The 123,796-nt window shown below is 38.6% G+C and overlaps 3 protein-coding genes across 6 annotated transcripts; all 3 read left to right on the forward strand.

The window, feature by feature from the left end:
* Positions 1–4,029: 4,029 nt before the first annotated feature.
* Positions 4,030–29,400, forward strand: DAB2 (DAB adaptor protein 2). Of its 2 annotated transcripts, none has more exons than XM_040089539.2 (15): positions 4,030–4,269; positions 16,383–16,509; positions 17,667–17,806; positions 18,434–18,532; positions 18,841–18,972; positions 20,927–21,010; positions 21,245–21,268; positions 21,538–21,585; positions 21,770–21,832; positions 22,646–23,275; positions 24,126–24,279; positions 24,887–25,414; positions 25,853–25,944; positions 26,803–26,870; positions 27,589–29,400. In XM_040089539.2, the coding sequence occupies exons 2-14, from the start codon at positions 16,416–16,418 to the stop codon at positions 26,863–26,865; spliced, it is 2,151 nt and encodes a 716-aa protein (XP_039945473.1). In that variant the 5' UTR covers positions 4,030–4,269; positions 16,383–16,415; the 3' UTR covers positions 26,866–26,870; positions 27,589–29,400. The 2 variants fall into 2 exon arrangements, with proteins under 2 accessions (XP_039945473.1, XP_039945474.1); XM_040089540.2 differs by lacking the exon at positions 4,030–4,269 and adding an exon at positions 11,158–11,274.
* C9 (complement C9) lies at positions 28,520–53,566 on the forward strand. The gene is made up of 13 exons (XM_040089934.1): positions 28,520–28,524; positions 30,993–31,094; positions 36,550–36,667; positions 37,300–37,447; positions 38,718–38,865; positions 40,504–40,642; positions 42,135–42,353; positions 45,373–45,613; positions 46,951–47,079; positions 50,208–50,386; positions 50,595–50,823; positions 51,548–51,727; positions 53,464–53,566. Exons 1-12 carry the CDS (start codon positions 28,520–28,522, stop codon positions 51,706–51,708), a joined length of 1,818 nt encoding a protein of 605 aa, XP_039945868.1. The 3' UTR covers positions 51,709–51,727; positions 53,464–53,566.
* A 4,674-nt stretch (positions 53,567–58,240) lies between these two features.
* On the forward strand, positions 58,241–115,166 carry FYB1 (FYN binding protein 1). 3 transcript variants are annotated; one of them, XM_040090769.2, is made up of 18 exons: positions 58,241–58,356; positions 77,816–78,938; positions 90,775–90,955; positions 92,588–92,637; positions 93,758–93,777; positions 94,582–94,628; positions 96,041–96,158; positions 99,027–99,183; positions 101,987–102,131; positions 104,103–104,131; positions 105,274–105,343; positions 106,694–106,725; positions 107,788–107,854; positions 108,256–108,358; positions 108,649–108,811; positions 111,970–112,003; positions 113,114–113,145; positions 113,256–115,166. In XM_040090769.2, exons 1-18 carry the CDS (start codon positions 58,354–58,356, stop codon positions 113,294–113,296), a joined length of 2,415 nt encoding a protein of 804 aa, XP_039946703.1. In that variant the 5' UTR covers positions 58,241–58,353; the 3' UTR covers positions 113,297–115,166. The 3 variants fall into 3 exon arrangements, with proteins under 3 accessions (XP_039946703.1, XP_058280145.1, XP_039946702.1); XM_040090768.2 differs by lacking the exon at positions 58,241–58,356 and adding an exon at positions 71,736–72,069; XM_058424162.1 differs by lacking the exon at positions 113,114–113,145.
* Positions 115,167–123,796: the final 8,630 nt, after the last annotated feature.

Genomic DNA, 123,796 nt, shown 5'->3' on the forward strand with positions numbered 1-123,796 from the left:
AACATGGCTTAGGTATTGGCCTTTCTTGATCTTGATAGCTGCCAAACAAAATACTATATTTATTTATCTAACCTGGGTCGGGGTAATGCACTCTTTCAAATCAGACAATATTGCCTACCAATGTGTTTTCTCCTTGGACAAATTCATGGTCCTATGGAAAAACACGGCTACAAATGAGAGGATATAGAAAAAAAACTGCTGAACAACTCAATGTGTCTCTTGTTTTGGAAGAGCTGGAGGGCTGCAGCACTGGCAAGGCACAGGCTTCTACTCCTAAAATTCACCATCTCTTCCTCAGGTATTCCTGCCTTAAGCAAGTCAGACAGTAAACTAGTGATGGAAAATTATCCACTCTCAGCCACGCTATATTAGTCATCAGCTGAGTGAGCTGTAAGCTTCACCTGTTAGCACATCCCACTGAAAGCAATCTAAAATAATTGGGTTTACCTCAGTGGTTAAGGCACAGACTAAAAGTAATTTTACCTCATTTGAGCCTCAACAGCTCTTACACTTCTCCAACTCAGTCACTTCTGAATTGCTGAACACATTACCGATTTAAATCCCTGTGGCTGTCGGAGTCTGAAACACCCAGATTTGGGCCTCAAGAAGCAGGCCTTCAATTAAATAATTGTTCAAGTCTATCCTTGATTTCAGGACAAAATACTTTCAAGACAAGTCTGAATTCTTTTGATGAACCAGCATTTGGGTATTGAGGTTATCAATGTGTATTTCCTGAAGATATGCCTAGTCCTGTACTAAAATGAACTATAGATTCAGATTTTAAAACAGCAAGGATGCTTTATGCTTCAGATATTTTGTGGACTTCATCTTTAACTGAATTTATAAAAAGAAGTGGCCAGCAAGTCCAAATCACATGAGAAACTTGGCTGAGAAGTCCAAAGGCTGAAGTACAAATTCTTCCTTCATGTTTCCTTTGTTATACTTCGCCTTTTCCAGTTGTCAGCAGTGAAGCTTCACTGAAAATGTACTTTCTAGGGCAGTTTTCCATTAACTTTTTCCCCACATATTCCAAAGTGAGAAAACCCCAGGGATAACATGAGCATCTGAACAACTACTTCACTCCTGACAGCTTTTTTTAATGCTAAGACAAAAGTTTGCAAGTTCTCTTACGTTCAGTCATTTATTGTATGTTTGCAACATCTGTAGCGGTGCAGGAAAGTGTATGGGAGAAGACAGTTTACCTTATGGCAAATTCCAAGGAAGTATTTAAAGTTCAAATGAAATTCCAGCATTCAAAGTAGAAGGTTTAAGAAAAAAAAAGTCCCAGGTCTGTCAGTGAAAAGTTTAATTATGGACAAGACGACACACACGTAGAAAAGCACACAAAGGCAAAAACATCTCTGTGGAAGCACATTCCAATAAAATCTTAAAAGATTACTTTAATAATAAACCATGCATTCCTGAGCAAGCCATCGCAAGATTAGCTACCAGACTGCTTTGCTGCACACATATTTTTCACAAACTGTTTTCGATATAATTTTTGAGGCATTCATGAAAGCTGATGTGTTCCGAAAGTCTCTGCACTTCGATGGGTTTTTTCATGCTGCTACCACAGTTTCCACCCAGACTGGAATCCTGGTGATCCTAATGACAGGCTGTGGTTTGGGTAGAGTTAACATCCGGAAAGCTATAGAAAAACTCACTGAGGTGAAGGGTTCCAGCTGCAACTTCAAGATAATTTTAGACCTGCTGAAAAATGGCTTGTGTTTGGAACGCGCTGGGGCTGATACTGTTCTGCACCAAAAGCAGTTAACTTACACAAAAAAATCCGTATGTGGGGGCTGAGCCTATGCCAGCAGTAGTAAAATTTGACACAAAAAAATATAAGAAAAAGTCATCATCTTGGGAAACAGCACTCCCTCTCCACTATAGCCTTTAAATGGTCACTCCTAAAGTCATAACAACCTTTGTGCATTTGATTCCAGTTTTGCTGTAGAGAAATAATCTTACTTTTCATAAAGTGCCAAACATGTCCTCATGCAGTGCAGTATAGAAGAAATAACTGAATTCCTGTGGGGCTTTCAGCCTGGATTCTTCCTGCATTCAGAAGGTAAGGCAATCCTATTACATACGTTTAATGTAAAAGTTCTGAATTTTAGTATATAGAACAACAGTGTGGGATATCAGGGGAGATGTTCTTAGATGATTTACCCCCCCCCAAAAAAAAAAAAAAAACAAACCAAAAAACCCCCAACCAAACAAAAACAAAAACAAAAACAAAACAAAACAAAAAAAAAACCACAAAAAAAACCCCAACAAAAAAAACCACCTCTGCATTCCTTCAAGTCTTGAGACATTTTTTTAAATTATTTTTTAAGAAAACTGCAATTTTTCAAGTTACTTATTAACCACTTTTCAGTTTAAAAAAAAAAAAAAATCCAGTGAGGCTGTTAGTCATGTTCCAAGTGCTTGTGCATATTGAAGGACCTCTTGCCATTTCTGTACTAGATGTAATTTCATTGCACCTAAAAAGGGCTCTTTAACTGCTCACTTTTAGCAAATGAAAAGCATTTTCCTTTCTTCCAAATTCAACAACAAATAGTATAAATCATATCTGTAATCATTATTGTGACTAGTCAAGGTATTTTAGTGAAATGTGCCTGGAGTTTGTTTGGGCAAAACACAGATGATAATCCTGCTTATGCCAGCTCCAGGCTGGCCTGTTTCATAGAAGTTGCTTTGTTACTGCGCCATGTTTAAAGTAGGCACAATGTCAACCTTCATGTCAGGCAGCCTGTGTGACCCTCATAAAGGACGCTGAGCTAAGTATTATTCTTTAAAATACATATTGCCACAGGATCAAGAAGCTCCAGTCCTGCCAGGGGTGTTTAGCACAACTTGTTGAAAACAATGTACAATGCAGTGCCAGCTGTACAAAATCAGCATTGTTAAACATGAATATAACTGCGTCCCAAGGAATTCAGATCTAATCCTGCAAATACCGACGTGTGTATAGCCAGCAATCTGTTAATTGCAGCAAAAGCCTCCTTACTTCTGCGGCTTGCACTTCCTTCCGTGTACACTAGGCTAGACTATAAAAAGACGATTCCCGTGTCCTTTTTGGTTAAAATTAGCACTTCTCAAATGAAAGACTGTTACAGACAAGTGAAGCACAACTATCAGCTCTTTGTCACCTCAGTCACAGGGAGGAATAGTACGCTCTAGCTATTCATGAAAAGAAAAATTATACCACGCAGTATCTAGCATTTTGTAGCTTCGGATGAGGGGTTTGCCAAATGCATCCACCAGTTTTAAACCTTGAACTTCCCGATGGTAAAATAAGTTTGTTTTAAATATTTCCACCTTTAAAACATGTCAAAATATCTGTCAAATGTATTTAACCAGCAGGGAACAAAAAAATAGCGGTTTTTTGTTTTTTTTTTTGTGGTTTTTTTTTTTTTTTTTTTTTTTTTTGTTGTTGTTGTTTTTTTTTTCTTTATAACTTTTCTAATTGGGTACTGGTGCAGAGCAAAACGCACAGTTTTGAACAGGAAAAAAAAGTTAGAAAAGTTAAGCTAGGTTTACAGCCTTGAAAAGAAAAACAAAATCTGCTACAAGGACAAAAATATGAATTTTTTTTTTTTTTTTTTAAACAAGGTTTCTTTCATACAAGCTGGAAAACAGCTGTACTACTCTGAATAAAACAAACAAACAAAAAACCCAAACAAACGAACAAAAACACACACACACACACACCCCAAACACAAAAAAAACCCCAACAAAACAACACGATAGTTGTTTGAATAAAGACGACTGGGAGGTACAAAGGTCAGGTCTTGATGTGACCCAGAAACTGAATTGCACTGGCCCAATACTTCGATTCGGCTGGTCACAAATTTGGGGAGATAGAGGATAGTACAATCTGTGGGTGCCACAGGATTCCGTGCCCACCTGTGTCCCCCCACTTCCCTCCCCGCGTTTCCCTGGCACGGCTCCGTCCCCGCCGTGCGGGGCTGTCCGGCCTCAGCTCCCCCGCGCCCCCGCAGCAGCAGGCGGCTCGCAAGGGGTTAAACTTGTGAGCACCGACACGTTGAGGGGGAGTAGCCAAGACCGAGCAGCAAAAACATCACCGCGCATTCCTGGGTAGTCCTCAGCTGCCAGCATCTGATTAAAACCATATCGCTCGCTGTGAGTGGCTAACTAATCCGAAGGCGAGAGTGCGACCGAATATTTAACCGGGGCCCCGGTCCCAGCCAGGCTACCGGCTGCGCTCATCGGATCATGCACGGAGCGGCACGGATCTAGCCTGTAAGGCGCTTTGCGAGCTGGGCTCGCTCTCGCACAGCCGGGCAGGGGGTGATGCGGGGCTGAAGGAGCTGTCACCGGGGGAAAGAGCCTTTTCTGCGCCGACGCGACAGTCGGTGCCCGCGGCGGGGTGCCGCTGAGCGGTGCGCGCTGTGCCGGGGCTCCGCGCTGTGCCGGGGCTCCGCGCTGTGCCGGGGCTCCGCGCTGTGCCGGGGCTCCGCGCTGTGCCGGGGCTCCGCGCTGTGCCGGGGCTCCGCGCTGTGCCGGGCTCCGCGCTGTGCCGGGCTCCGCGCTGTGCCGGGCTGCGTGCGGCCGGGGCTCCGCGCCGCTCCCGCAGCCGCGGCGCAGAGGCGCCGAGCGGGCCGCGCTGCGCAGGGAGGCGGCGGCGCCGGGGTGGCCCCGTCCCGCGGGGGTCCGAGCCGAGCTGCGGGGAACGTGTCCCGGCTGAGCTGGGGTAAGGAGCCGCCCGCATCCTGCTCCGGCGAGGCGGGCGGCCGGGGGAAGCGTGAGAGCAAAGCGGTATAAACGCGCGTTTTCGGTTTTGTATGTGGAGAGGATGGGGTTAACATCGTCAAATAGATTGACTATATAAGCACTAAATTTCCTATTTCCTGTAACTAATTAGTTATAATAAATAATTAATATGAAAATATTTCTCTAATGGCAAAGATAATGAGAACACAGGTTAGGATGCTGCAAAGCAGAAGTAGAGGTTTTGTTCTGGTTTTGGGTGGAGTGTTCCTTGCTGGTTTTGATGGAGCACTCCTCTGTCTGACAATGAATATCTGCATGCTACTTTAGTCTGGGGTAAACTAGGATAGCCGTAGATGTTGACTGTTATCTGGAATTAGTTTTCTGCCTTGACGTGACCTCTCAGGTGAGGATGTCCATTATATGGTGATGCTTAATGCTGGGAGGGTGCCAATGCAGTGAGCCATACAATGAACGCAGGTGTTGCTAACATAGACAGATTTCCTCAGCTGGACTTCTCCGTAAAGAGCTTTTACTCCTCAAAAATATTGAGACTGGTTACTCAAATGTGTACTACAAATTCACTGGTAAGGCTGGTGATTTTATTATTTTGAGAGTCAGGAATTTTTAAGTCTTCTCCTAATTAAGCTAGTTTGCCTTCAAAGGGTACACTTCTTTCTTCAGAAGTCTTCTGCAACTTCCATAAGCAAGGCTGCCCAAAATTAACTAAATCCAAGAGCATGAAGGCTTAGATTTGTACTCTGTATGCTAAAGAACGGCCATAGGTGTGCTCTGGGATAGCAACATCTCTGTAAACAGACAAAATTAAAGATGCAGATTCAATTAGAGAAAATTAATTATGAAGGTGTGTGTTCTTGTTTGTTGTGAGGACTTGACAGGCAATGTTAAATTGAAAGGATGTCATCGTGTCTGATAGTGACCTGCCAGGAAATTCTAATGCTAGCAGATCTTTGTGTCAGCTTCCACTAGGACCTTCCTGGAGGTAGGTGAGGCTGGAGACATGAACTGTAATCCAAAGAAAGTCTTTCTAGCTGAGCATTATCTGAGGGAGTCACCCATGACATCGATTCAAAGGATCACTGCAGTTGCACCCAGCACAATGCTTCTTGAGGTATAATCAGCTTTTCAAAATTCCCTGGATGGTGTAAGGATGTGGTCAAGTCTGAAGCAGAAATTTTTATTGATAGTAGGTTTGCATTGGAAGGAGGACAACCAAATGTCAGCAAAGGTAAGGAGGATGAGAGCGCTAAATGAATGTCAGGTGAGCCATCGGAACAGAGGCTTAACTAGCAATCATGATTTGGTGCGTAGGAAAATTCAGTGTAAAATGGAGGGAATGCTGAGGCCTTCAGGCTTTATATAGCTGGCATCAGTTTATTTTTGTGAAGGTCAAGGTGACTGTTTAATCTATCATATGCTGTCTGAAATGCTGCTAAGCATCTCTACACAATCCCTTCTTCCAATGAGAAGAGAATTACTTGTTAAATTACCTGCACACTGCAGACCAGTAGCTGCTGTGGATATACCTCTTGCTCAAGACATCTATTTCTCAAGCAGATATTAAAAGAGACACTCTAAGCACTAATTACTCTAGGTAATTGTAATTATGGAAAGGGTAGTTTGTTTGTTTGTTTGGTTTTTTCTCTGTGGAAAGCAAATAAATGCACTTAATATCAAGGAAGGGTGAATCCAGTGTGGACACTCAAAAATCAAAGTAGAAAAGCCATAGCTTCAGATATGATGTAAAAGTGCACCAATATACTGTAGTTGTTTGGTATTGTTGCCAAACCTGCTGATTTTTCTCTTCTATTCATACTCTCTTCGTTACACCTTAACATGTTTAGGAAATTTTGTGATCAGATGGCTTAACACTGGGAATGCTTGTGGAATTTATTCAGCAAGGATAGCAATATGAGACCACAACAGAAGTATGAATTTGCCAGTACAAAGCAATAAATTCCACATCTAGAGAAAGGCAGCTTGATCTGGAAACAGTATGGATACAAATCCTTCTTACTGGCCAGATTCTGTCAAAATGAATTATGAAGCAATGTGACGGTAACTTGTAATCTGCAAGGATTTTGGAGAAAAACTTTAGGCCTTGCATGTAGACTAATGGACTGTTGGTAGAATCAAGATGATACCACTGATTGCCAAGAGGTCTTAATGAGCTTCTGCTGTGAAAACACAAGCAGGCACAAGCCACTACTCACTAACTCATCATGGACTCCTCAGTAGTACAACTTGGGGTTGCATTAAAGAGATCAAATATAATAAGGTGTCTAAGGATTATAACTGAAAAGCAAAAGTGGCATTAGAAACCCGATTCTGAGACTGTGCCTGAGTTCAGGGGTCTCAGGGTTATAAAGAAACTGGATGAAGCACAGTGTCAGGCCAAGTCAATAAACAAGAAGTACCCTTTCAACAGGATTACCTTGTTGTTTATACAAGCTGGGCAGCTGAATGCTGAAAAAAGCATATTCTCCCATCCAGGTCTTATCAGCCCTGGCTGATGGAGACATAGACCCTTCTAGTCTCCCCTCATCTGAAAGACTATGCTGTGCATGTGCTCTGGAATGCTTGAAGATGAAGGGTCTCAGCTGAAATGCCATGTAGATCTTTACCCCCAATAATCTGTGGGATTTTTAAGTTAGTTTTAAAAGTTTTTCATATAGCTTTATAGCTGGTGCATGTCCCCTTAAATCTAAAAGCTCAGACATTACTGGGCCAGTTAAGGGCAGATTATTGGCCTTGGAACTGATTTTCCTGCTGTTCTGTCAGTTCATGTTGCATCCTTAAGCAATAGGAGGAGGATTATCTCTTCAGCAGAAAAAGTAGGTCTAAGAGACATGATAATAGACCTTCACCTTGACAGTCAGGAGGCTTCATGACAATGTCAGCTAGGAAGTTTTGCCTCTAGCAAAGTCTGTTCAAATCCTAATGCTGATGTGTCATACACCTAATAACTTTAGCCCCATGACTAAAATGCCTTTGCATGAAACTTTCCTCTTAGGAGGGGGCAAAAGGAGTTAGGGGCACTAAGGATGTAGTTTTAATGTTACAACCTGTTTTTCTACCTTACAGATCTCTTCTGTGCCATCAGAATACAGTCATTTCTGCTTTGAGGCAAGGGACAAAGGTCACTGTATGAGTAAGGACTAGTTTTCTAGTAGCTTGAAACACTGATCTATCTGCAAACAATCCCTGGTTAATGTAAGGTAAACTCTAGATTTGCCGCTTCTCCTTTTATGCATTTGAGGAATCCGGGGCAGCCCTATAATATGGTGTCAAGACTATCATAGAGATGGGACATTAGAGAGACCCTGGTCAAGATTGCTTTATCGTCTGGGTTTACAAATAGTAGTGTAAACTTCCTCTAATATCTGCAGTTATAATTACTGGTAGGGAAACTTGCTGTAGAAACTTACTGTAGTCACCTATGGAACTCTATTAGCTGTTCAGTAGGACATCTACTGTAAGAGCTGTAGTGGAACTCTAAAATTCCTGGTTAATCCTTTCTAACTTCTGGTATAGATCTTTCTGTAACACCTTTTTAGATTTGAGTCTTGTGTAGTTGTTCATTGCTTTTCTTGCTGCGTATACAAGGGAGAGCTGGGGGCCTTGGTAATTACTAATTTTGTAACCCTTGTACTAAATGGTATGCTTCATAATACCTAGCAAGACTGGAACTGCTGTAGAAGAGCCTACAACAAGTAGGATCTGCAAGCAAAATTTTCATCAGTCTTCTCAGAATACATAATGAACATAATTTGCATCTCTTACAAGAGGCAAGATGGAGTGAGTCCTCTGGCAGTAACTGCTACAACAATTTGTGTATTGAGAGGCACAGTATCTGGGGGTAGGTGGAGTGCTCTTCGATTACTGCTGAAATGGATGTTTAATGATAGGCTTTTGGCTGCTCTTGGGATAACCAGGATGGGTAAGCAAACTGCCGTGCTCAATAACATGGCCAGGATTACATCGCTTTAGGCTGTGTGAATGCAGGAATAATACAGGAAAATCCTATTTCTCATACAGATAAATTTGTGAACTGGTAGAGAGCACAAATAAGAGTAAACTGTGAAGAACATATGCAATCTCTCTCAGTACAGCTTGCATATATCTAAACTGCAAAGAAGGATAACTGTGCCAGCAGCAGACAGTTAACAGTACGCAGCTGACATAACCTATGATAACAGATTCAATATGTGTCAAGTTCCTGCTCTGAGAAGGAGGGGTGAAAAGCATAGTTATTGGCAAGAGTCCCTCACTATACTAACAAGCAAGGAGATCAGAACCAGGCCTTCTAGGCAGGAGGGCTTTAGGAGTACAATTGGAAATGAAGTGTTTGATTTGTTGTTCAGTTCAAACTCAGTTGCATCTGAGTAAACACTAGATGCCTTGAAGAACAACTGCTTTGCTTCCATGTTGCTTGGTATATCCAGGGAGTCTCAACAAGGAATATTGAAAAAAGGTTGAGCTGTAGGCACTGCGTCCACATTGTTTGAGATTACTCATCCCATGGGCAGGTGATGCTTTCCTTAGCAATAACTACAGCAGGCAGCTGAGCTCTGGCTAAGGTGCCACTAATCTGCGAAGCTTCAGAACTGGAAACTGGAGAGTTGTATAGAGATAGAGGAGTGCTCCCTTAGCAGGTTGCAAAACATGCCATCATCTTTCTTGAAGGTTGACAGGAAGAAAATTCTTGCAGATAATTTATACTATAATTAGAATATAATCTAATAATTCTCTGTTTCCAAAGTAATAGCTCTCTATCAGGAAAGGTATCTCGGAATGACCTTTCAATTTCTTTCTAAGGGAAGAGTTTGGAGTTCAGATGTCAATGTTGCTAGTACTAAAAGTGAAGGGATTTTTTAATTCAAGGAATTAATTAATAGGTTACCATAGCTAATGAATAGAGATTGGAAAGGCTGATATCGAGCCTTGTTACGACATGCTGTCTTATTCCTGGAACAACTCATAAGGTGAAGTGGACTAGCTATATATCTGGGCACTACCTTTGAATACTGAAGCTCCTGGCTGAAAAAAAATAGCTCTAACAAACACTATGACAGTGCTAGCTTCCTTCATCTTGTGATCAAGTCTCCAGGGAACCAGACAGCACTGGCTTATTAAATGCTTTTTACTCATTAATTGATATTATTCCACATGTTCATCAGGTACAGCTTGTTTAAACTGGTTATTACTTCTCTTGAGCCCACTGGTTTAATCTTCCTGCAAAAGATATATTTATTTCCATGAAAAGTGGAAGAAACTGCTGTAGTTGGGTTGGCAAGTAACTAATAATCTTATCAGAAGTCATGTGCTTAAAAGCATAGTAGAATGATAAAAAAGTACCAAAATTATACCACTTGAACTGTGTGACCCGTTCAGTCCCAGCTGCTAACTTAGTGATACTCTCTTGGCCATGATTCAAGTGTGTACGAAATATTTTCGGGAACTAGGTTTGAATTTCTGTGTTCTTGCTAAAAACAAAAAGGTTCAGAGAAGACTGATGTGATGAGAACAGACTGTTCTGTTCAACTGATGAAACAGCAGCTGGCAAGTTGACTGAACAGTGAGGTGTCCGTGTGGTTTCACAGGCATGGTCCTGCACCAGCAATGGTACATGCCAACATCTGTAGCTGACACGGCTGATTAGTGCACTAAGATCTGTATCTCCTTGGTAGTTGGTACTAGGGAAGGAAGAACCACATGGGAGGGAGGTATTCCCTGATGTATCTAATGCTGTACTTCTATCCTACTAAGTAGATGAAAGTTCACCCTTCCCTGTTTCTCATTATTGGTTGTATATGATGGAGATAGCTGGACTGTGTTCCACATCCTGCAATATTTAAGTACTGTTGCAGTTTATTCCAAACCGGAATTCATGTTGACAGAGGAAGTCCTTAGCATAAGTCTGCCTCTAGTATCTCAACTAGAGATCAAGCCTCAAGTATCAAAGTATCAATGTACCTCTTGGGTACGAAGACAAAAACATCAAACAGGGCTTGAAAAGCAAGTTGCACATAAGTTCCCTGAAGTAAAATCCTGTTATTTTAGAAATACTTGGTCCAACAGGTAAGTGCCTGGTTTAACTAAAGTCACAATATAAATCACATGACCTCTTGAACACAAAGCACATTTCTACCAATCTACAGCCTAAGCAGGACAGTGCAACAGGATTTTTGAACTGAGTGGTGGGTGCATTGCTAATCTAGGCCTTACTCAACTGTGGGAATGACAGTTAGCTGCACTTGCTAGGCATGTAGTTAAATATCCTTTTCAGCTGTCTCTCTTACAAGATCAACCACGGACCTTTGGTCATACTCTGCAGCATAAAAGTATGTGTTCAGTCATCTTTCTGACAAGTAATACTGCTCTTGCATTCCAGACATGGCTAGAACTGGAGGTGAATAGTTCCCAGGCTGTCTGTGAACGTTTTTCTACCACCTGCCTTCAAGCAGGTACTTGTCATGTATAAGTGTGAATACATCAGGTACAACCTACTCGTAGGTAAGAATTTTCATGGATATTAGTTGCTGAATATGCTGGTTCATAACAGTAGAGTTTGATTGTTTTAACAGAGATAACAGACTATCGTTAATGCTTGCATCAGAACAAGCATCTGGAATGTTCCATCTAAATCACTGTAATCTCTTGTGTCATGTTACAGAAGGTTTATTCAACTTGAACTCTTTAGACACTGTCAGATACCAGAGCAATGGGTGTTCTAGCAGTGAAAGAAAACATCACATTTTATTTGACTCCTCAGCATGAGTGATCCTGTTTAAAAAGCAAAAGTCTGATTAGCACTTTTATGTTATTAGTTTATTAATGCATGCCCAGAGCTTCTCAAGGCTACTACCTTTGAAGCAGGAACTAAGCAGAAAATCTGGTAATCAGATGGGGAGTTGTTAGATGTAGATGTCAGTCAGCCCTACAGGGGCTCACACAAATGCACTATTATACTCCTGATGGGAGCAGAAGGCTGCCAGTCAAGATAATTTACTGATAACAGACTATCTGGCTTTACAACTTTGACTCTTGCTTGGCCTTGTTAGCCTTTAGTCTATTTTCGTAGCTTGAAAACTAAAGTCTTGAATTCAATAACATAGCCTTCTAACCAGAAGAACCTGACTAACCCTTCAAGAACAGTGGGGGAGAAAACAACCTGCCCCAGAAGCATGCTCAGCAGTTGAACTATTGCTGTGCTTCCTGTTACTATTCCATCCTAACAGGCTATATTTCACTTGGCAGTAAAAGCTTCTCTTGTCCTCTCCTGGCCTTGCAGATTCTAAATCAAGGTTAATATTTACATGCAATAGCTCTTTGAGCTGAATCATGTACTTGTAGGGACAAAGAAGGAGGGCAGGCTGTGAAGAGGACAAAGTATTAGGCTGCTGAACAGATGTTTAGCTTATCTGCCTCTGACTTTTTTGGGTGTCCCTAAGCTCTTCTCAGATAATGTCTCATCAAATTTAAGACATTTATCTTTGCCTGCTGAGGGAGGGAAAACCTGTCTGTTGGTGAGGATTCTGTTCAGTCCTTAATTCTATGACAAACTACAGCCATTATGAAGATTCTCAATTCACTTGTGCACAGGACAAAAAACATAATTATTAAGGGCATCTATCATATTGCCACCCCATTCTAAAATAAAAGATATCTGTAAAAGCATCTCTAAGGGAAACTAAATGTTGCTCAATGACATTGTTTGGCATGTTCTTCCAAGTCTTGCTAAGAAACAGGTATTTATGGGATGACTTGTCACTACCGACAGCCCTCCCTGCAGAGAGGATGTCAGAGAAGACACCGCAAGCACAGTATGCCAGAAGCTGTAACACTGACTGTCCTAAGGTAACTGTGTAGAAATGAAGTATGAAGTCTTGCATGGAGAGTAGTCTAGCTTGAGACACTAGGTAGCAAGTCACACACCAAGGACTGTGTGTTGTGGGCCTGACCTGGTGTTCGTCTGAGGAGTCATCAGTATGTGTCTGCTCTTCACAGGATAGTCCCTGAAGGAAAGGAGGAAGATACTGCTAGTGGTCTCTTTACAAGCCCTGTCTGGAGTAAATTGAAAAGGGTGAGAAAAAAGTGTGTGATATGTATGTGGTGATACAGGCAGAGTTTTGTGCACCTGTCCCAAGGTAGCAGCATCTGTAAATCTGTAGTCTGGATTTTTGAAACAGTGCATTTAGCACGGTAATGAAGATGGGCCATACAACATATTAGTGAGTAATTAAGGTGTGGTAACACCAATCAATGGATTCATCTACAAGGACAAGATTCAAACCGCTTTAAACTAAGCGCGGACTTAGTTGCTGCGGGAATGATCTGAATCTTTATTATGCCAATATATCTGAAGGTTCGACTGTCCTTTCACCCTTGCATAAAAGCACATGGATCTCTAACCTTGCCATGCTTGCTGGATGACTCTTTTGAGATGACACCAAAATTAAAGTATAAGAGAACAATTCTAGTCTTACTGCCTTCCACCTGCAGCTGGAGTAAGGAAATTCTGAGAGGCTGAGTACTGTAAAAGGAAGCCCCCAAGAAACAAATGGAAGATTTTAGCTTTATTTTAGTTACTTGCATGTTAAGCACACCAGCACTTTCTGTTAAGATAACACAAACTTAACTGTGATGAGGACCTTGCTGAGCTTTAGCTTGAGTGTGAAGACTAGAATCCATATTTACTTGTGGTTGAGGCTCTTTTATAGTGAGCAGAATAGACTACTGCTAGCTCAAGCTATGTTTCCCCCCACCCCAGTGAAATTTATAGGTGAAGCTGGAGACAGTTTATTTCTAGACATGTGGCTTAACTTGGGCATCAAGTAGTTATTTAAAATATGAACATATATTTAGGTTGCCTTTATTATAATTAATAATTGCATTATTAATTTTCACTAATTCTGTTGTTTCTGAGGTGATTTTTCAAAGACACCAAGGTCTCCAAAGGTATGATAAATAACCATAATGTACTGTGAAATATCACCAGGGAACACGAGTTTTGCCAGATATCAGATATGAGAGTAGGACCTGTAAAGTAGCTAGAAGTTCATCACTAACCTAAAATTGTGTTGCTAACACTAAAAATTAGCTTTTCCATAGCAAGACAGGGTATTTGCAAAGGTTCAGCCAAACTTGTGTGGCTGCTCATCTTCCTCCACTGTGGCTGTCTTTTTAGATTTTTGTTTTGTTTTGGTTTTTGTTGTTGTTGTTGTTGTTTTGGTTTTTGTTGTTTGTTTGTGGGCTTTTTGTTTGGTTTTTTTGTTGTTTTTTTTTTTTTTTTTTTACATGAGGTCTTGCTTGTACATATTTGCTCTTTGCTAAGTTATTTCTTTTTTATTGTCTCAATTTTACTTTAATGTGTGATATAAGTTGTGTAACACCACAGCTGGGTGTAGCTCTACTGATTGGAGGAAGAAGGATTACTGACAGGCAGGATTCAGTGCCTTAAGGTTATTTCTTCTTTCCAGAAAGAAGCTAGGCAGAAATTCTTAAACTTGAACTCAACTTCTTGAGAGCAACTCTTAACGTCTCTCTTCTGGGCCTTTTCCTTCCATTCTCTCAACAGTAATCTTCCATATAGGAGTAAGTGTTTAACTAATGATCCAACCTTAACTCTCTTTCCTTCATTATTTCTAAAGGTAAAAAAGGATAAATCTAGGGAGGATTTTCTCATGCTTATGTCTGAAAGCTATCTCCACCCAAACTATACTATTTGGCAAACTAGCTTAGCTACTCTGAAAGAAGAATTCAGTTGACTTCATTTTATCTGATTAAAATGTGGATTTCAATAGGCATAATCTGTTTTAGCACTGCAGCAAGTATTCTGCAAAATCCCTGTAGGCTTAATAGTTTTCCCCTTGACCCTTTGTCAGAATGGGCATACAAGCCACTCTTTCAGTGATAACATTTCTTAAATAACCATGGCTTGCTAAACAAACTCTTCCTCTGACATCTATTTCTACTCAGAACCACTTGAAACTTTCACAGCAACACCTTTGTTCCCTTGCATCAAATATTCCCTTACTGTGGCCAGATAGGTTGCTTACAGAGGTGAACAGGTATAGCTGACTCATCTTTCCCATTTGAGGACCCTTATCTCTGTTGATTTACTTGACCAATGCTAAATGCAATTCACAAACCATCTGGTAAGAAGCTAGGTCTAATTTTGCTTAGATTAGCTCGTTCCCTAAAGGTCTTCCTCCTGTTAAGTGGAAATTGAGGCTTTCAGGGTGAAATTCTCTCTTTAAGGTCTAGGAATTTGTATTCTTCCTGGGTTAAGAGTCAGTTAAGAATTTATATCCATTACTCAGTTAGTGGCAACCAAGTTGAATCAGTCTGGTTATTGACTTAGCAGTAAATTGGAGGAGGAAGGGAAGACAGGAGTGAGAGCAAAACCCTGAAAGTACATTTCAAGTAATGGGTAAAGCATCAGCTATTACTAAGGCAAATAAGGAATTGGCTATTGAGAATAACAAACTTCTAATGCAAGGGGCTATGCAATGCTTCAGCACTTGTATCTATGTACAAATTGTGTCTCAAATGCTGTATAAAAGGGGCGACTTGATCTGTAACACCTTGCCTGGATGTAGGGGGAATTGGAGGGAAGTGCAATTATTTATTCACCTAAACAATTTCTTGACTTCATTTGTTATCCTAAAATCGAGGCACTAACTGCAGCCACTGCAATATGCCAGAGACAGAAGATTGATAGAGTGGTTTTTGTAGCATATCCAGGTTTTGTGGATATCCAGGTCTTTCTGCCTTGCTTTAGATCTTCGTAACTCTATAAAGCTGCCCTGAGTACCTCTGTTTGGTAAGAGTGAATGCTTCAACCATGTTGGAGCAAAAGATCTTGACTGTAAATTATTTTTAAAATTTGTGTCTCAGAGGCAAAAGGGTCACATGGTACAAAGGTAAGTCCTAAAATTCCATAGATTTCTTTTTTGTCACTTTACAGGGTTTTTGAAAACCTGAAAGTTACTTGATTACTGTTAAGACAAATGTGTGGGCAGTTTAGCTTGAAGTTCTGTTGCATTTTAACTGGAACAGTCTGTCTGCAGCCTGAGGAAATTATTTGGTTTTACCTGTTGGGTGACAAAACTTCTGAGTTTTGCTGGTTATAGAAACATTAATAATATCTACTGGCATCTTTTGGGTGTTTTGGTGTCATCCTCATGGGTGTTTGGAACAGATCCTAGCAAATGTTTCTTGCTTTCTTTCCTATGCTGCTTTAGAGATACAGCTGGCAGTGCTGAATGAGAATACACCAAAATACTTGAGGTTGTATAAATAGCCTTAAAAGGCAAAGAAAGCTAAAGATTGACAGATTAAAACATGTTGGTGCAAGTACGGTCCGTTGATGTAGATCAGTGTGCCCTACTGCTTAGGTATTACTGAGGAGAGGGTTCATCACCTCCTGGCTGTAACTTCATGCTCTGTGTGATCTGACTTTGAGTCAGACTTGCCATATTTTCACTACTTACACTTTCAGGCTTTGTCAGGCATCAGTGCTCAGTGGAACTCAGATGGAATAACAGCTCTAATAGGAATATTTCTTCTTCAAGGTAAAATATTATGTTTTTCTTCTAACTGTTATTTGGATTTTTAAGGCTACAGTGAACATAACTGGCCACAATCCCATAATGTCTACTGAAGCTGAAACTGCTGCTACCAACAGCCAGCCGGAACAACAGGCTCCACCAAAGACACAGCCTTCAAAGAAAGAAAAAAAGAAAGGTAAGAAATGCTTACCACTTGAATCCTTCTCTATTCCAAGTCCTTAATCTTTTGCATTTGCCTAAACTAAGATCACCCTCCCACTACTGCTGAAATAACGCTGAGTTTTCTAGCTGACCAGAAGAGTGAGTAAATATGCCAATATAATAAACTTAACCAGAAGGAAGGCTTTTGTTTTTGAAAGCTTTTTTCCTAGCCTTAAGTTTTAAAGCTGTCTGTTCCACTGTTAAGTACATTGTTTGCTGAGCCTGACAAATAAGTGAGAGCCTCCTGGGGAGGTGACCAGACCCTGAACCATCATGGTAGCTGCTAGTCTGAACTTTGGCCTGACTCCTCCCCACCCTCCAGAAAGGAGATTTGTGCTAGATACAAATTCTAGTTGAGGGAAACTAGAAAATTCATTCCATGAGAATTATTGTATATCAGATAATAGATTTTTTGATAAATTAGATCATGTAAATATAATTACCTCATATAAAAATACATACCTAGGTACATGCTTCAGCTATGTTGAGCGTGTAAAGACGAAACGCAAGCAGCTCCTACTAGCAAGAACAGCAGAAATAACAAATTAGTTAACATCCCAAATGCTTACAAGGACAGGAGTACCAGGACTCATTGTAGAAATGATGGTGCTGATATCAGGTTCTAGTATGGGAACTGGGAGATTACTTTTGCACAGCAAGAAGAGATCTGCCTACCTCAGAATATGGGGATAACAGCTAAAGACTTTACTGAACACCCTGTATGGTCATGAGAATTACCATTTCTGCACGGTGTTTTTTCTTAGCACCTTTTCCTTAGCACTTCACTGTTGCTTATCCACATTTTAGTCTTTTATGGGGTGAATAATTGCTCTGAAGCCCCCAGACATTAAAGACTGGGCTCCACTCTGAACTGAAGCAACATTCTGCACATGTACTGTGATCTTAAAGGAATCTTGCAGTGCACAGCAACTGTTAGTCAGCTGTACTCAAGAAACAGTTTTAACATGTACTTTGCATATTCATATATGGTATGCATTTTTTTGAAGGTCACAAATCTCCACATAGCCATTTCTATCACCCAAACAAACAAACAAAAAAACCCAACTCATCCAAATGTAATAATAACCTCAACAAACAAGCAAACCCATCAAACATTTTCTCTGTCTCCAGGGCCAGAAAAAACAGATGAATCCCTCTTGGCTAGATTCAAAGGTGATGGTGTAAAATACAAGGCTAAACTAATTGGCATAGATGATGTTCCCGAGGCAAGAGGAGACAAAATGAGTCAGGATTCAATGATGAAGCTGAAGGTAAGGGCTTGATCTGTCACATAAGGAACAATAGCCTTCAAAAAACAGATCAAACAGTCACTTTGGTAAAACTTCAAACACAGCTTAATGGTAACGTAGTTACTAATAGCACATTCTAGATGGATGTTTCTTCCTAAACTGTAACCTCTGGCTCAAAGGACATTTCGCTGAAAGTCTGGGAACATTCCTCTGGGTATGTAGTCTTCCAGTATGAATGCTGGCAGTATGAATTTCATCACAAATGATGAGCTTGGTTTTTGAGGAGAAGGGGGGGATTGTTGTGCAATTTTATGCTGACCTCAAAGCACAAGATTGTATCCTGTATCAATGGTGACACTGAGAGATACAAACAAATTAAAAAAACAACCTCTGCAGCAATGAAGACCATTACTTCTGTAGTATGGGACATGCACATTCCTTCAATCAGACTGGAAAAGCAGGTAGAGAGGCTGCAGTAGCAGCAGTTTTGTGGACTAAAATCTGTTTTAAAGCTCTAAAACATTTACAGAGGAAACAGTCTAGATCTGTGGTATCGCTTTAAGCCTAAGCAGTAACACGTTATGAAAAACAAGTTACAGCTAAATCCAAGAGAAGTCTCATCAATTCTTTGGCATTCATTCTCTTTAGGGAATGGCAGCAGCAGCCCGTTCCCAGGGTCAACACAAACAGAAGATCTGGGTAAACATCTCTCTCTCTGGTATCAAGATAATAGATGAAAAAACTGGGGTAAGATAAACTTATTTTCTTAATGTGATTCTTAAAGCTACTGAGGTACCTGGAAGTTAGACCAATATGAATTAAATTCCTATTTGGGAACTATAGCCCACTTCCACATATAAAAATTTGCTTGTGAAAAGTTTGTAATGCTGAAGACTCCTGTCAGACAGCTATATCTTATTGTGGTTAGCCAAAGGCTGATAAAGCTGAGGTTTCAACTGAAGACTTTTAACAGTCTCAATCATTCTAACTACAGAGAATAGCAACTATTATATTTCCAGAAATTTAAACCAATAGGTCTTTTTTCCCAATTCCAGGTCATAGAGCATGAGCATCCAGTAAACAAAATCTCCTTCATTGCTCGGGATGTAACAGACAATCGTGCCTTTGGCTACATTTGTGGAGGAGAGGGCCAGCACCAATTTTTTGCCATAAAAACAGCCCAACAGGTATGAATCAGACACTTTCTTTCACGTGATATGGATAATGTTGTTGTGTAAACTTTTAACATGTGATAAGGATCTAGCGTTTTGTTCATAATCCTACAAAATTGCCTTGGGGAATACCAGCATGCATGGATAGATTTTACTGAAAGAAAAATAGAAATTGACTGTGTCACCACTGGCTTCTGTCTTGTACAGATTCTTTGTAGTCCAGAAAAAAAAGCACTCAAGTAGTCTTGGTTGCTATGATTAACAATGCTTAACTTGTCTATGTACCATGAAAGTCATTAATGAGATGAATAGAGCCATTAGCACAGGCTTCCCACTGTGAAAATACTAATTCTTAAATAAAATAGCCAGAACTTCACTCTGAATTAACAGGAATATAGAACTACATTAGTCTAGTTCATGTGATGTTTTGCCTCGTGCAGCAGAGAAATCATTTATTCAATTGTAACAATGATTCTGGGGCCTGTAAAAGACAGGTCTGGTCCTCCCAGGACCTCGTAAGCCTAACCTGTTGGGAGGGATTCTGATCCTTCTGTGCTAAGTTCCTCACATGCAGAAATCGTCTGCGGAAGGTTAGTCTCTCTGAGGGGAATCTGTATGTAAGCAATACCGGAAAAAGCCATTTAAAAATAACACTAGGAATTAAGCAGCTTCATAAACAAGGTTAAGTATTTTTTATTTACCAGCTTGTATTTATAATGATTTTATAGTCGTCACTATAATTACTTGATAAGCCCAGGCTTCAAAGCTAGAAGTTTTTTACCCATGCCTGCCTGCCCTCCCCAAGAACCTATTGGCAGCTTTGGACCCACTACAGATGGGGCTGAGGAGCTCCTTGTTAGAGCACGTTACTGCTTCAGTAACAGCCATAAGGCCTTCTTCTAAGTCTGTTTTATTAGTTTGTCAGCATTCTGTCCAATAATTGTATTGATTTCAGTGGAATTGTAGATTAAGCACAAAAGCCCTTTGTACATACTCTGGAGTCTATTACTTCATTTCACCATGGGGTGCTGCTTGCTCGCCTCTAAGCTCAGCCAGGCCTTAGGGCAGCTCTTGATTTGTTGCTGGATGTTTTTGTCATAAACTTATCTAGCTCAGAAGTAAGGACTTCTGCAGCTCTAGTCTGCTGCTGCTTTACTCCTTGTTGAAGTTGATAATTCTTGAAGTAGCTCTCCCTGCAGCTGCACGTTCTAAACCCCTTGGGAGAGGATGGTGTTAAACAGCAAGACCTGTTAAAAGGATTCTGTGCTTGTGCCAATGGTGATGGCTGAAGATGGGCACGTGTCCTACTCTAGACATTGACAAGGTGCTGGCACATGTGTTCCAAAGCAGTGTAGCTAAACTCACCAGCTCAACAACAACATTCCTGTTAATGGATGTGCAGGGCATGCTGAGCCTTTCTATTCACACTAAATGTCATCATGTCACATATCCCATTTAAAGCTGGTCTATGCTTTACACATTTGGGGTGATGATAATTTTATTATGCCTGCCTTGCTCATTTGTCATTTGTATACTGTTTAAAATAAAAATTATATAGAGAAGCTTTCTCCATGTTCAGTGCTAGAGTTGGTAGCAAACAGACAAATGAAAAATGTTCCGCCACTCAGGACATTGCCAGAAGGCTTGGATAAATTTTGCACTTCTAGGACTTGACATGCACTTAAGAAGTACTGCTACCAGCTTTTTAGCAAAAAACATAGCAGGTCAGCACAAATTCATGCACAGCCACTTTTGTAGAGTTGACAACAGTTCTACACTTGCTGTGTGCCTTCCCCTTGGATTCAGCATAAGCAGAATCTTGTATTAAGACTAAAAAGGTCTTTAAACTCTTGCTTTTCCTGTTATCTCAATCTAAGTCTTGTACTCTTTAGGGAAGTTTAGTTTGTTGCACAGATTTCTGCAGTAGAAGTCCAGGTAAAAATAGTACATGGCCTAAATTATTTTTCAGGCTGAGCCTCTGGTTTCTGATCTTAAGGACCTCTTCCAACTAATTTATAATATGAAGAAGAAAGAAGAAGAAGGAAAGAAAAAGGTGAGTAAAATTACAGAAACTGCATGACTCAGCATAAAGCTTCAATTTTGGCTGAGTTTTGAGCTCTTTTAAGACTTGATACTAAGCTCTGCCTAAATCCAGAAACTCTGGAAGCTATTGGTTGGCAGTTGTGCTAGCTGTCTGACTGCCTAGGTCTGATAAGCTCCTCCAAAGTGAGAAGCTTTTGATATTCTACATTATGTTTGGGAACTAAAAGTCTTCTGTTTTCTTTAGAGTGAAGAATCAAGTCAGACTGAGGTAGGTCTCTCCTGCTCAGTGTCTCTTGATTAGGTATGCTGCTGTACCACATCTAACTTTGACTTTCTTTATACTGCCTGTATTATGAAGGCAATGTCAGATGCCCCATTACATTGAAATGGAAGTGAAGGGGGCCTGTGGAACTAATACTGAGTAGTGATCTCTCTCATGCTTCCTTTCTCCATCATTTGCTTTTTAAAGCATTTGCCTTGCTTAAGGCAAGTTTTGAAATTCCAATTATTTCTGACACTGTAATCCATCTATTACAGAATGGTGGTGAAGAACTGCCTGCTGATCAAGCTGACAAAATGAGACTGGTAGGTTAAATTTTAAAACTTTGATGATGCCATCAAAGAGTTCATAACTAACTGTCTCCATATTGTGTAGGAAACACAGTATTTATAGTGTTTACTGCAGATTTTACAGTAAATCTGCATGATGCTTGATTCTTTTTCTTGTGAGAGCTCTGATACCAATTCTTTCAATATTTCTGGCTTCCAGGGAGTTGACCAGATGGACTTGTTTGGGGATATGTCAACACCTCCTGATATGAGCAGTCCCACAGTAAGTAGAGTCCAGCTTACTTCCCTTGGGTTTTCCTTTGAAAGCAGATTTAGTCCTAGTAATAAATACTGGTTTTACTAAAATACCTGCCTAGCAATCATCACTGGACTAGTGGGCTAGGGCTATAGAAGTATCCACTTAATCACCAGATATCATTCTAGTACTTAATTCTACTAGTGTCATTCCAGTAGCTCTAGCTCAAAATTTGGCCTAATTGCACAAAAGTGTGCATAAACCTCATCATAGCTCAGTATGACCCCAAAAATCCTATCATTTTAAATCTGGCTCTGTAAGCCACCATCAATGTGATGCAGTTGGTGTTGTCAACCCAGGCAGTGACCAAGTCTTACCATTGTATTGCATGCTTGGTGGAGAATTAGTATATTACTTTCCACTGGCAAATAGCTCTTCAGCATTATTCTGAAGCTGAGACTGCAACTTGAAGTTTTACTAAGGCAGTGTGATTTCACAACTTGTCAAAGCTAAGGATGAGAACTCAAACAGGGGTCTTTAACTCAAGTGGAAGTCTAGGTGTAATTAGTTCTTACTTACTCTACAGCCACTAGATTGAAGAACAAGAATGATATTTAACTATGGGATCTGAAAACTGATGTTTCAGTATTGGGTTTCAGAAACCAAGCAGGTTTAATTTGGCTAGAGACAGCAGTGCTTGCCTGCATGATTTTGAGTATTTACTGGTATAGTGTATTGGATACTAGGATCTCTTTTTTTGTAAACAATTTTCCTTGAGCTTTTTCACTGTGCAGCAAAATCTATGTATAACTAACTTCATTTTTCTCTCTGAAAAAATAGGAAGCTAAAGAGATTCTGTTAGTGGATTTTAATTCTGAAATTGAAACCAAACAAACCTTTGCAAAAGAGGATCTCTTCTTGAATGGCATCACAGCCTCTCTTCCACAACCAAATGCACAGACACCCTTCTTGCCTGAGAGTTCTTTCTCTACCAATCTCAGCTTCTTTCCTACACCTAATCCAGACCCTTTCAGTGATGATCCTTTCACACAGCCACCCCAATCTGCACCACGTTCCTTTGATTCTCTAAAATCTGATCAGAAGAAAAGCCCGAGTACCTTGACATCAGTGGGTGATGGTGCTTCAAATGGTGATATTGACTACTTTGATAAACAGTTTGACCAGATTTCTAATAGAACTGGCAAACGAGAAGCACTAACATGCCTGTGGCCACTTGAGAGTAGGTCACCTGCAGCAAGAATTCCCAATGTGATACGAGAGAGAGAACGGAATGGCTTTCTTGAAGTCTCAACAAACCTATTTGTGGAAGGTGCTTCCAAAGAAACATCTCTGCAGAATGGAGTAAAGCTGGATTCTGAAAGCAATATCCAATTCATGACACATGAGCCTATAACAATTAGCCCACCACCACAGAGTACCAAGCCAGGAAGAGGAAGGAGATCTCTCAAGGTGAACAATGTTCAAGTAATTTATGGTGATGTGCATGATTTTACTTAGGGAAGCTGGGTGAAGGAAGCTTTTGTTTCTTATTACTGTATAACTGGCTGACTAGCTTCACAAGACATCTACTGCCTGCCCTGCTCACACTAATCCCTCTGCAGCCATGGTACCTTCTAAAATCTATGAATGCTTCATAGTAGCTATGGTCACTAAGTTCTATACTTTCTTCTTTAATGCTGCCACTCTCCTGTAAAGATTGGGTAAGTATGCTGCTATGCACATTAACACTTGATATAATGCCAGAATCTGTTATGACAGCAGTATAACCTTTTGTGATAGCAGTATGCCCATCAGCCTAGGGTTTCATAACAATAAGATACTAGTACTAGCTTATGAGAACCCTTACGGCTTCTCAGTATTTGCCTACAAAGAGAATTCCAATGACCTGCCTGATTAGGCACAGGGTGGCTCTGGATCAGCTTCATTTGTTTTGTATTCAAATTATGCAAAACTCTGCTGGCCTTGCCACAACCACAGGGGTTTCTGCAGACTAAGCAGTGATGTTTAAAGGGGGTAGGTGCAGAGAGAAGCTCACTTGTAGCAAATAATTCAGCCACTTTAAGTCCTGCTATTCTGCTATTGACTTGTGACTACTACATATTTTACCTATTTAATACCATATATCCCCATAGGCATGAACAAAAGGGTTGATGTTTGAAACTCTTATACTCAAAAAGATACATCAAAACTCCCTCTTCTGCTTTAGATGGTAAAGTCTTCTAGATCAGGACTAGGGAGCCCTGATTGTGCTAGCATGTGTTCTGCCATGGTATCTCACTGGTTTTTTTCCTCTTTCTAGACTGCATCGGATGACTTATTCAGCTCAGACTTCTTTTTGCCATCTACAGAGAGCCTTAGCTTGAGCTCAGGGACACAATCAGGAGCTCTGCCAACTAGACCACTGGACCTCTTCAAAACAAGTTCTACCACAGCATCTCCATTGGCTGGTCTAGGTTAGTTTACAAAAGTAAAGGTCTTGTTCCATCCCAAGATATCTGCTAACACCAAAATATGGATTCTAGTTTTCCTTTACTTCTTGTGTAATGCTATACCCTTTAATCCATGTGCTGCTTGGCCTAAACTACTAAGTTCTGTGAATAGAGGTCTAAACTCTGCATCCTTGACTGAATCAGGATTAAAGCAATTAACCACTTTAACTTTGACAGCAGATTCCTGCTTCAGGTACAGAGGGCTTAAGTGAACCAAGCATAACTTGTGAGGTCAGGGTAACATTGCTGCACAGTGTCTTTATAATCATGTAAACGGATGTAATTATATGGCAGCGCCAACTGTCCCTTCTGTGCTAGAACTAAATATGTTCCTCTTTCCCTTTCAACAAGCTCAATTTTGTCCTTGCAGAACTGAAATGCAGCAAAGTAAAAAATTAAACCCTTTCTTCCACCCCCTTTTCCCCAAATGGTTTGATTTGTAAGTGCAAACCAAGAGATTTTTGCAAACAGTACATGAAAATCTTTTGCTGGTACCCTTTATGGAATTGATAAGCTCCTGCTTGTGGTCTTCAGATGACTGAAGTGCTGTGTAACAACAATCTCCCCCCAGGTGGCTCGCCAGCAACTTCATCACCATGGACCCCACAAACAGCTTCCTTCACTCAGGCTGCATCAGTCTTTCATGGGTCTATGATGCCTGCTCAGTCTCCAGGATTTACTCAACCACTTGCCTTTGGTACTCAAGCAGTGCAGGGCTGGAACCAACCTTCATCTTTTGGTGCCACATCCACTCAGTCTTCTGGTTGCTGGTCACAGCCAGCACAAGTTTCATCTAGTTCTTGGGCACAGCCAGCCAGCGCTGTAAATCCCTTCCAGAGCAGTGTGTTCACATCTCCAACTCTACCAGCTCAGACAGCCTCGGCGCTGCCCTCCATGTCAACAACAGCTAGCCCACCTCAGCTGCCACCCAGAACTACACTTCAGAAAGAGATGTCCAAGAAAGAAAGTGATGCATTCATTGCTCTGGATCCACTTGGGGATAAAGAAATGAAGGATGTCAAGGAAATGTTCAAAGACTTCCAGCTGACAAAACCCCCTGCAGTACCAGCAAGGAGAGGAGAACAGCAAAGCCTTTCAGGTGCTTCTGGAGTTTTCAGCAGTTACTTTAATAGTAAAGGAGGCATTTCTAAAGATAGTACAGATCATGATGAAATGGGAGCTAGCAAGCTGTCTGCCAAAATGACTGGTTACATTTTGGAGTTAATGGTTACTGACATAGAGGGTCGAAGGGCTGTCGCCACTAATAATTGAAGACTTGATCAGCGGCAGTGGCTGAACACTGACACCTAGTGCGTAAATGACTTGACTAGAACGAGGCAAACTGAAGTCTGTACAACGCTAGAATTTCCATCTGATTTAAGCTTAGTGAGGGACAAGCAGGATTGTGGCTCAAAGTCACTCCAAGCAACTTTCGTGTAATTTTTTTTGTGTTTCTAATTAGATGAGCTGTGGTGTTGCTATACCTGAGTTCTTGTGAAATCTGTCAAGTGTTTATAGCATTTTTTCTCTTTTTCAGAACCACCAAAGCCTGTTCCTCGACAAAGTGCGCTGCAAGCTGATGGCCTGTTTGAAAGTCAAGATAAAACAGACCCTTTCAGTACTTCATCGGTGAGTAGTAAAAACCCAACAAAACAAACAAACCCACAACAAAACAAGCTACAAACAAAAAAAAAACCCAAACACCAAAACCTCCAAATGATATCACCACAATTAAAAAAAGTCAAAACCCACTTTTTCTCCTTAATAACCATGGTGCCTATGTTTGAGAAGAAGTTTAATTCTGGCTTTAGAGGCCATACAGCAAAAACCTTTTGCAACTTTGAGGCTAATATGTAATCTAGCAGAGGGAATCTGTTGCAAGCAGGTTAATAAATTTATTTGGATTGGCTTGGCTCCACAACCAGTTTCCAAAGGTGCAAAGTTCTGTAGTATTGGGAGCCTTTACAAAAGAGTATCAAATAATGTAGCTGCAGAAATACTCCACTTTGGTTATATATAACCCTTGTCAGAGCAGACTGAGCAGTGTGGATTGTGAAGCTCTCTAGCTGAACAAATGGGAGGTTCCATGTTCAGGACTCTGGGGGGGAGAAAGTGGCTTCATTAGATCACTCTGTTTGGGACAGAGCACTTGAAGCCCTCAGTGAAAATTCTGGACCAGTTCCAGAATGCTGACTTAATGCTTCTAGCATCTGAGTAAAAGATCTCATCATGACTCCACTGGCTCCAAAGGAGTGTTGAGTAGCAAACATGATTTTCTGAAGAGTACCTTGCCTTGGACTAGCATAACTGCTAACACAGCTTAGAGCCCCCCTTCTTATGTCGAAGCAGTACAATAAATGTGTGTTTAGCAGGAGCCCTGAAGTATTCTTTCCAGGTGTTTGAACAGGAAATATCTCGTAGAGCTATGCAGTGCAAATCTGGTGACAACTGGAAATCCACTAACAGCTTCTCTCTCTCCTTCCTTAGAAGGAATCTCAGAATCCACCTTCTGGTCCTTTTGGTGACCAATTTGGCAATCCATTTGCATAGATCAGGTAAGTCTTCCACTAATAAGCCAACCTGCTTCATCCTCTGGAATTTGTTGAGGAAATATTTGGTAAAGAGATAGATAGATAGGTAAAAATTGCAGTAGCTTAACCCTAATGCTCTCTGAAATATGGCAAACTGTGCTTGGATGAACTTCTGCTAGAGTACCTCTGTCAGACTTGTATGTAGCTGCATTCTGTCTAAGCCTAGCCAGCTTCACTTTATTAGAAATAAAGACTTTATTCTTCCACAGATTTAAATCCCAAGCCCACAATAGATCCAGATTTCCTTTCCTTGAGGAAAATTAATGACTTTGTATGTGCTTCAGAACTCAGAGGGGCTGACTTTAATACCTCCTGGTAACTGCAAGTGAATGTTAGCATAGAGTGCCCTGCATACAGCTTTCTGAAATTTAATCACCTCAATAATTGCAGTTTAGGACTCTGGGTAAATTGGAATAAGGCTATTAGACTCTTACTCTGCTTTTAATCAAAAGCTGTTACAAGTGCCTTTGTTGCTAGAAACTAATGTAATTTGAAATGTCATGAAGACCATGATCTACTGATCCAGCAAATCTTTTGCCATACCTTCCCCTGAAATAGTCTAGCTTCTGATAGAAGACAAGTGTTGGTATTTATTGCTTTAGTGTTGTTTTCAGTGGCTCTATTTAAGCAATAAAGCACAACTGGTTACCATCCTAACATGAATTCTTTTCCATCATACTAGGTGTAATGAAAAGGACAAATGGGATAACTGGACCTCTTCTCAACATGATTTTTCTACGTGTTTCACTTTGCTGTCTGCTATTCTTGCTGTTGTTTTATGATGTTTGCAATTTGAAATATATCCAGGTGGATTGAAGCATGGACCCTCAAAGAACATGCTGTGAAGATAATTCAGGGCAAAGCAAATGGGGATATTGACTCACGCTGAAAACCCAAATTCAAATTGGTGGATGTTACCTTTACTTTAGTTCTTTGCACTCCTCTACAGAGAGGTTGGCAGCACCGAGTAATGTGTCTTGTACCATTTCCCTTTACATAGCACTTACTGTCCCCAAATAGAGGAACTTAATGTACCCAGGGGAGAGGTGTTGCCTTTACATAAGGGTAGTGAATTAGTAGCTAAAACTCCACACCTTAAACAACTGGGTCAGTTGCACATTATGACAGCAGCGGCCAGTTGTGAATTTAAGTGGATGCTACTCGGTTCTAATTGGTGACTGGACAGATGACTTGGTCTCTTTGCCATAAAAATGTGTGTATGTGTAGAGGAAAATAATCTAATATTAGCCTATTTAACTAAAAGTAAAAGTGTCATTCCACCATAAATGTGTCATTAAGGGACTGCGGGGTCTGTAACAGCACTGCTGAAGCCCTGAGTACTAGAGGCCTACACTGTAAGCTGAAAAACTTCTTGCAGAACTTTTATGTAGTTGTGGACACTAACCATTGTCTTGGTGCTAATATGGCAGTTTTCAGGGAGGGAAATCTATGAGGATTACTTTTCTATTAAGGTGGCTTGGCAAACAAATGAAAGAAGCCATTAGGGTTCTTGCTTACATCTCAGAGAATCCCTGATGTGCTCAGTTTGTGTTGTCACTTCACTCCATGCCTAGTTTCCTTGTGAACAGATGCACCACTTCTGTGCCATTAATATGAGGTAGTACGCTATCTCTTGGAAAATGTGCCTTTTCTCAAGAGCCTCTTTACTAACAGGTTTTTGAAACAGTTAAAACTGTCTGTAACAGCTACATTCTTGGCCAGTGGTGATGACTGATGTGTCAGAAGTTTTTCTGCTAATATTGCTAAACTGGAGAGCTAAGAAAGTCGACTTGAATACAGCCTTAGTACCCAATTCAGCCAGTCATGCAGTTAGTCTTGTATACAAACTTCTCTTGCACTTTCTGTAATGAAAAAAAAAAAAAAAAAAAATTAAATCACAAATTTAAGTATTTGTCTTGAACTGGAAGTGTAGAAACTTATTGATGTTACACTGTTATATAAAATTGTAGTATCTGTCACTTAATTACATTAAAAAGATGCAACTCTTCATACCAAATGAGCATCAGTGTGGCTGTTAATTCTGTCCTCTGTAAATTGGTCTTGTGGTCTAGTTGACATTTGGAGTTCAAAGCCTGCTGAGAATCATTCCTAACAGGTTCTGTAGCTGTCTGATGGCGAAGTGTCTTTCTGTAACTTCTTGCATTGGACCTGTTCAACAAATGCTGTGCCATATTAAAAAATGAAATCTCCAACTGATTTAGTAAAAACTGTCACTGGAACTTTGTCCCTTTGGCTGCTCAGCCTGAGCTTGTTGCTGCTAAAGATGCATTCTTGCTTCTTTCTGCAGGACCATGGGAGCTGAGTACTCAAATTGCATGGAATTCAGAAATTTCAATAATTCAGCTTGTGTATTCCAGGAAGAGATCTAAAGTCACGCTAGGAAATCTCAGAAACATGTTCTTTTGTTCAAAAGAAATTATATAACTCCTTTAACAGAGATAGTTTAAATATAATAAATCTGTTAGTAAGCTGCTCTTTTAGACTATTCTGCTTATTTCTAATATTGTTTGATGGTTCATGGGTTAAAAACAGGCAATTCCAAGGGATTTGTTATCCAGCTTGAACTATAGCTCTTACGGGGGTTTACAGAGTCACAGTGGTGCTTTTTTGTTGGTTTGGGGGTTGTTGTTTGTTTGTATTTTGGGGGTTGGTTTCATTTGGGTTTTGTTTGGAGTGGTTTTTTTTTGCGGGATTGTTTGGTTTTGTGGGGGTTTTTTTGTTTGTTTGTTTGTTTTTGGGTTTTGGGGGGTTTTTTTTGTCTCTTTGGTTTCGCCCCCGTCTTTTTTTTTTTGTATTCTTGACTGTGTGGCAACATATTTTAGTATTAAAACTAAAAAGACAATTGACTGCCTTATGCCAATTGACTGCTTATACGAAGGAATATGTTTACCAGCATTTGAGTTAAGGATTTAAATCACGGTTGTTCAGATTTTGAAATGGCCATCAGGATGCTAATTTAGAGCAGAACCTCCTACAAACTGGCCAAAGATGCTTGCTGGTCCTCTAGCTGACTTTGAATAGGTATGCTCTCTGAGTCTATGAACTCTGAACTAGGAGAACTGAGAACTGTGAATGCTGACAGCAATTTTGATTAAAGAATACAATACTACAAGCATCTGTCTTGCATTCTTGCCTGATAAATGAGTTTATTGTAACTAGACTTATCAAGCTGGACTGAGGATACAGCAGATGAATTTTTTTTAAAATTAAATAATCCTAATCAAGGCTTGAGCAGGGGGGAATTTGCCTGCCTTACATTACACTTCCCTCACCCTGCCACAAAAAGCAGGGAACAGAAAAAAATAAAACTTTTTTTTTTTTTTTTAATTATGGTAGTAATTCATGGTAATTTGGAATATCTTTACCCTGGATCATTATTTTAAGACTGTATCCAGATATGTAATTCTTAACAGTAGGCTATTTATGACTGACTTCTGACTGTGTCCAACACATGATGCCTTAAATCTGGATTACAGCAAACTACTAAAAAGGAATGCTCTTCTAAACAGCTGGCTTGTGCTTTGAGCTTTTGTGACAGAGTGAAAGCCAAAAGAGTTTGTCTCATTCAAACTCACAAAAAATTATTTATTGTTCTTTTATATTGGCTGGAGGAGGAATTTAAAAAAAAAAAAAAAAAAAAATCTTGGTACTTTAGTCCTCCAGTACTCCAAATGAGGATTCCAAAGCTGTTATACACTTAACTTACTCATGTAAACAGCTCTGCTTTAGAAACTATTTGTACTTTACATGAGTCACTGTTACAACAGCTTTTTTACTAGGCAGTTAATGGTTCTCTTAATTCAATACATCATGTTTCTCCTATATTCCAAAGGTACTGTTAAAGAAAATTGGTTTCTTTTTAATCTTGCAAGTGCTTCACAGTATTTCCCCATTCAGGGAAAAAGTGGAATTTTCTGAAAAGTGGACTTTAGAGTACTTACAGTAAGGCAGTTTTGGACAGTTACTGGCATTCTTCAGCACACACTGCTTTTTGTTTGTTCTCTTGGTAATAAATAACGAAAGGAACAAATAAATAAATTACAAATTCAGTCATGACAATTCCAGTCTGTTCACCTGCAACACAAGAATCATGTATGCTATTCTGCAGCTTATACCCATACTATGCACTATTGATACGGTTGCTTCAATTTTGGGGGAAAGCAGAAGGTAAGTGTTCTTTTTCTGCAACTGTCTCCACTGTTTTGTTTCTCTAACAAAGAGCATAAACATCCAGTGTGGACATTTCTAATGGTACCTTACCCAGATATCCTATGAAAAAGAAAACTACCGCTTGCTGTATTTTGAGGAGCCACATAGCAATGACTTATTTGCTTATTTTGAATATATGCGACAGAATAAAGGTGCGTCTTAGCACTTGAAGACATATTTTTGCAGGCAGGTAAAGCTCAGGTTCCTTTTTTCTGTTGCGTGCTGTGTGAAAATCCCTAACCTCAATCTACTTCTTTTTGAAACTGCACAGTTTTATGCTGACAGTGCTTCCCTTAATACTTAAAATCTCCTAGACAGAGTAGTTCTAATCTTTGGAAATACAGCCTTTGTATTTTCACTGCAAGTACTATAAGGAGGACAGTGAAGGCCTAGTCCCCACCAAATGCTCATGGGAAAACAACTAAAGCCTTATAATAGATATATGTTGAAGCAAGTCCAGAGGAATCTATGACATTAATTAGAAGACTGGAGTACCTCCCCTACAACAACAACTGAGAAAGCTGGGACTGTTCAGCCTGGAGAGGAGAAGGTTGTGTGGAGACATTATAGTCCCCAGACCTTCCAGTCTGAAGGTACCTACAGGGAGCCTGAAGCTGTTCTCTTCGTCAGGAACTATAGTGATAGGATAAGTAATGGGGAACTGAACCAATTACTGAAGGGGAAATTATATTTAGATATTAGGAAGGGGTTCTTTACTGTGGGAGTGGTGAGACACTAGAAAAGATTGCTCAGGGAGGCTATGGATTACCACCACTGGGAGAGCTGAAAGCAAGGTTGAGTTAACCTTTGATCAACCTGGTCTGGTGGGAGGTGTCACTGCACATAGCAGGAAGGTAGGGACAAGATGGTCTTGAAGGTCCCAGCTGTGCCCAGGGACACTTTTCACTAGACTGGGTTGCTCAGAACTCCATCCAGTCTGGCTTTAAACACACCCGTGTTTATAGGGCACCCACAACTCCTCTGGGCAAACTGTGCCAATGCCTGACTACACTCACAACAAAGAATTTCCTCCTAATAGCTAACCTATACCTACTCTCTTTAAACTGTTCCCCCTTATCCAGTCATTCCTGCTCTTATAAAAAACCCCTCTGCATCTTTCTTGAAAGGCTCCTTTCAGGTATGGGATGGCTACAGTTAGGTCACCCCTAAGCTGCCTCTTTTCCAGGCTGAACAATCCCAATTCTCTCACCCTTTCTTCAGAGGAGAAATGTTCCATCCCTCTGATCATCTTAGTGGCTTCACCTGGACTCTCTGACAGGTTCATACCTTTCCTGTTCAGAGGACCCCAGCTCTGGATGCAGTGCTCTGGGTGGTCCTCAGCAGAGCAGAGCAGAGCAGAGGGGCAGAACCCCCTCCCTCCCCTGCTGCCCACGGGGCTCTGGGTTCAGCCCAGGACACGTTTGGCTCTCTGGGCTGTGAGTGCCATGGCTGGGGCACGTCCAGCCTCTCACCCAGCAGCACCCCAGGTCCTTCTGGGCAGGGCTGCTCTGGGTCTGTTCATGCCCAGCCTGGGCTGACACACTGTCCCTACCCAGGTGCTGCACCAGCACTTGGTCTTGTTAAATCTCATCAGATTCCCATGGGCTACTGTCATGATCTGCTCGTACATCTAGAGCATACATCTAGAGCTTGTCCAGGTCCCTCTGGATGGCGTCCCATCCTTCAGAAGTGTCAACAGCACCACTCAGCTTGGTGTCATCTGTAATTTGCTGGGGGTGCACTCGATTCCTTCATCTGTGTCATTAATGAAGATATCAAATAACACTGGTCCCAGTACAGACCCCTGAGGGACATCACTTGTCATTGATGTCCATTGGGACTCTGAGCCATTGACCATTAACCTTTGGATGTGACCATCCAACCACTTTCTTATCTATCTATCAGTGTGGAATTGGATCCATCTCTCTCCAATTCAGAGAGAAGAATATTATGAGGGACAATGTCGAAGACTCTATAGAAGTCCAGATAAATTACATCTGCAGCCCTTCTCTTGTCCGCTGATGGACAAATAGGTCCATCATAGAAAGCCACTAGATTGAGCAGGCACTTGCTCCTTATGTTTTGATAGTTATTATTATTTTAACATTCAGATCCAATTAAAGTACAGGTTTAGCATGTTCAGTTAGAAACAGCCCAGACAGAAGATATGATTATTAGAGAGAATCCATAGGAGGCAACATTGGCCAGCACCTCGGCTCCCCAGCATACCAAAGGCTGTGCAGCTTGAAGATGGTGCTAGCAACCGCAGTTGGCAAATGGCACATGCTCTCATGTGATACTATCATGTCTTCAAATGCAAGAGAGATGTGCCTTATTTCTTGGTCAGTGATAATTATAAAAACAAGACTTTTTTTTTTTTTTTTTTTTTCCCCATCCATTTTGTAATTGATGAAGTCAACAACTCTCTATTCTGAAGTATGACTCAACAGCTAATCACCAGAGCCATGTGGCCAGGGGGTGTATAGAGTGTACTGGGTAGTCCAAGACAAGGTGCAAATCGTTCTGTGTACTGATTGTGAAATGGCTTTTGCTTTCCAAAGAGTACTCTTCTGTCCCTCAAACCTCTTGATAAAGGATAGAAGAAAAGGTATTTTGATTTCCATGCCTAGCTCTGAAGTTCGTGCTCTCAACTGTCACCTTCAGTGATGATCTTCAGTAGCTGAACTGTTTTTACCTCCCCTCCTATTTAATTTGTGTGACTTAGCATCTGTTTTTCAGTAACATTTTTCTTCATATTTAATTTGGAGGTGACAAGTTTGCAAATTTTTGTAGTACCTTGACTCTTTTAAACATTATTGTTGAATATATGTCCCTTTGATTTCCCAGATCATCTGAATAGTGGATGCATTACTGGTGTTTCAGAGTTTATGAATCATTTGCAATGAAAATTTTCTGAATTGTTTTTATTTTTATTTCTCTAACCTCAAGTAAATTCAAAACCCTAAAACTGACTCTGCAGGAAAACATGTTAACCTCATAAACTATGCTGGAGAAGGCACATGGGTGCGTGTACATCACTCAATGAATATTCTTGCAAAAGTTGCTAAATTGTGATTATCATAAAATGACAGAATCACTTAGGCTGGAAAAGATCTTTAATTATGTTGTTACCTGAAAGTCAGTCAGAGACTACCATCAGCTCTAGTTTGCAGACAGGTGATGGCAAGGCTTCCATTTGCATTGGAGACTTCAACTCAGTATTTTCTGCCTGTGATTTTTACTTTAGACTGTAAATATGGCCTTACAACAACCTCTAGGAGAATCTTTAGGACCTGAAGTAGCTTGAGTCTAATTGCTTCTTTAGGCATAAATCTGCATTCCATGATTAATCCTTACTGCCTGTAAGGGTTTTTTGGCTCTGTTTAACAGCAATAATTTAACAGTTCAGAAATACATTTCAATGTGAATTTGTCTAACATCAGAATGCTTGGTAATTGCTAGGAATAAGATAACTATTTGCTTCCAGAGATCCCATCAGATGCCTCAATATATCTTATAGGTCTAGCATCTAAGGGTTCTCACCCTACTGTCTTTTAAGGACAACCTATCTGTCTTCAACCCAAAATGCCAGAATAGATGTTGTTACTCAGAGGCTGGAAATCCTCCATAAGTAAGAAGATGGAAAGTCATCCTTCAGTACTGCAAGAAAAAAGCTGATTCTCATCCATTTACCAGAGCAGTAGATTTTAATTTTTCCCACTGTTGATGTTACTATCATGCTGAGTGGTGGGAAATACACAGAAAACTGCATAGGAACTTTTTAAGAATTACTTGCTTAGTATGAGGTACCTCCAAGATGAGCTACTTACAAATGAAATAGTTGGTTTTGAAGAGGCTAGGGAGCTACATCAAATTTCAAATACAATACAACTGTCCAGAATTTCAAAGAACTGCTGAATACATTGAAAAGTCTAGGTTGAAAGGAACTCCTGGAGATCTTTTGTTCAAAACAGGGTTTTAGATTAGGCAATTCAGGGATCCTGACAATAGTGTTGAGTATTTCCAGGGAAGGAAATTCTACCATTTCCCTGGGTAACCTATTTCTAGGTTTAACAGCTGTCATGGTAAAATGTTAGGCAAGTCTGTGATCCCCGAGTTGGTTAAGGCTTGATAGCTGAAAAGAGGTCGATTTATTTTCTCAATAAAGACTTAGTACGTATGTAAATTTAACACAGAATAAATGGCACCAAAGAGTTGGACCAGCTGCTATGTCTTTGTTGTCCAAACTTCAGATTTCTTAGTCTTATGGAATCAGGTTACATTTGTTTGGGCTCCTGAGATATTTGTACTACGTAAGGGGGTTAAAGAGCTGAGGGCAAAGCCCTGCCTGCAGTGAAAACCCATGGGAACCTCCCACTGCAGGAGCTGCAGATCTGCCAACCAACTGGGCTCAGCAAAGAATGTCCCATTGTAGAGCAGGGCCAAGAGCATTAACTTGGAGAGATGCAGAGAGAGAATTGCTTCACAGGGAATAAAACCCCATCATGTAAGGCCAAATTGGAGTAAGTTATTGAGAGTAAAAAAGGCAAGTCAGACCTCAGTGCTCCTTTATTTCTCTGATATTTACCATTGAAGATAAGGTCACCACTAAACTACTAGCCTTGGCTTTTAAACTTGATAAGTCATTCCATAATGCATGAGTTTTTAATATCTACCAGTGGGTGTTTTAAAGAAACTTGATTTCTATTAAGTAATGGCCTCACATGTACTGAGAACTGGAAGTTTGATGATACTTAAAACTCAGCACCAAAATGAGAAGTCACTCTAAAAAAAAGCACCAGGCCTAACTGCAAGAGTATTCAACTTGGCAAGCTGAAGAATGGAAAGAGAGCTAAACATGTCTGTTTTTTCCAGCAATGAAAGTTTTCCTGTTACCAAGTAATACTTTTATTTATGAATCTCCTTTCAGCTCTAAAAGGCATTTATGCTTTTATCCAGAGTTAAGAGCAACACCATCAAAGTCAATTAGCTAAAATCACAAAGATGAATTGAAGTGCTTCATCCATGTGAGATGTGCTGGTGTGTGTTAGTCTTTAGCTTCACTTAGTGGGGAGCACAACCACTGTCTGAATAGAAGACTGTAGATGTTCTCTGTGTATTATTGTTTCATTCTCTTCAATAACATGACCCACCATAAGAGCATTTGTATGCACAAAGATCTAAAAAGGCGGGAAAGACCTGGCTTATTAACTCTCTAAAGTTTTTAATGTAATTTTAAACCACCAAAATATTTAATATTAGGCAGCTGTTGATACATCTAAGTACTGCTATGAAAGTGAAACAGAAATCAGCCTGAAGATGCTTTCAAAATATTGGCCTACGATTCAAATATAAACTCACATGTGATTTTAGTATACTGCCCAGGACTGTAATGGAATGTTTTGTTTGACAGCTCTTCAGAAAAAGCTTTCCACAGGGGAACAAGGGAACTGAATGCTCCATCTCCAATAGACTGCAAGCTGAGCAGCTGGAGCTCATGGGGGTCCTGCGACCCATGCACCAATCAAAGGGTAAGCTGTCCTTGGAAGTCTTTGTTCCAAAGTCACAACCAAAGAGATATCTGTCTGTCTGTTAGTTATGAGAAAGTGTCAGACTGCAGCTCCTAATACGTTATGTTTATGATTTGATGAAACCCATAATAATGTCGAATTTGAAGCCATAGAGTACTACATCCAGTTGTGCAATACTACTCAAGTGTACTCATTCAAAAAGTTTTCTTCATATAAAGTATCTATTTTGGCCATATGTGTGTTTCTGTTTAAAACATTATTTTTCAATATTTTTTTCTCTTTTTAAATTTTAAAAAACAAACAAACAAACAAAAAACCAAAACAAACAAACAAACAAAACCTTTTAAGGCTTGAAAATATACAAAATGCAAATGAGCCATTTCCACACTGGAGAGAAATAAAATAGTGAAGTAAACTAAATAGTGAGAAATTAGCATTTTTACATACTAGCTAAGTATTATTAATCATAATTATTAATTCAATGTTTATTCATAAATTGTGCCTGTGGGTTTTCAATAAAAAATTTCACCAAAGTTGTTTTATTTTGAAAAGCTCTAAGTTCAGCTGGAAACCCTGAAGTTCTGATGGAGTTGTCTTTTCTCTCTGAGCAATATTTATACTTTTCTTTCAAGTTTCGCTCCAGACGTATTGAAAGATTCGGGCAGTTTGGTGGAAAAGCATGCCTGGAGGCCCTAGGAGACACACAAATCTGTAAACCCAGCAAAGTTTGTCCTGAAGAACCAGAACCAAACTGTGGTATTGACTTTCAGTGCAATTCAGGTAGGGTTTTTTTGAGCCAAAGCAAGTAAAGCAGTAACTCGGAAACCACATTTTAGTTCTGTGAATAAGTTATATTAGTCTCATGCTAGCATCTTAAAACAGTCCATGGACAGGTGAGTTCAAAGACACAGTGCCAAAACCACAGCAGCAAAACCGCCTAAGAAGGGGTACGTTGCTCTCATCCTCCACTTTAATTTGCACCTAGTTTAAATTCATCTGTAACTTCTACTCCATGGTTAGAAGCTGACCATACCAATCATATACTTTCTTCTAGCTTAACTGCTCCACTTCCTACTGAATCACTAGGTTTTATGAAAAGAAAACCAGGGAAAAAAACTAGGACTGAAGGAATTTTAATAGAATGGATATGGAAGTTTACCAGTCTAACTGGTATGATAGATGCTAGTTGGAGACCAGCATGCATCTAGATAAAAAATAAGATATACATTTGTAAAGCGATGTAAGGCATATGAATGTAGTGCTCAAGATTCATCAGAAATCAAAATAAAGTAGGAAAAGTTATCAGTAATAAAACTAGTCAAAGCAAAAACAGAAAAATGATAAATGAATTTGAAGTACCAAGCCATTTTTTGTATTGCTTTTAACTCAAATACTGAAAAGTGCAAATAAAGCAATTTAAAATTAGAATGTAGACCTTTAACTAGTAGTTCACAGGGATTGTGTGGCATTTACAGGGGAGGTTGATGATATCAAAGTGTTGTTTTACTATGATATGGCTAATTTATCAAAGTGGATAATCCTACGGAAAAAACCCCAAGTCCTTGTAAAACTTGTAAAATGTAAACTCAGGAAAGTTACTACTTCCCTGTTGCTTTAGAACACAAATCACTATAGTTTTGGACGCTACCTGTCCATATTATTTGAATAATATACAAATAACAACAATTTAAATTATTTAAAATTAATTTTTTGTTGATGTTGAATTGATATTTTCCTGTATTCTCTTAATACAAATAAGAAAGTTCCAACCAACCTAACATATGAAGTTTACTATAGAACAGTCTAGGATCAAAAAATTTTCTTCAGACGACAGCAGATCTCCTGCCATTTACTTTTCTCAGTCATCCTACTAACTTGTAAGTAACAGCAGTATGCAGAGGGGTTTTTTCATTTGAAAGTGTCAGATTTTAATCCCTCATGACAACAGTAGAAATATACATAGACGAATGTCTTAAAGAGTAGATGATGGTGCCATTTACAGTCCCTCTTGACAAAAATGCATTCAGGCAATGTTTTATTCCTTGATCAGGTCGATGTATAAAGCGAAGACTTGTGTGCAATGTAGATAATGACTGTGGAGACTATTCCGATGAAGATGACTGTGAAGCTGACCCACGATCACCGTGCCGAAACCATGATATTGATGTGTCTGAGGTTGGCAGGACTGCGGGACATGGGTATGTAGTAAAAAGTAATTGAGCCAAGTGAAGAGTTTGGGATTGTCTCCAAAGCCAGCTGAAGAAACTGGGGCACAGTAACATTCCCAAAAGTGGAATATGAATCATGGTAGCATTTGTATTCAGAAACACTAAGTAGCAGTTGCAAGAACACTTAACTACCATTTTATCTTGTACAATTGTAAGGATAAAATATGTAGACTGTACAAATCAATCAAAATGTCAGTAAACAGAATCATACATACATGTCACATGAATAAACTTACATACTATATAAATGTAAAGTTTATAAGTATATAGATTGGCTTCTAAGGATATTTCACAACCAATCAGTAATTGTCAATTACTTTGCTAAAATGCATGTCTGAAAGGGAGAAAACATCTCTTGACTATTTATACAACAGGATGCCTTACTGCAACAACACTTTATGCACAGCTTTCTTCTAGTATTGCATTATCCACTTCCCGGATATTTGTTGCTTACAGGAGCTTTCATCATTAATCTAAGTTGGTAATGAATCTTTCTGTTCTCAAACCCTGCTGGATTTCTTTCATCTTTAACAAAAAGAAATCGTGACATATTGTTTACCTACAAATAGAGTTAGTAGGCAGCAAGCCAAACTGAACAGAAAAGCACACCACAGCACCACCGTGTGTTAAATAAAAATCATACATCCTTTTAATTTCATTACTGTGCAAGAGCAAAAATGCTGCTTTTTTAGCATGGGGAAGTAAACCAAGTATATAGGCAACTTTAGAAATTTCTATTACAATCTGTTACTAAAATCTTGCATGAGAAAATGTTGTATAGAGATGCAGAAATTACACTGGTAACTTTGATGACCTGTTTACCATTTTCTACAGAAAGGTATACATACATTTGTAAGATGTAAATATTGGTAATACTGAAAAGATTGAAACTTATGAAACAGGCATAAAAGGGCAAACAAATTATACAAATTGTTTTTGGAAGTATTTCTTGTACATCAGTATATTGATGCATAGAGCTAAGTAACTGATGCGCCTGCCTCCCTTTTTGTAACGGTTTAGTAATGGTTTAGATTTCCTCTCTTAAACTCCAGGAAATGCTGCTATGTGTGACACTAGGTCACACCCTGCAAGAAGAGACAATGCTAGGAGTAGCTGTATATTCCTTCTAAAGATTTGATGGTTGTTGTACATGCTTGATAACCAAGTACCTACCAGCTGACAAACTAATATGAGTTACTAAAATATATATATATCACTGTTGAGATGTACATTTTAAATCTACAAGAATGCTTTCTCACAGATGTACTTGTCAAGAACAAATGTTCTTTCTCACAAATATACTGGTCAAGGAAAAAATGGGTTTTTACCCCCTTTTATGCCTAAAGTTTTCACTGTGTTTGAGGTTTAGTGTCTTTTATTTGTTTATTTCTCATGCATGAGCCTTCAAGAACTTTACAAAAGATGTAACTATCTCCAGTACACAGATGAGAAACCACAAGAGATGAGGCAAGCTGCTTGGATGGAGCAGGATTCAGTTTCCCAGCTACAGTCTCCATCCCTTACAGAATATGGCTTTTCCAGTCTATAGGTTATGTGTGCTGACAGTCCCTCTTTTGAAGTATAATTTCTCTTGTATTTCTCTTGTAGGATCAATGTTTTAGGGATGCAGCCAATGGCCAGCCCATTTGACAATGACTTTTTCAATGGTCTTTGTGAACGGGTGCGTGATGGGAACACACGAACATACTACCGCAAGCCGTGGAATGTGGCTGTTCTCACCTACGATGTAAGTTTAAGTCCTTTGCAAGACAGGATGTGTTTCATTGAATGCCAACTACTGTCATAAGCTTGGAAGACTCAGCATATATTCTGAGTCAGGCAGCAGCTTTTTAGGCTCAAGCTTGTGCTAAAGTCCAGAGGAAAGGACATTGTTATCATATACTTCAGCAGTTCAGTTATGCCAGCCAAATTCCCACATCTCTGTGCTGCACCTTTGCACATTAAATGAAACTATCTCTCTGGAATGTTTAAAATATGAGCAGAAGAAATGAACAGAAAATGTACAGAAAGGATTATGATACCCAACTTTTACTAGGTAGAAGAGCAAATAAGCTACATAAGGACATGAAAGAGCCACTGATAAAAAGGCAAACATTGTATTACAATATTTGTTCCTACTTATTTTTTTCTAACTAGTGATGATCTTGTCTGTCCCACTGGGGAAAAAAAAAAAATTGTTAGGCTTTTAAGCTTCAGACTATGACTTTCACTGAGGTTTGAACAACAAAAATGTTGATGATTATTGAAAAAAAAAAAATAAGTCAGATACTTTTCAGAAATCAAAGCATCATTTTTCCTTCTAAATTACTGTAAGTAGGAACTTGATAAAACAAATATAATTTAAACCAGGCCCTTCCCAAAATGAATAAATCTGACCCAGAGATCCCTGGTTATGTTTGGGTTTGATTTATAACCATTTTCAGTTGCTAAAATGTGATGTTCTGCTAAGGTATACTAAAATAAATAACACTGAAACAGGTATTCTGAATTAGTTATTGTTTGCTGTAAGAAAAGAAGGCAGAATCATAATTCTGACTTATTTCACAAGTCAGGAGCTCTTAGCAAATCTTAACTGTGTTTTAGGAAAGTGAGACTATTATTCCTTAAATCGAGTCAGAGAATCTCCTGAGTTGGAAGGGATCCACAAGGATCATTGAGTCCAACTCTTGGCTCTACACAGGACACTGCCAAGGTCACAACTGAGAGCATTGTTTAAACACTTCTTTGAGCTCTGGCTGGCTGGTGCTGTGACCATCGCCCTGGGGAGCCTTTTCCAGCGCCCAACCACCCTCTGGGTGAAGAAACGTCTCTAATATCTGAACTAAACCTCCCCTGACACAACTTCAGGCCATTCCCTTGGGTCCTGTCACTGGTCTGCAGGGAGAAGAGATCAGTGCTTACCCCCTCCTCTTCCTTCACAAGGAAGTTGTAGACAGTGTAAAGGGACTGTTGACACACATAAATTACCTTGACAGTGTTACATGCAGAGATTTAATATTCACTAAATTATTGTCACTGCAGTTTTCTGTTCACTTTCTGTTCCTTTTTCAAGCACTGAACTGTTCCGAATGAGGCAGTTTGTGGAGGGACTGCTATTTCCATTTGTTTTGGTTTAAAAGGAAAAAGCTGTGAGAAAATACAGCTTTAAAATGTTACATAGATTTTTTTCTATCACTGCCTGTTGTTTTCTCATACAATTTTTTTGTATCTTTTCTCAGACAAAAGCAGACAAAACTTTCTCATCTGTGTACTACCATGATCGTGAGAAAATGTTACGAGAGGTTTACATTAAAAAACAGACACATTTTAGTGCCGACCTCTCTGTGAAATACACACCTACGGATGGAAGTAACAAAAATGTTTCAGAAGGAAATTTCAAATATGACTACAGAAAGAATTATACCTTTGGTTCCATCCTGCAAAGCTACACAGAAAGGGTGAGAATAATTATTCTAAGAGTTTTAATGTAACTATTTTACAAATGGTACAATCTATGCAGTGTTAGAATTAGGCAATAATAATCTAAGTATTCTAGTCAGATGCTTTTTTTTTTTTAATTATTATTATGAAATACTAGTGACAACAGCATTAAGATTTCAGACAACTCAAATGACAACTCAAAGGATCTTCTTTTCCCCCCTGTTTATCTCTGACTAGCAAGCACACTCATATTCAACAGGGTCTTGGTATTAGAAAGGATCAAGACCCCTGGTCTCATCCTGATTAAAGAGAATCTCTGATCTAGTGCAATGAGGCCAAATTAGATCAAGCCTTGTGATGAATAATTGCCATGGAGTAGGGCTACACTACATAAACACAAAATAAATTTTAGGAATAATGACCGAAAGGTCAGATCTCAGACACTGGGGTACACCTGTACTAATAAATAGGCAGGGCTAAAAGGCATGGGCTCTAGCACTGGTACAGGATAATTCACAATTTTACTAGCATGCTGCCACAACTTTAGTCAGTGCTAGTTCTCATAAACAATGCCCATCCTACACTTTCCCACAGCATCTTTGAAGGGAATTTTCTTGTAGACAGTCTGGAGAAAAGAAAGCCCATTTTGGGATTGCATATAAGCCACACCTTTACCTCCTTTGAAACAGTGAAAAGACCCTACCCCATTTTATTTGATAGTAGAGAAGTAGTCACAGCATTTAGTGAGGTCTAAATAAGACAGACCACAAAAAGAGATGCTAGACATGTTGTGGTTGCAGCAGACAAGCCCCAGGCAGCTGTTCCTTCACTTCCCCACCAGCAGGCTTGCGGAGAGAATGGGAAGGGTTAAAAAAAAGAGAACTCATGGGTTGAGAAAAAGACAGTTTAACAGGAAAGCAAAACACATGCACACAAGCAAAGCAAAACAACGAATCTTGTCACTGCTTCCCAAGGGCAAGCAGGTGTTCAGGCATCTACAGGATAGCAAGGCTCTATCACGAGTAATGTGACTTGGGAAAACAAAAGCAATCACACCAAACATCTCCCTTTTCTCCTTCTTCAACCCACTACACATACAGAGCCAAATGTCATATGGTATAGAAAGTCTTTTGGATCAATTTGAGTCACCTGTCCCAGATGTGTCTCCCCCAACCTCCCAAGCACACCAAAATTCCTTGCCAGCACAGCAGTACAAAAAGCGGAAAAGGTCTTGGCTGTGTGTAAGAAATGTTAACCAATAACAAAAACATCTCTGTATTATCAACCCTGTGTTCAGCACAAAATCCAAACACAGTCTCATGGTAGCCACTGTGAAGAAAAACAAGTTTTCCCACAGCCAAAATGAGCAGAACACAATACTATGGCCTAATCCAGTGGCTGTGTGCTAATGAAATTAACTGATCAGGTCAGTTTTCCACACTTTACGCCAAGGCCTGTGATTACAATATACAAGCCATATCAACTCCATAGAGCTGAAGTGCACCATGTGCAAGGAATACTAGATTTGCCTCAACTAATTAAAATTTTCAAGTTTGTCAGTCTTGTTGTCTAGAAACCATTCAGAGCTCTGGAGGTGAAATAGATATAAGGGAAAGCTAAGCTAAGTTTTGTCAGTGATTAATTAAAATAATGCTGAATACAAAGATCTGCACTGTAAAGATAAGCTGAATCCAGCATTGCCTTGCCTTGGTACTGGTATGAGTTTTCTTGGGATGAAAACAAACCATTTAAACCTCAAACCATGAATCTTCACAGACATAAAAGATCAAGCTCTACAGCTCAGGTGGTCTTAATGTCTGCTTATAGTCTAGTGGCTTGTGATAGGAGTTCTGGACTCAAATTCTTGCTCAGAGATCAGTTCAGAGAATGAGCCATAACCCGTCACAAGCAGAGTTCTATCACTGCAAAGTCATAGGGCTGCAAGGTAGCGGAATGATGGTCTCTGCATGAGCTCCCTCCACAGCCCACCTGAAAGCTGAAGTCAGTATTCTGCAGGTGCCTGGAGGCACCTAGAGAGAAATGGTCTGTGCATGCTGGTTGGTAGGAATATTGCACCTACAAAAATTTTCTCCCAGTGATTTAGGTGCCTCAAGATTTCTGCCAGTCTTAAGCAGCACCTGAGTCAGCAGTTTAAAATCTTTTAAATGGTGCTGGATAACATGAAGGTCTAGCGTTGCATCCCTTTTACATACCTCCTATTGGGCACTACTATTAAGGGAGTCACATAAATACTGCAATGGGGTTTGGAAGGCACATGTTCCCTTAGAATCTTAAGTGCAACTATTACACAAGATTTTATTTTACTAGTTACTGGAAGCAGCTAGCTCCCCACTTAGAATATGATATAAAATCACCTGGAGTATAATTTACAAAAACATCAGTTGCTAAGTTGCTACACCTAGACTTACAATGTAGGTATGGCTCAAATACATAATATGGAATTTCCTCCTCATTAATTTTCCTTCTGTTGGGTTGGGGTTTTTAATTGGAACTGTGCCCTTCTTTCTAACAGTCAAAGAGTATTTTGTTTTTAATTGTAGCTGTGCCCTTCCTTCTGACAGTATGAGAATAACAGGGAAGTGATCAAAAAAGAGAACATAGGTCTGCTCTGACTATAAACAGAGAGGAAACTCCATCAGACCTAAGTGGGCAGCTTCTGCTATTTATCAAGCCATGTAGAACTACTTTTCAATGTTACAAAAGTCAGAAAGCCACTTTCCAGTCGGGATTGTGCTTCGAGAGACCTGTTGTCAAACAGATCACAAAGGCCTCACTGAAATGAGTAAGGGAAGAGTTCTACAAAATTGGAAGAATTAAAATAACTCTCTTGCTGCTTCCTCAGTTTAGATCAGAGAGCTTTTTAATTTTTATAAAACAAGTTTGTCCCACTTCCATACTGCTAGATTGAATGCCATGTTGAAAAGCACTGCGGCTTCTTTACAAGTGAAATAGATTTTCGTGCTGTGCTGCATACCAGAATGGCACTCTCTTCTCTTTTCTTCTCCCTGCATTCAGAATCAAACCTTTCTGCATGTAAAAGGACAGATTCAGCTGGGAAGGTTCCAAATTCGGAGTCGTGATGTCCGTCTCACAGACAGTTTCCTTGATGATTTAAAATTTCTGCCTGCTGAATATGACAAGGGGGAGTATTTTAAATTCCTAGAAGATTATGGAACTCACTATGCGGTCTCTGGAACTGTAGGAGGAAAATATGAACTTGTTTACGTGCTGGATAATAATGCTATGTCTCAACTAAGTATGTTTTCTGTTTCTATTATCAAGTTCCCAGACTTTCAAAGAGACATGTGATGCTAGATCAGTTTATGTGGAAAAATACTGAGAACAGCATAGTTCAGTGCATGCTGCTTGTGGCACACCAGTGACATTATAGAATTACATGAATTAAAAGAGAAAAGAGTCAACCTTTATAACTTACAGAAGTACTTGAAATATCTGCTTTAAGTCTGTGACTGAAGGGCCAAAAAATCTTAAACAAATCTCATGAATGCATTAGCAATAATTGCATGCTTCACAAGAGATCTCCAAAGACAAGAAAACCAACCTAAACCCTAAATCCTATTTGGTAGTTGGTACTGTTTTGTGATACAATCATGCTAAGAGTACAGCAATGACAAAAACCCAAAGATTAAATTAAAGTGCTTTCTAGAAACCCATGGAGCATGTGCATGTGTTGAAACTGATTTCATAGCTTTCAACATTCACACTGGAATATTCTATGCCCTGATTAAAATAGCAAAGTGGAAATTTAATCTTCCCTCATGCACAGTTCATATGTACGGGGGTTTGTGCTGGATTAAAGTGACCACACTGGAATAAAGTGAGAAAAGGCAATTCTCATATTGATTTTGGAGATCAGAAAATAAGCACCTGCTGCTTTCAGCAGCAATAACAATATTACTGTCAAATATTCAGGCTATGAAAAGGGACATGGGACAAATATGTAAATTTCATTTCCCACTATTAGTCTGTTCAGCACCTTGAGATTGTAGGTCTGGATTTTTAAGTCTCAGTTTTAAGCAAAATTCTTTCTGAACACAATGCTGAAGTTGAAGATGGTATGTTTGGGTTCAATAAAGAGAAAGGAGGTGTTGGAAGCAGTAATGGGTAGATGGAGGATTAGAATTAATGGAATAAGCATACTTTTAAGACATAAGTGGCCTTGATTAATTTTATGGGGAAAAGAAGTGGAGAAATATAACTGAGGTTAGTAGAGAGACTGAGAGAATTCACTACTTCAGTATATAAAAAGAGTAACTATTGAGCAACTGCAAACCACAAAATTTTAATATAATAAAAGGAAAAACTGGTTCCTAAAGGGAGACCTGCTTTCAACTAGATAATGGAAAACAGATATTCCTTTTTGGTATTTTCCTAGTCACCGTAGATTTCATCTGCATCAGTTCAGGCACTTCAATTACAGCCATCCTCATATCCATTACATAGACTAGGAAAAAGTAAAAGATAAATGGGACCACAAACATTTCCAATAGCCCTGAAATGTATTCTGTAAGAATAATAATGTCCCGTTGTTTATGCTTGTTCAATCTATCTAATTAGCTATTTCTACTTCAGGAATTACTGTAGAAGATGTGAAAAAATGCCTTGGCTATCACTTAGATGCTAATATTGCATATAAAAACATACAAGCCAACTTTAATGTTGATGGTGGTAAATGTGAAAGCATTCATGCGAAGGAGAAATGTAAGTATATCCTTGATTTACATTATATCATTTGCTAAAGGAAAAATAATACCTGTTGCTTCCCCTGAATAATCCATACAGTTATTGCTCTTAGGGAAAAGACAAATCCAGCAGAGCAATACAGGTGAGATTCACATTATTCCACGCTCTTAAGTCAAGACAGCCTGAAAATGTATTCCCAGCATGCACACACATTAATACACCAGCATGATGCATGCATACATACATACATACACACATACACACACACACACACGTATCACTGGCCACAAATAAACACAGGCCAAATACAGACAGCGCTCAGGCAAACACAAATAGCACAAATGGCTTCATCCTTTTCTCCTCTCCATCTGATCAGGGAGAAAGTCTTTTAGTCTTTAGTCACAAAATCACAGGACGGTTGAGGGTTGGGAGGGTCCTCTGTAGGACACATTGTCCAAGGAAATACAAGCCTATGGTATTTCAGTCCCCCCATAACGTTTATATACAATCAGTACAGATAACTCCAGCAGCTGACTTTAAATATCCAGTTGATCCAGCAACTGCACAATTAGCCTCTCCTGTTAGTGACAGAGATATGTAACACCACGCCCACAGCTCCACTCCCATTGCTGGTGCAGACTCTGATGCACACCAAGACACACAATGTGGGTGTCTCCAGGGACTGGCCTTAGGTGCTCAGTTGATACAGCAATGGGACTTTAAATCCTCTTATCTCCAGTTGCCTTGCACAGAAATGCACTCATATGCAAACAGATCTCAGTCAAACACAGAACGCTGAAGTCGCTCCAGCAACTGGCCTAGAAACCCAGGATCCAGCTCCTCCACTTGTCTCACTCTGGAGACATAAAATACAGACTGGTTCGGGTCAGTAGGGGCCTTAGTGATCGTCTAGTTCCAACACATCATTTTGGAAAGGGTTTCAACACACAAGACCAGGCTGTCCAGAGCCCCATTCAATCTGGCCTTGAACACTTACAGGGATGAGGCAGTCTCTCTGGGTAATCTGTTCCATTGCTTCACTGCACTCTGAGTAAAGGAATTCCTTTTATCATCTAATCTAAATGTCTCCTCTTTTAGTTTAAAAGCACTCGTCCTTGTTCTGTCACAATCTAACCAAGTAAAAATATTGCCCTCCTCTCTCTTTACAAGCCTCCTTTAAGTACTGGAAGACTGCAATGAGATCTCTTCAGGGCCTTCTCTTTTCCAGGCTGAACAACCCCATCTCTTTCAGCATGTCCCTCATAGGAAAGGGCTTCCAGCACTCTGTTAATTTCTGTGGCCTCCTCTGGACTTTCTCCACAAGGCCCACATCTTCCTTGTGCTGGAGACCCCTGAGCTGAACGCAGGTAGGATCACATGAAAGCAGAGTAGAGCGGCAAAATCTCTTCCCTTGCCCTGCTGCCCACGGGGCTCTGGGTGCAGCCCAGGACACATTTGGCTCTCTGGGCTGTTAGGGCCATGGCTGGGTCATGTCCAGCCTCTCACCCAGCAGCACCCCAGGTCCTTCTGGGCAGGGCTGCTCTCCACGAGTTCTTCCAGTCTGTGTCAGGCCTGCTATTGCCTGACCCAGGTGCAGCACCTTGCACGTGGATCTGCTGAACTTCATGAGGTTTTTTCTCACTTCTCAAGTTTTTTCTGGGTCTTTCAGGATGGAATCCAATCCTTCTGTTGTGTTAATCGCTCAGTTTTGTGTCATCTGGAAACTTTCTGAGAGTGCAGCTGACCCCACTTTCTATCATTGATGAAGACACTGACAAGCACTGGACCCAAACAGAGCCCTGAGGGACACCACCCGTCACCAGCCTCCGCCCAGACACAGAGGCATTGACCACAACCCTCTGGCTGTGCCCATCCAGCCAGTTTCTTGCCCACCAATAAGTCCACCCTTTGGGTCCATAGGTCTTCAGCTGGGAGATAAGGAAGCCATTTGGAACTGGATCAAAGGGCTTAAAGAAGGCCAGGCAGATGACCTCTGTTGGTAGTCCCTTGCTGACTTGCTGTCACTGCATCACCGAAAGCCACCAGATTTAGGCCACAGCAACAGCTGCTCTGGTACTTGGCTCCCAAGCCACCTATCCTACATTCACCTGCTAGTCTGGCTTAACATCTGCTACTCATCACACACTGGCATATGTATTTTCACTTTCTGCAGTTGTTACCACCACAAGCACCAGCTACCTATCAGCCCTTGTCCAGCTCTAGCTGCTGCCCCACAGGGCTCTATACACATGCATGCACACAGAATAGAGTCCCTTTAACCTAGGAAAGAATTAGAATGGAATTTAATGGTAAGCCAGGACAGACTGCAAAGATGAAGGACAGTACACAGCAGAGAAGCTCACAGATCAGTCATTTTTCTATATGCAATCAGTCCCCCTCCCTTTTTTTTTGCCTTTATCCCTTTATTTCCTCAAGTTTGTTTCTCTCAAAGCCAGCTTGAGCTCCCCTTACAATGGAACTCCTGCAAATGTATGCTAAGTATTTAAATTTGTGTAATCCCAAACTGCCATTTTTTGCATCCTTCTATTGACTCATCTTGCTATTCCATCCTGCAGGGCTAATGGCTCTGCTGAAACAGGGCTGGGAGGAGTCAAAGTGGGGGCACCCTTTCTCTGATTACCCTGTTTGTTTTGCCCCGCCTGTCACGGTTGCCCACTGCTCTTTCATGTGTCTGGAGACGGGCATTGTGGAATAAAAATTGCAACTGGGAATGATATTTACGGCTAAGTGCATGAGAGACAATTTTCACTGCTCTGTTCTTGAATTTTAATTATGAATCAAAAACTCCTACTATTCTAATTCCTGCCCTATTTTGGTTTAGGTCAGGGGATACAGTAGAATTACTCATTATCTTTTGCTTGTCATCAAAGGACTGTGATCTCCATAATATGCCTCCATTTGTCCTATCCTTTCTTTTCCTTTCAGACCTAGGGTTTTCTAATTTAATTGCAAAATAAAAGGTTTCCTCCCACATAAGAGGTATGAGCAAAGAGATATTGAATTCTGCTACAACCAAGAGTTCTCTCTATAATCATTGTACAAAGAGGCTGCAGTATGAGGACAGCTGTTCTTCCAGATGCATGAACATTAAACATCCTTCTTCATCCTCTTTTTTATTTCTGCAGCAGAAATTAATGATAATGCTGTCATTGATGATATCCTTTCCTTAGTTGAGGGGGGGAAGATTGACTTTTCAGTTAAAATCAAAGAAATGTTACTACGAGGATCCAAAGTGGTTGATGTAGAGGATTACATAGAATGGGCTAAATCTTTGGTTGATGCTCCAGTAGTGATACAGCAACGGGTGAGTACAACTTCTTCAAACGTGTGGCTTTTTACAGTTTGAAGGCTTTTGTTCTAAGGTGGAGGTGAGACTCCAAGTTTATCATGAACTTTCACAAACTGTCTTTATCTTAACTGTTTGTTCAGATTTTTATTCTAGTGATGGTTGTATCAAAAGGATTCAGAACTTTGGAAAACTGTGTTATGCATGGGCTTTTTTTCTTCTACAGCCTTCTCCAATACATACACTTGTTCCAGTTAAGATGAGAGATGCGTATTTAAAGAAAAAAAATTTGGAAAGAGCAATTGAAGACTACATTATTGAATACAGTGTGTGCAAATGTGAACCCTGTAAAAATGGAGGCACCCTTGTGCTGGTAGATGGAGCCTGTACATGCCTGTGCTCAAGTTATTTTAAGGGAATTGCTTGTCAAATTCCCAAATCTACATTAGTGAAAGGTTAGTAAATACTCCAAACTAAAATTATCTTATCTGTTGTAACAATATGCTGACAAATGAGCCTTCACACGAACAGAAGTATTTCATAGCACTTCCTTATACCTACTGCTGTCAAATCTCAAGGACAAGTTGTGGAAGTTAAGGTAAGTTACTGGGTTCTTTCCATACAGAGGGTACTCTAATTAGGAGTTGATTGTCCCACATACATTACTGTGTCTTGGAATGACACAAAGTTCATTTAAGTCCACAGGGGTATTATTGAAGCCTTGTGCAGGTAAACTGATTTCAGGCAAAATCAATCTCACCATGTCTTAAAATATTTTTCTTTAGTCTTCTGCAAAAGCTTGGTGTCTGCTAAGACATGATCATGCTTCACAATTACTGTGCTAATTTAATTTTAGGTTACAGAAAAGGGAAAAAATGCTGTTCCACAACCGACAACATAAAAAAATTGACTAGTGCAGTATTTTCCTTCTCTGTGGCCAGATTTTTAATGCTCAGGCACCCAAAATCGACCTTAGTGCTTGTTTCCTAGCATGACAAAATGTTGAAAGCCCAGGCTCTTAAGCATTGCCACTGACAAAAGCGTTTCAAAAGCCAAATCTTTGTGATGGGTTGTGTTCATAAGACTGAAATGATCTGCAGAATCACCATAACTGAGTTAAATTATGGTCTGCCTTGAAAGAGGTAGATGGCCTAATCCTGTATGATGTCTTAATGCCAGTTGTGACTGATGGAGGCTGGAGCTGTTGGAGTGCCTGGTCCACCTGCATCAACGGAGAGAGCACTCGAACTCGCCAGTGTAATAATCCTGCACCAGGACCTGATGGGAGACCATGCCAGGGAGAAGGCATTGAAAAACGGCCCTGTGAAGAAGGGAAATAGTTATGCTCCTAAAAACCAGGTAAGCAGTCTCTTTAAATGTGTTACTGCAGTTTAGAATAAATGCTCAGACAATACTTGGAGCATTTCAGAAATGCAGTTGATGAAATTATGGGTAAGTTCACTTACACATTTCACTTAAAACTGTGATTTGATACCACCTTTGATCAAACACCATGCACTGAATGATTAGATTTTTGCTTGGATGTTTTGACAAGTAATGTTATATTATAGAACTCAAGATTAGAATTGAATTCTGGATAAGAATAGACTAAAAATACCAGTTCTCAAAAACCCCATATTTCATCTCCAGTCAGACTATCCATTAAAAATATTATGTCTTAAGGAGAGGGAAGAGACTTATTTTCCAGGAAAAAAAATATTAGGACAGTTTGGGGGATTGAAGTCTCTCACTTGATAAACAGAATGCTAAAATCCAACATAGCCAGTGTTACAATAGATCTAAAAGTTTCAGCTTGAAGAAATATACATTTTAAAAAATGTCTAAGTACATGGTTTTGTCCCAGGCTTTTGGTGGATTTTTTGGTTGCTGGGGTTTATTTTTAGTAGTAGTAGTAATAATAATAATAAGAATAAGAATAAGAATAAGAATAAGAATAACAGTAATAATAGTAATAATAGTTGTTATTATTGTTATTATTATTATTGGATTTTGAGGATGTATGCTCTGGTCTCCAAAATGCCAAGGCAGACGCAAATTCCTTCACCTGCTGAAAACAGTAGTAGTTTTTATCCCAGAAAAAAATTGTTTGAGTTTTATGCTTAACATGTTGCCATAAGGTCCTTATCTTCTGAGAGGCCAAAAGGGGAAAAGAGGTGGAAAGATAGAGAAAGATGTTGAATGTTTCCTCACTGAAACTGCTTGATGGTAAGTCTTGCAAGATGACCTCTGCCTGCAACAAAAATATGTATCAGAAGATTTTTACTGCCCTCTCTCAGCATCAGCAGACCTCAGTTACATCTAGTAATAATTTAGATGTATTACTAGATGTAATTAACTTCATCTAGTATTTCACCTGTGAAGCAGCTTGAAGAAATTATGGCCAGCAAGACTTAACAGCCCCATGTAAGGAAATTACAAACACCTTCCAACAGAACCACATCATTAGATTGTTACAGCTACTTATTCCATAAGTTATTCCACAGGTGTGAAAAATTAACATTGAGAGAAGAATATGATACAGATCTGCAAGATCTAGAGTAATATCACAAGGACAGGTATAAGTAGCATAAATTACATAAACCAGCAAGTGGTAGATTTTAAACAGACTGAAGACCGGTCCTCCACACAATAGGCATACCGAAAGTAAATATGCATTTTAAAACCTCAGCACAAAAAAACCTGAAAGTTATTAAAGGTAGGCAATTAGGCTCACTCAGGAAGTCTCTGAAGAATCAATTTTTGCCGGATTGGAAACTATTCTGGGAACGTATTTCTATGTGTTTCCCTACTTCTGAACATTCCCTAGATCAGTGCTATTGCCCTCTTGTTAAGTTCAGGCTATGAAGTTAGCCTTTGCTTGATTCAACAAAGCTGGTGTTATTAAAATAAAAACAAACCTCGTAAGCAGCTTAATTTGATTCCTGCACTCTATCCTTAACATCTATCCTTTTCAGCCGTGAGAGCAACCACAATGATTATTCATGACACGCACCTATTCACCAATGTTTCCTCTGGCATGGCATAAGAAATAAATATTAACCTAACTTTGGCTTCTGATATTTATATGTTTTCAGATGTGGAGTCCTCACTCTTGAAGCAGAAGTCTGACATTTAAGTCTTCTGAAAGTCACACTATGAGTTTTGATTCATCCTTCACAGAATCACACAGAATCTCAGAATGGGTCAGGCTGGAAGGGACCACGCTGGGTCATCTGGTCCAATCTCCCTGCTCAAGCAGGGTCATCCCAAAGCACACAGCACGTGATTGTATCCATGGTTCTTCATTAGAATTCTTTTACATTACAGTTAAATTTGAAACACAATAAAATTATTACCTTAGTGAGCTATGAGAGTACAATTTCTTTTTAATTTTGACCAAATATATATGTTGTAGCTACTATCTCCCATCACCTCTTCACGTTTTCATCTTTTTTTTTAGAAAACATGAATGGATTTCAAACTGGTTTCACGAATCACAGTTTCTGCTGGCCACCAGAAGAGTGGAATGGCATGATTTAAAAGTACTTGCAGCTTAAATGATCTGTAACCAAAACAAAGTAATAAACTATAACTATATTAACAGAGAAGTGCTGATACAGTACCTGTGGTCAACATTTTATTTGTCTGTGGCTGTCATTAGAACATGAATACTCCATCTTTGTTTGTCAATGGGGTGTCCCTTTATCAATGTTTTTTCATAATTATTTCCTAGCATGTGTTCAAACAGATTTTCAAGAACTCAAATCCAGCACAATTATAAGAATAATGTATATAGCATTATTTGATTGATGGTACATTTTTAGAGAAGAACCCTTGAGAGTCATTACCTTCAGCAAAACGCCCTTGGAGATTTATTTCAGCCCTATGTTTTACATCTAATTCATGGCACAGATCACCAGGATGTTTATGAAGACATGCAGCTTCACTAGAGGTAATATGCTTGCTCCTCAAAATATTTGCAGAATAGTCCATCACAGTATCTTGACTATGTCAATAAGTTAAAGATTTTACGTGAAATCAGAGGCACATTTAAAAGGGATGGAAGAATTTTCCAATTACCATCCATATTTTCAGCAGAACTTCCAAAACAGGGAAACAAGGCTGATGTAATTGTGTTGTCACTGAACCTATCCATCCATCTCCCTCAGTGACTTTTGAACCCGCTAGACAATTCCTGGAAAATTTGTTTGGAATGAGGAGGAAGGATAGTTCTCAATGAGGCATCATTTTAAAAGTCAGCAAACTTGGGAAAACAAAGATAAATCCTTTGAGGAAAAGGTAACCATGTTAACTTAGCTTTACTACTAGACATCAGAAGATCCCCTTGGAAGCAAGATATAAGGAAACAGTATATATATATGTATGAGTGCTTAGTGGTTTGGAAATAGTAGATGCCATCAAATCAATGACATTAGTCCCTTGCATAGTGGCAGTCTAGATCGGGAAGGGTCCCCTGCAACATTCTTTGCCGACCATGAGTGGCTCTAAAGGCTCTGAGTATGCAAAATTAAACATCACATAAGAAAGAGGAGAGAAAACAGTGAACCACAAAATCTACTGCCCTACAAAAATTAGACCAAAAAAAGGCCTTTCACTGGTCCTGCCACCTTGAACAGTCCCTTCAAGCCACAGGAGTGGCAATAGATTTCCACTAGAAGGTTTCCACTAATCAATATTCCTAAGTGCAGACAAAATAGATACATTCACCTAGCATTCCTGCAGTTGTCCTGGGACATTTCAGAAAGCTTCAAACCTGACAGGCTTTTTACTGCACTATGCACCTGTAATAAAGAAGATCTGGCGTTACTGTCTCACATTGGCAGCAGCAGAACTCTCCACCAAGAGTAGAGCTATCAGATAGCAGGGAACTCTTAACAGACAGAGCAAATCCTAAAGTGATGGGTGTGAAAACATTCCTGCTTTAAAAAAGTGTTGCAGTGCCTTTTGCGTGATCTCCACGCTCGCCTGGGCTAGCTCAGGCACCGTGGCATGAAAAGGTATGGATAGCTGGCAGCACCAGCTCATCCCATCCTATGGGGCCTTGGCTCCCACCCGACCTCGGCAGCAGGCACAGGTGGTGCAAGGCAACGAAGGTGGAGATAGAAATGCGGACTCGGCTGAGCAGGGTCACAAGAGTTTATTGGAGCCCCAGCACAGAACGTCCTGACCTCCAGGTAACTGCCCAGGCAGAGCCCCCCAGGCTGCTTGCCAGCACCTTTTATTTGGGGGTGGTACAAGGAGAAGAGGCAGTGGGTGAGCAAATCAGGGATCACCAGGGAGGGGTCACACTGGTGAATGACATTTCTATAAACCAAACATAAGTGACAGGGAGGGTCCCCCTCTGGATCTGACCTATCACTCGATGCCCTTGGAAGAACTTTCTAGCTCCAGGGGAAGGCCCCGAGATGACAGGCAGGCCCCAGAGGAGGGGGGGAGTGGGGGATTGACATATAATGGTTGGAGGGGAGAAAAACAGGGAAAGACAATTAGGGGGAACAAACTGTGGTACATAGAGTGAACCATAAATTAACAGCACCTAACAATAAAACCAAAAACAAATCCCACACCACTACAAAAAGTACAGAGGATAGGCCCAGGGTAACCTACCATAACCTAAGATTTAACACACAGCTTCAGCAAACATGCTGACCAAGCATCTTTCCAGTACAGTTAGTAATCTGTCTCTGATAAGCAGATTTTTTTCCTAACAGAAGAATTTGCCCTCTCTTGTTATTAAATGTCTTTCCTAAAATGCTCATGTAGCACATGCAAGATCACTTACTGATCTCTGTCCTCTTCTATGCTCTTTGGAAGATGAATGAATAAATGAATATAATTGAATAGAAATGATAATATAATTCCCACTTTAAACGTAACCGCAACTAAGACACACTTGATTTCAATTCCTTATTTTTTGGTATAAATACTCCTTCTTCCCTGATACTTAGAGATCTTGTCATAACCTTCCATCTCCACTTTCTTAAGTTACCCAAGGCAAGCTCTTTTAGTGTTTTTTTCAGAAGCTAGGAGGTTCTACTCTTACAATATATCTTCACTTGGTCAGCATAATTGACCAGAGCTGCACACAAGACTTTAAACAAGCCCTCATCAGTCCTCTATACAAATTCTTTTCCTGCCCCTCCCAAAAATCATTTGCCTAATCTGCTCTCAAATTACATGCACTTTTCACATGTGCATGTCATGTTAGCGTCTCCCTCGCACAAAGCAAAAAAAATCTTTCTAGCCTTAAGTATATGACTTTGTTATTAAAATTTGGTTGAGTTCTATCACCCCAATACACAAACTCTTCTCCTCCTTCCTGTATAACCACTTGATTCTCCTCAGGATGAGAACCACTCAGTTTAGAACACCTTCAGATAACATCAGTATAGGCCCAGTTCTTGAACCAGATTCCTGACCCAAGTAATGGATCAGACACGACCAGTCCTATGACCGTTGCCTGCAGAACATTGTGAGTAATTCCAGTTAAACTCAGTAATTCCCTTTCCACTAAAGTGATATAGCTTTAACCACCTCCTTGTCTACCTTGCACTCTTTCTGATAGGTCACATCTCCCAAATCCTGTCACTGAAAATTCAGCAAAGGACATCACATGAAATACTCCATTAAAACCTAGAGAAATAAAGTAAATTGTACTCCTTTGCCTTAAATGCCAGCTAAACTTTATAAAACAGGTATTAATTTATTCAGACATAATCCTTCTTTAGTGAAACTTACATTAGCTACATATATGTACTGTTTTCTTACTCAAATTGTTTTTCCAAAATTGTTCTTACAGTTACATAATGTTGAGCTCAAGAAAATAAACATGTAGCTGCCCTGGTGATTTCCTGGCTTTAGGAAAACAGATAGTAACTTTGCTAATTGCCCTTATAAGTATCTGCAGTTGTATTTGCTATTATCTATATAATAGATAGTATTGATATCTTCCATTGAAAGTTTAATAGAAAGCAAATTATTTGGGACTTACTTCAGTAATCTTTTCAGTGCTGTAGTACTGAGATCTTAGGGAAATCCTGATTTCACCTCAGAATGCAGTTTAAACTTTGCTTCTGACACATATATGGTACTTTCTGTTAATCTACAATCTCATTTATTTACCCCCCATTGATTCATACTGAGAAGATTGCCTTCTGAAAACTCAACTGATTTTTATTTAGAAGTTAGACATCACCAGTATATGCCAGGACCCTCTTTCCTGTATTACCCATGACTTCACTCCCCTTCTTCCTCCTTTCACCCCTTTTCATTAAGCCCCTTGTTTTAGTTTTTGTTTTTTTCCTAGATCTAGATCACTGAAGTTTATAGCCATATGCCCCTTATTCTTTTAATTTTTGTGCACAGAAAATCTGCAGCCCTACCGAACTTTAATACCTGGGGTTTTTTCTGATAGTATCAGGTATGAAGAGCTGAATAATTAAAGGCTAATTGTCAAAAATGTAGTTCAGCCTATTAGAGATAGAAAATTCCTTCAGCTATTAAACATCCATGAAAGTCTGGGTCAAAAGGAGGCATGCATAGCATTGGTAGTGGAGCCTAAGTATATGTAAATTCAGGAACCCTATGAGTATGAAAAACAAAACCAAAATACATTTGCCTTTTCAATTCAGTCAAAGATTACTGAAGAAATAACTATATAATTTTACCATCAGCATAGACCCAGTTTTCATGAAAATCTTGGAAGTAATTAAATGAATGAATAAAACCTATTCATCCTTCACAGTGGTGTAATGTAACCCAAACAAATACTGTTTAAAATTCCATTAGATCTCTGATAATGTGCAAAACAAGAATATTGCTAATACCTCTTCCTGTGAAGGCCAGATAGACCACATACACTCTCTATAAAGGCATTCACAGCTTTTGAAGGACAAACATCTTTTACTCCCTCTAGTACAGTGCATACCCCTTAGCAGGCTTGTGGAGACAGAACAACTGAAATTATGGTAAGTGAAGGACTTTATTAATTTACTTTTTATTAAAGTAAAACGTAAATTATTTTATTAATTTACTTTTTACACTAAAACTGCTGTGGATAGGTCTGTAAAACTTTATTTCTAATAGTTTTCAAATCCTTGAATCTGGCTGCTTTTTTTTTTTTTTTTTTTTTTTTTTTTTTTTTTTTTTTTTTTTTGAGGGCAAGAGGAAACTTTTAAATTTTTTTACGTTCTTCATCATCTGAACTGGAATGTATATGATTTATTGATTTTGGCATCCAAAAATTAAGGAAAAATTCTTTCAAGGCCAAACTGGCAAATTAGTTTGTGTATCCAGAGAAATTCTGCAGTCAAGTGTCAATGTGACACTAAACAAGAAATGGGAAGGGGTCACACCTTCTAAATAGATTTTAAAAGAACCCTAATTTTACTATCTTATTTTGATTTAGCAGGACTTTGTAACTAAAAAGATAAGGGAATTTATCTGTATATCTTCGGTATAGTTGGATGGGGAGTGAGTTGTGGTGTGTGTTTAGCAACCCGATAGAATTTGTTTCCTTAAAAAGTCAGTTTCTTTAAACTTTCTATATGCATCCTTTTTTAAGTATTCTATTAATAAATCAAATTATAATTCCAAGACTAGTAATTTTACAGATAATTGTTGAAAAGTAAGAAATCTGCATAAATATTCAGGCCATTTTTTCTCTTGGAAATAATTTAGAACTCCTAGAGTAGCTTGGATACATTTATCATGGTAGCTATGTCCAAACAATCATCCTCCTTAGCAGCAGTACTACTAAAGAGGTATTTACTTGAAGCTGTCAATACTGTTTCAAAAGAAAAAAAGTAGCCTTGTGATACTTAGAGATGAAAAAGGTTGCCCATTGCAAGTGCCACCTGAAAAATGGTAATGTGAAATAGATTGAATAAAGAATGTGGTTCTCACTTAATGCTTCAGAAAGTTCTGAATGTTGTGGTTGAATTTGTCACTGCTTTAGACTATGACTGAATTCTTCCTGAATCCTAAGGTGAGTGTTTACACAAAAGATAGTATTTGGTTTTAAAATATAAATTAGGTATGTTTACTTTGTTTATTTCTGTTGTAATCCCACTGTGTAGAATCAAGTACTAAAGGTCAAAATACTACATTTGTTTACACCAGTAACTCAAGTCACTTGACTTACTTTAGATTTACATATGGATAAACACGATCTGAATAAGGACTACCAAAGTAGCATCTTGCTGTGCTGTTGCCTGCTGATTTCCAGCTGCCACAGAGATTCTTTAATTTGTACTAGAGGAGACCAAATATGTATTGAATCTTTATATTTGCAAAATCTTATATTAAAATTTGCATAAGTGCACAGTCTCTCTTCTGGCCTGATTCAAGGGAATAGCTGCTTAGACAAACAGGTTTGTTTAGAAACAATATGCATGAAGATATGTTGATTACTGAATTTCTGCTGTTGTCAAATACAACTTGAAATTATGCAAAAATTTACAGTTTCACTATTTTGATTAAATCTTTTCAAATTTCCAGGTTGTTTTCCCTGAATCCAAATGTGAATGACAATTCAAAGTAATGCAAACCATGAATTTATTCCTTTAGTCTGTTTTTCTTGACAATGCTATATAGAACGATGGGGAAGGAAGTGCTTTTATCTTTGCATCACAGGCAGCCCAAAAGCTTCACCAAGGAAAGAAATGACATTTTTTCATTTTTGTTTTGATGCTGCACAGGTAGAAATTTATATTACAGCAATATAAGAAGAAAGAAAAAAAAAAATAGGAGGCAAGCAAAACAAGTAAAAAAATAAAATGGAGTGAGGAGCACTCTAGGAAAGTTTTATTTGTGGCAGTTTTACACCAGAAAACAAACCTCTGATTAAAAAAAAAAAAAAAAAAAAAGGGTCAATTAACCTTTTGAACATGAGATTGGGTATAACCTGGTTTTAGTGCATACAGGAAGAGATGTAGGAAAGAAAGTTAGGCCTGCAGAATCCTGAAACCCAAATGAGGACCAAAACATAAAATTCACTATTTAAGTTCTGTCCATCACCACAGAGGAAAGTTTGGACCAAAACACTAGGACAAAATATGAGATGAAAAAATACCAGAACTACAATAATAGCTTCAGACAGGTGAGACTGAAGTTTTTTAACACAAAGGAAAAAAGTTGCATTTTCCTTTGATTTTAAGCTGCAGGCTGCATTGATTCCTGACCTAGAGAAATACCCCTAAATATGTCTATCTTTATGCAGTGATACTGGTAATTTTCAGATATACTCTAAGAAGAAAAAAAACTTCCAGATATGTGAATTCAGTAATAAATATTCTGATGGAAATAAGGCCAGCCAAGCAACTTGATTATCTATTTGGATTTACTCTTTGTTTAAAGAAAAAATAAATCCTCCAGGCACTGTACAAAAATACATTATATTACATAAAATTACATGTTGGTTATAAAATGGGCTGAATGTCTAAACACATTCAGAAGAAACCATCTCCTAAGGAATTCTGTGTGAAGGGACTTCTACCTGCCTGCAAAAATCACTAAGATCAATGGACTTCTGACACAGAAGACCAGCAGATCATGCATAACTGGGAACTCAGCAGACTTTTGAAACTGATTTTTGCAAAATACAGCTCTCAGGGCTAAGAACAATAAATTGTTCAGGATACTACTATTTTTGTTAAACATGCACGGGCTTTCTGTCTGTCGAGCTGAACTGGAGAGAGCATAGAGAAGTACTGAGATAATTTTTTTCCCCTGATATTTATGCTACTTTCAAAACTGCTATAAACTAACATCTTCCCCAATTAAATCCAAACATACTTTTTCTACTCACTGTTTAAGAAAGTAGGAAAAGGACAGTAATGGTAAAGCCAGACAAGCAGCAGACAGATTACCTGCAGCACTCAAGGACAGCTCTGTTCTGTGCGTGCAGGCACAGAGGGACAAGCTGCACTCAGAGCCTCACAAACACCAGCATCCTAGTTATCCTCTAGTGTCCTGCAGCCAGCTTCAGAGCCTCATCATACTGCTAAGGAAAACCACTGGCAAGCCAGGACTACTACTACATCCACCAGTCCATTCCCACTAAAATCAGGCAATATTTCAGCCTATTTAAGAGATGTTGAATGAATTACAGCCTTCCCCATCCCCGTAATTTGCAGCTTGGACAAAAAACAGATTAGCAGACTCCCTTGGAACACAGAACAATACCCTTCATAGGATCTTTATTTGTTAAAGCTTTTCATATTTGTGGGGAATGGGGTGGAGGGAGGAGGAGGGAAAGCTAATATAGGAAAATGTGTTAGGTATGTAAATTAGGCAAAGATAACTCATATGCATAAACAAAAGTAAATAAGAAGCTGATACAGAACATATCATGTGACATTATTAACATCTCCAGATAACATAATACCAATAACACAAGGATATTTAAAGGTGCACTTTTAAATTTTTTCTTACAGGAGCAGTTTTAGTGTTCATCAGTGAATCATCTGCACCTGAATTAACATTCTAGGATTAAGAACCTGCTGGGATTTGTGGATTCATTTCAACAGAAAGTCAACTTTTTAGATTTTTTGTTTTTTCTTACAAACCATTCATACTGGTTTTTATCATAGTTAAGGGAAAAAAAAAAACTCTAAAAAAGAATAAAAGTAGTTCTTCAGCAGAGTTCACGACTCTTTATAGGAAAAATATGAAATTAACAAAAAGAGCACCTGCTTTTGGCCACATCCCTCTATGTAAAAGGTGAAGTACACAGAAAATTAAGAATGGAAAAATTACACACAGACGTACAAAAACAAAGCCACACCTATGTTTCAGCACTGAAATTGTGAACAATGGTCTCTTTAACTTGCAATACCCTCACTGGAAGATATTGAAAAGTCGTGAAAATTATTTAATACACATTTAAAAATGGGACATGTAAGAAATTCGCCAAATTCAGTCCATAAATATAGGCAAAATGATTTAATAATTTTAGGGAGTTTATATTTTCAAAGAATGAAATGGGGATCAGAGGATCTTATGCATTTCGTATTTGCAGCTATGGCTGGGTGTTCACTTCTGATGCATCTTTAACAGCTTTTTTTCCCATTAGTCACTAGTTTAGCTAAGTTTTAGAGAAGTGTCACAAACTCTACAGTACCACGATTCTTCTCTAAACCCCTGAGGGCATCTGCATTTTGATTCTGAAGGTGAATCATAGGGAGACCTATTTTCTTATGTCTTTGGAGAAGAAAAACTTTCAGAAACCCTCTCTCCAGGCTCTCACTTACCTCTCTTCTAAAAAGGCTCTCAAAGCATCAATTTATGTACAACCTTGGATCTTCTCCATGTCTTAGTGGTTTTTTTAACTATTTTCAAAATCCTTTTGTCAACCCCTTTTATACCTTTGAGTGTTTATTCCCCAGCAGTTCTGTTTCTATGATTTCTGTGGTCTTATCTTATTCTCTTTGGATCTCAGTCTTTAACTCATTATTCCACACCTAAGTTTCCAGAGATTCAAGTATACTCCTCACAGGACATGAGTTTTTTATCAAATCTCTTTTCATGATCCCATAAGAGAAGTTGTTGAGGCTGAAATGTATGCAATAGCTTATAAGAATGAACAGTATGGTCCTCTCCAAGATGACCATTGCTGCATTTCTGCTTCCTGCTGCTCTTCTCCCCGTGACAGTCAACAGCTGTCCTATGCTCCACAATAAAAATATTCTGTTCAATTGATCTACCCAATGGCCCAATCTTTGATGAATGCCCAGCAAACTCACCTTACCTTTCAATCTAGCCCGTGCTCGGGAAAAGGTTGGCAGTGTGATCACAATTTAGCATCTGCAAAATGCTAATTTGCAGCAAAAAAGCTGGTATATGCTGCCTCATTGGTCATGGCCGATGGCTCTGAGGCAGCAGCACAACTGAAAGAAACACTGCTGAATTTTCCCTTCTCATTCACACAAATTGTGTAAACAGCAGATTCCAGTGCCAGTAACAGTGCAAATAAAGACTTTGTAAGTAACTAAATTTGCATGATTGAAGTTAGGAAAGCAGCCACAGCTTCTCTGCCTCTTAGACAAGGCAGCAGGCAGGCACAGAGCAAACAACACAGCAGCACCTCAACTCCCTGTGCTCATAGTAGGGAGCACAGTGGGACACATGGCAGACGAGAAGCTAAGAGAAGTTGACAAAGCAGAGACGTTATCGCTGTTTTCAAATGTCTGATGGAAGTGTGTCATACTCATCTCAGAAATGCAAACGGACAGAGTGAGAGGCAATGGAGGGGGAAAAGGCACTGGAAACCATGAAGAAAACCCCACACCAAAATCCCAATTTGTTTACTTTTGTTGTTGTTGGGGTTCGGAGGGTTGTTTTGTTGTGGTTGTTTGTTTGTTTCCTTTCATTTTTCTTTTGACAGTGATGGAAATCAAATGCTGGTACAATTGAGAGCGTCATCAGATTCCCCACCCTTGCTCCCTCCCTTACCTAAATGACTCTGGAAGGTTACGGGTTTGTAACAGGAGAGGCTCCTCCATTAGAGGTCCCTGTTGCGCCAGCAGCCGGGAAAGGCGCGACGTTAGAAACAGGGCTCTCTTCTGTGCACGGCTGAAAGGTGAGATCCATCTGACCGCAGGGCAGGTGTATCATGGAAGACGGGACACACAGCTCACTTACCTCTCATTTCCCAGGTAGCACGTTCCAAATACTGGATAAAAAGAGGGGAAGAGAGGAAAGTCTTGGATAGAGACAGGCGAGTAGGATAGGAAGGAAGAAATGTTCTTTTTTGATAGAAACACTTAGTTACCAGCAAGGCTTCAGAGTATGGGGTTTGTGTACACTCTCTCAAAGCTGACTTTACCAAAATGACTCTTAGCAGATGGAAAATTGAACCTGGTTTTCTGCTGTGATTGCCAGAGGCACAGGTGAATGCATTCTCACTTAAACTAACTTCTCCTTTCTTTTGTTTATGTATTTATAACACAGGCTACCAGTTACTTTAAAGCCAGAAGGCTTTGTGACCAGCCTGCAATTACCTGCTAAAGAAATGGGATCCGGGATAGTCAAAGTGTTTTAAAAGCCTGAAGGATAGGGACATAGAAAGGATGTCAGGCATTAAGCAAACACTAAGCAGAAGGCCTTAGGAAAAATTTCCTAAAACGTTCTTCTTAAAGATGTCTGGATTAGACTGGGTTTTCATTTTTAAACTTTTTTGTCTTTGATTAAAAATATTTCTGAAGTTACGTTGTGTTTTGAAAGGTTTAAGATGTGGGAGCATTATCTTTGTAGTTTTTATTTAGGTCACGTTATTGTCTTTTTTTTTTTTTTTTTTTTTTTAAGGTTTCCCCTTCCCCCTTCTTGCTTTATAATATAAAAATAATTGCAATAAAGCATACATGATAACTATAAAATTAAAATGTTGGCCCACGAGAGAAGACTCTACAAGTATTAGATGTAGTTCTAATAAGCAAAACAAATTATCACAGCAGCACTGGGAAAGGATACAGAAGCAGTCTGGTAAAAGAGTACTGACAACTGAGAATTTAATTTGAGCCTTAACTTTCTGTTTCAGATGTGTTCAGATTTAGCCTCACTTGTGACAGGTAACTTCTTGAAAGCACATAAAGTATATAAAGGTGTAAATCTGCATTCATGAATACTCACTTTTTTCTAAATATTTCTAGGGTTTGTTTGACTAATTGAGATTGACCATGAAAATATAGATTTTGTTTGCTTGGGTTTTTTGAAGCAAATATAATTTAATAGCCAAAGCAGCATGACTCCTTTAAAATGAACTGGGGAATACTTAACAAATGATCTTCCACTTTTTAAAATGAAAAGACAGAAGAGCTGTTATTAAGAAATCATCTGATATTAACAGAGACTAAATTGCTCTCATCCAAAACCTTTTATTTAGAGGTTTAAGGAGGATACATTGAAGGGTGAAGGCCCTTTATTACTCATTTTCCACAGAAAGCCAAAATATCTGACCTAGGGGATACCTGAAGAGGCACCGATGTCAGCTGCAAGTCCTCTCTGCCCCTTTAAGGTGGTGCAGAAGGCCAAACAGCTCAGAACAGGACCTTGCCTGCAGTTTGGATGCATTTTACGAAATACAAGTTTCTGTTTTGCTCCTCTGCACTAAAAGCAGGTGAGACTTGAAGAGATGATGCATATTTAATATATGAAACGGCAGGAAAGGAGATTGTTAAATTTGTATATGAAAGTGTGGGGTGTCCCTGTCTCTCTCCCACAGGGTTTACACAACTCCTGGTGAGGTATTTGCATGGGTTTTTTACACACCTTTTTGCTTTCCAGGCGGAGGCAGGGAGGGACATGTTGAAGAGGAAGAAAAGCCAGGAGTGCTTTGCTAAAGTTGTCCCTGTTGCTTTCTCACTTCTTGCTGGTATCAGCAGCTGGGAGGAATGCTGAAGGGGAACCCAGACCAGCTGATAACCCCCTGCCTTAGCCATTCACATGAGGGTATATAGGGTGGAAACTGAAGCAACTTCTTCCTTGAGAAAGTTTCCCTTCCTCCCTGATGTCCCAGTGTGTACTTCCCGCGCAGCTCAGGCTCCCTCCCTTCTCCTCTCCGCGGCGCAGCTGCTGCGGCCGCCGCCTCCGCGCTCTCAGGCCTCCACCGGCTCCGTCCAGTCCCGGTCCCTCCGGGACAGCCTGAGCCTGGACAGGGAGGCACAGAGTCGGGGCTGGGTGAGCGGATGGGTCGGGAAAGCAGGGCACGGGCACAGGCACAGTCATTTCTGAAGGGCACGGAGGAGGAGGGCAGAGCGAGCAAAACGTCACCAAGGGCAGACTCCCCCCAGCTACCGGCGGTCCTTTCCCCACACAAACTGCTCGTGCGTAGCTCCCGGTGGCCATGCCTTGCTCCTCCGTCGTCCTTCTCACCCCAGTCTCTTCTGATTTCCTCTTTTGCACAGCTTCTAGCAGCTTCGCAGCCAGCGAGTCTGCTTGCCTGCCAGTGTCTGAGTGGGTGGCTTGCCTTACCGAGACGGCCACCAGCTTCTCCCCACATCCCCCTTGCCTCAGACTAGGGGTAGGTTGCTGCAAACTCGGCCATCACAACTACACTCACATCGCCTGCCATTTATCTCATTAAACCGTCTAACCAAGCTACCACTGGTGATCAGTGGCTGTCCTCAGTGAGGCAGAGCTCTGGAGCGTGAACGGCAATGGTGCTGTGGCACGTCCGGTAAAGCCCCCTCAACCCCTGTTTCATGGGGCTGTGCCTGCATTCATCAGGGCTTTTCACCTCACAGTAAACTCTGCCTCCCAGAGAAACGTTTCCCTGTGTAAGGTGTAGCAAGAGCCTGGTGTTCCCATTTGGTCTGTCTGGAGTGTTTTCTGCTGCGGCAGTTTTCAGCTCCCCCTAAGCTACCGCTGCTGAAGCCAGGCAGACAGAACACGGGAGTGCTGATGTGACCAGAACCCAGACAGCTTGCAGGACAAAAAGCTTCCTCCAAAAGCCACCCAATCTGAGCCCCCCGTGTGGGAGAGCTCTGCAGCAAAAGGGGCAGCGAGGAGCCTGGGACAGACATGGTAGGAGGTCCAGCGCAGTGCAGGTGAATCCCTTGGTCGAACACGACAGCTAATGCCTGAATATGAGCTTTGTGTTGAAATAAAAATTCCTTGAGATTCGAGCACTCAAGTCACAAAAAGGAGAGACTTTTGGCTTTTTGCATGAACGATTTTTATTATACAGCAAGTGGTTTGCATCAGCTTCATGGTCCCCAGGAAGGACTGTGATTTATTACAGTACATACACCCCAGTAGAAAACCAGGATCTTAACACACACTTGATTGTGATGCCCTGGACTGTGCTGGGGTCTCCTTCATGACAGAAACATGCCCCTTACAAGGCATAGTCAGGGGCAAGGACATTGCCAGTGTTCTCTGACTTTTTTCTGGAATATGTCAGTCCTGCCTGTCCCTAGTATAGAAAAATATAAATAGTGGGAACAGATTTCTGCACTCCTTGTTCAGGCAAGTATAAATATATTAATAATAGGCAATGGTTATAAGATTATAGATACTGAATAACAACAATTTTAAAAGAGCCACAGCACTGAGTTGAGGAGTTTCCAGGGAGTCGTGCATGTCTGTAGTCCCGAAACAGCATCTGGAAAGCCAGATTGTTCCCATAAGCATGACACTGCATGTAGACACAAGGAAATGCTGTTAATTTGCTTATGACCAAACTTCTGTCAGAAAGCTGCCTTCAAATGAGAATGCGATGGAAATGCAGCAGCTCATTTTTGAGGAAGTCTAGCTCTGTCTGCAGACACAAAGATAACACAGACTGACCCTACCAAAAATGTTGGTTCTTGTAGTGCGCTGCAGCAATTGCAGGCAGACGCTCCTGCCAGTGTTCAGGAAAATCAAGCTTATTCTGAAAATCAGGTAATTTCCAAGTGATGCTGTAACAGGATCACTGCCATGGCAAGATGGCACTTCACCCAAGAACTCTGACACAGGGGAGTGGCATGGCATCACGGAGCAGAACTGCTGACTCTTTGCCTTGCCCTCCAATTCAGTTCGTGAACTCAAAATGTTACCCCAGAAGCAGCACAAAACCAGGTAGTCTGAAACTTTCAGTACAAGTATGCACGGAGATTATTGGTAAAGATGTTATTTCTGCTCCTGTGCCAAGTCTGCCCCCATGTCATCAAAAACTGGGAAATAAACTCTCCAACCAACTTGTTAGTTGAGAAAAGCATTATTAGCAACACTGGGTGCATGGGGAATTCTCCTTAAAATATACATGTTCTGTAACCTAGCAGACAAGATTATATTCCTGAAACTAATAAACATTAATCATATTTCCTGATTACATGTATATATAGTAATTGTTTCAGTTTACTTATTTGGATGTGGTTGCAGATCATCTGATGAGAGAGTGTCAGGTCATAATGTACTTCTCTTATCATTCTTACCTCTCACACACAATCCTTGTTCTCAAAACTTAAGATATCAGCTAGTACATATTAATCACTGATAAAAGTAAACAGGGAAGCATTAGCTGGCACAAGACTTATGAGTCACAGATGTAGGGAGTTAACACAAAGCCACTTTAATCTCTGGTATTGGTACTAAGCACTGTATGGTACAAAACTAAGCATTAACCATGAATACAGGGATCATACACAAATGTGCTAAAGCTAAAAGAATTTTCCAACATCTTCCCTCACTGCTGCATAGACTACATTTTACAGAAATATAACCTGTTCAGTAACAACTAGGAGGCAAAAGCCTTGTGAGAGAGAAGAGGAAAACGCAGGAAGCAAAGTTTCAGTGAAAAACGCTGTTAACATTGACTTTCTCTTGCTCAGTGCTCCACATATTTGCATGTCTTCTATATGACAGAGCAACACTATTCTGACTTAGGAAGGAGATTTTTGCACTACTTTAATGATATTAATGTACTTGGCCAAAGGTGATCTCCCATATATTACCCCCCAGCCCTGTCTCCCCCTATATACACATCATTTAAAGCTTAGCTGCTCCAGCCAGTCATGTTTGCCTTTTTCTTCTCCCTCCCTCCCTCCCTCCCTCCCTCCCTCCCTCCCTCCCTCCCTCCCTCACGACTAACTCTGTTAGGCAGTCTTTCCTTATTTGGGACCATATAATACAGTTAGTGAAATTAAGCAGGTTAAAAACAATGTCAAAAGATAAAAGATTTTTTTCCCCTTTTCTTTTGTTTTCTGGTGGTTTGTTGTTTTTGTTGTTGTTGTTTGGTTTTGTTTTTGTTTTGTTTTGGGGTTTCTTGGGGTTTGTTTTGTTTTGTTGTTTTGTTTTGTTTGTTTGGGGTTTTTTTTGGTATCGTGTCCCTTCAGTTTACAGCAGCTTGAACAATAGTATTGACACAGCTATGGAGGTAACAAAAATCCTAACTATGATATTCTTGATTCTTTGTGACCATTGAATTGGAAAGCAAGAGGTGTTCAGATGGAAGTGCCTAACTTTTCAAACCATATTGGAACAAAGAATATCAGTAGATGAAAGAAAAATATCTTTAAAAGATGGACTAGCATTTACACGGAGACTCACAAAATCACAGAATCATTAGGGGTGGAAGGGAACTCTGGAGATTCCAGTGCAACCCTCCTGATGAGGTTACACAGGAACATGTCTAGGTGGGTTTTGAATATCTCCAGAGAGAGAGACTCCATGACTACCCTGGAGGTGCTCTGCCACCCTCAATTGAAAGAAGTTCCGACTCACATTGAGGTGGAAATTCTTGTGGTTTAGTTTATGGACATTGCTCGTTGTCCGGTCTCTTGTTACTGCTGGAAAGAGCCTGGCACCATCTACTGGGCACTCACCTCTGAGATGTTTTTATGCATTAATAAGATCTCCTTTTAATCTTTTCTTCTCCAGACTGAACACACCCAGCTCCCACAGTCTCTCCTCATAAGAATGATGCTCCAGATCCTAAATCATCTTTCTGATCTTTGCTGAACTCTCTCCATTATCTGCTTTACTTTCTTGTACTGAGTAGCCCAGAACTGGACACAGAACTCAAGATGTGGCCTCACCAGAGCCAAGTAGAGGAGGAGGATTACCTCCCTCGGCCTGCTGGCCACACTCATCCTGAATGGACATGGTTCTGATTATTTTTCTTCCATTTCTTCTTTCCTCAATTTTTTGACAAACTTAATTCCTAAGTAGCCATTTTTTCTCAAAGTTACATAGAAACATCTTCATAAATACTCTGATTAAAAAAAATATATATTCTTAAGGTTGCAGTCATAGCATTTCCTCATAGGAGCAGTAACACCACTGGTGTGCTGGAATTTAGATGCTGAGTTTGGTCTAGACAGAGAATATAATGGCATGCGTATACGTGCGAAGGCATTTTTGTTATTAGCATCCTTGTCTTGCTTCGATATGAACTAGTGATTTTGTTGCCGCTGCTGCTGCTGGTTTTGTGAAAAGTGAAAAAGGCAAAATAACTTTACACTGCTTTCAGGCTTGCAGGTCCTGTTCCTTAAAATATTAATTTATTCAGATTCTCCCTTCACCTAAAAATAGCTAATTTCCCTATATCACTCACAAACAACCTTCACAGAAATAAGCAGGAAAAAAAAAAAAAAACACAAAACCAGTAAGATTTCAGGAAGCTATTGCATGTGCAAATGTAAAATGAGGCACATGGTGGATATTGCAGATGGGCAAGTTTCACAGAAATTTCAGAGAGTAAACTTATTTTCATTGTGTTTGTTGCAATTTATATTCTCATCAGCATTCTGTCAGTTAGAGATGTACTTATTTGTGAGTACTGGATGAAAGAGAAGACAACAGGAACTAGCACTCAGAGCTGTGAAGATAAGCTAGTTCTTTGATCATTGCATGATTTGTCTAGATACTGTGAGCAAACCCTTGCAGTGGTGTTTACCCACAGAAAATGACTCTGTGCTACAGTTAGCATCTTAAAACCGTCATGCAGGCTGCCACATACAACAGCAAGTCACAAATTCTAATCTGCCACAGTATTAATAATAAATGAATTATCATCTGTGATGATTGCTTATTTTCATAAATGATACTATTTTATAAATAAAAGTGTTTACCTGTATGAATAGCATAAAAAAATGGCATTTCTCCCACTATGTTATATTACAAAAAATCAGTTATCATTGGCATGCAGCAGTTTCTAACTCAAATAGGCTCCATCCAGCACCCTAATAAACTTCTGAAGTAGCTAGGCTACAAGTTTGTGTAAAATTAAGCTAGAAATATCAAGCACTTTCAATGCTTTACTTTAACACCCCAAAATATTTCAACAAATACTAAAAAGTTTGTGCAGAAGGAAAATAGTAGACCATGAGGAAGATTCAGTTAATTAAGCTCAAAGACACACAGCTTTTCTTCTGCAATCTTCTCCCCATGCACTGCTCTAGCAAACTGACTGAGCTTTATTTCATAGAGGGTTCCACCTGTGTGGTTTTGATGTACCTTAATCACAAACACAAGTTTAAAATTTAATGTGAAGCTTATTTACTCAGTATTGGCTTTTCTATCCTATGTCATCCTTCAAACTCACACAGGAGGAAGGACAGAAAAAACCCATAGTTTTTTTGTTTCTTGAGGGTTTTTTGTTTTGTTTGTTTGCTTGTGGTTTGTTTTGTTTGTTTGTTTTTTTAAGTATGTCCACATAACAGAAGTTTTTCAAAAAGTTCAAGATCCCACTGGCAAATGTGAGGCAGCAAAGGAACATGCTAGCGGATTCCTGAGAGTGAGCCATGTATGCAGGGTTCTCAGTGGTAGCAGGGCCTTTGGCCACTCCACCCTTTTTGCCTGTAATTGCCACACACGTTTCATTAACAGCTGTTCTTTAAAGGCTCAGGCTTGTATGCACCGAGGCAGCCTCACAGGGCTATGCAATATGGGGTAAATGCAGTACTTTTGGATATCACATGGTGCTTACTGCTGATGGAAGCAGCCAACCAGTCTGAACACACTTTAGTTCCCTTTTCCTCCAGCACTTCTTGCCTAATATCCTGTGGAGAGCAGTTACTGTTCATGATAATGAAACCCACAAGTGTATCTTGTGAGAAGCAAGAACTCTTCTGTGAGAAGCAGAACTCCTCTTTAGCAAATAAACCAGGCTGTTAAGTTGATACACCCGTGGATTGTTGCATTGAGGGAGCCAGTTTTTCTGCGTGTAACAAAACACTGGAGAGCTTTGGGATATCCAGGTAAACTGTTGTACGTGTTTGTCTTAAAAATACGTGTGGAAAGTTCCAGAAGAAATAGAGTCGGTACAAGATACTGAATATAATTTAATAACTGGAAATCTTTCTGTAGATTTTACTGAAAAGATGCTAAGCTGACAAAATGGACTTTTCTCTCTCAGAGTTTTGTGGCTAGTTCTCTGAAATTTTACTAAAAGTGGTACTAATTTAAGTGACCTTTGCATTTTGAATAATAGCAGAAACAGTATCACTCAAAGACATATTTTAGTTATCCCCTTTGCATTATTTGTTGTTTGTTGTTAGGGTATCAATTAATATACCATACTCTGCATTGAGATGTCAGTGTATGTATTTTGTTAGTAGTTGGTCATGGTATTTTCCTTTCTAGGTATAAGTCAAAATGCTACTCAATGTCTTAAAACTGCACAAAATTTCCTTTAAAATCATAAGGGATCCTGAAATTCTCAAAATAATGGTAGGAACTTTGCAGTGACAGGAATTCAAATTTTTCTTCCTTGAGGCTTGGAGCATTCACTTTAGTGGGATAACCCGACAAATAAGACATTCATAAGACAGTGACTGTCTACACTATATATATAAATAGGTTCTTAGTGAAAAGAAATCTTTCATTTCTGGGCAGATCATGAGAAAATTTACATTAATCTGAAAGAAATAATTGATAAAGGGTACTGGAAGGCACATGAGAAAAATAAATTTTAAAAGAAAGTTATTAAGTATCATGAAATCTTGTGTTTATATAAAATCATGTTGCAAAAATGCAATCATTTTTCAAAAATGGATATGAACTAGTCTCTTTGTATCAGATACAAATTCTTGACGGAAAAATTGAAGCTACCAGGCTTCTGTTGTTGAAGATCAAGTTGCCAGTGTTTGATAGTTCTTATCGTCACTTAAACAGGTACCAAAAAAATCCATTAAGAGAGAAACTTTGTCTTGAGCCCACTAGGACACTGGAGGAAGAGATGATTGCACCTCCATTGATAGTTTGACTTCATAGTCTTTGACAGAAGTAATTTGGGAACAACGTGGGATATAATCTGGCTGTTCTGGTCAAGCCCTATGCCCTCACTTGTCCTGGTCTCAACTCATCTGGACCTGTCCTTTTATTTTTCTGCAGTATGAGTAGCTAGTCTTATGATTAGATAGAAGGTAGAAAGAGTATCGAGAGATATGGAAGGTGTAGAGGAGTGCACAATGGAAAATATACAGAATACACTGTGACCAGGCTGGAACGGCCTTGTCTAATTTTGCGAGTGTATGGCCTCATGTGTGTGCTGTTTTTTCCTTGCTCATGTTAGAGGGATGTTTGAAATTGTGCTCTGAGGGTAACATAGGGGCTGTCAGCCTCTCACTGGGGAATCCCTTAGATTTCTTTCTGTCCTCTCCATCTTAGAGGTCTGCCTTTCATAAAAAACCCTGACAGAAGAATAGCCTATCTCCTCATACTTTAGTATTACCTGTTTAGGGCTCATTTCTCTTTTATACCAACCATTGTATTAGCAAATCTCATATGAGCAAACTTCTTTGCATGCTTCTGCTACATACGTTCATAGGTGCAGAGCATTGCAACATCTCAACTTCACTTTCCAAATGCTGTACTTATTCTTAGAGGGAGTCTTGAACTAGTAATTACAACTAGACTCAAGTGGAAGGAAAGCAAATTGGAAATCTTTTCTGGAAACAACAAAGTTGCATAATGACAATTCTGAGGTGTCTGGAAAATAATCAAGAAATAATTTATCACAAAGTCAGAATGGCACTGCGATGTAAACAAAAAGCTGCACTTCCTCAAATCTACTAACTTCAGTAGACATTTTATCAGACTTTATATAAAGTTGCAAAATAATTTTCAGATCTGTATTTTTCTATAATTCTCTGTGTAATTTTCCTTGTCATTTTTATCCATTTTCTTATTCCTTTTATCCTGCCCATAGGTTACAGCTCAGTTCCATTAATGGTTATCAACTTTTCTGGTTATTTCACTACCACAGAATTCATGAGTAAACATAGTTTTCTTCTTAAGGGGATAGTTTTATAATATTTATTTTATTACTCTCTAGCAAACTCATCACGATCTGATTTTGAGTTTTTAAAGGGTATATTTACACCCCATCACTTCGGAATAGAAATGTAAAAGTTACAATTGAGAAGAGAAGAGATAGGGGGTTTATCCTTTATAAATCAGAGCTGCATGACTTTTCCATTAATTTTTTGTACAGCCAAAAGTTACATATTTTTCATTTGCCTAATTAATGATTGTATGCACACACATCTGCTATTCCATTCCCTGATCCAGTGCTGCTGTTTGAAGAAAGAGTGGCCTCAAGGGACAGTTGAAGTGAAATAATCTTTGGCTTCACCAAGACAAGAAAGTAAATAATAAAGTTATATTAATGCCAAGGCAAAAAAACCAAAACCAAACCAACCAACCAACCAAATAATAGTAATAATAATAATAATAATAATAATAATTAAAACACCCCCCCAAGAAAACAAAACAACAAACCAAAAAACCCACAACTTTTTGTTCAGGCTGCCAGTTAAGACTGTAATATCCATACTAAACTCAGTTTTTTATGTGTTCTTGTGTTCTCATTACAGTGTACTTCTCTACAGAAATGTGCAGCCATATTGTAAATGATGGAGAGTTACACTTGTCAACATTGAGCTGTAATTAAGATGTAGTTGTGGAACAATTCTGTACAAGGGTAACTTGGTACCTGTGTGAATCTCTGATGAAAGCAGTGAGAGGCAGTGAAAGCTCTGTGTATAAAAATATATCTATGGCATGGGAGCTAAAGCCTAGGTATTGATCTAGATTTGAGCAAACACATCTGAATAATGCAACCATCTTTTATCAAAGGAAATATTACTGTGCTCCTTATGTGCTGCTTGCAGTTCAGATCCAAAGTTGAAAAGCCAAAATATTTTGCACCGAGTTTCCAATAGAGAACAAAGGGAAAGTTCAGAAAATAACCCAAATAGCTTTTGCACGAGACTCCTCTTTTGCACAGACACTTTGCACTTTAGAAGGGAAGGGTAGGGGGAACTTAACTTCTTTTCACAATCTTTTCAAGTTCCCATTTCATGATTTACAACCTACTGTATGCGATAATAAAATAGATAACTGTTGTTGCTTCTGGGAAGGGAAGCACAGAAACTGTGTGAATTACCCTATAAGCAGGGCCACAAACAAAAAAATTTTATTTTTTCCCCAGTTCCCCTCTCTCTCCCTGACCAGTCAAGCTCTGCATTAGAAACTACATGGCTTCTAATGTAACACAGCTTATGAGGGCAGAAACTGGTGATGTACATTAAAGAGAAGCAGAAAGATTTCACAGAGTTTCTTACTCCGTTTTGATTCTATTACCTTTACCAGGTAAATGAAAGAGGCCTTTTTGTTAATTGTAAACTCTTGCACATGTCCAGGAGCCTTTTCCTCCTGCCAAGCTTGTAAATATGCAAGACTAAGGCAAGGTTTGTTCACAGTGTTGGGAAGAAATTTACTTTAAAAAATTCATTGATACTCATAAACATGGTAGTAATGAATGGTTCAGTGCATTTGGAAGCATGTATAAATTAATTCATGTAACTCCTGTAATCTTGCTATTGCAAGTGTAGAAAACTCCTCAGAAACCATTTATCATAATAATAAAATTCTCTTCAAAGTCACATTCTCAGCTTCCTAAAGGTCTCCATTCTACATGGTTCTTGCTCGTAAAAGGTATTGTCATTTGCACAGTCCATTTTGTTATATTTCAAATAGAAGAAGTAGCAAAGAAATCAATTTATTGTTATGACTTTAAAAAGAAATGAGTTGCTGAGTTGGCCAAGAAGCTGATCAAATCCATACTTAAAAGCTCTGATTAAACTATAATTACAATACTGCTGGTGGTCTAGATATTGCTGCAGACCTTAGAAAAATATCATGAAATAGTACAGTCAAGAGATCAAAGATGAAAGGCTTTTATTTTCTCCCTGGCACTGCAATTGGCTTAACTGTTTAAGTGGGTAAAACCAGTGCCTTGTGAGGTGTGTTGTGGGGCAAATCTTGAATGGTTAGTGATTTGTATACACACCTGTGCAATGCAATTGTGTGTGTATGTGAGCATGTATGCATTAAACAGCAGTAGGTGGCTTAACCCTGACAATCTCCATAGTAAATGTGTACTTCCTCTCTTCTCTATGTGCACAAAAATACCCAGCAATGTGGTTGCTGGGTGTAAGTTTCATTATGTCTCTCTTGTTTTGGCTGCATTTAATGTAAGTCATTTGTAGCTCAGCATAGTCAGTTTGGAAACACTGAATTTCTTGGCAATGCCAAAAGACTGGGATAGTTACCTTTAAGTTGCAGAGGTCTCTCTCTCTCTCTCTCTCTATATATATATTTATATATATATAACTACTCCAACATAACAGGCTGTTTATGTAATGAGATACAATCAAATGGAAAGCAAAAGGAGCAAAAGTCCAGTTGAGAAGCTCTTGTTATTGAGGTAAAAAAGAAAATCACTGAGCACTTGTTGAACCATAGTAAGTTAAGACACAGCTCATTCTTAAACCTCTATTTTTTTTTCAAACACCTATTTATTATGTTTTGTAGCAATACTCCTTTGTTTACAAACAGATGATTCAGAACACTACCTAGTTATAACATTCCTGCTTTATACCATAAGTTTTACATTTTAACTCACACAGGAAATCCAGGGCCTACTTGTGAATTGTATGTATCAATATATCTGCCATAGCTGAACCTCTGCTGCCACTGTCATCTAAGAGGAGGGCTCCAGAGGGCTCTTGGAACCCAAAGGTGGCCCCTGACCAGTGCAATGGGACCAGCTCACTGCCTTTGGCTCCCATCCTGCGCTGTGATGTGTTTTATTTCCTAAATTCAAATGTATTAAACTTTTGGGGTCAGTCCATAATGAAGACTGGTCCTGAAAGTTACTGAATTGGGCTAACTAATTAAAACATCTATTTTTGGATGAAGCTGAGTTTTATAGTTTTATTCTCTTGGAATTACTCAACTTACCCCCCCCCCCCCCCCCCCCAAGAAATTTAGTAACTTTGACAATATCTGGGGGTATTGATTGTAATTTCTTTCAATTTTACTTCACGTATTTTCATATGTTACCCACACATGCACAGTTTTATTCAGATACAAGATGAAGAGAAACAAGGACAAAGTGCAGGTGGGGGAGCAGAAAATTAAAATATTGCTGAGAAAGGAGAGGAAAATTTACACACACACACATCAACCACAAGAGTTTGTTTTCACAAAGGAACTTGCAGTTCTCCAAAGAGTTGTCAGGAATAACATGAATCTGGTACATTTCCCGAGGTTCCAGTACAATCTATGCTTCTCATCACAGGACAATTGAATTTTTAGATATGTTAATCTTAAAGTTGTATGTAATTTCTTACGTTTTTTATGTGTTCAGTTCACAATTCCAGAAGTAAACAGAAATTATAATATGCCCAAAAGAACCTGCAGTGCCTGAAAGGTAGCACCTGAAAGAAAATTTTTAAATAGCGAATAAATGCTGCAAGGATACAACAGAGTGTTCAACTTCTCTTAACCCTACAGGAAGATGAGTTATATCACCTGTCAGCCAATCAGCAGTACTAAAGCCTCAGACCAGGAAACTCTTTAAGTACAGTATTTGTGAACATTGCAACAGAAGTTTCCCATTGCTGCCCTTTGTTTTTCTCTTATTTATGTTTACAGAATCACAAGCCACGTGTGAAGTTACTCATGGAGAAATTTGAGGAACTTTCCAGAGAGGATGCATCAAGCAACCGGCCCAGCAAAATTCCAAGGCAAGAGATCTGCACAGGATTACAGACAAGGAAAGCAGCACTTGAGAAATTTACAAATAAGGGATATGCTGCGTTTTCTTCAGGACCCAGTACCCATAAATTTTTTCACCCTAAGCCTCCTCTGGCAGACAAGCCTTCAAGTGATGATAAAACAGAGAAAGATCCAAACCCACCACATTTGAACCCAGTGGCACAAAGGTTTGGTGTTCATCTTCAGCCCACTAACAGAGGAAATGAAACAACTGGATGCACTAAATTCTCTGTCAAAACAAGTGACCTGTCAAAAGAGGACCCAAAGCCTTTGAACCCAAAACCTGCATGGAACAAGGTCCTTGCTCCTCCTGATAAAGAAAAAAATCCTCCGGGACCAAAACCAAATTTTAATTTTGCATCACAGGCGAATGAGGCAAAACCAGAATTTTCAAAAGTAGCCGCAATTAAGGAAAAATTAATGCCTGCAACACAAGAAAATGATCCTAAGCCTCTTGTTTCTAAACCACCTCTTGCACAGAAACCTTCTTTAAACATGGAGGTATCTCAGAATGAAGACACTTCTAATAAAAGTGGTTTTATGCAAAGACAGTCAGGACCTAGAACATACATACACGCACTCCAAGAAGCAAAGGAAATGGGTGAAAATAGTAACTCTGCTGCAGAAGGTACAGGCAGTCATTTTCCTAAAATAGCTCTGAAGCCTACAGGCCACAGGTTCAACTTACCAAAAGAAGCCCCCAAAACTGTGGTGGAAAACACTGAAGAGAAGGGAATGACTGCTGCCAAGAACACCTTCCTCAACAAAATCATCCAGGAAGAATCAGGTTCTTCTCACAAATTCCCTAAGATGAATACCGCATTTGCTACAAGAATACCATCAGGTGAACCCCAAGAGAAAGAGGATGGGGACCTGAGTTCTAGAATGCCCAAGAGGAAAATCTTGCCCTCAGTGTTCCATCTGGGCCATCCCCCAAAAAAGCCCATCAGACCCACCACTGTGCACCTGGGAATGTTCCAGAAAAGCTGCCAAGAAAATAGTAAGTCCACTCTGTTCTTGCTTTCTCGGTTATTAGCTTTTTGATGCACTTAGAACCAGGTTAATTTCAGATGGAATCTCCTGTTCAGAAATAACATGACAGTTGTGCTTCAGAAAACCCCTTAACGATGTAGCTTAGGCTTCTGTCTATTCCATACAGGACAGAAATTAAAATTATATTCTCCATTCCTCAGCAATAAAGTTCAGGATGAATGTTTATGTATTGGGTTAGCCTGTTTCTCAAAACTACTCAGATGCAGCTATAACTTGTGTGAGGGAGTATTTTCTCAACAGACATTTAAGTCCAAATTTAATTAAACAGATCAAACTTAGAATCTTCAATTTTAAGTGTAGTTAGTGAGAAAGGGGGAAGCCAAATGGTGTGATTCAGAGCTCTAAAGTTGCTGACAGTGGTTCTCTAACTGCACAGTGTGCATGTAGTACATTAGGTACATTCATGTAATTTGGTTCATACATAATTTGTCCTTGTATCTTCTGTGTCTAGAATGCAGCATAGCTTGTATTTCAGCAGTTCTGAATACATGTAAGGCTGGCCTTCCTGTGGCAGAAGAGGTTCAGAGGGGCTATGGCAGCATGAAAAAGCTCACGAAACAGCTGATTTATCTCAAGAGAAAACGCCTCATTAAAATTACATGCAGCTATATGTTATGTTACTATTAATTCCACTCAAAGATTAGGAATGTATCAGTAATTTAAAAAAATGTACTTTCTTGTCAGCTGCTGTATTCTGGTTTTCCTCTGTTGCCCTACAGTTAAGGAAATGTTCTCACAAATCGAAGATCAGACTAAGATCATCAAATGATGCAAATTTGTGGATGTCTTTAAAACAAACATGCCCATATACAATCTCGATACAGAAAGCCAGCATTTTCAGCCAACTGCACCAGTAAATGTTTTGGATATATAAGAAGAGTAAGAGCTTTGCTAGTTAAAAATTTGAGAAGTCCTGACAATGGCTGGAAATACAGAAAATAACAAATTATTTGAAATGCATTTTTAAAAATTACTTTTAGTAATTAATGGAGGATTTTTTTCTGCTCATTGTTTATTCAGATTTTTTTTATGTTTCCCATTCAGTTATAGACACAAAGCATTTTTTAATTTTCTTTTTAAAACTGAGCATAAGAAATATTTATCCTGTGCATTTAAAATTAACACTGTGAGCAGGGCTGTAAGAATAATATCAGAATTTTTGTTAGAAGGAGGGTGTCCAGTTGTCACTAAGCAGGGGTAAGAGCAGCCACCACCCTGACAGTCATGGGAATGTGACCTAAGGATGGAGTGCCCAGCATGGTGGAACAGGTGGTTTTCCAATTATGTTGCAAAACTCACACACAGCTAAGTAGAAATGAAGGATCAGACGTGTCTTCTCTATCTCACAGTTTTAGGGGCAGGTCGAGAGTGAAAGATTTAGAAATCACATCCATGAGAAGCTGTCCATCATGTCCCTAAACTTCAGCCTTCCCGCGCAGAGATGGCATGTAGACCTTGATATTCTGTTTGGCTTTAATTAATGCATCCCATTTCTTTGCGGCCAGAAGTCTACACAGAACATTTCTGGTGGACAGAACATTTCTAAAACAACAGACAAGTTGTTTTAGATTGAATCCTGAAAAAAAAGTCCTTTTCAACTCAACAGTTATTCATTGTTGATGGGTTTCTTGGAACATAAACAACAAAATCTACCTTCTTTGGAAGGGCAGTTAAACTGAACTATATTTTTCTTTTTTTTTTTTTTTTTTCCAACTGTCATTTCAAGAATCAAAGTCATGTCAGGAAGACACAGCCCTCACAGCACAGATTCTTCCTGTTCATTAGTGTGTCCTGGTGAACCACCACTTTCCATAGTTGCTTAATTTGCTGCTGTGATTCAGGTGCTAAAAATAAAGACTAAGCAAATTAAAAGAAATTTTCCATGCAACAAAACTTTCTGAGATGTAACCTTTAGAGCTTTTGGTCTGTAACAGGGCAAAACTTGAGCTTTGAGTTGTCCTTTGAGAAGAGAAAACCTCAACACATAGTGGTTTTTACACTGGTAAAAACAGGTAATATACAGGGCATGTGCCTGCACTATAGAAAACCTTATATTGCCTGATTTAAAACAGGAGTTTGAATTCTGTTTTCTCAGAAGTATCAATTAACACCTTTTTCTTTGGTTGGTGTCCTTTCCCATGAAACCTGTTTTGCTGGTTTTTGAAAATAAGTATTCATGGGGCATGAAATGACCAGAGAATACTTATTAAATGTTGGAGGCTGAAGGACTTAGTTTTGACACAGCACTTTTAGTTAAGTGTGGGAGAAGGATTTAAATCATCCACCATGCCTGCATTAATACTAAGGGATGTTAGTTTGATTTTGGCCTTGCTGTGGATTAGAAATTTTCACTTAGTCCTAAAAAGCTTTTCATGATAAAACTTCTGTAGATACAAATGTCTTTTTCAGGAAAGTGTGACTTGTAAAGTGCTATTTTCCAGTGAAGGCAGGCTTTAAGAAATTCCTGTCTGGGCCTGCAAATGCATGGCGGTATAGTAAACTCCTGTGTTATGTCCCATTACAGCAATTTTCCCTGATGGATCATATTTAACTCAGCTGAGAATCAGTGAGATGCACATGCCTTCTGTGTTCAGAAAATATTGGTTTATAGTTTTATAAATATTTTATAGATATTGTTATATCATTTTTTAATAAACACCCAAGGTCTTAGAAAAAAAGAAGAGACACAAAGTCATTTTGCTGACAGCTTTCCATGTGAGGCCACAACTGTAATGTTGCTTACTGAGAAGAACCGCACTGAGCGCAATGGGATCATACAGGTACAGGTGGCCACACACATAAAGCCAGCCAGAGGCTGAGCCCCCAGTGCTCTACACACCTCTGCACAACTCCTGAACAACAAACACCAAGGCTTCCGTTTTTCAATGAATAAAAAGTGGGCACATGCTGTTAGTCTGCTTCAGTGAGGAGAAAAATCCTCAGAATTTTTAAGAGTCTCTGCAACCAAGAATATTAAGTCTATGGAGGAAACCCTACCACTCTGGAGTTTTTGAAGCATTACCTTCAAAGGGCAAGGATTTGTCACATAATTCTGCTAAAATATGTGGACAAAACTGTAAATTAAATTACCAGTGTGGGTTGCAACACTGAAAAAGATAAATCACTTATTTATCTGTCTTAGTTAGTTAGTTAGCTAGTTAATCTGCCTAAGAAAACAGATAAACCAACATTGAGTGTTTCCTTGCAGGTAATTGCTTGGAGTACAGCTTGCTGCTGTTATGTAGAAGTACACAAAACCCATTGCAAATTAATATTGAAACTCATTATGCTTGATTATTGCCTTAGCTACAACAGTCTGCAACATTTTCCAAATGTCTTAGAGTATGTTTTTATTTTTAAAGGAATAAATTGTATCCATTTAGCATCAGAAGACAGCTCTCCATTGTGAATTGTCAAAGCTTCTGCAACTGGCAGATCTTCCCCTAAGTATCTCCATTTTTGTTTGTTATGGCTTATGTGCCATAACACATAATCTTGTTCCCTTCAAGACTATCTGATTCTAGTAAATTAACAGTAAGATATGGGCTGTTTGCATCACAGGATGGAGGCACAGAATTCTATTTTTCTCATGTATACACTTGTTATAGTCTACACATGAATTCTGGAGTTGTTCCTGCAGCTGACTGCTCTAAGTCTCATAGAGTCAGCTATAACCACTTCTGAGTGAAGGCTTCAGAAACTAAGATGCAGAATTTAGGACTCAGAAGAGAAACCATGTGAGTGCCCTAGTGGTGCAAGTATTTTCACTTTGTAATTTTCTAGACCTATTATGACTCAGAGGGAAAATGCTCTTAATGGATCTTCATCATTTAGTAGCATTACATTAGCCATGTAATGCTACCAAATTATGAAGATTATATAGAAAATATATTAAAAATCATAGTTCATTATAATTCTTATATAGAAAACTTCCAGTCATTCTTGAAAGTTTTGATTTGAAATGCTACAATAAATATTCAGTATTAGTAGGCACAAAAAATCTTCAGGCCTCTCATGATAAAGTTGTTAGGAAGATTTTGAAATTTTATCTAACAATTTTTTTTTAAATATAATTCTAAAAGGTTCCTTTTAGTAAATAACATTCTTGAGGTCATTGGTTTCCTCTTGAAATTGAACCCTCCTCAGATATGTGCATTTGGAACAATGGTGTTCCTTGTTTGCAAATTCTGAAGAGAAAATCTGCAAACATCCACTATCCAAATGCCAGATTTTGTTGCATGGGAATTTTTAATGAAAATTATTTTTTATATACCATGTCATGTATGATGTAATTATTTTTCACACTGAAAAACTTTTAAACCCCTCATCATTATTTCAGTTTGGGAAATAGTTACATTTTAAGAAAACTTTTCCAGTACATTTTCTTTTGGTTGCCTTTGCTTCATTGTACACATTTTCTTTTGTCTTTTCTTTCAAGTATAAATTAATTACAGAAGGTTAGTTTTAAGTTACTGCTATCTTACATGTCCTCCATCTCTGAATGCCTTAAATTTTTACTTTTTTTTCTTTCATATGAAATGATGCCATGCAACATAAAATAAATTGACTCAAGTTTATAAATATTTTTTACTAGAACCAGAAGTAGTCATTAAGGCTTTTTATCAGAAAAATGAAAAATTTCAACTGCAGTTCAATGTGGAATTAATTTTATGTTCCTCTTTAGGTAAGGAAAGACTTTAGTCTATGATAACACATCTGCAGTTGGAAATCACTTCCCTTATGCCAGTCAGCACTGCCCAGGTGAAGAAGTAGGGATATCTAACCTCATATTTAGTCACCACAAGGCTCAGTCCTGCGGACTTTTACATACTGAACTACTTTGGGTGAAACTGTGAGCCTTCTTTTGGGGGTTAGACTATGTGCATGCTTAATATTTTTCAGCTATCAACCTTAAATGAAGATTTAGATGCTCATTTTTATGTGCTATATATTCTTCATTTGTTTGTCTCTTCATATATGGAAGGGGAAAAATCCCCTACCAGCTATGGGGTCTAGGACTTAATATGTCAACTCTATGATATTTTTGAGAATATAAGGGCTAGAATAGGTGTTAAATGTTATATGAAACATGCTTAAGTCTGTGCATCTCTTGTGGAAGGATTTTCCGATTAAGACAAATGAGAAGTTTTGCATAAAAAAAGACATATTCTCCGTCTGCTTTGATCATCTTTTTCATGATGTATGAGCAGCCATCAGCAAAGTGATCTGAGAAAGGGTGGAGGCTTAGGTGTTCATTTCCCCCTTTTTCCCTTTGTCTGAAATTCCACCCTTTGGGGATGTAATTTTGTTTGCACCCAAGAGGAAGAAAAGAAAAGAAAAGAAAAGAAAAGAAAAGAAAAGAAAAGAAAAGAAAAGAAAAGAAAAGAAAAGAAAAGAAAAGAAAAGAAAAGAAAAGAAAAGAAAAGAAAAGAAAAGAAAAAAGAAAAGAAAAGAAAAGAAAAGAAAAGAAAGAAAAGAAAGAAAGAAAGAAAGAAAGAAAGAAAGAAAGAAAGAAAGCAAGAAAGCCTAACCACATAACTGGAAGGAGAATCAGGAGAGATGAGGAGAATAAATGAAAAAAAAAAATATATATATATATATATAGAAGATTGTACCTAGGCATTTTTAAAAGTAAGGTCTGTGCTCAAGGGGAACAACAACCAGAAACTTTCTGTGCTCTTTGTTTTCAAGGTGTGAGCAGTGTCGCAACTGAACTTAGTTGCTACAGTATGTGTAACAACGGCATTATCAAAAACACTGAGCTTCAGCTCAGTAAGTTTACCTGCTCGCTCTGAGCAGCTCCAAAGCAGCATAATTGTGAAACCTGAAACCAGGGCTTGTATCTAAACTAAAATGTGGTTAGGGAAGCAGAGCAGAGCCCAGCTCTCTGCACATTACAGATGAAGTAGGAAGTGGCAGATCAGCTGCTGCAGATGTTTTTGCAGGTTCTTAGTAAACCCTCTGTAAAACCCAGAAAGCTTCCCAGGTCTTGCATGTAGAAGGGGTGAAGTGCTTTGCAGTAAAACTGAAAAGCATATTGGATTTGCAGGGTAACTCAAAAGCATTTTGTTTTGTAAAAGGATTACTTTAAAGCGCAGGACTTTCTGATGTGCAACTGCTTTAAAAATCCTGAAGTGATTTTATGATGAAAGCTATAAAAATTCACTATGAATTTTAAAATTATATGTATTTTTTCATGCAGAATATTTGAAGTTTCCTTGTAGTACTTGCTCATTGTCAGGTTTTCTTAACCTTACTAAAAGCAGGAGTCAACAACACACCAGGAAGTCACTGCATCAGGGGTCAAAGGGAATAAGTTCTCAACAAATGCCATACTCTAGGCCAAAGAAAGAAGGTGTGGTTTTTTTAGAATGCAAAGTCAAGAATCAGTTTTTTCCTTGTATATGCAAGAGACTGCATTGTTATAGAAGGGATTTTCTTACATATGTTTATGTATTTGTGCTGTCTATTTATGGTAAAGCTTGTGTGATGAGATCACTCAAAATCGAATGTGCACTGCTGTTCAGTTTCGGTTTTATTTACGATGCAGCCTTGGACCAGAAATTTGTGGATCAAGGTAATGGATAGACTGGATGCTACAGCCTGATACCTTAAAACAACATTAACAGTTCAGTCTTTGTAGTTGAGTCTTGACTGTTTGGAGACTGGAGGCCAGGCTAATGCATTTGCAATAGAGTGTGTTGCAGATAAGATCAACACAGCTGCTCAGAGCTATCTGGGATTTCTGAAGTGCTCCTGGCCTTGGGAGCAGGTATACATTGCTGCTGCAGTCCAGCCAAGGGTAAGAAAAATATGAATGGCTGAAGCCAGACCACACTCTGCTAAACTGGATATTTTCCTGCTTCAAGGGAGATTATCAAAATTATCATTTGTCATTGTTGCCAGTTAAAAGCTTTGTGGCAAATAAATGCATTCTATTGCAATACTGATTGGATTGAACAGATGGCTTTGTATCTTCAGCTGATGGATGTAGAACTGCAGGTGTGAGTGCTAAAAAATATGTGGGTTTTTTTTCCTTTTGACAGCTTCTATTCTGCTCAGGTTGATAACTGGAATGTTCACATTCTTCTGTATGCCAGTCTCTGACCCAAACGCCAAGTTACCCTGGTATTTAGGGAAGCAATAAATAGAGGCATGTCATTTAAGTTTCATTAATACTGGAGCCAAAATCACCATTGCATATGAGTCAAATTAATTTTACAATTTTGTAAAACAGAGAACCATCTGTGACCAAAGAGCTGGTTCTCCTAAGATTCCCATCCCACCAAGAAATGCATGTTCCAGGTGTACTCCATTATGGACTTTGGGCAGTGCTAGGACTTCTCTTCGTTTTGCCACATATTTATGGTGTTAGCATCTCAGGACAGAGTGATAAAGTATCTTAGGACAGCACTGAAGGTTTTAGTAGGATGAGAATGGCTGCTTTCTCTGCCCTGAATGCTTTTGCCCACGTAGAATTTACAAGTTCCAAAAGATCTGGACTTCTAATTTCTCTTTGAGTTCACATGAAAAAGGCATGGAAATGATGCTCTTTTATACGGGTTGATTTCTTCTACTGTAGAACAGAGAATATCTGGACATGAAGGGAAAATGGAATCTTTCTCTAGATGGCATACTGGCTACCAAAGGTGTATCAGTGTTTCCCTTTCACAAGCCAAGAATGGCAAGGGTCAAAGTCACAAGTACTGCATCAAGACAACTTCAGTGTCCTTCACTTCCCGATAAACAAGCATTCTTAAGAATGTAAGTGACCTTTTGGCCACTGCCCATATTGGAAGTTGTTTGAAAAGGTTCTCCAAGAACACAAGATAGATTTTTTTCAGTGTTCTGTGCATAGTTGTACTATAAGTGCTGAGGATCTGGGCATGATTAAAGAAGTTTAATGCCACAAGCAGCAGTGTAATGGGATATTTGGGACATTATTTGGAAACAGAGGTGTTAGCTGTCAAAGCTGCCCCACTGTGACCACCCTTAACAATGCTTACTGTGATGAGAGTGCTTCAGAGGCATATGAAGTCAGGATATATTTTCAGTTTGATTTCTTGATCTGAGTGTTTGCAGCTGACTGCTGTTTCACTACCTCCACTCCAGAGCTTTTCCATGTTTTCATAGTATCAAGCATCCCAGAATAAAATAAAATTTTAAAAAAATATATAAAAAATAAAAAAAATTAAAAAAAAAAGGAACTGGAGTCAAAATTAAATGCTCCATTAAAACAGGAAAAAACAAGCAAACAAACAAACAAACAAAAAACCCCAACCACATTTGAAATGTTATTATAGCTTAGGCTCAGCAGGCCTGATTATAACACCTTTTTTCCCAAACAGCTTTTCAGCATATCACTTTCCTACCTAAATCATTCCACTATTTCTAGTATTAGAATTAAAATACTTTACACCTACTTCAATCTTGGCCATAAGTGTAACTAATTAAGCTATTAAAACTCTAAAGGGAGAGAAGAGTCAGTTCTAATAGTTAGAAAATTAAAAAGCAGTACTTCCATTAATATGATGACCATTTAGTTACTTTAAGATCATAACAAACTACAAAAATTGAAAGGGACAGGTTGTTCAGCCTTTATACTTATAAATAAGCACTTAATCTAAAATGCATGTGGTGTCCTTTCCTGGCTCAGTTTCCTATTGCCTGGATTTGGCTCTCAAGAGACATCAGATGAAAGAAGTATTATGCACAGACACTTGGGAAGAATTTTTACCTTAGTCCTACAAATTTATCACAAGAAGTAATACAATGTTATGACAAAAGGTTCATAAGATTGTTATGCACATACACAACACTCTCTTAGAGCAACATAGATAAAACCACAGAAAAACTGACATATGATTCCTTATTAAAACACAAAAATAAATTTGAGAGTATCATTAATATCAATTAATGTGGCTTTCAGGAAAACAAAACACAACAACAACAACAAGAATCCTGAACAAACAAACAAAAAAACAGATTTCTTTTCAGTTGCTTTCTTTGATTAGAATCTAGAATTCAGCTGGAGATACATGTTGTCAGTTGTATTCTTCTTTTTAAAAAGTTTTAGGGCAATGAGAAATTATAGCTGGTAGTCTGTGGATGAATAAAGACTGTGAAGAATTAAATGCTAATACATAACCTGCAGATACTCAGATATGAGTAACAGTCATGTGTAACCTTGGCTCATTTAAGCAAAGTTTGCTTTTATTCAAATGCAGTTGCACTTATATAATGAAGAAATGTAAACCATACCTGTGAGACAAGGCTGTGTAATGATTTTGGGGAAAAAATCAAGTTATAAGCAACTCTACAATTTGGGCAGGGATTATGATGAGACACAACAGTATAATGCATAAGGGTTATCAGCTTGTAAGCTCTAAATCCTTGGAATTTTACCCTTAAAGAATTTTTAAATAGTTACAAAGTTTTTGAATAAAAGCTTTTTCCTTACGGGCATTAGTTTAATAGTCAGGAGTCTGCACTTCCAAAACAGGAGGAGATATGACAATTGGAGAAAATACTGAAATCCCCTGAATGCAATCAGCAGAGATATGGCCAGATGAAGAGTGACTTGCAATTTTCATCACTACACGTGGCAGACAAGTGCATGCTCTGTCTGTAGAATTCCAGTGCCAGATTTTCTGGCGTTAGAAAGGTTGGAGAGAAAACAGAAATAGCTATGAATTAATTGCTACATGGGGGGAGGAGGATGGGGACAAAGGATAACAAAGGATGACAAAGGATTGCTGACAAAGGATGTCAGCATAGAATTGGAAACTATATAAATCTCGATGTATAGGGTAAAAACAACTGTACTAGAACTTATGCCATAGATTTATCCTACTTCTTCAACATGGACCTCAAAGCATGGAAATTCCACTTTCACTGGTAGAAAGTGCCTCCTAAGAAATGCTGCTGGCCTTTAAACGTGTTACATACTGCCTCTTCACTATGGAAAAGAAGTGGGAAAAAGTATAAAATATTTCCTTTTTCACTACCAGAGACTTAGGTATGAATTTTGTTTTACCCCAATCTCACCACATTTCCCTGAACAGTCACCATTTGTTCAATATATTTAGGAATTCAAGTTTTCTAGAACTTCTCACTATTCTCCTTTGGGTACTCTCCAGCTGGCACATGTTGACCCTGCTGTAGCCTCCTCAGTGCTAAGAGAAAGGATTATTTCACTTGACTTTTGGGCTATATTTTTGAATAAAATGATAAAAAGATAAGTGGTACAAATTTAATCCTCGCATATCTTAAATTGTAAAGATCTTCTTTTGTAAGATGCATTTTCCTTAATGCACAATCCTCAAATGAATTCACCTGCATAATAGTCCATGCTGGAATATCAGTATTTTGCTGTTTAAGTAATGGAGGAATTTAACAGGTTTAAAATGCATCATTGTTCGTATGTATATTGACAAGTTAGTCCAAGCATCCATGAAGAAATATGTAGGCCTAATTTTTGAGTTGTGTTGCAGTAAGTAGAAAAACTGTCAAGGCTTGATAATTTCACTTCGATTTCCATGTGAGATATGGAAAGGTCCATCCTAAAGTTATCAATTCCCCTTTTCCGGTCTAAAACAAGGACAGAATTCCAGATACCCAATAAGCTAAAAAAGCTCTTCCAATAGCTTCTTGCGATTTTTAGTCTTGATATTAAGCTTTAGTAGATATTTGTTGCTTTTCTGTGTTTTGCGCCACTTTTTTTTCCCATGTGGTTAACATTTCCTTCACTTAACAAGATTTTAATCTCTCACAGGTGTGAACTTAAATAACATCTCCAGAAGACAAAGGGTTTCTTCCCAGCTGTAGTTGATTTTAACATACTCTGAATTTGCTTTTTCCCTCTGTTTTTCTCTTCCTTGGGTTTTTCTTGATTTGTCTCCATGCAGCTGGGGGACAATTCTTTTTAGGTAGATTTTAATCCACTAATGATACTAAAAAAATGATACTTCAAAAACATTATGGCATCCAAACTCTGACTTAATTTGCTTGTGTAGAATAATTTCTCTCAAAATCAACCCTCACAGCACTGCTTTCTATGGTTTGGTTGTGGCATGTGCAGGGAGCATGAATTCAGTGCAGCACACATGCACGCCATCTCACTCATGTGATTGTGACTTCTGTGCCTGATGCACAGCACCTTTTTTTTTTAAGGCTACACTTGACTTTTGAGGGTGTAGCTACTGTGCAGCTTCCCTGACTGCCACTTTTCTAGTCTGAGCTTGCCAGAAAATTAGGTCCAGACTTTTACAACTTACATTAAAAATGTATTTGAAGATGTTCAGAGACCTGTACCTCTATAAATGCCAAAATGTACTTTCATCTCCCAGCCCTTCCCTTAAAATTCTTTCTCTGAGCAAGAAAAACTCAGCAAGACTACATCAGTGCTTATATGAAACTCTGCAGCTGGTCTTTTTAAGCAAATTGTGGAATTAAATTATAATTTAATTTTAAAACACAGTCGTTAATATATTGGGTGAACTGTGCTGCTTTTGTGTCTTGTTCGTGGCTTGGCAAAGACATTTTTGAGACCTTGTACAGGTGGAGCATTCTTGAATGCAGAGTCTCCTTCTCTCCTCTTTACTTCTTACTCTGATAAGATAGTGCAGCAAATATATCTCAGAAAAGGTTCAACAAAATATATTTTCTATGGGGTGTATGCAGTACTGGTATCTTACTCAAATCTTCGAAACTTCATCAAACACAGCAAAGTTCCTCCCTCAGATGTTTGCTTGATAAATTCAGTCTGTTCTGCTTTATTTCAGATCCTAAAAATGAAGATTTGAAACAGAAAGCACCTTCTTCAGCAGTACTTGCCCCACCCCTACCTCCATCACACTCTACTGGGCAGTTGCCACCTCCTCCACCAGCCTCTCAACCATTCCTGCAGGTGCCAGCAGCTCCCAGTCTGCCTCCCAGAAACATCAAGCCCAGCTCTGAAACAATGTGAGTGAACATAAGCCACAAGGTCTCTATTTTCTCACCTTTCTCTGCCTATCACTTTCCTCCTGCAGCAGCAGGCAGGGGATGCATGGGTTCCAGGTTTCTGAGAGAGGGGAGTCTCACACTACTTTCCATATCCCACCCTGTACTTGGCCTGTTTAGAATTAGCTTTTATTAGTTTGAACCCTCCATCTATTCAGTTGTTTCCCTGAATTGTCTTGGCTATAACAATTTTTTTTTGCCTATGTGGGTGAGGGTAGGGGTTAGAGAACAGACTGGGTTTTTATTCCAGAGCAATTCAAAGACTTGAAACACTGATAGAAAATCAGTTGCCTAAATAGGTTTTCCCTGAATTTTTCTGGGCAAAGAGGGCAAGGAGGGTCAGGTCTATAAGCCAATACCCCAGGAAGCAGCTTTGCAAGCTGGAGGAACTAAGCTCAGCAGTGGCTGGGTAACTGCAACAAAGCCAGGTTGTGGCCTTGTGTGATAACCCTGAGAACCCTCTGTTGATATGGGGCTCCTTTCTTTATACTGCTTTGAAGAGCTGTCTACAAAAGTGGATCTCTGTTGACAGAGTTATAAGTACTTAAGACCAGCATCAAATCTGACCAGAATGAAGCTGAGGCTGAATAATGAGCTGCTTTCTGGCCAGCAGGTACTGCAAAGAGCATCAAACAGCAGGCAGGGAGAGTTAGTGAGGTGTGTCGAGATCAGCAATCAGAGTGCGACAGCATCAGTCCTGCCTCACAGCTGCAGTACCTGCAGCACCCGTGCTGAGTGTCCTCCTCTTTACCAAGGCATGAGAGCCAAGTTTGATATCAGACACTCATGAAACATGCCTCCAGATGCTCTGTCTGCTCTCCCATTCCTGTGCGCCTTGTGAAGTCTCTCCTCTGCTGAAAATTTGTGCCTGGGTGCACTTTTGCAAAGGTGACACCTTCACTTTCGCCTGTCTCCATGCTTCCCCATCAAGCCAATTATAGAACATCCCATTCTGCTTTCAAGTCCTTTTTTGATTACACTTCTTTGATGATGGCAGTCAGCCCTTGTTTCCTTTCTGCCTTATAAAGGCCTTATAAAATTAGAAGTCCCTGATATTATTAGTTATATTGTCAATTCAATTTCTTGTTTCTCTCATTTGGACAACATTTTAAATCTAAGAGGACTGGTTCTACCTTGCCTAATCTTTGCACCATTGTTTCCTTTATCCCTTGTTTAGACTTTAAGCCCAACAAGTCAAAGTCTCAGAGCTATATTTAGCATTGAGCAAAAGTCTGACATTGTACTTTTGCACTGCGTAAAAAGCCTGCACCTGCAAAAATGGTTAAGCCCAACAGATTCTTTCCATAGTCAGATTATCTGCCTATGATATTTTTCATACCATGCTCATCTTCATGGTATCTGAGTGCCTTTGGCTTTGATGTTTTTTACTCAGGATCAAGGTGGCCCCACCTGAAACACTGAGTCACAATCAGGGAGAACAATTTAGAAAATCTTCTGTGTACTTAAGTAGGATATAGGGCTCAATAGACTGTTCAGCTTTTCTATAAAATAGATAATAAAAAGCACCAGAAAAATGGTGAATTATAAAACCATCTTCCTAAGTTTCACATGTCTACCTTTTCAAACTTACAGAAACCTAGAAAATGAAGAAAATTATGATGACGTTGAATTTGTTTCACAGGGTAAGATGCATACATTTTATACATTTTAGTTAATGGCTACTGTGAGAAGCTGTAAGCATGTTGTATTTATGAGATAAACAGAAGTTTCATAACACTAATGGATCTACTGTTCTGTGATTAATGTGACAGACTCTCAGAAATTGCTTTAAATTTCTTTCTTCGCCCTCCCTGCCCTCTTTTTCTTTTCTTTCTTTTTTTTCTTTTTTTTTTTTTTCTTTTTTTCTTTCTTTTTGTTTTTGTTTGGTTAGAAATATGGTGGGACCTTAAATTACCAGATTTTCAGATCCAAACCAAAATGAATATTACTCTTTCAGAGTTGACATTGTCTAGTCTGGTGAGGGAGACACTGTTATATACATGATTAAAAAAAAAAAAAATCAGTTGACTGTGCTTTTACTGTTGCTTTGTGTTCTGAGGCAGTGAGAGGCAGTGAGAGGCAGTGAGCTGTACCAGGAGCAGCAGAGAAGCAGATTGTGACACAAAGAATTTCAATCTGCCTTCTGATCCCTCCTTGGTGGCATTTGGTCTGTGCCAGGCACACTGTGCATCATTTAGTGTGCTAGCCACCCACAACTCACAGCACTGCAGACTGTGCAGCTGAAACAAAGCTTTTCTTACCTACCTGCCTGCAAAGTAAGGAGGAAGCAGGAGATTCACAGAATATCTTCTGCTCTCTGGGGCAGAGGCTGGATTAGAAAAAGAGCCTTTGGCCTACTTATTCTGCTATTGGGTTGGTGCAAGCAAGTTCTTTCAGGTCTGTTTGGATTTATTCAGTTTTTGACAATTACTTTTACATATAAATAGTGGTTTTGTAAACTAATAGCATAGGTAAATTCACCAGTGTCATTAAAGATTTTTTTAAAACAAAATGTTCCACTTTTAAAATACATAGTGAAATATTCTGTTTGTAGATATTTTTAGTTTACAGTGTTCTACAAAAGCAGTCTAGAAAAACTGAATTTTACATTCATACCTTCATCAAAAAACAGAAGTCTGCACATTTTTATACTTAACACCACTGATGTTATAGACAGTTTTAAATAGTTAATGCTGGAATTAATTGTTTTCTGTACAAGAAAAAAAAAATAAATATCCTGGTTTTATTTTTCTGTTCCTGTAGGTCATGGATATACACAGAAGGTGAGTACTATCTGCTGACATAAACCTATCCTTTTTTAGCAAAAAACTTAAAAATTTTGTAGTACTTTTTCAACACATTAGACAACTACTTGCAGATTTAATCCAGTGTATTCACAGCAAGTTGTAGAAGCAGTTATTTGTTGTGAAGGATAGAAATAAAATCAGGGAAGTAGAGTAAACTGGAACAAATATCAAAGCTAGCTAGACAACAAAAATTGATTAAAAAAAAAGAAAATGCAAAACTATACCTTCTATTTATTACCACTGACATTTCATTTTGCTGGAATTTTCCAGAAATAATAGAAGTAATGGCCCTGTTCCATTCTAATAATAGACTATTTCAGTTAATATTTCAGTAATCACAGATCTTTATCAATGTGTTTAAGCACCTGGCTATATAAGGACTAAGACAATCTCTTGGACCTTAATCTGAGTCCCATTTAGATCCTTAGCATTCCAGTTCAGTGGGGCTAACCCATGACCTTCATCATGGCAGTGCAAGCATCAGCAATAATAAAGACTTTACAGGACACACTTTGCAATTGAAACATCCACTTTGGATTAAGCAATGTGCTCATGTGATTCTAACAATCCCAGGCTTTATAGGTGCGATGTTGTAAAAAAAAATCAGAAATAAAAGAATAGTGTGTTTGAATAATGGACCTGTTTTTGGAAGAATAAAGGTATTTGTGTTTTGCTATAAATGTTTTTTATAAAATTTTTATGAAGCTTATATAGCAGACCAAGTTTCTTCATGTCTTTCCACTTGTACTTAGACCATTGAAAATAGATTATTTTTTATAGGGCCAAGAAAGTGATGCAGAGATGTATGAAGACATTAATGACATCAGGTAGTAATTCTAAACTCTATAACCTATTGTATCTTTATTACTATCTTTTCTAATAAGTGTATTTAATCTGGCACAAAACTGTCTTTCCACTGCAGTCCCTGCCAGGGATTACTGTCTTTATTCATTTCACCTGGAGAAAGTCTGGCTGTTCACAAGTTCTTTCCCAGTTAGATCTGCCATGCCCTGGCATGGCAAAACTCCTGCAATTAAATAATGTAGTTGTGATCAAGGTAACAGAACTCTGATTTCTGATATAAGGAGTATGTCTGAACCGCTGGTTGGAATTACAGCCTAGGAGAAAAAGTAAGCTCAGCCCCAAGGTATTATGGTCCCAGATAGATTTTTATTTATTATTATTATTTATTATTTTTATTGCTTTTCAGATAAATGTTCTTAGAACTCCTATGAGAGGCTGGATTAATGATTTTCATTGCCTGAGTCAACTACTATTGCTATAGAGATGGAATACAAACTCTGCTTATTCTTCTTCTGTTTAGATCTTTCCTTTGATGACTTTCCTGCCCCAGTAATATCTAAATCTATGTGATTTATTGTATTATGATAGCCGAAGAAAAACTATAATTGTCTCCGAATAAATAATTGATGTAGAATATTTCAGATGTATAATAATTTTCAGCAAAAAAATTTTGTTGAATTCCCTTTGATTTCTAACCCAAGTGATCCTCATTTCAGACTTTTTTTTTTAGCAATTTGAGCCTGCCTATTTAAAAAAAAAAAAAAAAAAAAAAAAAAAAAAAAAAAAAAAAAAAAAAAAAAAAAAAAAAAAAAAAAGAGTCTCACTCAATCAGTTCCATAGTGTTTCTAAAACATAGGTCTTCCAGTCCAGCCAAATGGCAGAACCGGAAATATAGTCCTAATTCCATCCCAGGTTCCCAGAACCCAATACCTTCCAGTACATGAGGCCCAGCAGGCAGTGTACCCTGGTGTCAAGAAATGAGAGCAGAACTCATTGACTCATTTGTGTAGACTGCTGGAATAAGTTGCAATCAGGTTTAAAAACACAGTCCAGTGGTAGCTCAAGCTTCAGGTCAGCCTGTGTCAGCTACTGGTGGCCTGGCTAAATATTTAACAGCTGCATCAACACCTAGACTGCTGCCAGTTCGCAAGCATACTCAACGAAAATTATCTCAGAGACATTTGGGCACACACACATGGAGCGGGATAACCTTTTCTGGTGCGTTGTCCTCATGAGGGCAGACACTTTAACTTACATATTTAATAAAGGGCTGCTTACTCTATCTGTGGCAGTTACATGATGATTTAGAATCTATAGCCTTGATTTCACTTGGAGAAATCTGTTTTCATCACCTGCAGTTTTTTTGTCAGCCTTGGGTAAGGTAGATCTAAGAAAGATTTGCTTCACGTATTTTGTCATGGCAATGCACTTTCAGATCACCAAGGGGAAAAGAGAAGATGCGGGACAAAGAGGATAAGAGGAGAATGGACCAAGAGAAGAAAGAACAAAAGGAAAGAGAAAAGAAAGAGCAGGAAGTGAGGAAAAAGTTCAAAGTAAGCTTTTTATTTGGTAATATGAACATAGGTATGCAAGAAGCATTATTTAGCATTGTCAAGTTCAAAATATACTTTCCAGTTGGCTACAAAACTATTTGTCATGGTAGGTAGTTCAAACACCTGCATAAATTCTGGATGAGGGTTTAAGCTTCTGTTTTTGTTTGGCATATGTTTGAATGCAAGTTCTGCACTGTTGGATGGCAAAGACTGTGTGCTTACACAGTTTTCATTAAATTATTTTCTCACTTTTTTTCTGTGTAAGAAAGCCTTAAAATAATCTGTTCTCACTTTTCTGTTTTGTCCTGGTCTGGTCTGGTGGTAAAGGTGTCGTGACCTTCCTCACTAGAAGCATCTTTAAAATGACACCTAGATCAACAGAGGCACAGGCACTCTCAGGTGGAGATTTGCTGTTTGTGCACTCCCAGGTGCAGAGAGATCAGCTCTTTGTGCACTCTCAAAGGGCAGAGTGATTGACTCTTTGGGAGGCTGCCTGAGCAGCAGAGCCACGTTTGCCACCCCAGGCAATGCAGGCGTAAAAGCAGAGAGACTGGGTCTTTCCAGTCTCCAGGAGAGCTTCTTTATTCCACAAAATCCATGTAGAAAGAACGCCATGCTCCTTGGGGAGATGGATTATATAAAGTAGCCAGGGGTGGGATTTCACAACTTGGCCAGTGGGGAAAAGAATTGGGAAAGGCACCAATCAGGGGAAGGATCCAAAAAGAACCAATCAGGAGGGGTAAAATCCAGGAACAAGGAGAATAACCAAGGGGGTATGAAACATTAACATAGAAATTCAAAGGCTCATGGGTTGAAGTATCATCTTCCTCACCTTGAGCCAAGGAAAACTCTCAAAGGGACTTTCTGAAGGGGGAAGGATTGCTGACTGAGGCAGCATAGGGGCAGTTCTTCAAGGGAGTGGAGCATTCTGTGTAGACACTGTTTCTAACAATTTATTTTATTAGAATAGCATCAAAAGTCTTTAATAAAAGTGGGAGTAGAGTCACACACAGGTGGAGTTTTTTGCTTTCCTATAGTCAGATGCAAAAGTATTTAGCCCTTTGAGGATTTCAAAATTGTATCGTGACACATTTCATTTGCCTTTTTAGGAAGAGACTTAGAGTAAATTCCAGCCTAAATGAGGAGGAAAATAAGACTTGTATAGGAGAGTTACAGTCATTCTCTGGGGCTAAATGATGAAACAGTTCTTTCTGTTTTAAATAATTTTTGCATAGCTGGTGGTCAGCCTGCTCTCACAGTTTACAAGTCTGCCAGTGAGTTTTTCTTAACTAATATCCATTCACAATTCTCCATTCTGCTACTTTCAGTGTCACTGTACACAGTGGGCGGCTTTGTTTTTCTTCCTGTTATGCTCTGTACACATAGAGCTGTAGTGATTCACATCATGGCCTTGGTATGCTGTGGAGAGCCTGACATGAGTCAAGAAGCACACATAGTGTGCTTCATATTAAGGATACACATAGTTAATAATAATGAGTTAGCTGGTGTTCATTAGACACCATTAGACAAAGTCTGTTTTTTAGACCAATCACAAGAAGTGTAGGCATTAGTGCACAGAAAACTTTTAGCTTATAGACTGTGCTTCTGCAGCCATTACGGTATTTTATTATTAAACAAATATATTTTAGGGTACATTTTCTTTCCCATTTGTTGGCCACTTATACAGGATAGATATTCCTGAGTTAGTTTGTAATTGGCAAGAGCAATAAGCCTCTGAAATACATATCTTAAAGTCACAAATACTAAATCCCAAAATAGCTTCATCATAACATAAACACCTCACAAAGTGAATCCTGAACATAAGTAAACAGTGTGATCATCTCTTGTGAGTACTTGCAAGATCATTTATAGAGTAGAATTGTAAACTCAAAGCATTATGTGGCAGACTCATTAACATTAATGTTAATAAATATTTACTCATATGACTTGTGTCAGGAATAGTGTGGTCAGCAGGATTAGGGATTGTCTGATTGTCACCCTGTACTTGGCACTGGTGAGGCCACACCTCAAATCCCATGTCCAGTTTTGGGCCCCTCCCTCCAAGAAAGACGTTGAGGGGCTGGACTGAATCCAGAGAAGGGCAGTGGAGCTGAGGAAGGGTCTGGAGTCCTGTGAGGAGCCGCTGAGGGAGCTGGGGATGTTTAGTCTGGAGAAAAGGTGGTTCAAAGGGGATCTTATCACACTGCCTGACCTGGAGTTGTAACCAAGTGGGCATCAGTCTCTTCTCTCAAGTAACAAGGAATAGGAAAAGAGGAAACGGCCTCAAGTTGTTACAGTGGATGTTTAGTTTAGATATTAGGAAAAATTTCTTCATGGAGAGGGTTGGAAAGGATCAGACGAGGTGCCCAGTGAAGTGGTAGAATCACTATCCATGAAGGTATTTAAAATGTGGTGCTTAGGAGCATGGTTTAGTTGAACTTGGCAGTGTTAGGTTGATAGTAGAGCTCAGTGATTTTAGAGTTCTTTTCCAGCCTAAAGAGTCTATGACTCTATGAGTAGCTCTGATGGAAATAAATGGAGACACACATTGGAATGAAATACATCTGTTCTATGAACTCATAAAAGTTGTCATAGGCTAGCTTGTTGATTTTTATCGTAGTGTTTCTGTGATTTTGCCAGTTTTTCAACTGCTCTATTGCCATGCCATCCCCCTCTCTTTTAATCTCTGATTTTTAATTTAAACTGTATAATTGAGGCAGGAGGAAGCCTTTCTGTATATTTGCCCACACTGTTTTAAATGCCAATGAAACAAATAACCATTATTATCATTATTTTTACTTTTTTTCTGAATGTCTGTGAAAGAACTCCATTTTTCCACATTTGTGATATCTTCTGTTTCTTCTTCAGTTAACAGGTCCTATTGAAGTCCTTCATCAGGCTCGAGTTTGCGTTGACCACAAGGGACGGAAGAGTGAACTGACTGTCAAACAGGGGGATAAGATTGAAATAATTCGCCTCACAGACAATCCAGAAGGAAAGTGGCTGGGCAGGATAAAAGGATGCTGTGAGTTCTGTTTCTTCACTGTGCTCCTGAATGTTTTCACTGCATGACAGCAAACATGTGAGCATTATACCAAGGGCTAGCCCTATCATGGCTGAGTCACTGGACACCAAAGTAAATAATTACCCCAACTCACCCTTTTGTCCTCAGCTGGCATATGAGGCATGGTTCATAGCAGGGAGTTATTGTGCAATATAATGTAACACCTATAGGCACTGAAATAGTTTAGGCACAGTATGCTGGGACCTTCACTGACATACTGAGGGTTAATTCCCTGTCAGCAGCTTTCAAATAGCATCAGAACTCAGCTCCCTGCAAGTTACAAGTGTCACATTTTTTCATGTCTTTATATTAAACATAACATGGGTGTTCTTAAAACAGAATTAGAGAATATAAGGGCATGTTTTAAGTGTTTTTCTTGTTCCTATTCCTATGGAAAGTTCCTCACTTGGCTTCTAGATTTCACTTGACTTCTAGATTTCATTTTCTCTGAAATCCAAAATCTGTCTCCTATTGTATAAATACCATCAGCAGAGCTTTGAATATAAAAGGGTTGATGATCTGGCTCCTAGGTTATAAAAGGTTGATCCATAAAAATCAGTGAAAATTATTAAAAGCATTTGCTTGATCTTTAGAGGGACTAAAATGATAATGAAATTAGTAAGACAGTTCACACATGTAGGATAGAGTTCTACAAAATTGTAGATGATACCAGCTGAGCAATTTGTAGTGATAGATATATACAGATAGTACGGAACTGAATGTGTCTCCTACAATGAGAATCTGAGAGAGCTGGGACTGTTCCCTCTGCTGAAAGGAAAACATAGGGATATCTTATAATTGTTCATAAATACCTGGTGGGAGGATGTAAAGAAAATGGAGGCAGGCTCTTTTCCAGTTACCCAGTGACAGTGCAAGAGACAACAGGCTTATACTGAAACATATTCTATTCGAACAGCAGAAAACACGTTTTATTACTGTGAGGGTGACCAAGCAAGGGAAAAGGTTGTTCAAAGAGGTGGTGGAGTCTTCATCTGTGAAGATCTTCTAAACCTGACAGGACACAGTCCTGGCCAACTTGCTCTAATGGAGGATCATGTTTGTTTAGAGGGGTTGGTCAAGATGATCCCAAGAGGAAGTTCCAATAGCAGCTTTTCCATGATACCTTGAAGTTGTGAAAATAAGTCAATTACATGGATCATTTTGTACACAAAAAAAACCTTGGTGAGGGCTGGGAAAAGGGTATTTTCTAGTGCATGTGCAGTCCATTAATTAATTTACTTGTCATGAATTAATTCTTGTGTCAGCAAAGCTTGAAGCTGTACAAGGCTTCCCATTGAAATATTTCAATAATACAGACCAATTTGTTACACCAGTGTTCCTGCCTTTCATGTTCACAGGCCAGGTCTGTGAAGAAGACCAAACGAAAGAGGAAAATCAGTTATCATTTAAGTAAGAGGAAAGATCAATGTCTTACATTTGAGAGGAAATACACTAAAACCTGCATTCACTGAGAAGGAGAGTGGTGAATTTTCCATTTTCAAAGAAATGCATGAGCATATTTCACCTTGGAGAAATCCATTTGTGCACTCTTCTGTACAGGCAGTATACCTGTCTAAAATTACCCTCAGGAGAGACAGAGTTCCTCATCTCAGGTCAACTGCTCTGGTCAATGCAGCTACAGTGTGTCTGCCAACCTGAAGAAAAATCAATGCACATGATCCTCCTAATGACCTGTCAGGAACTTTATGTCATAGACTGCCCTAAAATATGCCACAAGCATGCAGCACTGCTAGAAATTGATGTGGGGGTTTAGATAGATCCTTGCCTTTTTGCCCAGGCATCCAGCAGCAGGAAGTAGCTTTACTGAGGTGATCAGCACCTCAATACCCACTTTACATTTGCAAGTTCTTTAATGATGGCAGATCCAGTCTATTATAGAATGAATTATTTATTCAATGGACAAAACTAACAGATGTAAGACTTTAAAGAAACTAGTTCTATGCAGGAATAAAAAAGAAAACTACTGGTACAGAAATACTACTAGTAGTATTATTTACCTACTAGTGGTAGTAATGCGAGGTTAAAGACACTTATTAATGTTACAGATAGCAAAGAGTAGTATAATTTAGGATTCAATGTATCTTACCATCCAGTTGTTGGTGGAGCACACATTAAGAACCTTTCCCTCAAACCCAAGGGAAGTAACCACAGAACCTGTGTCCAGACTCTGGGGAGAAGTCTCCCATACTTTCAGGATGTGTGTGTAGAAGGCTTCTGCCTCTGTGATAACTGTTGTGTCTTTTACAGTTTGTAAAACAGGGTCTCTTAGTCAAGAATAATTCTTTTATCTCTTCCCACATCACCTCTCCAGACTAAGATGTTGATTTTTAGCTGAGGTCTGAGCCCCTTTGGCACCCGAGATGCCCCCTTGCTGAGCCTTTCAGCCTGGGTTATCTCTTTATACACTTTACTGTGGTAGAAAGGAGGGGGCGTAGACGTCCTGCCAAAAGTGGTCCCAACGCCAGCTGAGAAAAGAAAACTGCCCCATGGTTCCTGCACAGAAAATTCTTCTGCTGTAGCTGAGAAGCAAATAAAAATGAACTTCATCTGGGGGGAGCTTAACAGGGGGATCTGAGATAGATCTGATATTATATTTGTGTTGACAGATGAGGCTGCATGGAATGAGACATTTCTTTGAAAGTTTTCAAAAATCACACAAAACAATTCAGTCACTGGTTCTGAACCTCTTGTTAAAATCATCCCTTTATCATGACCCTTAAACTTCATGGTTTCATTTATTTAGATGGATACATTAAAACAACCATGGTGGAGATTGATTATGATTCTTTAAAAAGAAAGCAAAAACCACCTAGCAGTGCTGCTATGAAACATATAGAGAGTGACCAAGAAATGTATGATGATGTCGGAGAGCAGGACACTACTAGCAGGTATGTATAAGGAATGGATGAAAAGAAACAAGTGATTCACCTAGGTCAGCCTAGACAGGGGATGTTTTACAACAACAAACCCAACTCTCATTTCAAAACTTTATGTAAGAAAGTTATGTAACTACTATATGTAGCTATTCAGACTGATGTGGTCAGAGGAGTTTACATGAATTCTGAAATCCAGCATCTGTAAGCATGTCTAGGGTAACCCTTCAGAAAAGAGCATGGCTTATGAATTTAACCCTGAATAAAAGGCCTCTCAAATTCCATAAGATGGGTATGAGCTATACTTTTTTGACTTCATCAGAAGTTTCTCCTCTATGACATGGTCTCCGTGCATTTGCAGTGCAGTGCTATATTGCAGATTCTCTACTTTGATGTGTCTTTTTCATGTCAAAAAAATCTGCAGCTGTTGATGTGACATATCCAGCAGCAGATCAGACTTGCTGGAGGGAAATACCCTAGTGGTCTTGTCACAAGAGCCAAGACTATCACATAACCTAGGAAGACAGTGGAACTTACGTTACCAGACCTCACAGGAAAGTTTGCTTCTTGCATATGATTCAACAATCCATTCTCTGTTAAATGTCCTGATGTGCAGAAACAGAGCTTGGGATTCAGATAAGAGATCTGCATATGGGTGTAAAGGATTTCAATATGTAGGACGACCATCTTGAAGAACTCAGCCATTACACCTGCTTTTACTGCTTCCCATGAGACTCCTTAGTTTAGAGGCCTGCCTGGAATAAAAGGACTGGAATAAAAGAACTGCAGATGGCTGGCTAGAACATTCCCATGAGCTCCAGCAGCAGCATGTGGAAAAGTCTGCCTTCAAGCTGGCATTTTTCATGCAACCAATATAGTTTTGTGCCTGATATTTTTCAAGGTTGCTCAGTATCAGTTTTCCTCCCTGCACATTGGTCTCATAGCATCGTGACCTAGCCATGAGAGTCGTGTTAGTTGTTCTAGGTTTTGGGTAATCTCAGTATTAGTTACTTCATTGCAGAGATATCTTTGGCCAGTCCTTTTCAGTAGGGCAAGCATTGCAATTAGTCACCTCAAAGCAAAGAGTTTAGAAAATGTATTGAATTCAAAAACAAACAATTACACTTATACTGTTGCATACTAAAATAACAGTATATTGCAAGGAACTTCAAAGCATGAATGATTGGCTCAGATTCATTAAATCCTTTAAGCTATATTTTGAATTTTTTGTCTTCTGTAGTGATTAATAGCACTCTGTTTCATGAGCATGAATTGTTGGAAGGTCTGACATATATCAACATGTTTTGAAACCACTATAAGAATGCCATTCCAAAAAAAAAAAAAAAAAAAAAGCTCCTGACCAAATATCTCATTTTCAGTAGTATTGCTAATATTCCAAAATTAATAAATTATTATGGGTGTTGTATTTCAGTACTTCTTGGCACAAGAGTTTAACAAATATCTTGTTTTGATGTATAATTTCAGTTAAGGCTTTGACCTGGAAATAATCTCAGCTACTATGAACCTCTCAGAACCTCTCAGGCTTTTTTCAACTACTGTTAGACCATTGGGCCAATACAGAATCCTTCCATATGGTTTGAAACATATCCTTATACCACTGAAAGCTATTTGAATAATAAATTACCTTGTTTACCATTTCATTTCAAGGAGATGGCCTCATAAGAAATGAATCTAAAGGGTCTGAATCTACTCGTCAATGCTCAGTCAGATTATATTTTTATTCCTGTCAAATCTGACTACATGATCTCCTGAGATCCCCTCCAACACAAATTACCTATGATCCAAAGGCATATTTCATACTTTAATTTAAAGATATCAACAGGAATATAAAATACATTCTAAATATTTTTTCCAAGGCAAAAATGTTTAGAATTAATAATTGCAGAAGTGATGGGTGATCATGGTGTTTTCTTTTTATGACCGATGACTGCTTTTCTCTAAAATGTCTTGTGTTTTCTTTTCTAGTCAAAGTGGTGACCAAGGTGGAGATGGAAGTAAGTTCTACTTACATATTGAGGGAGGAACTGTTTCTATGTATTTCTTACCCTCACATTCTGATTTCTGCAGCTTCCACATAATGCAGTAATTATCCATAAGCAAGTTATATATTACCTAACAAGCAACAAACAAGGAAGGGTAGTAACCAAATTAACTTCCCCACCACCTATGGGAACTTGAGTGAGACAGAACCGTTGTGTTCAGGTAACATTAATCACCATCATGCCAGATGACCAAACTTTAACTTTTGACTTGTGTGTCAAGGCAAATCATCCCACAAAACAGCACACATGTAACTGGAAAAAATATCAACATGAACAAGAATTTTTGTATAGGAGAAAATCCAGTTCTGAAATAGCCAGCACTACCATCAATTAAAGCTTCCTTTTGTTGACATAGTTAAGGGGAACTTCAGTTACAGCAGCACACTAGAGCCCCAACTCAGCAGCTTCATGCTGTGAAGCTGACACATTAAAACCCAGTTTCCCCTTTGTTAGCACATATATTTATTCAGAATTCTCTGTTAATCCTAAGAGCACAGCTCATTTTACCAGCTTCAAGTTTAGATACTAGTCATGGCAGAAGCATTCCTTGGCAGTACTGAAAGGAGCTTCTGGCAGCAGAGTACAGATTTCAGTGCCTACTCTGACCAGTGCCTAGAATTGGACGTGCAAACCAAGCTAACCCTGCACTGAAGGAGGTGGAGCACAAAGGTTAAAACTGAGACCAAAACGGGGAGTTTACATTGCTCTTGTCTCTGATTTCATTGGATGAAAACAAGATGTCACCTTGTGATGATTAGAGTGTTAGTCCCATATGTTCAATTATCACTTGAGTCACACATGAAAACTTAAAAGTCATTGTAACATCTGGGCCAAAATCAGCCATTTAGAATTTCATTGACTACAGTATAGAAGCATTTGTTTTCAGTATCCATGCTCTTGTGATTGGCAGTGCCACAATTAAATGCTGTGGATGGCCTTCTAAACTGGGATAAGTCTAAATTTCTGTTTTAATAAAGGGTCTGGGCTGGTTTACAGAAAGAATTTTGCAAGGATATTGCATAAACTGCACACACATCTGATATAGTAAAGAAGCCTATTATGATTGCATTAATTCACTATTTGATCTGTTAAAGACGTGGTCCAGCCTCCTCCTTCTGATCAAGACATTTATGATGAAATTGATGATGAAGATGATGTAGCTAGGTATGTTTTTTATATATTTTATATTTAATAATTTGCTTCTTTGACAGAATGTTTTCATTTTTTGTGGTTTTGAATCAAGCATAACAATTAGCAGGTATTAGGATTATAAGCAAGCAGGTATACATCAAAATGGATATGTGAAGATAGAGAAAAGGGTTTGTCAGACTTTTGAAGAAGTTTTTTTCTGTAATTTTGATATGTCAGCAAAAGCAGTTTGCAATCACGAAAATCTCCCAATCTGCAACTAGACAGAATAGGTCTGAAATGAAAATAACAAACTAAAATGCTAGGTTGCTGAGTAACAACATGAAAACAGTAAGCCACTAGATTAATATCATACTACAAATACATCTCAGTAGCTACAAGTGGCCTAACATACCTATTTCTAGTTTAGCATGTAAGCATTTGGGTAAGCGACTTCACTTCGGGAATAAATGATAATTATGTGCATCAATGGAGAATTTAACTGGGCCTTTTAAGAAGAACATTACATTTTACATTGTGATAATCACATGCATACTCCAAAGGTCTGTATCACAGGATGAAGATAAGAATGGTATCTGGCCCTGGGGAATCTTGAAGAGGCTAAAGGTCAAAGATGACAAAAAGAAAAGTGTACGAGAAAAAACAGCCAAAGTCAATGAGGCAGAAGAAAATGAAAATTTATTGTAAGAATCTGCCAGGAAATCAAAGTGCACATTAACTAATTCTAATAAAGCATTGATCACATGCTACTAACATGTCCTTATAGCGGCCTAATGAATCATGCATCAAATTGCAGCTCAGGATGATACTTTTCTGCAAAAACACTGAGCTTTCTTTTCACCTGCATAATTATTCTCTTAACAAGCTGTATTTGTTGCAAAAGTCTGGTAATCAAAATATGCTGAATTCTTTTTTTGGTGGAAAGCACCAGAATAATCTGTCATCTTTGTGCTATTAATCATGTAAATTTGCTGCATGCTCAGTTAAAATTTACTTTTCTCACCAGTAAAATGTAGCTGAGATAAATCTAGACCTGTTAATCAAAATTTTAGGAATAATATGCCAAACAGAAAAATGCAAAGATTGTCTTCTATCCATCTTTCCTAGAGAATAAGTCAGCAGGTGGTGTTTTTGCCACATTCTTCAGTAAAACTGGTTCTGAACCAGTTTACTTTAATTCAGTGTTAAAAATATATTTAGTCCCTAAGTATTGCTGGTGTCAGTGGCACTTCAAAATGTCTGGAGATTACTTGGAGCCCTTTTGTTGCAAGTTTTTAAAATTATTTAGGTTACAAAAAAGTTATTAATGTGATATAAATATTTAATAAGTTGTTGTTTTGTTTTGGTTTGGTTTTTTTCCTACAGCATGTCTTCTTCACCAAAGCAGTCTGGAAAAGGTAATTAATAGCCTATTTTTCAGTCTCCATATTGATTCCAGATTCTTTTTCTGTATACATTGCTTTGTATCGTGCTAGTAACAAAAACACATCTAAGGAAGGAAACAGGACTTCCTATTGCTTACCCAGTTCCAGTAAACAAATTTCAAGTATTGTGACTGATCCGGCTGCAGACAAGGAGATAGATGTACATTGCAAGCTCCCTAGTAAACAATTTAATGTGTTTAATGTGGTTTTTCTACATGAGATTTACACTAGTCCATTTTATTTGGCATTAAATATGAACAGATTCACCTGAAAAGAAGCACTCAGTGAACGACCTCAAAAGTAACGAAAAATTATTTTTTCTATTTTTATCACTTTCAGTGTCTCTGTGAAAGAACATAAAAGCATCAGCTCAGTTCTGGAATAAAAAGCAAGTTCTTAGAATTTTTGAATTCGCTTCAACTGAGTTCTGAGTTTTGAGTTCTGAGTTTAGAACTGAGTTCTAAACCTTCTATATTCTACTGATTTTTCTAGCCATTCATTTGATGAGTTGAGCAATTGCTTTCTCTATACAAATATGCTGAACATGATTGAAAAAGAATCCTTGTCTAAGAATTCTCTTCACTGCTTTGGCATTGCAAGATGGCCTAAAAACTAGCATACTCATGATTCATATCCTCTTCAAAGCGACGTTTCATTGGCCAGGGTGCTATAGAAGTTATTGAATGTGCATTAAAATCAACCTCAACAAATGTACTTTAGTGCAGTACAGAGGGAAATTGACTAATTAAAATAAAAATTAAAGGCTATCTCATGCGCTAAAACTTGCTTCAGCTTCAGAAGATTAGAATTTCAGTGAATATCTGTTATTATTAATAAAGAATCTCAATCTGAAAAGGTTGGGTGGTGTTGCACAGGTTGTGCAAAACAGAACCCATAATTACCATAGATAGTAAATGGCTACAGGACTTGGCAAAATTTCTGATCAATTTAGCTAAAATACCATTGTCACAGAATGTATTCACTTCTCAATATTCACAAAATAATGTTTCATTCTTTTGAACACTATTGTTTCAGATTATCGAGACAATGTTTATGATGACGTAGATTCTTCAGACTTTCCTCCTCCACCACCTGATCCCAGGCAAGTGAAAATATTGCTTCCCCAATTAGAAATCTAATACACTGAGAGACATTTTTAAAGTATGTACTAGAGGCAGATTGCCACTAATAGCTGCCTTATTTGGTGTTGTCAGGTTTTGTAGTTCTCATGAACCTACTGCTGATAATGGCAGTAAAATGTTCTTTCCTCTGTTATAGATTGAAATATTAATTAGACTATAGAATAAATAAGCATGTTTTGCATGCCAACATATCTAGTCCCTGATGGAAAAGAGGTAGAAAATTATGCATGGTCTAAAGAAACTTAATTACAGATTGTAGTTCTTTTTCTATCAAAATTTGGGAACACAAAAATTACCGGAAAGCAGGCCAATGCCTCTGATGTGTTGCTAATTTTGTTTTATCTGTAACCACTTGGTTTAGTTCTTCAAAATCAGGAAGCTTTGGAAAACCTAAGTCAGATGAAAAAGTACAAAAGCTCAAGAAGATGGAAAAAGAAGAGAAAGAGTTCAGAAAAAAGTTCAAAGTAAGTTTTGTTCGAAGTGTTTTCTTCACATAAAATATAAAAACAAAGTATCTGCATGGTGTATTCTGATTTGTTCCCCATAACTTGTTTTTGAAAGGTAAAGTATTACTGCAAGTAAAAATAGTGCTCTGAGCATCTTGAAGTCCAAATGGCAAGTAAGGGCACGTACACATATTGTAGCATACACAAATATTTGTTAGTTACCAAAAATTTAGTTTTAATAGGAATATTAATGGAAAAACATTAATGAGTTTTAACCATGGTTTGGGGATTTTTGTTCTCCTTTTCAGTTTGATGGTGAAATAAAAGTTCTTTACTCTACAACCACAGTCCAGGAATTGTCTCAGAAAAGATGGGGATATAAAGACTTACAAATTAAACCAGGGGAATCTCTTGACATTATTGAAAGTACAGATGATACCAAGGTCCTCTGCAGGAATGAAGAAGGAAAATGTAAGTTTTGTTTAAAAACTGTAGTACACATTGAATTGTCAGAGAATGTTTGAGTAGAATGTGTAAAATCTCTCTTCCCTGGTTTACTGAGGTTTACCTTGTATGGTGTTTGACAAGAGGCAAATTGTTGATATCTTATTACTGTGTTTTACCACTGGCTTGCCTTTAAAAAATCCAAAACACTTTCAATGGACGAGATTTCTAATACTAAGTATTAGAAAAAAAGACCTTTTTTTTTTTTTTTTTTTTTTGGTACAGTTTTTCTTTGCAGCTAGGATCAGCAGATGTTTCTGTTGATTCTGTCTCTCCCCCTTTGCCAAAAGGAGTGTGGCTATGATAACCCGCTGAGAGCAGCAAGAGTAAAATCCTTGCTGCACCTCTGGATAGCAGTAGTCCATTGATTGAATCCAAGAGAAAATCAATAACCATATTCTTACTTGGGATTGCAAGAGATGCAGTTTAATTTCTCAACAGGCTGGGGGGAACATTGCTTAGGAGTCTTCACCCCAGCTTCCAGCTAATCCAAGGCATATGTCCTTGCTGGCATGTCTGTTTGTTCTGGGAGTTGCATGAGGCCTTTCAATGTTTCTTTGAAATCCTTGGCCAGGGTTTGCACTGGCAGAAATTTTTGAATTTTTGGAGAAGTCCAAAACCATCTCCCAGTGGTTTCAATTTCTTGATGAGCTTCTGTTACAACACTTTCCAAATCTCCTAGTGAAAATTCACTTTTTGCTGGAACAGCCTACTTTCTAAGTAGCAGCATCCTTCTGCTCATCTTTCCTTTTTACCTCTGACCTGTGTAGAAGACAGTCCAATGCTATAAACCTGTGAAGGGGATTCAGCCACCTTCCTTTTATTTTTTTCCTTACTGAAATTAACTGTTACAGTCTGGAGTACAGCCTTTTTCCTGGCAGGCCTGCAGGGTGAGGAAGAATTTCTTGCATAACAACACATGTTTTTCAAAATATGGATTGCACTAATAGAGCCACTTCCCAAAAAAACCCAGCTTTCAAAGCCACATTTTTTTGAATCAAGCTAATAACAAAGTAGAAAGTAGTTCATGTTGGCTGTATTCCTTCAAAGCCTTTCAAATAATGACAGGAGCTACTGCTTTGCTATGCATAAAAAAGCAAAACCAATAAAAATATCCTCCTTGAAAATCTCTGAATAGATCCCAGTCAATTTACACATTAGTTAGCAAAGTTTGATCCTACTTTAGTTAAATGTGTGACAGTTTTGTTTATTTGCTCTAGTTGTTCTAGTTTCTCAGATCTTAAAGCTATGATTTTACTTTCTGAAGGCCAGGTAGACTAAAAATCCACAACTAAAGATGGTTTTGTTATTTTCATGCACATGAGTTGTTTGATTTAATCATTAACTTATGAAGCAATTCCATAGTTTTAAGCCTCTACCAACAGTTTAACAAAACCACAAATTATATTTCAACGTATTCTCACCTTTTTAAGCAAGGGCTGATGATCTTAGGAACATATTATGCTATGGCTTATTTTAAATGTTATTAAATTATTTGAAATGTAAAAATGAAACAAGGAACTGATTTTCATCTACCATCTCAAATTCATTCTTGGTCTGATCACACACATTTTGAAATAACAAAAGCTTTCAATTTAGCTTTGTAGATTTTGCTTAATCACTCGGAAATAAATGGACTTCAGTGGCCCAAAGTTTGAGTTTTGACCTCTCTGAGCTTCCTTTACATTGTCAGTGAGCAGCTGGCATGAAGTGTTATAGCTTTCAATGGTTGCTATGTAATCAACAGAGTATGCTGACTGCTGGCTTCTTCCTTATTTGGAAGCACCATAAAAACTAATAAATTATTTAGAAACTGAAACTTTGGACATGTAACTTTAGTAAATCTGAAAGAGTGTGAGACCAGCAGGTTGTATCTTCTACCTGTTTAAGGGCTAAGAACCATCAGAAGAACATAGATATCACTTGGCAATGGTAGAAGCACTGTCACATGCACATGACTTCTAAGAACATTGTCTTTGTATGCATGATTATGAGCAAAGAAACTTTGCTTTCGTGTATTTATCTTGAGAAAATTTTATGAACAAGCAGAGGAGCTTAGAGTAGCCAAATAATTTTAATTTTTTTTCCTGGAGACTTCAAGAGTCATGAAAATTATTGGACTGCTCTAAAAAGAATTTTGAAAAGTAGTGTCTTCAAAAAAGTAAAATTCAAAAAATCAATTTCTAAGTCTTTATTCCAGAAAATAAAAACTGGAGAAAGACAGCTGAGCTAAAATATCCTGAACAGACACTCCTAATGATTGAAAGAAGGAAATTTACATTGAAATGTCAAAAAACAGACAAGATCACATTTATTCTTTAGACCTCTCCTAATTTTGTACCAGCTTGCTAGTGTTTACCTACAAACATGTAATTAGTGTTATGGCTCTCTCTTTCTTTGTATTAATGTTACTAATTGACAAGTATTTCAGTATATATTTTTCACCAAAGATGGGAAGTCATTTTTAAAGGAAATTATATATATAAAAAAGAATATGTGTACTTTTATCTGATTTCATTAGTAATGCACCAGAGTAATAGAATAATAGCCAATAGCTTTTCTAAGGTATTTCCATTATTATATCAGTTATTGGTCTTATTATTGTTACAGTTAAAATTTTAAATAGTTACAGGTAATTTAATTGGTGTACACATCCTGAATCACATTTTTGTCTCTGTTTGAAACTCTAAATGTTTCTGTTACTTAATATTACTGCAAATATTACTATGTTGTTTTTGTCATACTGCATTTTAGTGCTATAGTTTGTGAATTGAACTATAGTTTTTGCTAATAGCTGTTGTTTCACACCCCTCTCATGCAACCAGGAAACTGAAATACAAGATGAAAACATAACCTTGCATAACCTCTCTGCAAGATTATGCATAGAAGTTATGCAACACCTCTAACTCTAACCTCTATTAGTTAAGTAGGCAAATATGAATAAGCAAAACATTGCACATAGCAAAGTCTTCATCAACCAGGTATCCATTTTACATGTTTTTTCCATCTATTATGTCTGTCTGAAGTGTGTAAAAGAGAAAAGCTGCTTTTCATTAGTGCTAGCAACAGAGGTAATGGTGAATATTTAATTTTAACTTAAATACATCTGTATTTCACTTTTACAGATGGCTATGTTCTGAGAAGCAATTTAGTTCAGAAGTAAGTATAAAGCGATTGTTTTGAAAAATTTGCTGTAACAGTTTTGTTCTAAATGTTCTGGTTAAAAAAGTAAAATGTAATTATTTTACTCTGTCATTCTAAATTTGCAAATTATTTTAAGCGGTTAGGATTTGTCAAAAATTAATCACATACATCCGTGCATCCAGAGCTCAATTCCTTGTTGCTTAACCATAAACTCTGGTTAAACCATGAAAAATCACATAAATTAAGCATTATTGGAACTAGACTCTATTACTGAACAGCAAGTTAATGCGATTAGGTGTATTGATGCCTTTTTCAAATGTCTAACTAAAATGGACCAAATTTTCTTTAAGTTTGTTTGTACTTCAGTGTTAGTGGGATAGAGATTTGGCTCAGTGTTGCTCCAATTGATTGCATGGAGCTCAGCATTTTGGTTCCAATCCAAAGCTCCTGTCAGACAAAACCTTTCCATTTCCTTCAAGAGGCTTTTATATTAGACCCTTAAATATCAAATCAGATGTCACTTCTAGAATTGTCACATTTAGAAATTAGAGGCATTTAACATTTACACACATGCTTGAATTACATATATAAACAATCTTACTGTCTTCCATGGGTCTGTCGATGTACCTAAATCACATATTTGAAAATTCCTATTCATGGGGCATGTATCTTTTTTAGACATTACCTATATTCATTACCTGAAAAATAACACCTCCAGAGCTATTATGTAATTGCTAAGTACAGAAACAAAAATTATTTCTAGGGCATACTGATTGGATTTTTTAATTCAAATTTTCTGGTGATCATATTTTTTTTAAAAATGAAGTATTTAATTTCTTTATGGAAATAACTTTATGATACGATTGATATAAAAATGTAATAAATAAAACAGACTTTTAATAGCAACCCTTTCATGTTATAAAGAAATGTACCCAAGTCTACCCTTCCCAGAAAATACTTTGACTTGACCATCTTGCTCAACATTGTTCTGTTACCACAAAGGTTGTATTTTCCTAATTAGCAAGTTAATTATTTGATAGATTACCTGCACCATACTGCTACTGTATCTTCTAATACAATTCTGATGTCTCAACTTTTAAACATATTGTCTTTTTTAACTTACAGTGATGGAGAGATTTATGATGATATTGGTGACGGTACGTTGAACATTTGGAACAATACTTAATTTATATTCAATTACAATAAATATCTTTGTGTTGAAGTGAATACACAATATTAATAGTTCTGCATTTTATTTCCATTTCAGATTGCATCTATGATAATGACTCTGATGCTGAATTGTCTTGAAATAACAGCTTCATTGTAGATCAAACTCTAGTTTGGAATCCCACTTGTGAAAGCATGAAGAGTCACGAATGCTGTTTGTGCAAGTTAATTGGCTGCTTTTTTAAATGTACAATTTACCTGGTCTTGGATTTAAGCCTTTTGTCCTCCTGCTTTGTACAATATTTGTATTCCCGTTTATCTGAGCATTTAAAATTCAGGGAATATGAGCCAAAGTTAGGTTTATAATTTTTCACTTCCTTTCCACATTTCTGACAGTCCATGTAGGAATCAAAAGAGGGCATCAAAGAAGGCAATACATTACTGATTTGCCATTCCAACTGCAATAATGTTAGCAACACTGAAATATGCAGCTATGTTCCATGATTGCAAAAGCCTCTTTTTCTTTGTTGTACTAATGATAGGATATCAGACTCTAAAATTTATCTGAAGTATACTTTAGAGTATAGCATTCTACTTTATGCTGTAGTGTTGCTCAAAATATACACAGGACATTTCAGTTAAGATTTAATTTCTGTTTAGTTCAAAGTTGTCACTATAGTAATATAGGTATTATAAGCTATAAACTGATGATAAACTGTTTGGAAATTACTTCTAGGCTAAATGTATAGGTCTGTTTACCAATCTGCCTTGATTATGCCCCTTTTTTCAAAGTACTGTAGTTTAATCCTAGTTTTGGCTAAGAAAGAGTACAAAAATCAAACATTTCCATGCTTATCCATTGAAGAAATAACATTTATTCCTAAAGTTAATTTTTGATGGTGTTGTCTGAATGACCAAGTTGCAAATAAAAGCAAAGTCAACAGGTAATTTGTAATAATAAAAATCACTTTACCCTTATATATGGGAAATCACTGGAAATCAAAAGATATCTACAGTAAGATCCCAGTAAAGAGGGTGAGCATGTTGAAAAAATGGAATATCTGTTGCCTTTGCTGCAGTGCAAGTTAATCAAAAACCTGTAACAACCAATGCAGCTGGGTCACTGTAAGGTGTAAGCAGCTCCTTTTGATCATAGAGTCTCCTATAATCCTGAAGGGAAGTCAAGTACATTGTGCAACACGGGAAGTTTAGTTTATAAACATAAAAAGTGTTGGCTCTGTAAAGTCAGTGACTTTTGGTCTTAGCTTCAGTGGAACTGAGATTCCATCTTACAAAGGTGTCATTTATTGCTGCTTCAAAATGCAGTAAATCTCAAAGGACACATCATGCAATGGGGATATAAAACATAAAATTAAGAAATAGTAGCCTATAAGCTATTTTGTACTGTATGTAAAATCGCTGATAGTATACTGAAAAGCTATATGCAAACTTGACTTTCTCTTTCTATTTGCTATTTCTCTTATCTATTTGCTATCAACCAGCATCCAGGCATCCAACACCAACTTTATGTGTAAACATCAGCAGCAGCACCCAAATATAAAACATGACCATGCATATAAAGTGCAATGAATATGTCTGAGTCTTTGGCTGTCACTGCTAATGTATTATTTATTTTTCAGCGGTATTCAAGAGGCTGTCTGCATTAAATTAGTGATATGCCAAAGAACCGAGCATGCAAGCAACTACACAATTACATAGTTTCTCCATGTTCTTAGTGTTAATGTGTGTAGGCACTGCAATTCTGTATCAATAATACTGACTAAATTGGTCATATGATACCTTAAATAATAAAAAGAATTAAATATACTTATGGCTAAAACTCTGTGCATTGCTTGTTCAAATCAAATATAATGTGATTGCTGCAGGGTGTTCAAACAAACTTGTAAGGTATTACTCATTGAAAAATTACTGGCATTGTATCTTTTAACTTTTACCAATGCAGGATGCTTTATTTTACTTCTTCTGAATAAAAGTATTTCTTCTGAATAAACATTGGGTGTTTGTTTGTGGGTTTTTTGTTTGGTTTTTTGTTGTTTGTTTGTTTTGTTTGGTTTTGGTTTTTTTTTTTTTTTTTTTTAACAAGAAGTGTGGGTACACTATCTTCTATCAAAATAGAACAGTAGCTGAACAGTAACTTCTGAAGATTATCACTGAGCAGTTAACAGAGTGAAAATCAACTTTATTATTGTTGCAAAGGCTGCAGAAACGCAACGTGACATTTATTAGTAATTGCTACCCAAAAAGTGAAACGTAAGCAGAAAATCTTTCAGACAGGAAAATCTGTAGTTAGGCAGTCTGTATTCTAAGGGTTTCTCACCTGTAATTTATCCTAGTATCTTTAAAAAAACATAAAGAAAGAAAATGAAAGCTGTTCACTTGATATTTTTCACCTCTGAATTCAGTCTATAATCCTGCAGTATTTGACTGTGCCTGATAAAACAGTCAGCAGTGAAAACATCAAAATATTGACATAAGAATTAGGTTTCAGCATGAACATCGTAGTTAGGGTAAACAGAGCTGGTTTCCATCTGTGTTGTACCTATGTGCTGTCCCAGTAAACAGGCTAAGGAAAACCAAAATCAGGAGGACAAAAAAGACTTCTCTAATTCAGTAGCTTTATAACATTTCTCTGCTGTTACCGCAGGCTCCGGAATGCAGCTGATCTCCTGCACATTCCTGTGTAAGAGGTTTATATTCTCAATCCACATAATTGCAGATCCCCTGGCTACCCCTCCCACAGTCATAACAAAATTTCTTCTATGTGTGATCCCTTTGCATAATCCATTCTCAAGTGTAAAGATCAGTACTTTAGTAAGAGCATGGAAATTCAGGAGTGGAATGCAGATTCTCTGTGTGAACTAGAACACACCTTACCACTACATTACTCTACAGCAGACACCGTTGTAAACACGTGTGCATAGGAATGTGTGCACTTGTTGTGTGTGAGTATACTTTGTGTATATATTAATGCAAATGGGTACCTTTATGGTTACTGTACAGCAGCCCCAGACCATCCTGCATGGAAAAGCTTTTGCATGTAGTGAAAAGAACTCAAATGCTAGGATAGTCAATAGATGTGTTTGTATTTGGACAACCCCTGTTCTAACGACTCGTGGATTCATCATTAACTGTGTGCACAGTCTATAATTACATGATGGCTCAGTATTTTTTTTCAAAAGGATCCCCGTCTCATTTAGTGCATGGGCTGGATGAGAACTAATAGAAAGGGCAGCTGTTCAGCCCTGCTTGTTCAGTTTCTAGCCACTCCTTCATTTAGTGCAAATCTCCCCAAGCTTATGCTGCACCCAGAATTATTAGTTTCTCATGGCATTCATCACAATGATATCTCACGTTCCCTTGAACAGGAAGGGATTTATCTTGTGAGAGAGGAAAACATTTTATCCCCATTTTAATGAATGAAAGGCACAAACAGAGAAAAATTTGTGGCACATATCCATTAATCCTGGATATAAAACCAAGTCACTGAAGCTAAAGTAACTTTTTTTGTACTTTCCTGCATTAGGACTCTCACTTTTTTATCTTCCTCTTCTTCGCCTCTGCTTATGATTAAATACAAATATAAAAGAGACAACATCTTGTGTATAAAAAGTATTAGCACGCAAAATTTATACTGTAAATAGACTACAGAATCACAGAATCTTCAAACGCTTCTTGAATTCTGGGAGACTTGGTGCTGTGACCACTTCTCTGGGGAGTTTGTTCAGTGCTCAACTGACCTCCGTGTGAAGAACTTTTTCCTCACATTTTAATCTCCCCTGACTCATCTTTGGGCCATTCGCTAAGGTCCTGTCCACCACAGAGAAGAGATCAGTGTCTGCCCCTTTGCTTCCGTTCATGAGGAAGCTGTAATTGCAATGGGCTCTCTCCTCACTCTCCTCTTGTCCTGGCTGAACAGACCAAGTGACCTCAGCAATTCCTCACATGGCTTCCACTCCAGACACTTCACCACCTTCATGGCCCTCCTTTGGATGCTCTCTAATGGTTCAATGCCTTTTTTACATTGTGGTACCCAAAACTGTCCCCAGCACTCGAGGTGAGGCTGCCCCAGTGCAGAGCAGAGCAGAGCAGGACAATCCCCTCCCTTGCCCAGCTGGTGATGCTGTTCCTGATGCCCCCAGGACAGGGTTGGCCCTCCTGGCTGCCAGGGCACTGCTGGCTCGTGTTCAACTCACCATTGACCAGGAGCCCCTTCTGCAGTGCTGCTTTCCAGGATCTAATTCCCAGACATCTAGGGTTGCCCCTTCCCAGGTACAGAATCCTCTCTGCCTTAGAGGGAGCCAACAACTCCTCACAATTTTATATCATCTGTGAACTTGCTCAGTATCCATCCAGTCCTGAGTCCAAATCATTTCTGAAGATGTTGAAGAGCACAGGGCTGAGGATGGAGCCCTGTGGAACCCCACTAGTGACAGTGTCACTGCTGTCACTGTAACCCTTTGTACCTGACCCATAAGCCAGCTGCTCACCCATCACAGGATGTTTATCCAGCTGTGGGCTGGACATTTTGTCCAGGAGGGTCCTGTGAGAGTATTAGAACCTTTACTGAAATCCAAAAATATTATATCAACCAGCTTCTCTTGATCAACAAGGTGTGCTACCTTGTTGTAAAAGGAAATCAGAACTATGTTTACAGTAATAAAAAGGAGAGTAGATAGGGAATAGTTATTAATGTAAATAATAGGTTAGGCTATATTGAAACTTAATAAAAAGTGAGGACTGATAGTACAATATAGTGGCCCACATTACCCTTGACACAATTTGCTATCTTTCAGCTCCCATGTTGACAGGTAGTTTGCTGGTATGGTTTTGAGTGATGTCTATGGCTCTCACCAGTATTAAACCTTTATGTGTATATGGTCTGGGTAGATCCATGGCTGAGACATCTAAACCAGTTCTGAAAGAGCCAACTTGTCTATCAGAAGCAATTCACTCAGGATAGCAGAATAACCCTACAAGCCCTCTAGCTTGACTGCTTAGCCTAGGTACAAAATAAGGCAGTAGTGCAGATGAAGGGTCATCTTAAGCAATTTTCAGAAGCCTAGTCACTTGGGAACCATTTCAGTGCCACTCTGATTAGCCACAGTACTGCAGAACACCACCTAGTGCATGTTCTAACCTTGTGCTAAGCAGCAGTGTGGTATCTCCCAGTCTTCTGGGTGCAGCAAAATACAATTGTCTCACAGTTTTCCTTCCCTGTGTTTCATTCTAGATAGTTGACTCCTGAACATACACAGAATTTGGTAAACCATTTTATTTGGCTCCTTCAAAAGCACTTTCAGAGAGAAGATTAGGATGTTAATAAATGTATGAAGTTTCTTTCTGGAGGCTTTTTATATTGTGGGCCTTGCTACAAAAAATCTGTGAAACTGTGTATCTTTTCTCTTAACACACAGACACATAAATATTGATTGAATTTAAAATATACACTACTAGGCAGAAAGTAAGTATGCAAAATGTCAACACAAACATGAATGAAATGTGAATTAGATGGATACCAAAGGTTTTAAGAAATATTATACGATTTGCATTACTTCAGTAATATCACAAAATCCTACTGCTCGGGTGTCATGAGAAAAAGAAAGAAAAAATTAGCACTAGCTTTTTTCCCTGCTTTTTTAATTTTTTTTTCCCCCTTTGGCCTGATTCCCGATTTTCAAGTTCTTAAAAGGAAAAGCTGCCTGATCCTTCATTTACGTGTGGGTGTGCTTCAGGTGGAAAATGTACACAAAACACAGACACACAGTGTGGGGCTCTCATCCATTTTTGCTGCTGACAGAAGGGACACACTGCCAAGCTCCCTTCCCTTCTCCTGCATCCCAGCTTCTTCCATGTTCTCCTGCTTTGGACAATGCCGTCACACACCTTCCAGCTCACACAGGTAAGCCCAGTTTCTTCTTCTGTATTGATCCAAAGAAATCCTATATTTTATCGTCATTACCTCCTTTCACTGCCTGAGATGTTCTCTGTACTTTTTTTACTCAATTACTTCCTGTTCACCATAATTATTCCTCTTTTCCTTGACCATCTGATCATTGCATTCTGTTCTTTGCTTTTCTGCTTCCTTGTTCCTTTCTCTTTTCATCCTTTTAAACTGTTCCCCTGCTTCTGCATTCCTGCCCCTTTTCCTGGCATTTTTGGTTTTATTTCATTTTAAAAATCTGTTCTGTTTAAATGCCTTTTTTTTTTTTTCCTTTTGTGCAAGATTTCTAGCTCTGTGGGTGACACCAGCAGAGGTTTAATGACTCAACAGATGCTGAGGAGACTTATAATTCTTGTATTTTGAGTTCTAGGCTGTTTATCCCACAGCATCTGAAATCAGGTCAAACATACCTTCCTCCGCTCTCAGTATTTGGGGGAGCTTTTCTTTCACACTTAAATTGGGATATATATAACTACATCTTACAACTGCCAGTTTAAACAATTCTTTTCTATCCTATCCCTCTTTTCTGCTTCTATTTTCATAGTAAGCTACTTGCTACTGACCATGTAACAGACTACATGTTCTAATGGCAGTCACTGGCTGCTGAGAATCTACAATATCCAAATACTTCAGTATGGATACAGTGATATATATCAGCATTGCTTTAAAATGTTAGCCACTGTTCGTCAACCAGCACCCAAAGAAGATATTAATGGGTTTCATCAGTTTTTAAGAAAAGACTATGAGTTACAAAAAATATTCTCTGCTGCCATATAGGTTTTATATCAGTAGATGATAAATTATCCCTGTACAGAGCTTCAGCACTATTGCTAGAGTTTAGTGCTGTAAACTCGGGGGGGGGGGGGGGGGGGGGGGGGGGGGGGTTGGTGTTGTTGGTTTGGGGGTTTTTTGGGGGGGTTTTTCCCCCCACTCAGGTGTAATTATTATTACAACCATACACAAACTAAACACCTGGTGCTTTTCAAAGCTTCAATAGGATTATACAGTGTGGAATGCTGGGAAAAATCTCACATGAACAGGTGCCTAAGTATAAGGTTGCACTAATTAACAATCTAGTTAGCAACCTGCCCAGTTAATCAGAAAGACTTGTTGCAGCACTTGATGTTCTGTTATTTTGCCACTGATAGTTATTGCTTTAGTATGATACTTACTGCTGGTCTACTTTAATTTTCTGCTATGTACTGTATGTCCATTTTTAAAATTTCTTCCATTATGGGGTACTGAAGAAATACTAACACTACAAAAAATTGCAATCAATTCTGATTTTTATTATTACCTTTTAATTTTTTCTTTATTTAAGGGTTCTGTCTTTGTGAATTATTTTAGATTATTATGGTTTCCACAATCGGAGCAAAAAAGAAATTTACTGAGCTGAAAAATTGTTAGGTATTGGGGGGGTTGATTATAGCAAATGATATTACTGTTGACAACTACATTACTGATACTTAAAATAGTGCCTGTAGAACTGATTTTCCATAACAATATATGTAGGAATATACCTAGCTAATTGTATTGGAAAAGGTTAACATAGGAATATATTAGAAATATAGCATATAAGCCAGAAGAGCATTCACACCCCAAAAAGCAAGCCCAGTAGAAGCAACTGCAAATTGCCTATTTACTTTTCTCCAAGTTGTTTGGTGAACATGAGACCAAAATAGTCAAATGAAAGACTCTAACGTATAGATCAAAAGTTCAGCAAAAAAATTTTCAGCATCCACCTTAACCCAGTAATTACCCACTAAGGTCTTCCTTTCTTGACTTACTCTCTGCACTGTGCCAGTCTGGGCAGTTTGACAACCCACACCTGGCCTATAACCAGAGGCAGCCCACAGCTGCATACATACTAGTCATTTAAAACTCTGCCAGGCAACATCCCTGGGCACTGGACCTTGATGGCCTTTGCTGTCACATTGCCTAAATCAGTTTTGGCTCAAGACCAGTGCGAGGCTATCCAAAGAACTCTCAGCACATATTTTCAGGATATCCATGTCACCACTTCCCTCCCCAGGTGACCCCACGAGCCAGATGAATTCCCCAGGGGAGCAGATGCATGTAAAATGCAATATCCCTGCTTTCACATTGCAATTTTGTTTTAAGACCTCTGTCCTTCCCAATATCCCAGATTCTGCTAGGTTTTCAACCCACATTGGATTCTTCTCAGAGCCTGTGGTAGCACCCAAGGCAAAAAGACCCTGTTCCCAGGAGTCAGATGAATTTCCATTCAGGAGGAAGGACCCTTCTATTTCTGCTTGTTGCTGTAATATGGGGACACAGAACCAAATCTCAAGAATGGCACCTTAAAGGACTTTGATTTATGAACATTGAGCTGCAGCTAATGGGGTCACCTTTTCCCTCTTGTTTCCTTCCTCATGTCCTCTGAAGAGGATGGCTTTGCAACCTTGAAGCACACCCTCTCCTTAGCAGGTCCTTCTGTTGCACAACAAGCCCACAAGCCCAGAGCCGCAGCTACATTTTCCCACACACTGCTCTGTATCTGGATGGAGAAGTGACATTCAGGCTTGTACCACTTTATGCCAACTGTGAAGCACAGGGATGCCTGAGAATTTCAGTGCATGTCTGCCCAGGGGTCAGGCATTGTGCAGGTCTGCTCTAGGACTTGTGTGTTGCTTTAGAATGACCCCTGGTTGTTCAAAGTTGGCAATAATTTAATTTGATGCTATACATTTGTCCAGCTGCTAAAAATGTACTGATGAGCTGGATTTGATTTGACTGAAACAGTGGAACCTCTAAACCAAAATTCTACCAGGATCCATTCTTAGACTCACAGAATTGTTTATGTTGGAAAAGACATCTAAGACCATTGAGTCCAATGATGTTAAACCAGCACTGCCAAGTCCACCACTACAGCATGCCCCTAAACATCATGTCTGTACAGCCCTTAAATACCTCCAGGAATGGTGATTCCACTTCCTTGGGCAGCATTTTCCAATGCTTGACCCACTTTTCAGCAAAGAAATCTTTCCTATTATTCAATCTAAATCATTCCTACTGAAACTTGAGGCCATTTCCTCTTGTCCTCTTGCTTGGGAGAAGAGACTAACCCTCACCTTGCTAGATACAACCCCTGTCATGCAGCTGTAGATAGTCTCTTTCAAGCCTCCTTTTCTCCAGGCTAACAACCCCATCTCCCTCAGCCGCTCCTCACAGGACTCCAGACCCTTCCCTAGCTCCGTTGCCCTTCTCTGGACTCACTGAAATACCTGTGTCTTTCTTGGCCTGATTCTGAGCTGCTGCTCAGACAGACATTTTTACAGCCTGAGATTTTTATTTTAACATTAGAAATATCAGGTCAAATGTTTGTTTGTAATATTATATGGACAATATTTTATGGACATTTATATATACAAACTTCTGAGATATTTCATTCAGTGATGGTTTCTTTATACCTTTCTTTTTTATACCTCCTTTGACAGTATTTCTTAGCTGCAGAGAACAGAGCTCATGCTTTATCATGTTCTATGCAGTTTGATGGGCTTCATGTCAAGAATGAGACTAAAGAAATAGTGATTACAAAACCCCTTGCTAACAGTATAGAAATAGCAAAGAAGGGATTATTGTTTTTACCTTTTGATCCCATTCACTAGATTTTCTCCTCTTCTTGTTTGTCCAATTGTCATTCAGTATTTATCATTTATTTATAGCAAATTTTATGATATTGCAAATTAAGGAAGAGTATTACAGGTACATTTGCATAAGATAAAATGCTCTTCAGCTACAAATCACAGTAGCTGAGTTGAATTCAGTAAGTTAACATCTTGTCTGCATAGCTTGATTCAAGTTTATGGGTTTTTTTCTTCTTTTACATTTATATGATGGACAGGCTGCAGCTGGTGTATATTGCACATCCATATTCATTTCCATGGAGTTTAAATGATTCAATACAGTAAAGGCTATGCCACTAGCTTTCTTTATTTGACTCCAAACAACTCAAAAGCTTTCCTTTTTGGTCTTTATTTTGGATTTTAATTCTTGAAGATTTGTAATTCACATAGTAGTATTTTCTACAGCATATAGAGGCTGCCCCACACATGAGGGGGCAAAAGCAACAATTTTGTGATTAGAAAAGGAAGGAACAAAGCAGTTGCTTTTTGAGTCCTTTGCATGCATGCACAGAAATGTGACTCAAGTTTTAGAAGTCCCTTTCCAGTCCTTGAACATGTAGAAACCTTTACCCAGTTTTCAAGACCAACCTGATTCTGCAAAGCTCCAGGAGACACTAGAGGATTATTGCAGTGTCATGTGTCATGCTTTGCAGTTGGGAAAGGAAATACACCAGCAACTTAGCCGAAAATCTGCTTTCACAGTGTGTCCCTGTGTCTCCTTTTGGAGATTTACTGAACTACGTGGAGAACTAAACTACATACTTTCACATAAAATTATAAAGGAAGAATTAAACTGAAGCATTCTGATTCCCCGTTTGGCTACTAATATATCTTTTCTTTGATTGGATTTATAGTGATTTGATGTATTATGTTTTAGTCGTTGAAAGACAAAATAATAAATAGAAGAGGGTGCTATACACTGGATCAGCTGTAATATGCAACAGACAAGCCAAGTGCAGAAGTTAATTTTCTCTTTGGTATTAATTTTACCCTTCCAAATGGGAGAAAGAGATTTTTTTCCCCTCTCCATTA

The sequence above is a fragment of the Hirundo rustica genome, chromosome Z (genome assembly GCF_015227805.2).
Source record: "Hirundo rustica isolate bHirRus1 chromosome Z, bHirRus1.pri.v3, whole genome shotgun sequence".
Classification (NCBI taxonomy): Eukaryota; Metazoa; Chordata; class Aves; order Passeriformes; family Hirundinidae; genus Hirundo; species Hirundo rustica.

Coding starts and splice junctions, on each gene's coding strand:
- DAB2 (XM_040089539.2), top strand. CDS start 16,416: ATGTCTACTGAAGCTGAAACTGCTGCTACCAACAGCCAGCCGGAACAA. Junction 16,510..17,666: donor AAAGAAAGAAAAAAAGAAAG/GTAAGAAATGCT, acceptor CTCTGTCTCCAG/GGCCAGAAAAAACAGATGAA. Junction 17,807..18,433: donor ATTCAATGATGAAGCTGAAG/GTAAGGGCTTGA, acceptor CATTCTCTTTAG/GGAATGGCAGCAGCAGCCCG.
- C9 (XM_040089934.1), top strand. Junction 36,668..37,299: donor ACCCATGCACCAATCAAAGG/GTAAGCTGTCCT, acceptor TTTTCTTTCAAG/TTTCGCTCCAGACGTATTGA. Junction 45,614..46,950: donor TAATGCTATGTCTCAACTAA/GTATGTTTTCTG, acceptor TTTCTACTTCAG/GAATTACTGTAGAAGATGTG.
- FYB1 (XM_040090769.2), top strand. Junction 93,778..94,581: donor GTCATGGATATACACAGAAG/GTGAGTACTATC, acceptor TATTTTTTATAG/GGCCAAGAAAGTGATGCAGA. Junction 105,344..106,693: donor GATGAAGATGATGTAGCTAG/GTATGTTTTTTA, acceptor TTTTTCCTACAG/CATGTCTTCTTCACCAAAGC.